The 132,796-nt window shown below is 37.8% G+C and overlaps 8 protein-coding genes, 1 long non-coding RNA gene and 1 pseudogene across 11 annotated transcripts; 5 read left to right on the top strand and 5 right to left on the bottom strand.

Moving 5' to 3' along the window:
• Nucleotides 1-9,364: 9,364 nt before the first annotated feature.
• LOC128193516 (metalloendoproteinase 5-MMP-like) lies at nucleotides 9,365-9,979 on the bottom strand. The gene has a single exon (XM_052867133.1). It carries the CDS (start codon nucleotides 9,977-9,979, stop codon nucleotides 9,365-9,367), a length of 615 nt encoding a protein of 204 aa, XP_052723093.1.
• Nucleotides 9,980-16,184: 6,205 nt separating this feature from the next.
• LOC108319494 (uncharacterized) lies at nucleotides 16,185-19,005 on the top strand. Its single transcript, XM_052867480.1, has 4 exons — nucleotides 16,185-16,374; nucleotides 18,099-18,225; nucleotides 18,393-18,434; nucleotides 18,873-19,005. The coding sequence occupies exons 1-4, from the start codon at nucleotides 16,300-16,302 to the stop codon at nucleotides 18,995-18,997; spliced, it is 369 nt and encodes a 122-aa protein (XP_052723440.1). The 5' UTR covers nucleotides 16,185-16,299; the 3' UTR covers nucleotides 18,998-19,005.
• A 1,938-nt stretch (nucleotides 19,006-20,943) lies between these two features.
• LOC108319493 (cytochrome P450 82A4-like) lies at nucleotides 20,944-26,095 on the bottom strand (annotated as a pseudogene).
• A 1,714-nt stretch (nucleotides 26,096-27,809) lies between these two features.
• On the top strand, nucleotides 27,810-31,618 carry LOC108319491 (uncharacterized). Its single transcript, XR_001831299.2, has 2 exons — nucleotides 27,810-28,874; nucleotides 31,387-31,618. It is a non-coding gene; the product is annotated as an uncharacterized LOC108319491 (long non-coding RNA).
• An 18,052-nt stretch (nucleotides 31,619-49,670) lies between these two features.
• Nucleotides 49,671-52,335, top strand: LOC108319495 (uncharacterized). Of its 2 annotated transcripts, XM_052866832.1 has the most exons (4): nucleotides 49,681-49,956; nucleotides 50,074-50,252; nucleotides 50,749-50,958; nucleotides 51,037-52,335. In XM_052866832.1, exons 2-4 carry the CDS (start codon nucleotides 50,237-50,239, stop codon nucleotides 52,161-52,163), a joined length of 1,353 nt encoding a protein of 450 aa, XP_052722792.1. In that variant the 5' UTR covers nucleotides 49,681-49,956; nucleotides 50,074-50,236; the 3' UTR covers nucleotides 52,164-52,335. The 2 variants fall into 2 exon arrangements, with proteins under 2 accessions (XP_017406144.2, XP_052722792.1); XM_017550655.2 differs by having other exon boundaries at nucleotides 49,671-50,958.
• A 10,954-nt stretch (nucleotides 52,336-63,289) lies between these two features.
• LOC128193467 (cytochrome P450 82A3-like) lies at nucleotides 63,290-65,482 on the bottom strand. Its single transcript, XM_052866833.1, has 2 exons — nucleotides 64,470-65,482; nucleotides 63,290-64,313 (listed from the first exon to the last, which is right to left on the bottom strand). Exons 1-2 carry the CDS (start codon nucleotides 65,445-65,447, stop codon nucleotides 63,684-63,686), a joined length of 1,608 nt encoding a protein of 535 aa, XP_052722793.1. The 5' UTR covers nucleotides 65,448-65,482; the 3' UTR covers nucleotides 63,290-63,683.
• Nucleotides 65,483-90,966: 25,484 nt separating this feature from the next.
• Nucleotides 90,967-91,854, bottom strand: LOC108319342 (uncharacterized). The gene has a single exon (XM_017550448.2). It carries the CDS (start codon nucleotides 91,852-91,854, stop codon nucleotides 90,967-90,969), a length of 888 nt encoding a protein of 295 aa, XP_017405937.2.
• A 3,917-nt stretch (nucleotides 91,855-95,771) lies between these two features.
• LOC108344581 (cytochrome P450 82A1-like) lies at nucleotides 95,772-97,081 on the top strand. The gene is made up of 2 exons (XM_052867137.1): nucleotides 95,772-95,855; nucleotides 96,440-97,081. The coding sequence occupies exons 1-2, from the start codon at nucleotides 95,772-95,774 to the stop codon at nucleotides 97,079-97,081; spliced, it is 726 nt and encodes a 241-aa protein (XP_052723097.1).
• A 17,168-nt stretch (nucleotides 97,082-114,249) lies between these two features.
• On the bottom strand, nucleotides 114,250-118,772 carry LOC128193468 (uncharacterized). 2 transcript variants are annotated; one of them, XM_052866834.1, is made up of 6 exons: nucleotides 118,647-118,772; nucleotides 116,333-116,681; nucleotides 115,369-115,420; nucleotides 114,743-114,799; nucleotides 114,597-114,662; nucleotides 114,250-114,507 (listed from the first exon to the last, which is right to left on the bottom strand). In XM_052866834.1, the coding sequence occupies exons 3-6, from the start codon at nucleotides 115,414-115,416 to the stop codon at nucleotides 114,331-114,333; spliced, it is 348 nt and encodes a 115-aa protein (XP_052722794.1). In that variant the 5' UTR covers nucleotides 115,417-115,420; nucleotides 116,333-116,681; nucleotides 118,647-118,772; the 3' UTR covers nucleotides 114,250-114,330. The 2 variants fall into 2 exon arrangements, with proteins under 2 accessions (XP_052722794.1, XP_052722795.1); XM_052866835.1 differs by lacking the exons at nucleotides 116,333-116,681; nucleotides 118,647-118,772 and having other exon boundaries at nucleotides 115,369-115,504.
• A 4,906-nt stretch (nucleotides 118,773-123,678) lies between these two features.
• Nucleotides 123,679-127,191, top strand: LOC128193518 (uncharacterized). Its single transcript, XM_052867138.1, has 3 exons — nucleotides 123,679-125,540; nucleotides 125,760-126,441; nucleotides 126,583-127,191. The coding sequence occupies exons 1-3, from the start codon at nucleotides 123,679-123,681 to the stop codon at nucleotides 127,189-127,191; spliced, it is 3,153 nt and encodes a 1,050-aa protein (XP_052723098.1).
• The last annotated feature ends 5,605 nt before the right edge of the window (nucleotides 127,192-132,796 follow it).

Below are 132,796 nucleotides of genomic sequence, written 5' to 3' on the forward strand. Positions count from 1 at the left end.
AGCTTGAAAATGAAAACATTATTCAAGTCTCAAGAACTGTGGGGTTTAGTTGAAGAAGGATTTGAAGATGCTCAACCTCCAGAACCTGATCAGCAGTTGAGAGAGAAGAGAAAGAAAGATTCCAAGGCATTGTTTATGATACAACAGGCCTTGGATGATGAAATCTTTCCCAGAATTGCCTCAGCAACCACATCTAAGATGGCGTGGGATACTCTAAAGCAAGAGTATCTAGGTGATAAGAAGGTGATTACAGTGAGGCTGCAATCACTAAGGAGAGAGTTTGAAACAGCTCTATGGTACGACTGTCGCGGTCATACAAATTTTATACAACAAAATTAATGCAGTACAGTGCTAGGAAGTGACTCCTAGATCGTCTCTCAAGGACCAATTTGTGTCAGTTCAGTTTCAGATTTTTTTACGAAGGATGGGGGGTTTAAAGGTTGTTGTGCAGAAAAATTAAATACTGAAAGTAGTAAAATTAATTGACTGTAAAAACAAGATTAAGCAGTAAAATTCCAAAAACGGTAAAAACGAAATTTTAACAGAATTAAAATTGCAAATCTGAAATTCATGAACTGAAAATAATTGCATATAAAATCTTAAATGTGAAAACGGATGTAGTGCATAAATAAAAATCAAATCCAACAACATCACCAAAATTCAATACATGCAAGTGAAAATTAAACCAAATACAAAACCTCCCGCAGAGGGGAGGAGAAAACCCAGGCAGCCAGAACGTAACTCCCTAATTCCTACTCCTAAAATCTAATTCCTTCTACTTCTCTACTGCCATTGCTCTTTTATAGCCAAAATCTGAACTTGAACTTCCTCCCGTGACTTCTCTTTTCAGCTATGCTTTCACGTTGATTTTGTTTTGTCTCCAATTGACATCTTTTCCTTGCACAAATTGCTGAGCAATAGCTTCTTGGCCGTGAGAAAATAGGGTGAGGGCCCCTCCATTTTGCACCTACTCTTGTCTTCTTCTCCAATCAGCCGTAGCACACCATTCATGCTGCTTCCTTTGCTGGACGTTACAACAGCTTCTCCTCATCTCCACTTTGCACGTTGCAGCTTCAATTGGACCAAGACCGTGGAGCTTCACTTCTTTGCTTGCTGGACTTGCTTGCTTTGTGCTTTCACCTTGTTCACATTCCAGCCAATGAATGCACTCCTCTTTTTGTGCAAAACGTTCAAAACCAGTGGCTGCTGCTCTTCTCCTTTCTCTTCATACATCCGTAGCCTCCCCTTCATTTCCTTGTGCACGTCTTCTTCTCCAAGACAAAACCAAAAAGAAAATATTGCACCGTGCTTGATTATTCTTTGTGCGTGGCTGCTGGAATGCAAAACCAAGAGAGACCAAACAGCTGCTTTCTCTTCCAGCACCGTGCACACCAACTCATTCTTCTCTCAACTCAATCACTATGCTTCACTTCTCTTCAAGCTCCTTGCTGCCCTTCAAGTGTGGCTTCTCTTGCTTCACGGTGAACCTCCAAGCTGCTGTTCTCCTTGCTGCCATGTCCGTGAAGCCCTTTCTCCCTAGGTGGCAGCTGGACCGTGATGAGGAGTGCTGCATGGAGAGCGTTTTCTCTGCTTCACGTGCTGCCCCTTTTTCTGTTTGCTGGATGGTCATGTGCACAAGGGATGCCCTTCTTTTAGTGGGCCTTGATGAATGAAGAGTTTAATGGTGCAGCTGCTCTAGCACGTCCCAACTCTCTTCTTGCTTGCAGCTCCAGGAGACCGTGTGCTTATACCATTCCACAACACTCAATTTTCCAATTTAAAATCCAAGAGCTTCTTTGTATGTGGGCCGTGAAAGTGGAGTTGCTTTTTCTTCCATCCATTCAATAAATGAAACCTCTTCATTCACGTAAACTTCAAAAGTGGTGGCCCCCTCTTAGATTCCAACTTAGATGCTTGCCAAATTGAGTTGGCCGTGTGGTGTTGTAGTTGCACTTCACCTTCCATTTCATTTAATATTTATGCCCAGCTTTGTAAAAGAAAAACCTTGTGTGTGGCCCTTTTTCATGTGGGTTCACTTGTTGAATTGTTGGATGGGACAAAGGTGTGAAAGTGGTCCCCTCATCATTTCCCATATATGGTTTCTTGTTTGTCACGTGAATTCTCCATATTGTCTTCAATAATTTTGAGAAACTTACACTTGAAGGTGGTGATCCCTTCTTTCCATTTGCTTAATTTATTAAAGAAACCAAGCCTATTTTGCAATGGCCGTGTGGTGTTTTTCTTCAGCCCATGCGCATCCTTTCTCAAATATTCCCTTCTCAAATTGGTGGCCCCCACTTTCTTATGTGCTTGATTGCAAAAAAAATGAATTGGCCGTGACACCACTTTGTTTCCAGCCAAGAACCAAGAAAACCAAAACCAAGCTTCATTTATTATTAACTTCAACACCCAAAATAAATCAATGCAGTGTAGCTTCTTTCAATTAAATAACACAGTGTGAAAATAAATATTTTTCCAAATGTCCCAAATTGTATTTCCAATATTTTTCCTGCAATTACTAATGCAAATAATTAGCTCAGATGATTCAAATTAATCAAAATTAGAATTTCTGATCGAATTAAGCATAATTCAGAAAAATGGAAAAATATTGGATAATTAAGCACAATTTCCTAATTAATTCTAGTACAATAAACTAAGTGTAGTGAAGAAAATAATGATTCATCACTCTAATGACGGACAAAGAATCTGTCCAAGAATACTTGTCACGTGTATCCACTGTGGTACAACAAATGCGGTCATATGGAGAAACAATGACCAATGAGCATGTGGTTGGAAAAGTTCTAAGAAGTCTTACAAGCAAATATGATCATGTTGTAGCGGCTATTGAAGAGTCAAAGGACATGGCTGATTACACCTTTGATGAACTCATGGGATCCTTGCAAGCTCATGAGGAGAGGCTCAATAGAAATGGTGAGAAGAAGGAAGAGAAGGCATTCCATGTGAAAGGAGAATCCTCAAACAAGGAAAAAAGAGGGCAATTCAGTGGAAGAGGTAGAGGAAGAGCTGGCTCAAGAGGAAGGGGCCGTGGAAGAGGATAGAATAAGGAAGGAAAAGAGCAATCATATAAGGGTCCACTTAAATGTTACTATTGCAAGAAGCCAGGCCACAAAGAAGCTAGCTGTTGGAAAAAGGAAGAGGATGAACAAAAGGAACAAAAGGGTGATCAAAAATCCAATTTTGTGGAGAATGAGCAAAAGTTGTTCTTAGCACAAAGTGCAGCTGGAAATGATGCAGGAGGTGGTGTGTGGTATGTTGACAGTGGGTGCTCCAACCATATGTCAAGTGCCAAGTCTATGTTCAGAGAGCTGAATGAATCTTTAAAGAGCAAGGTGAGGCTTGGAGATGGAAAACAACTTGAAGTGGAAGGAAAAGGCACGATTGAAATCAAAACTGAGCAAGGAAACACTAAGCTCTTATATGATGTGCAGTATGTGCCAAATTTGGCTCACAATTTGCTGAGTGTGGGTCAATTACTCAATTCTGGAAATTCAGTACTGTTTGATAATGATTTCTGTTTGATCTGTGATAAGAAATCCAAAGAAGTTGTAGTAAAAATTATTATGGGGAGAAATAGAATGTTTCCTCTTGATTTATCTGGAAATGTGAGCAAAGCATTGACAGTTAAAGAAGATAATGATGCCAAGCTGTGGCATTTGAGGTATGGTCATTTGAATGTGCAAGGACTGAAGCTTCTGAGTTCCAAAGACATGGTGCAAGGACTGCCTAAAATTGGTGAGCTTGAGTTGTGTGAAGGATGCTTATATGGAAAGCAGTCAAAAGGATCATTTCCTAGTGGCAGAGCTTGGAGAGCAAGTGAAAATTTGGAGCTACTGCATGCTGATCTCTGTGGACCAATGCAGACAGTTTCTCTTGGTGGAAGTAAGTATTTCTTGCTTATAACTGATGAATACAGTAGAATGAGTTGGGTCTACTTTCTAAAGGCTAAGTCTGAAGCCTTTGAAAAATTTAAAATTTTTAAGGCTATGGTTGAGAAACAATTTGGTTTATGTGTGAAAGTCTTAAGAACAGATCGTGGTGGTGAATTTTTGTCAAATGAATTCATCACATTTTGTGAGGAGCAAGGAATAAGAAGAGAATTGACTGCACCATATACTCCAGAGCAAATGTTGGTATCAAATATACTTTTATTGAAAATAAAAGTTTTCAGAAATACAAGAAACACTCTTAACTCTCACGGTGGTGCAGACAACATCACAACTCACAATAACTCAACACAATAAATAACATACTCACTTTCTCTCTTCTCGGTGGTGCTACACCAATTTTCTCGTGGTTCTCCCTCTCTTCCCACACACTCACACAGCTTTCTTTCTCTACTGCAACTTTGCTTATTTCTTTCTCGGTGGTGGTGTTTTTTCTTTGCACATCTTACACTTCTTTTATAACCAATTAAAGAACTAAACTCCAAGAAACATGGTGCAGATTTTCGGCAGACAAAGGAAAGACACTTTCCTCAAAATCCTCCACTTTACAAAGTAGGAAACATTGGCTTCCTTATTCAACAAGTGGGCCCCATCCATTTAACGTTTACCCAACAAAATTCCCCCGTAAACGTAAATGGGTCTTGAGTTTTTCTCATCCTATACCAAATTTACTCATTCCATTATTACTTGGATTCTTCCTGTCGAACATCTCTTTTGCTTCGGTAGTCTTCTTCTTGACCTTGACTCTCTTCTTCTTGACCATAACTGATTTTTCACTAATTGGATTCATCTCTACACTTTCATCTATTTTATTCGCCATACTGCTGAAGTTTTCAGCCTCCGATCGCAGTGCGACACTTTCCGTTGCACTTTCTTCTAGTTGCTTCGTCATTTCTTTCTTCTCACGAAAAATATCATCTCCCAAGTGGTCAATTTTATCACGCTTCTTTGTAGCATCCTGATCCATCATCTTTAATTGCTTTAATGAATCATGCAATTCGGACATCGTTTTTTCTGCGGCAACACGGGCTCGACGCTCTCGATCCAGCTCTGCAAGAACCTCTTGAAATTTCTCTACAGAAACATAATCTGAGTTTCCCACTTTCTCTGATGGACTTTCCGGACTCTCCACCTGCTCCTCTACACTATCTGGCAAAATCATCAGCAAACTCTCCATTGTGCTTTCTGTTGAGCTATCCACCACGCTCTCTGCAAGCTCCTTCGAGCTATACAAACTGACCAAACACATTTCTGGACTGTCTGATCTCCATGACTTTGCATAATCTGGATGCGTCTCGACATCCGATCTCCACAACTCTTCACACCTCGGACGCATCTTGGCATCCGGTTTCCACATCTTCACGCAACTTGGACGCAGTTCAGCATTTGATCTCCAACTCCTCAATGCAGTGTCCGGGCTCTTTCTCGGCAACGCTGCGTCTGGGCTCCTTGCCATCAACAAAATTCTTAACTCTTCACTTTCTTTCTCCGCTTCCTCTGTATGGAGATTCATCTCCTCCTTTTTCTCAGCCCTACAATATTTTGCTATATGACCGGGCTTACCACAATTATAGCACTCAGCCGATCTACAGTCATATGCATAATGACCATGCTTACCACATCTAAAGCACTCTACACTTGACCGATCTCCTCGGCCTTTCCATTGTCCTCGGCCACGCCAATTCTGCCGACCGGTTTGCTCTTCCTCATCTTCATAATCACTTTGGCCTTGACCTCTTCGTCCTTGGCCTCTTCCTCCAGGATCACCTCGGCCTTGAGTGTTCCGAGCTCCTCTCCTCAGATCAAACTTTGCCTGAAGTGCCTGATCAAGTGGCTGATACAACTTTCTTCTCCGTTGTTCGTGCGCCTCCAAAGATCCTGCAAGCTCTTCAATCAAGAGTTTTGACAAGTCCTTTGACTCTTCAATGGCACACACAATGCTCTCAAAATCATCTGTTAACGATCTCAGAATTTTCTCCACAACCCGACTGGCTGGTAACTCCTCTCCGTTTCTACAGATTTGATTTGCCACTGCTTCCACCCAAGATATATACTCGGATACTCTTTCTTTTTCCTCCATTCTCAAACTTTCAAACTCGCTTCTGAGAGTTTGGAGCCTGACTTGCTTGACTCGGTTGTCACCTTTGTATACTTTCTCCAGAATCTGCCACGCTTCTTTTGAAGATTTTGCATCTCAAAGCCAGATTCATCCACAGCTCGGTACAAAATGTATAGAGCTGATTTATCCTTCACACGCGTTTTCTTCAACGCTGCAAGTTGGGCAGCCGTCTGTCCTTCGTCGTCTATGGGTTCTTCGTACCCACTCTCCACTACATCCCATACGTCTTGGGATCCAAGAAGAGCTCTCATCTACACACTCCAATTATCAAAGTTGACTTTCTTTGTCAACTGAGGAAGGGACACACTATTTGCAAGGTTTGCCATTTCTCACTCTCTTTTTTTATTTCTCGGACACTCAAGTTCTCACAGCTCTGATACCAATTTGTTGGTATCAAATATACTTTTATTGAAAATAAAAGTTTTCAGAAATACAAGAAACACTCTTAACTCTCACGGTGGTGCAGACAACATCACAACTCACAATAACTCAACACAATAAATAACATACTCACTTTCTCTCTTCTCGGTGGTGCTACACCAATTTTCTCGTGGTTCTCCCTCTCTTCCCATACACTCACACAACTTTCTTTCTCTACTGCAACTTTGCTTATTTCTTTCTCGGTGGTGGTGTTTTTTCTTTGCACATCTTACACTTCTTTTATAACCAATAAAAGAACTAAACTCCAAGAAACATGGTGCAGATTTTCGACAGACAAAGGAAAGACACTTTCCTCAAAATCCTCCACTTTACAAAGTAGGAAACATTGGCTTCCTTATTCAACAAGTGGGCCCCATCCATTTAACGTTTACCCAACAACAAAATGGAGTAGCTGAGAGAAAGAACAAGACAGTAGTAGAGATGGCAAGAAGCATGCTCAAAGCTAAAGGTGTACCAAACAACTTGTGGTGTGAAGCTGTAGCTACTGCAGTGTACATCCTCAATATCTCTCCTACAACGGCAGTCATGAATATGACACCATTTGAAGCATGGAGAGGAAAAAAACCATCTGTAAGTCATTTAAAGGTTTTCGGTTGTACAGCTTATGCTTTGGTTGATTTGAGATCTAAATTGGATGATAAATCTCTAAAATGTGTATTCATTGGCTATTCTACTCAATCCAAAGCATATAGACTGTATAACCCTCTTACTAGCAAGGTTATGGTCAGTAGGAACGTTGTGTTTAATGAGAATGCAGGCTGGAATTGGGAGCAAAGAGAAAGTTGTGACAGTACTCAGCAGAAAACAGTAGGGACTGATGGTTCAGGGGTGGACTTAATTGTGCCGACAAATGATCAGAAGTCTCCAAGTCCTCCTACAACACCATCATCTTCAAATCACAGCTCATCATCTTCTTCAAGTTCTTCATCATCAAGTTCATCGAATAATTCTACACCAAGAAGATACAGGACTCTTGTTGACTTGTATGAAAACTGCGACTTTGCACTGATGGCAGCAGATCCAACCAGTTTTGATGAAGCTAAAGATGATGTTGAATGGCAAGATGCAATGAAGGAGGAAATCAAGTCCATTCAAAAGAATGAGACTTGGAAATTGGTTGATCTTCCTGAAGAGAAGAATGTTATTGGACTGAAATGGGTATTCAGAACTAAGTTAAATTCAGATGGGAGTATTCAGAAGCACAAAGCCAGGTTGGTGGCAAAAGGGTATGCACAACAAGAAGGAATTGATTTTGAGGAGACATTTTCACCAGTGGCAAGATTTGAAACTATAAGAGTGGTATTAGCTTTGGCTGCCCAATGGAAATTGGATGTGTTTCAGCTGGATGTAAAATCTGCATTTCTCAATGGAGACTTATAAGAAGAAGTTTTTGTTGAGCAACCACTCGGCTTTGTCAAAGATGGTGAAGAAGGCAAGGTTTACAAGCTGCAAAAGGCACTTTATGGACTGAAACAGGCTCCAAGAGCCTGGTACACCAAGATTGACTCATTCTTTCATCAAAATCAGTTTGAGAGAAGTGAGAATGAGCCAATTCTCTATGTAAAAAAGGAAGGCTTGAATGGATTCATTGTTGTCTGTCTTTATGTGGACGACATCATCTACTTTAGCTCCTCTCAGAAGTAGCTAAATGAGTTTAAAGCATCAATGATGAAGCAATTTGAGATGACAGACTTGGGACTACTTCAGTATTTCTTGGGACTAGAAGTAAAGCAAGGAGAAGATGGAATATTTCTATGTCAGAGGAAGTATGCAGAGGATTTGCTAAAGAAATTTTCAATGGAAAAATGTGAAACTGTCAAAACTCCTATGAATTCTAATGAGAAGCTGCAAAAGGAGGATGGCACAGGAAAAGCCGATGAAAAGCTGTTCAGAAGTCTTGTAGGAGGTCTGAATTACCTCACTCACACACGTCTTGACATTGCTCAAAGTGTAAGTGTGGTATCAAGATACATGCATTCTCCAACAAAGCAACAATTAGGTGCAGCAAAAAGGATTCTGAAGTATGTTGCAGGATCAACTTGTTATGGAATCTTGTATGAACATGTCAGTGAGTTCAAGTTAGTTGGCTACACAGATAGTGACTGGGCAGGCAGTTTGGATGACAGGAAAAGTACATCTGGGTCAGTTTTCAGTTTTGGCTCAGGAGCTATTACTTGGAGCTCAAAGAAGCAGGATACTGTGGCTTTGTCATCATCTGAAGCAGAATATGTAGCTGCTGGTGCAGCAGCAAGACAAGCTGTTTGGCTTAGAAAGTTGTTAAAAGATTTATGTTGTGAGCAGGAAGGAGCAACTGAGATACGGTGTGATAACAGGTCTGCAATTGCTATGACAAGAAACCCAGCGTTTCATGCAAGAACCAAGCATATTGAAGTACAACATCACTTCATAAGGAAGCTTACGTCAGAGGAAACAATCGCTCTAAGATTCTGCAGCACAAACGTCCAAAATGCAGATGTTTACCAAGGCTTTAGCTCAAGCCAAACATCAGTTCTTTATGGAGAAAATTGGTATGTATGAGTTTGAATTAAGGGGAGGTGTTGCAACATAATTCAAGCTCATATGTGCACGTAAGTAGCTGAATAAATATCAGAGAAAATTAGCTTACTGTGTTGGAAGACTTCGTCACTGTTGCTGGTTTTTCAGCTAGTTGTTAGGAGCAATTTTGAGTTTCTATTTTTAAGTTATTTTTTAACACCACTAACGTAGGATTGTTAGACGTGGTTAGTGGAGAGTGTTAGCCAAGTTTCCTTTATATTTAAATATTGTATTGTTCAGTATTTACAAAAAATAAGAAGACCGTTAAAAACTCTCTCTCTCATTATTCTGTCATCAAGCTTTTTGTGATCTTCTTCATCTGGAATTTAAACACACCAGTGGTTTCAGTGAACGTGAAACTGTTGTTCTGTCTCCAGGTGTTCAAGGCATTGCTCAATATTTGTTTCAAGACATCCCGGTTGACGGCAACATTTGAAGGGTTTGCAGTCACTCGATATTTTAAGTTAAACTTGCTCCATTTTGGATTTCCTGGGAAGTAACTGTAGTTTTGGGGGGGCGACGACGACAAACCATTAGGGTTAGGGTTAGGAGTGGCTGTGATATCAGGCAATCCACAACGCGGGAGGCTCATGGTTTCGATGGTTTGATCATCCACCACACCACTGGTGTGCAAGCCATGGAAAGCTTGGTACTGTTTCAGAGCAGATTCATCGTTTGCATCGAAGTTGTTGTCGGAAGGAGATTTTTCGTTTACTTGGTAGCCTAAACTTTTAAGGTAGATTCTTAGTATACCTACGCCATCCGCGTTTTGTCCCCTACTAATGCCCCTCAGGTTTTGGAGAGTTGTTATAAATGGAATTGCAGACTCGACAGAGGGTAAAGGATTCAACGCACAGAGTACGAGGAACAAGAGTAAAGGTTTTAGAGCAAGAGACATGGTTGAAAAGGAAAAGGAATTAGGGTTTCTGGTTTTGTAAAGGTTTGATGTGTATTTTGGTGCATGGATGCATGGACATTTATAAAGGGAAGGGGAGTTGGGATATTTTAATTGGTGGGTCAGATGCATATTAGAGAAGACTTTTTTTTGTGAAAAATTCAATGTACCTAATCACTCTGTAAATTCAAAAGTCTTATAATCTTTAAATACTTGCGTAAAACCTAAAAAAATTATTGGGTACATCTAGAGGGTTGATTTAAGACAATTATATATATATATATATATATATATATATATATATATATATATATATATATATATATATATATATATATATATATATATATATATATCTTGATAAAAAAATATTAATTATTAAATAAAAGCATAAACTATTAATTAGGTGAAGTCTAATCTTTATCATGGGATTCTTGTCGTATATGTTTCAATTATTTTATTTTATTTTCTTTTAATAAATTTTCATGCGACCATAATGACTGATGAATTTTAGAATGTCAGTATACTTAATATAAAATTGATAATAGTATTTAATATGAGTTTATTTAGAAGTCAATTTCTTTTTAATCTTAACGTTTCCTTGTATTTTAAATAAAATTTTCAAATTAGTTACACTAAATTATTTTAGGAAATCATTAATATCTTTTGGACAAAAATTTCTTTTCTTTTTCTCTTCATTAATATATATTTAATGATTGTTAATACGAGAAAGAGGAAAATGAAGAACTTTCTTACTGATCACACACAAAGAAAAGGTTACCTGTTTCAGAAAATTTCTTGTTTATTGTAATTATAGCAAAAACACATGTACTTGCATTTACATTTATTTTACATTAAAATATATCATTGGTTTGACTCGTAATCACGTTTGTTTTATTTTAAATATATTGATTATATAAATTGTTCATAAGTCTTTACTTCATTAATTAATATCTGTAACATCCCAAAATATAGTAATTACCATAGATTAGAATTAATTACAATTAACAGTAAAACATGCAGTCTTTACAATTTAACAGAGTTCAAGGTTCAAAAGCCGAACGACTTGGATACAAAATAACGAGCGCAACATCGAAACAGGAAAGTAAACTAGAACGAACGGTTTTACAAAATAATTGACCGAACGTCCTCATAAGCTAACATTTACAATCTATACATCTACGATCGCTCTAATCAAAATGAAAGACGGACGTCCTACTGTTCCGCTTTCACTTCCACTTCAACTAAGTTTTCTTCTTCGATCACATCCTCTAAGGTAGCCTCGCCTTCTGCTCACATCCACACGGATGATCATTGCAAGACAGGACGAACATACATAGACGATACGACAACACAAGGAAAAACGAAAGGGTAAGCTTATAATATTTAATTCATACAATTAACACATACATTTAACATTTCCATTCACACATACAACATGTAACTTAACATAGAACAACATAGAAATAAATATATATATATATATATATATATATATATATATATATATATATATATATATATATATATATATATATATATATATATATATATCTATAAGACAGACCGTCCGGACTGTATGAACCATGTAGTTACAAGCGTCCTTGCACCCGAGTGGTGTAGTAACTGATCTAATCTCACAACTGCCACTCGAGGTTAGTCTGTTCTTACGTCGCCCACGTTAACTTATGGACTAAGGATCTCCTGCCGTTCCCACACATGACTGCCCTCCTCTACATGAAGATGAGCATCACGGAACATCAGGATGGACAACGAGTCTTAACTTATCCACGGTCATACTTTACCAATTTAACATTTAACATATCTGAGACGTTCCTCCTTGGAACGCTCGTTCAAATCCCATAATCGTATAACCATTTAATATAGTGTTCGAACATCTTAACCTTTCATATTTATAACATTTTCATTCTATATTCCACTCTCTTAAAAAGACGAACGTTTAACTTTCTGAAGGAATAGGACGAACGTTAAAACCAGATTTAGCAGAATCCTTTAACAATCAGAAAGACTCCAAAATAATAAAACAATTTCAGAATATTTTAAGTACCAAGAGGTAAGATTGACTTAACTTGGACGAAGATACATCAAGAAGAATACTTAATTACATTGGGAACTTTTTGTTTAAAATGGGAAGACTGCCAGTCAATGACCGAACGCGCCAATATACAATTACTAGCCATTTAGGACGAACGCTATTTACGTTCGTTAAGAAATCAATTATAAGGACGAACGTTCAATCTAAGACCGAACGCTTCATTAATGCGAACGCTAGGTAGATGGCCGAGCCCCAATCATGACGAACGCTTGGTATAAGACCGAGCGCTATTTAGGACGAACGCTTCGGTATAAGACCGAGCGCTATTTAGGACGAACGCTTCGGTATAAGACCGAGCGCTAGTTTGAACGAACGTTCGGTATAAGACCGAACGTTACGTATTTTAAAGTTTATGGTATTTATATATAGCTGAGCTGAAACGAACGCTCAGACATTCAAATGGGGACGCTCGTTCTCGAGCGGAGTTCTTTCCAAATGAAAGAATTCCAGTCTAAGTTATTTCCAGGAAAAACCGAACGGTATAAGACCGTACGGTGACGAGCGTATTTTATCATAGGAAGAGTTTATCATATCCAGATTTTTTCCAACTTTCTCAACTTTAACATTTCTCATACGTACATACTTTATAATTTCATATCCACATTAATTTACATACTATACAGCTTTCTTCAAATTAATAAATCCAACTATACTATAGTCATACATCTTTCATACGAGTCCAATTCAACATGCATTTCAACCGACAGATAACATATTCATACAGCACAACAGGGTTCGTTCATGCAGATCCAGAACAGCACATATACATATTTTTCATACAGACAACCCAGATCATGCCTTCATAAAATCATACAAGTATAAATTAAATATATAAGCTTCCCTAACCTGGATAGCAGTGTACGCCCTAATGCAAAAGTTGGGTTTGTCTCTTACAGCGTTCTACCCTCAGTTTCACTAGACACTTTCACTTGATCTAAATACCAAAATCAGAGATTACTTAGATACAGTCCATGCATGAACCGAGAGCATGGTTTCGTATGAAACCCTAAATGGACAACTACTAGAGAAGGGAACTTACCAGCTTAGATTCCAATTCTGTTCGGTCCAAAAGGAAGATCACAGCTGGACGAACGTTCCTACGGTTCTGAAATGGAATTCGGAGAAAAGCTTGGTGAGTTACAGTAGAGAGAAGTTTGGGAGGTTCTAGAGAGAAGTTGGAGAAGATGAAGGGTTGAGTTTCGTGAGGTAGAAGATGAGTGGTGCAGGTGAGAGAGAGTTTTCAAAAATCTAGTTTTGTTAAACTCACGTTCGTTTGAACGAACGTCTCCCAAGCCGACACCTGCACACCAAACTCTGAATTGGAAGCTTCTCCCGCGACAGGTGGCGTGTGTGCATGTGGTGCAAAGTGCGTTTTTAATGCTTTCAGAGGAATGATGTGGCTCGGTTTTCAGTGCACAGTAGAGTAATGTATGAGATTTGGGAGTGGGTTTTAATGAAATAAGCATTGATTGTAGTGTGTATTAATTTGATGTGACAGGAAATTATTACTGCTAATTATTTAGGGTCTCACAATATCTATTAAATATATTAAAATAATTATTACTACATTTATATGCTAAAATTTTCTTAATGATTATTATAACTTAAGTTATAATGTTATTATATATTTTTATCTTTTAAATAATATAATATAAAATTAAATCTTTTAAATTAGTTTTTAATTAAAAAAACAAACCGGTGTATTAGTTTGACTCATTACTCGTTTAACGTGTGAAATTGATGGATTAAAGAAAAATCAAAATCAAAATAGTCTAAGAAATTAAAAACATTAATTTACCCCATGAAATTGGCCACTTGACATGTATATATGGTCCACTCTACCACCATGTATATATCTAATATAATACAATGATATTAATTTTAATATATTTATAGAATGTTGGTAAGTGCATATTTCTTTTAAGATTATCAAATATATAATATAAAAATAAAAAATAAATATTTTAAATTTTATTATCACATATAAAAGCAAGTCCCGTCATCCTCAAGTTGCTTGTGTTCTCGGGGACCTAAAGAAATTATCAGAATAAAAATAAAGTCCTTCAAAAGGACATAATATAATTATTAAACTATCAATTTAAATCAACAAACACAATATTAATAATATATAAATATTCATAAAAAGTAAGTAATAAATATAGAAAATAATATTATTATGTAGCAAAGAATAAAAAAGTTAATTTTCATTTTGTGCATTTCAGGACCAAATTAAAACGTGTATTATTATATCTCTCCACTACCACGGAGGCTTTAGCTGCTATTGTTAACTTTTCTTACACTAATTATAACCAAAACTATAATGTGTAATGAAAGTTTGAATAAGTGTTTATCTATACGGTAGAGAAACTTAAAGAGTGCAAGTGGCACACATAATTAAGATAATTGGTTTTGAAAATCGATTAGTTGGGATTGTTTATTAAGATTCATGTTCCGATAAAAAAAAATCTCTGGGTGTTTTAATTCAAATTAGAAAACAAATATACAAAAAGTAAATAATCCGGTTTAAAATTAATAATACTTCAAGTAAGAAATTTATGTTCATTTAGCTTTGGGTATGTCTCTCGGTTTATAAATAAAGTAATTATAAATCATTTATTTTTAAAATAAAAAGATAATATTTCAATTATAAAATACAAATATAATAATAGAAAATATAAACTCATTTATCTTTTCCTATTTTATTCTTAAATATAAGAATTGAGTCCATATAAGCCTATTGACTTTTCATCCGTCTTGAAGTATGGGGTTGTTGTAAAAAAGCTGAAAAAAAAAGTCTAAAGAAAGTAAAAGAATAAATTCAGGATATAAAAGAGATAAGAAAAAGAAAGGAAGAAAAACTAAGAAGATAGTCTGAGAAATATAGTTTTCATTTGAAAGAAGAAGATAAAGCTTGATTTGGTGTATCTTTTAGAATGCATGAAATGCTCTATTTATAGAGCAGAATCTTAATCAAAAATTGTTCTCACAATAACCAATAATAAAAATTGATTCTTGATATTTATGAATTTTAATGAGAAAATAAAAATGTGCACTTATAAACATTAATGAGAAAATAAAAAACGTTTAAAACTAAGGTTTCTTTTACAATTATTATTATTTTATAACATAGGTAAGATATAGGTAAGATATAGTCCCCCGGTCTTGAGCCGAAGTGTATAAGACTTAAGGAAAATGATACTTGAACAACCTTTTTTGACAACATTTAGACACGGGACATGTGTTTAAATGTGAGTGGTCCGCGTGGAAAATGAAAAACCAACTGAAATCTAACGTGGAAAGGGTTTTCAAATTGGCGTTTCAAATTTCAAATTCATTTGGAAGATTGTAGAGAGAGAAGCGCGAACGTTGAGAGGGAGACTGTGACCAAGAGAGAGTTGGAGAAAGGGAGTTCGAGAGAGAGAGGTCCGACGGAGTGCTTGCCGGAGTGCCGCCGGACAACGTTGAAGGCCGTGTCGGAGCTAGTCAACCCCTCCAGCCGGTTCCGATTCACGGCCGCCGCAGCTCCGACGTTGGCCAACGAAGCGAAGACGGCATCGTCTTCCGTCCGGTCTGGCCCAGCGAACTAGGGGCACGTTCAAGGTCTCGCTTCGTCCCACCTCCTTTCGTCCCTGTGCTGGAGTGCCGCCAGAGCATCGCCGGAGAATCGCCGGAGTGTGGACTGTTCGATGGACGAAAAAGAGGGGTTTTCGGGGTTGTTAGTCCCACCCACACATTTTTCTTCGTGTGTGTTCCAACCGGCACACGTTGTGTTCACTCAAGGTTCGTTTTTTTATTTAAGTGGAATGAATGTATAATATATGTATGATGTTGTTTGTGGATGATTTTGGTTATGTATGAGCTGTTATTGGATACGTAAAAGATAGGCAGGCAGTGATGTGTGGTATCTTGTGGTAGGATAGCGAGAATTTTGTCGATGACGGGATTCAAATTGAGCCTTTCAACCTAGATAAAGAAAGGGAAGAAGGTTATTTTCATGCAGCAGCCAATTTTGTTGAATATGTAAGGTGAGGGATTTATGTTGTTTTCTTTCTTTATTTATGTTGTTTTCTTTCTTTATTTGTGATATTTCATTTGAATTCTGTTAATAAATTAGGGATCCTTGCAGGATGCATGGCTTGATAATATTGAATTTGATCCAAAATATTCTGCATTAAAATCTGTACCAACTAATGATGTGGATGAGGGCATGCCTGACCTTTCTTCTAAAGATATTGCCGTCATGAAGAGGCGGATTGCAAATGTTCTTGAACCTGGGGAAACGGTATGTATGTATTTTATCATTCTTAATTTTCTGATTTTTTATTTCTTTGTTCTACTGAAGTATCATTGTAAAATACAATATTTATTTTCCAATTCACTCCAGAGTAGTTGTAGATCATCCATTTGTTTAGGCAATCATTGGTTTTTTATGTGGCCAAGGAGTTGTGGAATTTCTTGCTAAGGGTAGTTCATATCCTTAAAAAATATTATCCAGTTAAAAATATTTTACTCTCAAATCTGAACGTGTAAGGAATGTGTAATTTTGACATTGTGCTTTTCAAGTTGGAACAAATAAATACAGAAAATAAGAGAACCCGAATCTGTTGTTGACTCTGTTAGCAAAATGATGAAAATGAAGTTTTGATGATGTCCAAATCAAGTCAAGAAGAAATCAAGATTCAAGATGTTATGAAGACTTGTATTGCTATGGAAAGCTTTTGTAATACTCTTAGAAATATGTATAGGACTTAGATTAGAAAAAGAAAGTGTTTTGTAAAATTACTGTAGCAAAATATTGTAGCACATTACTGTAGCAATGTACTGTAGCAAAACACTGTAGCTAATCGATTAACAGAGGGTGTTAATCGATTAACGCTAATCGATTAACAGAGGGTGTTAATCGATTAACACAGTGACCGTTTGAAAAACTAGCCGTTTTTAGAGCCGTTGGACTATCCGTTGGAGTGTTAATCGATTAACCACTGTAGCTAATCGATTAACACAGTAAGAAAGGCTGAAAACGAAAAATGGAAGAGCTTTTGGATGAGTCTATAAATAGACTCTCATTTCCTCTCAAGAAAAACCAGAGACACAGAAACTCTTCCCTTGTGCTCAAATACTCAGAAATTCTTGAGACTTGTGTGTTCTAGTTCGGCTTGTGAAACTCGTGTCTGTAGAGCTGGTGAAGTACTGCTACGGTGATAGAGGAAATAGTCGGTTCATCCTTGGTGTGTCTAAGGAGGTGTTCGGAAGAGAATCATCCTTCGTGAAGTATTCGGAGGAGGTGTTCATCCTTCGTGAAGTATTCGGAGGAGGTGTTCATCCTTTGTGAAGACTCAAAGGAAGTGTAGTTTCATCTCTTGTGGTATCAAGAGAGGTGGTTTCTAAACTCTTACAAATTGTATCTTTGTGATTGTAGTTTGTAATTGTTTTGTGATTAGTGAATTGTTTATCTTATTTTGAGATAAGCGACTGGACGTAGGATTGGTAAGATCCGAACCAGGATAAAATCATCTGTGCAAATTTCTCTCAACCTTACTCTTGCTTTATTTGTCTTTATTAATTGCTAAGTAAGTTTAATTGAGTAGAAATTAAAAGGCACACGTTAGTATTAAAAACCCTCTTGGTTTGTTATTCCACGCTAACCATTCCGCTGCAGCCGCTCTGACAGACTCCATAGTTGCGTATGCAAATTTACTTTTAACTTGAGTTGAGTATGGCAACCCTAAACCGTTATCAGAGAAAGCCTATTAATTGCCATTTTTTCAAAATAAAGGATTAATGGTGTTCATAAAGATAAAAATATAAGAAAAAGTATTTAAAGTTATATTTGGCTTGTATCTAACTGCAATTATTAATTTTATATCATGTTCATTTACATGTTCTCTTTATATCTTGTAAATCTTTATACTTGACTAGGCTGGAATTATATATCATATATCTACTTCGTTAAGAGTTTTTTGAGGTTCATTAGTTGGGCAGTATTAACCGATATTCTTCCAATAGGTTTTGCAAGCCTTGAGAAGGCTAAAAGGTAACAGTGACAGAAAGGCAAAAATGTCTGCTGAGACTAATGTTGTATTTGACAAGCTAACTGAGGATACTATGAAGCTGATGGAGAATGGTGAATACAGTTGAGTTAATCCCTCCGGGCTTTGTAGATATTATGCATTGTGTAAACATGTAATCATTTAGATAGGCTGATGAGACTCTATGTCATGCGACTTGTTTTGATTCACTATTTCTTTAGTTGCTATGCCTACATTATGCTTAACTTTGGCTCCTTGACCTTTTTCGTAGATGTTTATCATGAAAAGCGAGAGGTTTTTGATCGTGAAGCGGGTTAGTGTTATACACTATGCTTTATTCTACTTATATTATGTTTTGTTGTTTCATTATGTTTACATTGTTAACAACATGATGTAATATGCTGTTTGATTTTATAATTTATTTGATTGAACTACTTGGTTTTACTATTATAATACTGTTCAACTTATGTTGTTATTATGGTCATGATGCAAGATAGAACTTATTGTTCTATTATCAATATCATACATGGTGTTTGTTTATTCTTAGTGTTTGGATAAACTATCTTTGGGCCTCCATATTAGTTAAGTGTTGGATTTTGGGGCAGGTTATTAATTGTCAATTTTTCCTTGGCTCTTCTTTCGTCTTTCTATGATGTTGTCGATATTTAGGTTTATGAGAAGGAGTGAAGGGTGCCTGTTTCGTGGTATTAACTGCTTAATGCTTATGCCTTCTACATTCTCCCCTTTTCAGAAGGATATGAGAAGTTAGCCCGGGCAAAAGAAGGCCCATTAAATCAACATTTGGCTAGTGGAGAAGCCTCTAGCACTGGTGAAGGTGATTATGATATGTTTGCTGACGAGGATGATAACAGTTAGCCATCTACAGATGAAAGTAATACAGTTAGTCAATCTTCATTGGACCCATATTGTGTGGAGGAATTAAGTGTTGCAACATTTAGGGTTGTTACAAAATGGATAGTACGAATGTCATTTATGGATTTCTTATCACTATTTGAAATTGTGATGATTAGGTTTGAATGTACATATTTTTTGTTACAAATCATCAAAGAAATGTTCAATAAATGACATAATCAATGGTTGAAGATCATTTGCATGTCCAATAAGTGTTAAAAAAAATTCATTAAATAATCAATGTCATTTTGAAAGTTGAACTATCTCTGCAAAAACTTTGCTTGAACTCCCCACTTATTTGGTCTTTGCTACCAATGTTGTTTCTGTACAACGATTTTTACAAAGAATGGTTCCTTGGGCATGGAGTTTGATATAAAGGTGATAATCAATGTCTGAACATCACTTGTATGTCCAATAAGTCTTTAAAAAAAATTGGTTCACTTAAAATCATTGCTATTTTCACAGTTGACCCCTATGTGCAAAACCTTTGTCTGAACTCTCTACTTATTTGGCCTTTCCTCCCAATGTTGTTTCTGCACAATGAGTTTTACAGAGAATGGTTCATTGGGCATGAAGTTTGATATATATGTGATAATAAATGCTTGAATATCACTTGTATGTCCAATAAGTCTTAAAAAAATTGGTTCACTTAAAAATCAATGTCATTTTCACAATTGACCCTTGTGTGCAAAACCTTTGCCTGAACTCTCCACTTATTTGGCCTTTGCTCCCGGTGTTGTTTCTGCACAATGAGTTTTACAAAGAATGGTTCCTTGGGCATGGAGTTCGATATAAATGTGATAATCAATGCCTGAATATCACTTGTATGTCTAATAAGTCTTAAAAATTGGTTCACTTAAAAATCAATGTCATTTTCACAATTGACCCGTGTGTGCAAAACCTTTGCTTGAACTCCCCACTTATTTGGCCTTTGCTCCTGGTGCTGTTTTTGCAATGAGTTTTACAAAGAATGGTTTCTTAGGCATGAAGTTCGATATAAATGTGATAATAAATGCCTAAATATCACTTGTATGTCGAATAAGTCTTAAAAAAAATTGGTTCACTTAAAAATCAATGTCATTTTCATAGTTGACCCCTGGGTGCATAACCTTTGTCTGAACTCCCCACTTATTTGCCCTTTGCTCCCGGTGCTCTTTATGCACAATGAGTTTTACAAAGAATGATTCCTTAGGCATGGAGTTCAATATAAATGTGATATTAAATGCCTGAACATCACTTATATGTCCAATAAGTCTTATAAAAAATTGGTTCACTTAAAAATCAATGTCATTTTCACAGTTGACCTGTGTGTGCAAATTCTTTGTCTGAACTCCCCACTTATTTGGCCTTTGCTCCCAATGTTGTTTCTTCATAATGAGTTTTACAAAGAGTAGTTCCTTGGACATAGATTTCAATATAAATGTCATAATCATTGCCTAAACATCACTTGTATGTCCAATAACGATTAAAAAAAATTTGCACTTAAAAATTAACGGCATTTTCTTTGTTGACCTGACTGTGCAAAACCTTTGCCTTAAGTCCCCAGTTATTTAGCCATTGGTACCAATGCAATTTTGCATGAAGAGTTATGCAAAAAATGGTTCCTTGGGTGAACTTCGATATAAATATCATAATCTTTGCCTAATATTTCACATTATCATGCTTATATTTGTGATTCCATTCATCAACTTTGTTTGGATCATGTGCCCAATGGAGTCTGTTTTACCCAATATTCAACCGTTTGGAAGTTATAATATTATGTTTTCAGCCGATCATCCAAACACCCCTTATAAATTTTGTGACAATTTTTTCTCTAATATTAATTTTATATTTTCAGGTATAGAAAGTTGAAGGTATAGAAATAATTCAAATCATCAATAACTCGTTAAATGGATTTAGAATCTTAAACAAAAGATGAACATTGGGGCACCTATTCCTACACCAAATTCAATAAACTGGCCGTAAAAGATTATCATATGACACTACAAAGGCGTACATTAACATAATTACAATTTGCTTCTTAGGGGACCACGAAAGTCACTATTGACTCGGTGTTCAAGAATCCATATAACAATTCCAATCACAAATGAGACAGTCGTAGCACACCACATATCTGCTGTAAATGGTTGATAGGACGAGCGTCCTCTGCGCGCTGGACGAGCGTCCCCTCTGGGCGACAAGCGTCTGGACGAGCGTCCTCTGCCAACTGGGCGAGCGTTCTCTGCTAGCTGGGCGAGCGATATCCGCTCTCTGGACGAGCGTCCTCTGCGCGCTGGACGAGCGTCCCCTCTGGGCGACAAGCGTCTGGACGAGCGTCCTCTGCCAGCTGGGCGAGCGTTCTCCGCTAGTTGGGCGAGCGATCTCTGCTCTCTGGACGAGCGTCCACTTGCTGGACGAGCGTCCTCTGTGCGCTGGACAAGCCTCCTCTGCGCCCTGGACGAGCGTCCTCTGCGCTGCGCGCTGGACGTCCTGGCTTGCTATTCGATGGGCGTTCGTTCTTCTATCAACGAGGGTCCGCTCGCTGGGCGATGGGCGTCCACTCGCTGGGCTACGAGCGTCTGCGCAGGTTTATTTCATCCTTCTAAGTCGCGCCCGGCGCCCCTTCTCTCGCGCCCGGGCGCGAGACTCTCTGTAAAATCGCGCCCGGCGCATTCTCTTTCGCGCCTGGGCGTGAAACTCTCGGAAGAACAGCGTCCTCTTCTCGATGCTGACAGCCAAATGATGCGCTCCAAGTCTTCGATAGTATCCAATCCTTATTTTACTTCGAAATAAACAAACAAAAGCATCAAAAAACATTTAAACAGTCAAAATTATACTTATATCAACAATTATATACTTTTCATGAGAATTAACACTAAAACTTACCCAAAAGCACAACAATTTAAGCAACAAAAACAAGTAAAATTTACACCTATCACTCCTCTCAGCCAAAGGTGTTAATTATACAACTAATCACCCTGCATGTTTTTATGCCACCAAAGATCTATAAATTGACGTACACATATCACATCTCTTGATATAGTTTCCAACAAAAAATATCACAAATCAAGATTAAATTTTAACAAACAACTAAAGACACATCCAAATCCACATCTATGTTTGGCACCACTTACTGTAAACAAAGGCTAAAAGATGTCAGCATAAAAATTGACAAACCACACGAAAAGATGATAAAGGAATGTGCTGTACCATTTGTCCTGATGTTGCAGAGCAATAAAGCCCGGTATTTGGATCATAATAATAGCCCAAACTGCTGCTATAATAGTACCTGGACCATCAAATATTGATGTCAGAACAAGCTTATAACAGCTCTTTTTGGTAACAGAATTCATTAGAAGAAGAAGTGGGTACAAACCCTCAACTTTTGCCACCTCCTTAATACCATAATGATTTTTTTTGGTTTTGAAATTTACAACAAAGATAAATAATGTCATGTATATCAGACTATTTCCCAAAATTTACATGGAAGAGAAGAGCCATACCCAGAAGATTCATCATACACAATCATTTTGCAATGCTCCACCTAAAAGAAAAGTAGAACAATGTTAAGTAAATACTAATCAAATAAAAATCAGTAACAAAGACTTTGAAGGCCAATTTACCTACCCTGAGTGCCAGAATTTATGGCGTCCGATGAAGATTGACTAACTGTATTATTTTCATCTGTAGATGGCTTACTGTTATCATCCTCGTCAGCAAACATATCATAATCACCTTCACCAGTGTTAGAGGCTTCTCCACTAGCCAAATGTTGATTTGATGGACCTTCTTTTGCCTGGGCTAACTTCTCATATCCTTCTGAAAAGGGGAGAATGTAGAAGGCATAAGCATTAAGCAGTTAATACCACGAAACAGGCACCCTTCACTCCTTCTCATAAACCTAAATATCGACAACATCATAGAAAGAAGAAAGAAGAGCCAAGGAAAAATTGACAATTACCTGCCCCAAAATCCAACACTTAACTAATATGAAGGCCCAAAATCCGGATCAAACTTAATACTCAAAGGAAGTTTATAAGAGATTTTGAATCTCATTTTTTCAAGTTCATCACTCAATGCATATTCTCCATTTCTTCCGTAATCAAGCTCAAAAATATGGTTTCTATTTAAATACATAAAAATCCTAAATTTATGAAAATATAATATAACTCAACATACCTTTTTCTTGTCTTAATAAACTTCATCCTCGTGATCAACTTCCTCCATTGCAACAATACCTACACTACCAAATAAGATCCAAAAATATTAGAATAACAATGTATCATACATAACCAAAATCATCCACAAACAACATCATACATATATTATACATTCATTCCACTCAAATAAAAAAACGAACCTTGAGTGAACACAACGTGTGCCGGTTGGAACACACACGAAGAAAAATGTGTGGGTGGGACTAACAACCCGGAAAACCCCTCTTTTTCGTCCACCGAACAGTCCACACTCCGGCGATGCTCCGGCGATTCTTCGGCGATGCTCCGGCGACACTCTGGCACAGGGACGAAAGGAGGTGGGACGATGCGAGACCTTGAACGTGCCCCTAGTTCGCTGGGTCGGACCTGACAGAAGACGATGTCGTCTTCGCTTCGTTGGCCAACGTCGGAGCTGCGGCGGCCGTGAATCGGAACCGGCTGGAGGGGTTGACTAGCTCCGACACGACCTTCAACGTTGTCCGGCGACACTCCGGCAAGCACTCCGTCAGACCTCTCTCTCGAACTCCCTTTCTCCAACTCTCTCTAGGTCACAGTCTCCCTCCCAACGTTCGCGCTTCTCTCTCTACAATCTTCCAAATGAATTTGAAATTTGAAACGCCAACTTGAAAACCCTGCCCGCCCCCTTTCCACGTCAGATTTCATTTGGTTTTTCATTTTCCACGCGGACCACTCACATTTAGACACATGTCCCGTGTCTAAATGTTGTCAAAAGAGGTTGTTCAAGTATCATTTTCCATATAAAAAATAGATATTTTATACTAATTCTAGAACTGATATAAAAAATCAAATATTGTTAAAAAAGGCTTTTATGGCATAACGAGTAAACCATCAAAGTAAGGAGTTTTTACTAAAAAAAATTTGTAACTCATCTTTCTAGTATATTTTCTTCTCTCTTAACTAAGTTATGACTTATTAATATGCACGAGTGACAGGATTTGATATCAGTTTGTAAGAAATAATAAAAATATATACGACTTACAAACCAATTGATACTTTATTGAATAAAAGTGGCTTTTATATAGCCTTTACAAACCATACATCAATAAAGACTTCATCTTCTAATCTATATATAGCATCACTGTTTTAGCAAATTATTCACTATATGTTGTAAAATTAAATACATCTTCATCTCCTATTTTATAGTTTTGTGCAAAGACCTCTTTCATAACAATTAAAAGACAGACATGGTTTAACCAGAATATCAAGTGGAGTGGTTTTAGTGTTGGTTAATCCAAAAGTTTCAGACATATCAAGAGCTTCAGTTAACGGGTTTAAGATTTCGAAATGTTGTAAAAAACTAGCAAGAACTAAATGAACAACTTGAAGGCTGAAAGATATTCCAGAACAAATCCTTCTACCTGCTCCAAATGGTAACAGTTCAAAATGATGACCCTTCATGTCAATATCTTTATGAGTTGTGAGAAACCTTTCTGGTTTAAACTCTAATGGATCTGACCAAACATATTCATCTGTGTGGATCTTCCAAAGATTTGTAATCAAACGGGTTCCCTTTGTGACATTGTAGCCATTCATAGTACAATCCTCTGTGAATTCATGAGGTGCAGAAAGAGGAGCTGGAGGGTACAGTCTTAACGTTTCTTTGACTGTAGCTTGAAGGTATATTAACTTAGTAATGTCATTCTCACTTAGCCATTTCTCTTTACCAACTATGTGAAGCTCTTCTTTAACTTTTTCCAATACATTAGGATTTCTTAATATCTAACACATTGCCCAGGTAAGAGTGGTACTGATTGTGTCAGTTGCTCCTGCAATTATTGTCTGCAAAACAAATATGCAATGAAAGAAATGTATAAGTAGCAATTTATACAATACAGCAGAGAATCGAAATTCATGTATGAACATATATACATACCAGTACAGTGGATTTGATCATGGTATCTGCATCGAACCCATTACTTGTTTGTCCATCAAGCATTGAAATCATGACGTCCATGAAATCTTGAAATCCATCAACCTTTCCACCCAAAGCCTTGTTTTGTCTATGCTCCTCTAACCACTCACTTACAAGACTATCCATTTCCTTGGCAGTTTCTTTCATGGCCTTCTCATGGCCTCCAAAATCAAACCATCTCAACCAAGGAACAGCATCTCCCACTGTGAACACCCCGAAAAGACGCATGAACTCCTTCACAGCCTTCACACATCTTCCTGCCTTCTCATCATCCACGGTTCCTAAACTAAAATATCGCTTTCCCAAAACCATTTGAAGAACAACGTTGAATATCAAATGAGAAAACCATTCCTTCAACTCCACCAAGGCATAGCCACACTCGTTCTTGTTGTTACACCAAAAGTTAAAGAGCTCCTTGATGGAACCTTGAACTTCTGACTCAAAAACATGACGTAGCTGCTTCACTCGGTGAGGGGAGAGAATCTCTGAAGTAACAATCTTTCTAGTTGTTCGCCAATAGGGACCACATGGAGCTACGGAGAACATGGCTTTGTTGTAGGTCATGTGTTCGGCGGCAGCAAGCTTGGGGCGAGAGGAAACCACCGTGTCGTTTGTGGTGAAGCATTCCTTTGCCATTTCCCAGTTGCTGATTACCAAAGTCTTTTTTGAACCAAGTTGGACGGTGAAAATGGGTCCATATTTGTCAGCCAAAGCACCCAAAGTTCTATGGGGTGCCTTCGAATCATTCAACAATGGAAGATGACCAAGTATTGGCCATGCACCTGCAACTGTGGGAGCCTCTTTTCCTTTGGAAAATTTGAAGAAACGACAGAAAAAGAAACAGAAGATGGTTAGACAAACAAGTCCAATCGCAGAGACATTTAGATCCATTTTATCGAAGAGATGATTGTGTGTGCGTAGTATACTTGAGGCCACGAAGATTGGATTTTAATAATGTCTCACTCTCTCTGCCACCACTCATTATAATAATATAATAATGTAAATTTCTAAATTAATAAGATAACTTTAGGTATTATACTATTGTAGAAAAATTTTAAATTAAGTATATGTAAAACAAAAAGTATAAAATATCATCGCCTGTTGATGAATGGTCACTTCTTTAACTAATATATTAACGAATGATGTTACCACAACTTACTTTTACATTTGATACAGAGAATTAAGAATAAAATATAGTTATAAAAGTGTAAATTTTTATATTTTTGTAAAGGAGAAAAAAATAAAAAGTAAGAAAGAATAGTATCAAATGAATATAAAAGAATTTATCTGTGTGAAAGAATCATTACTCTGTATTAATATAAGTATACTTTAAAGATTTTTAAAACATATTAATAATTACTGATTTCTAATGTTTTAAAATAAATTAAATAAGTTTTTTAATATATTAATATTAATATAGTTTAGAGATTTAATAAAGAAGACATTATGAAGAATATTTAAAACATTTTGAAACGGATAGCGTGTAGTTGCGAATAGTTCCACAGACGACACTTTGGCGATCAACACACCGCAAGGAATTGGATGGGAGTAACTGAGACTCAACACGCATCAATGAGTGACTGGATCGGAGGAAGAGAAACTCTACGCATCAATGGGTGACTGGGTGTGAAGAAGAGAGGCTCTCTCTAGGACTTGTGCTCTCTCCTAAGCTTTTGTTCTCTCTCCAACAAAGTTTCAAATTCAAAATCTGAATATTAAAAATGAACCGCCAATTGAAACATCTACCCCCAGTTCTCTTTCCACGTTATTCTCATTTCTAAAAATTGTTTTCTTCGTGTATCACTCATAACACGTGATCTATGTTAGAATGTTGAAAAACATTGTTATCAAATATCATTATCCTGTCAAAAAGTCAGCAGAAAATCGACGGTCTGATTTTGGTTTCAGAATGAAATGTAAACATTTCAGTGTGAACTGAAGATAGTGGCGAAACTTTGAGTGACCAATCAGCATAAGATAGGAGGGTCAGAGACAGAAAAATAGAAATTTCTACCGAATTTTTCTCTTGTATTTTTAAAATTCCATAAGATCATTACACGATAGCATGATTTTTTCAGAGGTCAAGTGGCCTTTTGTTGAGGGTCCCAATTAAGGCGGCTGAGCTTTTTCCAGTGAGTTCTAGATTCGTTTTTTTTCCTCCTTAATACATTTGATTTTAAAATTACTTTTTTGCATCATATTTATACACATAATATACTTTTGATATTAGTTTAAAATTTGATTTTCAGAAAGTCCAATTCTTACCTTTATTTTTATTAATGGTTGTAACACTCTTTCTCAAATGAAAATTTTTTCATTTTATTTATTAATAAAAATATCAATTTCTATTCATACACTAATTTCATAAATTTTTAACATTCTTATAAATTTTTATTAGATAAATTTTAACCAAAATTCTCATAGTCAATCTCATCTCTCGTCGATCATCAACTCCAAAATTATCTATATTCTTATTTGAGCTTTTGTGTAACAACACAAGTTATATTTATATGATAATCGTACAAATATAAACACAAACACACACATATTTGATCCAAATTCATGCTCGTAACTCAACATAGAATAATGTTCATACAAATCAATAAATATATCTTAGGAACTGTAAGACCCGTATTTTTTAGGAGTGGTGGGGACACGGTGGTCACCCACCTCTTGCATTATTAGAATGCAATTATTGGAAGGGGGAAGAGGGGAGGATCTCATTTGGGCGTCAGGGGAGATGCATCTCACCCGTGAGCACCTCTTGGACAAGGTTGCTCCTGGACCGTGAAGGTGGCTTCTCCTTTTGATGGACCAGCTACGTCTTTAAGGTGTTGGACCGTTTCCTCCAAGTGCTACTGGTGCTGTTGCCGCTGTCCATCCAGCCAGGCAGTGACACCTCTTGCATGCTGCTACTGCTGTCCGTGAAACCAAATCAGCATTTGAAAAAGGAAAATCAACCTGTGACAAGAAGTGCACCGTTCCAGCTCCAAAACAATTCATGCGTGTTCTTTGGAATAAAGGAAGCAACGTCCTCTTCCTTCAGATGTCCCATGTGCACTTTCTTCAATTAATTTCTTGGACATGAGGAATAAAGTCGTGAGTCATGGTGTGTGTTTCTTCTAAACCAATTCTGAAATGAGTGATAAAGTGGGCCATAATGCTTTCTCCCAACAAAATAGTCACCTTATATTATATAAGTGGTGGCTCCCATCTTTATTCTAAGCAATTATGGTCATGCAAAAGTGTAGGGCCGTGTGCTATTTGCACTTCAACAAATTCAACATTTGCTTTTAGGAGTACTCCACGTGAGCTTTCAACCAATTGGTGGCCCCCTCATTCCATCAAGCACGGTTTGCATACTCCAAAAAGAATTTTCCTATTTAATTCCAAAAGATTGCTTGCTGCCGAAAGGAATGGCCATGGGCCGTGTGGCTGATAATCAAAAGCATAGAAGAGAGCCATGTGGGAGAGCAGCCAGAGGAAGGGCACCCTTCCTTCCATTTTCAACCGTTCAAAGAACACCCAAGGGAAGTAGTACCAACTTCAGAAGTGCAGAGAGGATGTTTTGGGTTGGACATCTTGTGAGAGTGAAGCTGTTGCAGCAAGATCTGGGAGAGGAAGTGAAGAACTGTTGAGGTTGCAAGGAGATCTTGATCTGACGTCTGGGAGGAGATAGATCCCAAAATTTTACTAAGGAAGTTTTCAAGAGGTAAGGAGAGTTTGATTTATTTCCTTAATTTTTGAGATATTAGATGTTTGCTGCAAATCTGGGTAAAATCTGGGAAGAAGGGGTTGAATTTGGGACGCTCGTTCGTCATAATTTATGGGACGCTCGTTCAAATTGTATTTAAACAGTGAATTAATGAGCGTTCGTCCTAAACTTAGTATTTTCGTGGGACGTTCTTGAACGTTCGGCCTTGGTCTCAAGACGAACGTCCATAGGTTGTAAAGAGCGTTCGGTCGTACTATGGATTAACGGACGTTCAATTTTGATGATATCTATTGTAAGTTAACGATCGTTCATAGCGAACGTTCGGCTCAGATGACGTTTGTATTCGGATAGTACTCGCCATAGACAGCGTTCGTTCTTTAAGGATGTTTGATCCTTAAGCGCTCGTCCAAACAGTGATGAATTCAGTATGCTATCCAATGGTTTAGCGTTCGGCCTTGGTTTAATTGTGCGTTCGGCCTTGGTGTGGTTGTAATGTGAGCGTTCGGCCTTGGTTGTGATGTAAGCGTTCGTCCCTGGTATGGTCGTGAGTGAGCGTTCGGCTTATGCTTGGTTTTTAACGTTCGGTTTAGTGATTAGCAAATAACGTTCGTTCATGAACGTTCGTTTAACAGCGTTCGTTCATTAACGTTGGTGATTTGAAAATAGTGTTTGATGAATAGTTCTCATCCAAATAGCGTTTGGCGAATATGTATGAATCCGTAATTCCTCCGGTGGTATTTTAAAACAATTATTGAGAATTGTTGGTTATTTTCCTTGATCTAATATTGATTAATTTATACATATTATTGAGAATATGTATGAATTCGTGATTGAGCACGTTTATTTTGGTGGAGGTGGTACATACACTATGTTATTTACTTGTAACTTCGTCTGTCTTTTTTAGCATTTTTGCTAGTCTCGCGTGAGACGGAGATTCGAGTGTCACCTCCTTCTGCGCGAGGAGGTGAATGTCTCGCCCATTGACTTCGGCTCGTGTTGAGTATAGTGCATCGTTACGCGTAGTATCGATGTTTTTACTCGTTAGTCCTTGAGGAGTCGGGGAGATAGGTCTGAAGTCGCGATGGAAGACGGCTCGGATCGCCTGTTATTGAGAGCAGGTTATGACGACGAATTACAAGTAAACGACATCAGTTTATGAAAGACTAGTTTGCAGCGTCATGTGAGTCGATTTATCGTGGAAATTGTTATAGTAAGTGTAATGGGTTTATGATGTGATACTTCTGGTTATTCATCTTGCATGTTGTGGCTGTGGTTTCCAACCGTGATGATCGTACTGGTACGGGAGAGATGGTAGTGCAGATAAAGCTAGATTTGGAATAATTCTTCGAGAGAGATGGGAAGTAAAACTTGTTGGGTCTATAGGTAGTAGCGTGCGTTATTATTAGTGACGTTCGGTCTTGGTATTATTTACTTTCAGGTAGCAGGCGTTATTAGGTAACTGTTGATCTTGATGATAGTTGTTCTCAGGTAGCTAGTGTCCGATCTTAATTTGGTAACCTGAGGTGTTCAGCAGAGTACTCTAGGCGTTTATCCCAGACTCAAGCGTTCTTTATTATAGTGTTCTGTCTCGTAGCGATGGTTCTTAGGGAATGATCTTTATTGGTGATGATGCTCTAAGGTTGTAATCATTTACGGGGAGTGACCGGCCTTGATATTCGTTGAGGTAGCGATCGATTAATAAGTAGTGATCAGTCGTGATGATGCGTGATTCAGGAAGTGATCATTCTCAGGTAGTGTTCGGGTAGGATGATGCTTGTCTCAGGTAAGAATCGTTAATAGTTAGTGGTCGTTCGTAGGGAACATTCAGTTTCGATGATGCTGCCCTCAGATAGTGTTCATCAGAGGCAGTGTTCGGTAAGAATTGATCTTTGAACGTTCGTTCGAATAATGTTCGGAATAATAGTAATTGTTCTAGTAGAGTACACTGTCTTAACGTGTAGTCTAAGTACTTGATTTTACTTAGCGTTTGATATTTTGGTATTCGACCTAATGGTATCCGGTATAATAACGTTTGGTGTTTAGTGTCGAGCTTAAGTGATCAATCTTAACGTTCGTGTAAACATTATTCGATATAATAGTTCAATGTTTTAGCGTTCGATTTAGTAATGATATGATATCTGTGTATATATTGATGTTTGAGGGTACTGTAGTAGGATGTCCTGGTCTATGTGCCGATGTTGGACATAGTGAGGGAGCTAAGGATGGTATCACAAGTGGAGAACCTTCCGTTGAGTTACTCACCAATGTATCACCCGGATGAGAGTCTTTTGAGTACTACATTGATTGTTGGGTACTGTGGGATGAGTGTCCAATAGGATTTGTGGTACGATAGTACGAGGATGTCCGACTTAATTATTATATGACATTTGTATTGAAATAACTCTGCATGTTTTATAAATGATGTGTTTCAGGTTAGCTCACCCTTACTTTGCTTGTTTGTGCATGTGAATGCGATGATCGTATAATGTGTGATGTTATATGGGAGCAGTTGAAGGATTGTCACGTGATTGTGTGCAAATGGAGGAAGAGATGGAAGATCGAATTAGAAGGATTCAAGGCTATCTTTGCAGTTGCGTCTGAGCTTAAAACTGATGTATAGATTTTAGTTTTTGTTCGGGATGTTATGTATTATTACAACATTTAAGTTTTGAAAATAATTTTTTTTTTTTGTGAATTTTTGGGATGTTACATACAAATCAATAAATATATCTTAGGAACTACGTATTACAATTTTAGGTTAATCTAACAGTTAACTAGGTTGTAATTAATGTTTTATCAAGGTAATTTAAAAATGGAATTTACGTGGTTTTTTAGATATATCCAAACTGTGAAATTAATTCCTCTAAGCATAATCATCCAATTAAGAATTTGAGCAGTCAAGATGATTTATGTCTTATGGAACATATATCAAATTATGGTCAATCTAATGGTAAACAAAGTCAGACTAACATTTTTACTGAGGTAACTTAAGGACAAAATTATAGTGTTAATCAGGTTACTCAAATATGCGAAATTTATTCCTCTAAAGACAGATCCTAATGAAAAATCATAACAGCAAAAAAAGGAGTAAGCTCCTTCATAGGGATCATATATAAAAATTTTAGTTTAATGGAATGGTAAACTAAGTGGAAATTGAAATTTTACCAAAAGTAACTTTGAGACAGAAATAAAGTGGGGATCAATTTATTCAAGACTACAAAATTCATCTCTTTAATACAAACCGTAAATTAAAATTTTAAACGGTCAAAGTAAATTAATATATCTCAAAAAACATATATAAAAAATTAAACTTAATCTAATGGTAAACAAATGGAGATTAAAGTTTTAATGTGGTAACTCCAAATGAAAAAACACAGTCAAGAACAACCAAAATCCATACACATAGACACATAGCTAACATTACTAAATCCAACATGCTCATATCAGAATCATAAACCTAAAATGTACATCTATCATGCATCAAGAAGAAGAGAGTTAATTCCCCTATCTCTTTTTCAGAAATTTTCTCTAGGTTGAAAATTGATCTCGAGCCTTCCGATAACTCTCCTTTTCTTGCAATGAAATTAACAACTAAATTTTTTCTTAACTTTGTTGTCGTCATATAACCGCGGAGTCACTCGTGTTAATCTTTGGGATATGGTTACTGTTTCAGTATAAAAGTTGGGACCGAAATATGAACCTGATCTGTCACTTCTTCTCCTCTTAGAATGCCTTTATCTTCACTTCCTTCTCCTAGTCAGCACGTTTCAGGGAGAGTGGGGTAGGTACTTGCAAAGGCACTCCGACGCTCAAGTTAGAAAAAATGAGAATTGTAGAACTCTCTCAGTTCAATAATAGTGGAAAATCATAAATCTCTCTTCGGAAAAAATGTACCTTTTCTTTCCTTCTGCTTTTCCTATTTAAAACAGTAAAAAATCATTGTTTACCTGGAAATCCGGTTAGTTATAAAAGTTGACCATTTGGAAATTGTAACCGTTAGATCGTGCTTAATATTGGATCAGTTAATCCCGTGGTTCGTGGCATAAATCTGGTATTTCTAACCGTTCATTAAGATTTAATATGTTCAATTTGACTAAAGTTGACCGGAGGTGTTTCCTCTTGTAACTAACTGTATTGTCGCGACATTGTTGGTTAACTGTCGATCGTCTACTGTTATCGACACAAGCACGCGAACGCTGTAATACGATCGTGTCAACGATTGATGTCCAGAGGGTAAGTCACGGGTTCGACGTTGGCCTTGCCTTTTGATGTGTTCGACATACGTACGATCGCAACATTACGACCGTAAGACGGCTCGGCCTTGTGTACTCTTATTTTTGGCTTTATCGGTCGCCTGGGTTACCGGTCGACAATTGGTGGATTCAGGTATCCTACGGTACATGCCCCCCGAGTCCGAGTAAACGAGCGCAAGGTTTGCTTGCGAGTTTACTATAGGACGTTGAGTGTTTCTTTATTGGGGAAGTGATACGCACCGTTTTGGCGTTAAGAGTTTTAGGGTTTCCCGCTTTTTTGGGGAAATGAAAAGACATGAAACCACAGCCGCTGGATTCGGGTTGATCTGACGGCGCATGACGCATTGGCTCTCTTGGCTTCTTTAATACGAAATGGGAGGTGAAAAGACATGTTATGTTTACCAGAACCTAAGAGTTTCTTCTTCCTGCCGGTGATAGTTGTCCTGCTTTTTTACAAGTTGAATCTTCCTCCATACAAACTTTGTTTACCATCTGCTCACATCCACACGGATGATCATTGGAAAGACAAGACGGACGTACAGATACAGGACAACACAAAGAAAACACAGGGTAAGCTTATTTAATTTAATTCAAGTAATAACATGCATTTCTCAACATATCAAACATATCAAATATATTCCAATATACAATTCAATCAATTCTTGATACTAGACTGACTGTCCGGACTGTATGAATTCTGTGTAGCTACGACGTTCGTGCACCCGCTGATATAGTAACTGGAATTTTCATCAGCTACCACCCGAGGTTAGTCCGTTCCGTCCAAGTTACATTTATGGACTAGGACCTCCTGCCGTTCCCACACATGACATACTCCCCTCTACTTGAGGACAAGCACTCACGGAACATCAGGATGAATCGCCAGCTAAGCTTTGTCCACATTCATACTTTACAAATCCCAACTTTCATCCAAGAGTCGTTTGATGAGTCACCATTTTTCAATATACACTTAGCTCCTAGCACCATATTTTGTTAGTGACTTATGCTTAATTATCAATTATTCTTACATTTTCATTATTTGGGCTCAATTGCAAGACTAATTCTTATTTTATTTAATTTGCATTAATTGGGCCTAATTATTTCAATCAACATTTTGTGCAAGAGAATCATGGTTGAAAGGTTGAAGAAGATCTGCTGAAGATGACCGAACGGTCTGTTAAAGCCTTGACCGAACGGTCTGCCAAAGCCTTGACCGAACGGTCTGCCAAAGCATTGAACCGAACGGTCTGACAAAAACAGGAACGAACTGTTTTCATTGACCGAACGGTCTTGTAAAGACTGAACTGCACACCATCTCTTGAGCCTCTAGTGACCGAACGGTGGGATCCTTTGAAGACCGAACGGCCAATTGAGATGACCAGAGAAAAACAGCAGCAGGGGTTGTGTCCAAAAACGTGGAGCAACGTCCAGCAACACTGACGGCCAGTTCACAATCTAGCGTTCGTCCTGTAACGTTCGTCCTGTACCGTTCGTCCTCAACCGTTCGGACTCACATGTTTTTGGTCATTCGACCTCACCGCTCGCTCATCTGGCTTCACTGTTCCAGCATAAGAACGTTCGTCCTCTATGAATAACCGTTCGTTATTGACCAGTATCTTTACCGTTCGGTTAGGTGTTAATTTGGTAACGTTCGTTCAAGATTTCAATTGATACCGTACGGGTAGGTGCGAGTTTAATACCGTTCGTTTTAAGCGTTAATTTAGTACCGTTCGGTCATGGTTGAGACGATCGTCCAGAAAGTGTTCGACCAAGATTAAAAACGTTCGTCCTAGTGGAGAGGAGTAACCGTCCAGCTTGCACACGCTGGCAGGTCCAGCAAGTCCAGTAACCGTCCAACGTTGGTGTGCTGCACGGTGATGAAGAGAACGTCCAACTCCAACAGTTCCAAAGAGGGGCTGGAATTTACGGACAAGCAGCTTCAGCTCCGGCCAGTCAAGCTCCAGCGTCGGCCAGTTCACGTTCCAGTTTCGAATGGACATGGTAGTACAGCAGATTGTCACAAGTGGAGAGCACACGGACACTGCATGGAATGGAACGAAGTAGTGGGCTGTCCCACACACTCACTAGGCAGCGTGAAAGCAGATAAATTTTGCTATCCCACGTGAAACTTCCAGCAGGCCAGCACATGCAAATTCTGATCTAAAAATGGACAAAAAGGAGAACACTAAAAGCCATTTCCTGCACGGTGCTTGCTGCCAAGTCTAGCACCAGGAATATTTTGTTGGAAATGAGAAGATGACATGTGAGAGGAAGCATGGGAAGTGCAACAGTTCACGGTTCCAGCAGCTGCCAAATGTATATTATATTAAGGTGAAAGAGATGCACATGATGGAGAAAAGTAGGGGACAGCTTGCCACAAGTTGCACGTCCATACTCCATTAAAAGTGCTAATACGGTTTTGCTTGGAGAGGAAGTAGCACGGCCCACAAGAAAAGAAGACACAATCACGTGAAAGCTGCCAAGTCTAGCATGGAAAGGAGAAGATGGCATGTGGAAGCACATAGTTACATGGAATGTTCAGCACATGATGATTTAGTGGGAAGCAAAATGCTCAGCATGCGCACAAAGGGAATCCAGCCACCAAAAACAAGTATTTTTTCTCACTCAAGAAAAGGAAAAAATTAATCGAAAGAGAGAAACATATTTGAGAAATTGTAAAGCATGCTTAGAAGCAGATTATTTTATTAAATTATTATAATTTATTTATAATATCATGCTATCTCATATGTAACATCCCAAAAATACACTAAAAACCATATAATAAAATTAATTACATTTAATGATAAACCAATTCAATTTTATACTAAACCAACGAAAATTTTTGGCCGGCCTTACATAGCTTGTCAAAAGTAAACTGTACAAGGTTCAAATGAAACATGACCGAACGGCTTACAAAAGTCAAAAGGTTTATGAGCGTTTGGTATAAGACCGGACGCCACACATTATGAGAGTGAGAGCTTAGACTTATCAATAATTTATAATGGGAACCATTTATAATCATAAGAATAAACACATTGGGAACATGGTTGAAGAATAACTAAACATGAAAAATATATGTTTACAAGATTTTCATTTTCTCACGTAACATGCAAGTGAATCTATGTTTGGTCGAACGCTCAAACATAGTACTATTACAAGAAGGCGTTCGTCCTCAACTAGAACTCTTTCCAAATGAAAGAACTCACTCTCAAAAGAATTTATAAGAAACACCGAACGGTCAAGGACCGTTCAATGACGAACGTTCAATATCATAGGGAATTTATTATCCAGTATTCACATATATTCAAATTCATTCCTCAGCATAATACTTCAAAATTTCATACTTACTACTATAGCTCATTTCAAATACTCATACATCAACTCAGTTATTTTCACATATCAAATAATCAATCATCATATAATCATGCTTCATACAACTCAACGCACGTTCATGCAGTATAGTCAAAAACATAAGAATTAAATTGAATAAGCTTCCCTTACCTCTAGTGTAAACGGACGTCCCACTGACTGAAGTTGGTTTGCCAAAGAACTAAGATTTCCTTCTACCCTTAACGCTCAACTGCTCTACGAACCAAAATCAAATAACGAACCAACAATGATTCAGAACTAAAATTAAGGATTCATGAAACCAGAAGTTGGCTTGCATGTTGGACAGAACGAACGGTTAAGAAAGAGAAAACTTACCAGTATCAGAACGTTGAAATGATCGGTTCAAAATGAAGCTTAAGACGTCGGGAACGCTTCTACGGTTTCTGAAATGTGATCGGAGAAGAGAAGGATGAGTTACAGTAGAGAGAAGGAAGAGTTTCTAGAGAGAAGAAGGAGAAATGGAAAGTCAGAGTTTGGAAAGGAGAAGGTGCATGCAGAAGAGAGTGGGACGGAAGTTTCAGAAACAATCATTTTCTTCCCACGTCCAAACGAGCGTCCGCTCTCCCGACACTTGCCTTCCACTATCTGATTTCAGAAACTTCGGTGAGTGACACTTGACGTCCGCGCAGAGGGATTTTGGATGCGTTTTAATGAGATTAGACAGGTGGGGTTTGGGTGCATAAATACGAGGTCTGACATCATAAGACTTGAAATAATACATTATTTCATTGATTAATTTATTATGTATTGTTAAAAATAGTCATGCAAATACAATAAGTAAAAAATATATATATTATTATTTTAAATTTATTACGAATGCAAGTACAGTTAAACTTACAACTGTAAATTCTAATTTTAAAATGTAAAAAATTAAAAATTCTAAAAGAATTTAGAAAATATTGCCAAATTTTGCGACATCAAAGTTGTTAATATACATTAAAAAGAGTATTTAAGAAATAGAATTTCTTGAAATTTTTATTTAAAATTAACTTCTAATTATTAGCTGAAATTTTTTCAAAATACTTCGTCAGAAAAAGAATTCAGAAGTTAGAACCATTTCTAAAGAGAATTATCTGACTGTTAAAAAAAGTTAAAGTTGATTTTTATATTGAAAAATATACTTTCCTCCATTTTCATCACTCTAAGTTGAAAATATTTCATTTTTTTAGCCATTTTCCAACTCAAGTAATTTTTGTCACCTAGGAGAATGAGATGTGTGTTTAATATATATATTTTCTGTTTGTAAACAGGTTTTTTAATTCACATATTTATGTAGGTGATATAAAAGTCCAGGCTCCGGTAACGATTCATGACTCACCAAAAATAAAAGTGGAGTGCATGATGATGGACAACTTCAATGTTACCTCTTTTCTATCTTTACCATTGCAGCTAGACAACCCTAGCAAAATTTGTATTCAAAACAACTAAAATAACATATCAGAAAACCGTGATATGTATACAAACTTCTAAATTGTCTAGATCAGATGCAGTCAGAAGCTACAGTTTTAAAAGGTTGTTTACATTGAGACACCAATTAAGCATTCTTTTGTGCAGGTTTCTTCGAATTGTTTTTTCGACGAACCTTCACCAAAGCTTTTTGTAAATCCTACAATCAGTAAAAAGAAAAATGATCATTCGAATCATTCATTGAGGCTATTTTTAATGACTATTTTTTGTATTGTGGGTTTTTTTGCCCCAATCCACGTGTGCTAGGACGAAATCTTATAAAATAGGTTGTTTTGACAGGTCTAGTAAGTGCTTAAACCCTGAGCAGAATAGCTTTTATGGTTTATTACCATACCAATTCGGAAGCCTTTGGCAAAATCAGAAGCGAAAACAAAGATTTGATGCCGAACCTCAAACTTCTTCCAAGCGGCACCGTTCTGATATTGCTCCGAAGCGTCATGTCCCTGGAACAATCTTCAACTCATACTTTGCATCCAAGACAAAGACAATGATCTTTCCAGGTTACTTTCTGTTTCGACTGGATCGGTGGGGACCCTGTAAAAACACACAAGCTTACTTGTCGAAGACGGGCGGGCGGTCGCAGACGGTAAAGGCGGACGAGCGAACTCCATGATCCATGGCGGGCGGACGTCCTCCTACTCCAGACGCTCGCTCTGTGCTCCAAGCCGGGCGGACGTCCTCCTACTCCAGACGCTCGTTCTGTGCTCCAAGCCGGGCGGACGTCCTCCTACTCCAGACGCTCGTTCTGTGCTCCAAGCCGGGCGGATGTCCTCCTACTCCAGACGCTCGCTCTGTGCTCCATGCCGGGCAGACGTCCTCCTACTCCAGACGCTCGCTCTCTGCTCCAAGCCGGGCGGACGTCCTCCTACTCCAGACGCTCGCTCTCTGCTCCATGCCGGAGGGCCGGGTACCTGCTAAAGGCACTCCGACGCTCAAGTCAGTAATATGACAGAGCATTATATAATGCATGCATGTGTTGCGTTCTAAGCAATCCGTTCAGAAATCATACCTGAGACCTTTATTTATACTGATTGTAATGGGCTTTTACCTTTTGGGGGCCTGGAAACGGTCCAATAATACCTTAATCTTCATTAAGGACTTTAATGTGTCATTAGCATTTAACCGTGTAATCAACAAAGTGAGGGTCGGTTAGGCGGGCGTCCGGTTCATGAATGATGGGAAACCCGTCCCTGATTCTTGGGCGGACGTGCCACCTTGGGCGGAAGCCTGCTTCTGGATTGGCTGGACGCTCGGTCCAGACTATTGGGCGGACGTGCCAACCTTTGGCGGACGTCCGCTTCCTAAATGATTGGCCGCTCGGTGGACGTTCGGTCCAGATTCTTGTGCGGACGTTCCACCTTGAGGGGACGTCCAATCTCGGGCGGACGTTCTACTTTGGGTAGGCGTCCGGTTCTTGTGTTATGCGAGTCGTCCTGGGTGGTCGCTCGACTTTGGTGCTTAACAAGGGTTAACGCTCGGCCTTGTGGTGCTCGAGCGGCCTTGGTCCTGATTGCCATTTTGGGCTTGGGCGTACGTCCCATCTAAGGGAGGACGTTCGGTTTCTTGGACGTTCGTCCTGATTGCCATCTTGGAGGGCGACATTGTTAACCGTTCGCTCGGTCTATGCTGGGAGGACCTATCAGTACACTTTCTATTTTGTAATCATATTTTCATTTCGTATCATAAAAGATTCAATTCAATGCTTTGGACAATGCGTGTGTGCGTGAGGAGGGTGTTACAAATTTTAAACTGTTTTTAATAGCGAGTCATTGTAAGAACCTAAGTGAGGGGCCACGTGGAAATGAAGTGGAGCTCACGGTTACATGGCCTAGGGCCCATGGAAAAGTCTTTTTGGAAAAAGAATTCAGCAAGCACATGTTTTGGAGTCAAAAGAAGATGGGGGGACCAATCACTGCTGGGAAGCACCAGCCGCCCCATAGAAAGAAGTGGGATTTTATTTTATTTGGCAAATGGAGAACAACACACGTTCGGGCCTTGCTTTCATTTTTGCACCATTTCTAAAAGCATTACGTGTAGGAGATAAAAGGGGTAAAGGGTTATGCACTTGGGGAGTGAAATCCTTGCTGCAAAATCCGTGAGAGAGGTGGAGTTGTGAGCTGCTGCAGTTGCAAGGAGGCCTTGGTACTGCAAGTCTTGGGGGAGATAGATTCAATATTCACAAAGGAAGTCTTCAAGAGGTAAGGGGAGCCAGATCCTTTTCTCTGGATTGTATGAACTATGTGTGTATTGAAATCCATAATATACTGTCGTTGATGAATAAATTTCGTATTTAGAGTGACTTTGTTGTGTATGAATCTGTATGAGTGGTTGTAAAAGTGTGCTGTTGTATGTGGATCTGGGGAAAAGGGGATGAAAATTGGGGCTCTGGAAGTCTCGAAACGATTCTGCATATCTGTAGAACTAGAAAATACCGTTCGTCCAAACTGTGTTATTCTGACTATGTTCACTTTTCTTACCGCTCGTCCAAACAGTGTTAGTTTGATTACGTTTGTTTTTCATACCGTTCGTCCAAACTGAGTTAGTCTGACTATGTTCACTTTTCTTACCACTCGTCCAAACAGTGTTAGTTTGATTACGTTTGTTTTTCATACCGTTCTGTCGCAACTGAAAAAATCGCGACGGGACGACGATCCGAAAAAGAAAAAATAAATTTTGATTAAAGAGATTGGAGTCGCCACCATAGTTTATTCTGGAAAACTACGGAAAAACCATAAAATGATAAGACATGGTCTGCGAAAATGAGATTCTAAGTTGGTTACGTGTAGGGAAGGTATTTGCACCCTACAACGCCTGCCTTAAGGCAGTACCTTTAATTAAACATGCGAATATGATGTGGTTTTCAAAATGTTTAACTTTCCCTTAAAATAAAACTCTAAAGAAACAAACAATATTTTTTTTGTTTTTTGGGCCCGACAAGGATTGACCTTGCTCCTACGTATTCTCATTCAGAATGAGAAATCAGGGTTCCGTAGTTCATTTAGAAAACTGCCTGAAATTTTGTTTAGGAAATTGTTTGAGAATTTGTTATGGATAAATTTGGATTTTTGGGAGAATGAACCTGACAAGGACTAGCCTTGCTCCTACTTATCTCCATTTTTGATGGAGAATCAAGGATCACGTAGTTCTGGCCAGGCGATATTGATTGTTGTTTTGAAAAGTAGATGTTTTTTAGTTTTTGAAGATTTTTTATATGTTTTTGGTATTTTAATTTAGGAGAGTGAAAAGGTTTTTAGCACAAGGACGATGCGTGCGATCACACATGTGCCTAAACCTTTGAAACGTATTTTCGACATTTTTTGAAGAAAGAGAAAAGGTTTTTGGCACAAGGACGATGCGTGCGATCACACATGTGCCTAAACCTTTAAAACATATTTTTGGGATTTTGAAGAAAGAGAAAAGGTTTTTAGCACAAGGACGATGCGTGCGATCACACATGTGCTTAAACCTTTGAAATATATTTTTGGGATTTTGAAGAAAGAGAAAAGGTTTTTTGGCACAAGGACGATGCGTGCGATCACACATGTGCCTAAACCTTTAAAATATATTTTTGTAATTTTTAATTTTTAATTTTTTTATTTTGTATTTTTATTTTTATCTTTAATTTTTATATTTTAATTTTCTTTTTATTAAGAAGAGAGATGAGTTGAAATATCTATGACATAAAATTGTGAAAAAAACATAGGATAAAATTGTGGTAGAAAATTGGATAAATTTATAAACTAAAAAAAATGATCAAAATGCGTATAAATAGAATGAAAGGAAAATGTGTACCTTGTTAAAGATTTGAAAGATGAAGCAATACTTTGCTTGTAATAAGTTGTGAGAAGAGGTAGATTGATGGTGAAGAAGATGAATTTGTAGTAGAAATGTGGTATGGGATTTACTATGTATAGAGGGATTAGGAAATAGTAAAATGTGAGAGAAAAATGAAGTAGAGTTTTGGGATGGAATGAAGAGATTTTTAGAGATAATATTATGTAATTTTTTTTTGTGTGTGAAGTGAAGAGAATGTAGGTATTTATAGAGTTAAGGATGAAGAAAGTTGATGAATAAAAATAATATAATAAGTTGGTGGAAAATTTAGATGAAATAAAATATAATAAAAAAAGATGAATAGAAAAAGTTAATGTGGAAAATAAGTGAAAGAAATAATATAAAAAGTTTGTGGAAAAATTAGGTGAAATAAAATATAGTGAATAGTAAAAGTTAATGTGGAAAATAAGTGAAAAAAATAATATAAAAAGTTGGTGGAGAAATTAGGTGTGGAAATTAAGTGAAAGAAATAATATAAAAAGGTGGTGGAGAAATTAGGTATGGAAATTAAGTGAAAGAAATAATATAAAAAATTGATGGAGAAAGTAGGTAAAATAAAATATAGTGAATAGTAAAAGTTAATGTGGAAAATAAGTGAAAGAAATAATATAAAAAGTTGGTGGAGAAATTAGGTGTGGAAATTAAGTGGAAGAAAAAATATAAAAAGTTGGTGGAGAAATTAGGTGAAATAAAATATAGTGAATAGTAAAAGTTAATGTGGAAAATAAGTGAAAGAAATAATATAAAAAGTGGGTGGAAAAATAAGGTGGAGAAAAATGGATAATAAAAAATGTTGATGGAGAAGATATAATTAAAAAATGTAAGTGGAATAATTAGAAAAGTTGATATATAAAATTAATATGGAAATGATGTGGAAAAAGTAAATGAAAAAGGTAGATGATGTGGAGGGTGAGGTGGATGGTGATGTGGAGAATGGGGTGTGATAAGAAAAGATGGGTGGTGAGGAAGTAAAAAAAGTGAGATTATTTTGGGTCATTGGATTAAGTGTTTAAAAGAAAACTTGGGGGTGCAAAAAGTAAAATAAATAGTATTTTTCATTTTTTTTTATTTTTTTGATAAATTATATTTACCCGGACGAAATTGGGTGTTGACACGTTCATCCACACTGAGTTAGTCTGACTACGTTAACTTTTCTTACCGCTCGTCCCAACAGTATTTGGTCTCGTAGTAATTGATCCATATGTGCGTTCGTCCAAAACAGTATTTGTTCTCGTAGTATTTGATCAATATGTGCGTTCGTCCAAATAGTAATTGGTCTCATAGTATTTGATCCATATGTGCGTTCGTCCAAAACAGTATTTGTTCTCGTAGTATTTGATCAATATGTGCGTTCGTCCAAAACAGTATTTGGTCTCGTAGTATTTGATCCATATGTGCGTTCGTCCAAACAGTATCTGTAGTGATCTGATAGTGTTCGGCTTTTTGAGCGTTCGTCCATACCGTATTGTAGTGATCTGATAGTGTTAGATCTATTGATCGTTCGCCCAAACAGTATTCATAGTGATCTGATAGTGTTCGGCTTTTTGAGCGTTCGTCCAAACAGTTTTCGACCTCATAGTGATCTGATGGTGTTCGGTCTGAATGTACTCAGGTTATTAGAGTTCGTCCAAACAGTGTTCGACCTCAGAGTGATCGATCTGATCGTGTACGGTTTTCTTGACATTCGTTCAAATAACGTTCGGTTTCATAACGTTCGTCCAAACTGTACTCGACCTTACAGTTTGCAGTTTGATAGCGTACGTTCTTGTTGCGTTCGGCCTAAGCTTTTAATGTTCGGTTCCAAGACCAATTGTTGTTGTTTTGGATTGTATTAAGTGTGTGAAATGATTAGTATGATCGTGGGAATGAATTATCCTAAAAGTATATGAGATATGTTGGATTATTGATAATATAACTGTGAACCGTATGTATATGAGTATGTGAATTGTACGTATATGAGTATGTGAACTGTACGTATATGAGTATGAATATAACTGTGAACTGTACGTATATGAGTATGTGAACTGTACGTATATGAGTATGTGAACTGTACGTATATGAGTATGAATTGGACATCTCAGGGTGAGATGATCGAAAGTGGTGGTGTGGTGTATAGTGGTTGTTCTGTATAACTGTATAGAGCTTTGAACTGGTATGTCTATCCCTACACTCAAAGCATTGTTCATGCTCAAGTAAAGAAGAACAATGTAAGTGGTGAGAGTAGAGGAAGGTCCTCGTCTATAGTCTTTGATGGTAGACATAGACAGATTGGGGGATTTACCTTGCTAGTGTTGGGGGGCCAGCTGAACTATGCAAGTGCAAAGACGACCAATAGTTCAACAGTTATACAAATCCGGATGAGTCGTGTGAGTGTGTGAGTTACGGTTTAATGAGTATGCTTTAATTGTTCTTTTATATGTAACTATGTATGATGAAATGAATTAACTGTGATATATGTATAACATGCTTTTTATATCTAACTCACCCTTGCATTTCTTTGTTGTGTGCTGTTTGGGTATGTTTCTTTGGCGATGATCATCCACTTGGATGGGAGCACATGTTGTCAAGGAGATTCCTTTGGAACAAGAGCTAGAGGATACTGATGTTGTGGTGTAGTCTACTTAGGAATTTTCCTATTTGAACACTTGTAGTGTTCAATCTTTTAAACTGTTTAAGTTTAAATTTCCGCCTCTTTATTTGGATGATTGTAATTCCGCACTTAATTACATGTCATACTCTAACTGTTCTCTTTATTTGGATATTGACGCTATATTATATAATCGTAGTTATTATATAACATTACAATCATCTTATACAATATTTTAATCTCATACAATATCACTGAATCAGGACGCTCGTTCTTTTTCAACGAGGATAATAGTCCCAAGGTCCTTTGTACTGGACCCAGAACCCTAGGAAGCTTACCTCCTGGTTGAAAGAAGATATGATTGATATCGAATTGGAGGCTCTGAGTGTTATGGCTTCGTTGTCTCGCCCCTTTTCTTCCAGAAAGATTATCAACTGCCTCGAGCATGACGATATGAACTCGAGGGTATTTGGTATGTTCTTTCACTGAGTACTTTGAATTTTATTTTTGCACCATTGACTTAGTATTTGTTTTATGGTACTTGTTGAAACTTATGTTCTTGGATTTATGCTTGAATGTTTATAGGATCGCGTTTATTTTTTTTTATTCATTTGTTGATGTTTATATCCCCTAGTTAAATGATGGAACCTTAGGGATTACTAACCATAGTTGGATGCATCCGGAAGCTGTCTTATACGTCATCGCGATCGGGTCTTAGTGACCTTAGGGATTACATCGCTTAGTTAGATGCGTCCGGAAGCTGTCTTATCCGTCAACGCGATCGGGTCCCAGTGACCTTACGGATTACATCCCTTAGTTGGACGCGTCTGGAAACTATCTTTTCCGTCAACGCGCTCGGACGGTCTACAACGAACGTCCTTCCTGCTTGACCGTTCGGCCAAGGAACGCTTCCCAATATAATCATTCATGACCCAGGAGAACTTTCCAGTAGGCGTACATGATCGTTCATAGAGAGTTTCTCGGTAGTCGAAGAGATAGGATGACTGCTCTGTGGCCCCGGACTATCCAGGTTCTTAAGTATCTGGATAGGATGACTGCTCTGTGGCTTTGCCTGAATACGATGAGCGCTCGGTGACTTCGCCTATCCAGGTGTACTAGACGACGGAGACGACCGACCCGCTAGGTGTTTAACGTCCAGGTGTGCTAGACGACTGAGACGACCGACCCGCTCGGTGTTTAACCTGTTGATGCGTTGTATCAGCATTAGTTGAGAGCCCGTTCGACCTTGTTCTATGCCTTTTTCAGTCTAGCATTATGACGCTGTATCCGTTCTTGCTTGATGATAGACCGTTCGGTCTTATGACAACAAATTGAATTTAGGATAAAATTAAAAATAGTGTTCAGCAATTATAATCTGAATGAAATAAACAAGTCAACAAATTTTAACTAAAGTAGAATTTGAGGTGAGTCGCGTTGCTAGTGTTAGGAAGGACTTTTCATCACTTCTAGTCGATACACCTCAGGATTGTGCGGTCAGAGCTATGGCTGCGGCTGCGACTCCCGCCTACATTTCCGTTCCTGCTTTCTATGTGGCCATTCATTATTTCTTTTTGGAGACCTTGATGAGCTTCTTATCCGCGACCGATCCGTCTTTACATACTTACGGAGATGACCCTCTCGGATAAGCTGCTCGATACTGTTTTTTAACGTGGTACATTCTTCTGTGGTGTGACCATTATTTAGGTGATACCGACAGGTTTTTCCCTTGTCGGCGTCTGTAGGAGAACATCTCCGGTGGAGTGTGATCAAATTGGTGGCAAGAGCTTCCTCTACAACCTTTGCGCGAGGTGCATTAAAAGCCGCAAAGTGGTTAAACTGGTAACGCGAGGGAAGTTTTTCTGGGGATGGTCCCCGTTATTATGGAACGATCGTTTTCCCTCTTTTTTGTTCCCGTCGTTCGTCTCCTGCTGCTGCTTCTTCCGTGACTATGTGATGTCCTCTACCCGAATAAACTTTGCCACCCTAGCCTGGAGTTCCTCCATGGTTTTGGGGGGCTCGGCATATAAGTCCTCCGAGAAATATCCCGGTCTCAAGCATGAGGGTAGATTGCTGATAATAAAGGAATGACCAATATCCTTTATCCGTCGAGCGGTTTCATTGTATCTTTTCATGAAGGACTTTAGAGATTCGTCCTTCTCCTGCTTGGTGTTGACGAGTTCTGCTGGTGTCAGGTCTTGCATTCGGCTGGACGCGTACTGCTGTTTGAAGAGGGATTTCACCGTGGCAAAGCAGTCTATTGTACCTGGAGGAAGGGTGTTATATGTAACATCCCAAAAATACAATATTAACTATATCATAGAATAATTACATTTAATAATAATTCAGATCAGTCTTAAATTTGAAGAGCGTACAGTTACGGCCGAACGACCTTACAGACAGATTTACACATTTAAAATGTACAGCGGTACGAAACTAATCCGAACGGTTGACAAAAGAAGCTACCGAACGGTCAAATAAAATCAAAAGAGGAGGTGGTCGAACGACCACCTTGCTACGCTACACTACTGACCGAACGTTCTACTTTTCGGTCTTTACTTCTACTTCTACCAAATTTTCTTCTTCCAGCGCTTCCTCCAACAGCTCGCCCCCTTCTGCTCACATCCACATGGATGATCATTGCAATGACAAGACGAACGTACAAAACGAGACACGACAAGAAAACACAGGGTAAGCTTATGTAATTTAATTCGTGCAAAAACATACATTTCAAATAATCCAACACACAAGATACATTTCAATCATGCATATCGTACAAAGCCTATTAGTAGATTGACTATCCGGACTGTATGAAATCTGTCTAGCTACAGGCGTTCGTGCACCCGGGTGATGTAGGAACTGGGATGCACTCAACAGCTGCCACCCGAGGTTAGCCTTATCTGTCCAAAGTACCCCTAAGGACTAGGACCTCCTGCCGTTCCCACACATGACCTGCCCTCCTCTACGTGAAGACGAGTACTCACGAAACATCAAGATGAACAGCCAGCTTAGCATACCCATAGTCATACTTTACAATTTCCAACATTCATACATGAGTCGTTCCTCCCTGGAACGCTCGTCCATAATCCACAACATTTCCAAATCACATTTTCTTCATATTTCGTTAATAAATATTTCATTTAATCACCTCGTACAATGATTCATGAGGATTACAAATAACGAACGTTCAACCCGAACTTGAAACCGGGTCGAACACATAGGGCTAGAGCGAACACTTGAAGTGAGACTCAGGAGTCTTCGGTTCCAGAAGGGATTTAGACTAAAGGGTATTATCGGGTTGAGAAAGAAACCGAGTAAAATAAATTATCACTATAAACGAATGGAACGAGCGTTATTTAAAAGTGAGTCAATTAGATGAACTGACTTTTAAGGACTTCAATCGAACATCGAAATGACCCTGCCCAGTACTATGGCTCTATGCGATAACCAATGAATACAGATACTTCGAGACTTTCCAAGAAGAAGACTTAGGATAATTCCCATGAAGAAACCGAACGATTATGGAAACTTAGTTTAACTGAGTTTAGTATCGAGGAATCCAAAATGCCAGTCAAAGACTAAACACTACATTGAGCTAACCCTAGAGAGCTTAAACGAATGCTCTTATTATGAAGTTTAATTTAAGGAGATAGAACGAGGGTCTGGTGTAAGACCAAACACTTGCTTAGGACGAACACTTGGTATAAGACTAGGTGCTACTAAACTTAAAATGACTAAATATACGAATACATATATTTACCAAATTTTAAGTTTATCACAGACTACTCAGATACAACTACGCTTGGCCGAACGCTCAAGCATAGTATTATCGCACGAATACGCTCGTCCTCAACTAGGATTCTTTCCAAATGAAAGAATCCAATTTCAACCGAGCTTACTAGAAATACCGAACGGTCGAGGACTGTTCAGTACCGAACGTACAATTTCATAGTGGAAATTTCATACCAAAATTATTTATATTCTAACTCATTTCTTAACATATAACTTCATAATCTTTAACATTCATATCATAATCATTTTCAGATTTCATAACATCCAAACATGGAGATTTCATACATTTCATACATCATAACATAACTCAATAATTTTTCATATCCAATCAAGTCAACGAACGTTCATGCAACACATAATCATATAAATTAAATTAATAAGCTTCCCTTACCTCTAGCGTGAACGATTGTTCAAGATATAGAATTGCGGTTTGTCTGACTAAGATTCTCCTACCCTCAACGTTCAATCAACTCTTCAAAGCAAAACAAACAACAGACAAACTGTTTCAGAAGAATACTACTAACTCATGCAACCAGGAGTTGGTTTGCATGTGCCAGGAAACGAACGACTAAAGGAGAAAAACTTACCAGATCAGAAACCGAAACTGTTCGGTTCAGAATGAAGCTTAGGACGTCGGGAACGTTTCTACGGTGCCTGAACGTAGATCGGACTAGAGAAAGGGTGAGATTTCTTAAAGAGAAAGAGTTTCTAGTGAGAAGGAGGAGAAATGAGAAGTTCAGAGTTTTGGGAAGAAGGTTGCATGCAGAAGAGAGTGGGAAGGAAGTTTCAGAAAAATCATTTTTCTTCCCACGTCAAACGAGCGTCCGCTCTTCTATTGACACCTGCATCCCACTATTTGATTTTTAATCCTCTTGCTTGACACCTGGCGTCCGTTCAGAGGGGTTTTTGAGTGCGTTTTAATGGTTCTGACATTATACCACGACAGTAAGTTTATATTTTATTCTGTTTATATTTTTATTTCTGTTTATATTTTTATTCTGTTTATATTTTATTTTGCTTATGTCAACTTAATGTCCATAAAACAACTTATAAATACAAAGCCAGGAAGGCAAGCCAGGAGTCCTATTCACACTCGCATTTACATCAATAGATTGTTTACATCCAAAAAGTATCCTAATAATTTTGATCGTTCGGCGGACCTTGATCTGAACGCTCGATCCTTTCGCAACTCGATCGTTCAGATGTAAACAATCTATGATGTAAATGTGAGCGTGAATGGAACTTACCTGGCTTATGGCCCTGGCTATGTATTTATAAATTGTTTTATGGACTTTAAGTTGATATAAGCCCAATAAAATATAAACATAATAGAAACATAAACATAATAAAATATAAACTTACCTTAACCGCTTAGATCATATTTGCGTTTTATGCGAACGTTTTATGCGAACGTTTTATGCGAACGTTTTATTCCTTGCTAGATTCATTAGCTCTAGCCTAATAGTGGCCCGAGTGGTATTGACCGATAATATCATACCGTACATAGTTAACCGTTCGACTTATGTATTAGTAGGGTTAACTGTAGGACTGTAAGGTGGTTGTTATTAGGAGGGTTCCGTGTTACGCACCGTTTTTAGCTCCGTGCTGCGCACCGTTTTTGGGTTTTGATTTTCCGGCCTCTGGGTATTGGTAGAGTCTGAAAAGTGGGATCGTTGGATTCTTTCTAATCCTACGGTGCGGAATGATCAGCGGTTACATCAGCTTCCCTCATCAATGTGAAAGGATTTTCTGAGGAACCCTGGTTAGCGCAACCGTCATTTCTACTTCATCGCCTCGACTAACTTCTTCATTTCTCCTTCTCCAGACTTTCCTTTGACATTTACATACAGGTAACTCATGGACTCTTTTTCCTATTCAGAGAAAAGGCGGAGTGGCAACCAGGCTGACGCACCAGAGCGTTCTCGGAATAGGGCTCAGTGTGAGGTTGTCTCCATACTTTATGGTGAAAACGCCTTTGTCTATGATGGTGTTGCGGTGGAGGAGCCCGAAAATCTTCCTTCCTCTATCGGGAGTAACTATGAATGGGCCTCTCGAGATGTAAGTAGATTCCCTAGTATTTTCGATAGTAGGGCTGTGTTATTGAATTGGGCAAACGATAATTGTATTCTTAGAAATCTCAGCTATGGCTCCTGTGTTAAATTAGTTGCCTGTGGGGAAAACGAGAGAGTCTTCTATGGTAAAGAGAATTCTAAAGACGATTTCTTCTATGTTTACTCTTATCTGTTCTACGATATGTACCTTAGGTTTCCTCTAAATGTTTTTCAAATGGATGTCCTGAAGACTCTGAATGTCGCCCCCACACAGCTACATCCAAATAGCTGGGGGTATATACAGGCGTTCGCGGTTATGTGCCAAGCCTTGGCCCTTAATCCCACGGTTGCCCTGTTTCTTTATTTTTTTAGGACCCGGCCGATCGAAAAGAGGGGTTGGGTTTCTCTAATTACTGAGCCTGGGGACCCAATTTTGGATTTATACGCCCAATCCTTTAGAGGTTTCAAAACCCAGTTTTTTAGAGTGTCTATCACTGAATCAGGTCGCTCGTTCTTTTTTAACGAGGATAGTAGCTCCAAGTTTCCCTTGTACTGGACCCAGAACCCTAGGAAGCTTACCTCTTGGCCGAAAGAAGATATGACTGATATCGAGTTGGAGGCTCTGAGTGTTATAGCTGCGTTGCCTCGCCCCTTTTCCTCCAGAAAGATTATCAACTGCCTCGAGCATGACGATATGAACTCGAGGGTATTGGGTATGTTCTTTTACTGAGTGCTCTGAATTTTGTTTTTGCATCATTGACATGGTATTTGTTGTGTTCTGTTGCGTATAGCTGTTATGGGTAAAAAAGCTTCTCTTGACTGGTTTGCCGCTGCTCATGCCAAGAAGAATAAAGGGGGATCCTCGATCCTGACGACTGTCAAGAATCCTATTCATGTTGATGACGAGCGGCCACCTCCCGAACGGCCGCTTTCAAGAAAACAAAAGATTATCACCGGTGGAGATTCGAAAGCTTCCGATAAGAATAAAGGGGGAACCTCAGCCTTGAGGACTATCAAGAATCCTATCCATGACGATGATGAATCGCCACCTTCTCCCGAACGGCCGCTTTCAAGGAAACGAAAGGCTGTCACCGGTGGAGATCCGAAAGCTTCCGATAAGGGGAAGAGTATTGGAGGGGTGGTCGACCCACATGCCGATCGCGACATTCCGAATGGCATGTGGGATGCGGCCTTTAACCTTGGCCATAAGATCGAGTTCAACTTTGATTTGGCTGAGCAGAAAGTCATGGAAAAGACTTCTGAGCAAAACATGGCAGATTACTGCTTAGAATTCGCATGTCGTGCTGCGGCGGCTGCCTGGAACTTAGCGTATGCCTCCAACCGAGGTAACTTGGTCACCGAGCTTGAGCGTCTAAAAACCGAACACGCTAAGTGTGAGCAACAGCGGAAGGAATCCGAGAAGATGATAGTGAAGGGTCGGGAGATAACGGAAAATCTGCAGAAGGCTAGCGTTGAAATGAAAAAGGTCAACGAACGGCTTGTAGCTGATCTGGAATTTTCAAGGAAAGAGAATGAGCAGTTGAAGAAAAGCTTGACAATTTTGACTGCCGAGAGGGAGGCCTTGCGCCAGACCATTACTGAAAACCAAGAGTTGCAGGATGAGATGACTGATGCTATCATCCTGGAACATACCAGGGGCTTTAAGAAGGCGCTAAGGCAAGTGTCCTTTATTTTGAATGTCTGTACTGAAGGAGTCAACTTCGACATTCGGAAGGACGTTTACCAAGGAGAGTGGGTTCCGATAGACGTCATTCCTGCCGGGTCATTTCCAGATGACGAGCCTGCAGGGACGCCCACCGAGGCAATGGCAACAGAGGAAGCTACTCGAATCGAGACACCCGAGGGGAATTCAGGGGTTCCTGCTGTCGAGGATGCCCCCGTCTTAGACCTTGTATAGAATAGATTTAACTTTTAGACATTCTGTTATTTTGTACCTACTGTTCTTAGGGTTGTTTGCTGCGTGTATGTCGTCATTTGGTACTTGTCTTGAAACTTTATGTTCTTATACTTGAATGTTTATAGGATCGCTGTACTTGAATGTTTATAGGATCGCTATACTTCATTGTTTATATGATGAGTGCCTTTGTTGACGTTTATATCGCCTCGTTACATGCGTGGCCCCTAGGGATTTCATCCCTTAGTTGGATGCGTTCGGATGCTGCCTATCTGTCAACGTGATCGGGTTCTCGTGACCCTAGGAATTACATCCCTTAGTTGGAGCGTTCGGAAGCTGTCTTATCCGTCAACGCGATCGGGTTCTAGTGACCCTAGGGATTACATCCCTTAGTTGGACGCGTCCGGAAGTTGTCTTATCCGTCAACGCGATCAGGTTCTTGTGACCCTGGTGTGGAAACCTTTTCCATTGATTGGGTGCCTCAGCACGAATGGTTCTCTGTCGCCCGCTCTTGTAGTCTGTATGCAAGATGTGATTATCTGCACTGTAAGACAATATCAAAAGTCCAGACCGTTCGGTCAAGGTATAACTGCTTTAAAGTCCTGTGATCTGCTAGATATATAATATCAAAGATATAATTGCGACCGATTGGTCGAGATGTAACTGCTTTAATGATCCGCAAGATGTATAATATCAAAGATATAATTGAGACCGATCGGTAGGATGAACTTGCCCATGCCTTAGTGCCTTGTGACCTGTTTGATAATATCCAAATATATGCTAGACCGTTCGATCTTTGATTGGACATTTGAAGTATTCATATGAGGATGTGTCATAGGTATAGATGCCCTATTGTCTTCAGACCTACAAAATAAAATGATTGTATTGTATGACATCACTCGGAAGATTTTAAAGAAAAGATAAGGTGCTCGGTTGAGAATCAGCTTGGCTCTTTAGCTCTTGGTTCGCAGAAAGTTATTTTGACATTAACTTGATTGGCTATGACGTCGGATGGCCAAGTAAGTAAAACCTGTTCGGTTTCAATTCTTTGATAGTTTGTGCTTATTTCAGCCTGTCAGAAGTATTAATTTGAATCCATCATGTAATACACTGGTGGACGTCTTTGAAGAGTTAAGTTCCTGCAACATCATAAAATAAAGTTCTACTGTCCTTTTTCTGGATCAATAACGAGTCATAATATAAAAAGTGGACTTGGGCACGATTTTGTAGATTCTCGTACGCCTTTTCTCTTAAGAAGCATATTGCAGAAGATATATTGACTTTGTGTCAAACAACCCTAAATATGAGCTTTAGCAGTACTTGATGGAAAACTTCCGCAAGATCTTTCACATGGTCCTCCACCGGCTTTGCACCACCATGTCGTCAACGTAGATCTCCATACATCTACCAATCTAGTGGCAAAAGACTTTGTCCATGAGTCGTTGGTAAGTAGCCCCTACATTCTTCAGTTCGAACGGCATAACCTCGTAACAATAGTTTGACCGTTCGGTTATGAAGGCTGTTTTATCACTCAGTATAAGATAGGTGGGACAGAAAATCAGGTACAGAGTGCTCCACTGAATTATTGTGCCCGACAATAAGGTTTTATGAACAATAAAGTAGTGGATGAAATTTAAGATATGTTTCGGCCATATCTGGATGACCCTGCTAAAACACGTGAGTTTGCCGAAGACCGGGCGGACGTTGCTAAATCCCACGAGCCGAGGCAGACCGAGCGACTTCGTCGCTAGGGGGCATTTGAAGCTGGCGAAAACCGGACGGTTACCTCTTTTTGAGGTCTGGACGCGCTGGGAGGGGTCGGACGGGCTCTCTCGTCTTCAAGTCCTGGTTGTGGCGTTCGTTCCACCCGGTTCTCTAAGGCGGGCGGTCGATTACCTGTCAAAGGCGCTCCGACGCTTAAGTCAGTAACATGACCGAGTTGTCTGTAATGCATGTATATATTGCATCGTAAACAATCTGTCCCGAAATCATACCTGAAACCTTTATTTATACTGATTGTAATGGGCTTTTACCTTTCGTGGGCCTGATAACTGCCCAATCGTACCTTAATCTTCATTTAAGGGCTTTAATGAGTCATTAGCGTTTAACCGTGTGGTCGACCGAGTGAGGGTGGGTCGGGACGGCCAGTCAGAAGGGTGGTCGGCCAGGGATGTCAACCTGGGTGGGCGGCCACTCGGTTCTGCTGATCGGTCACACTGGACGCTCGGTCTTGATGGCCGACCTGGGTGGACGTTCGGTTCATGAATGGTCGACCTTGGGGGATCGCTCGGTCTATGTGTGGTCGGACAGCGTTAGCTTGGACGCTCGGTCTTGGTGGTCCACCTGGGTGGATGTTCGGTTTATGAATGGGGAGGTGGGGAGGACCGAACGGTACAAGATACAATAATTAAACACGAACAAAAATAAAAGTGTTACAGTAGAATTTGTGCAAGATTTTGGAGAGTATTTGTTCTTTTTTCAAATTTGGAACTTACCCAGTACTTTCTTTCGAGGCTTTAAGAAAAGTAAGGAGTCATAAAGCATTCTGGATTATATGAATATAAATTTCGAAGAGAAGAAAAAAACAGAAAATGAATGAGACAGAAATATTACTCATAACTAGTTCAGAACATAATATTCATAACTTTGTTATAAATATATTTTTTACATCACATCAGCAAAGTGGAAAATTGCACATAATGAACTGAATGTCATAATTCTGAAACGGTAAGAATAGTAAGATGACCATGCTCAAATTCAGAAGTATTGTAACATCCCAAAAATACAGCAATAAACTACATATTAGAATAATCACAATAATAATCAAGAATCAGTCTTACACTAGAGTCGAGCGCACGCTATGGCCGAACGGCCTTACAGAAAGGGTTACAAATTTAGGCCGTACAACATAGGAAAACCTGACCGTACGGTTTTCAAAAGAAAATACCGAATGGTCATTCTTAACAAAAGGGAAGGTGATCGAACGACCACCTTAAAATAACTAGGCAATGAACCGAATGTTCCTACCGCTCGATCCTTACTTCAACTTCTTCCAATATTTTCTTCTTCCAGCCGCTCATCTCCTTCTGCTCACATCCACACGGATGATCAATTCAATGACAAGGACGGACGTACAAAACCAAACACGACAGGAAACGCAGGGTAAGCTTAAGTAATTTAATTCATGCATAAACATACATTTCAAATAATCCAACACCAAATAAATTTCAACGTACGTATCAACAAAGCCTATCACTAGACTGACTGTCCGGACTGTATGAAATCTGCGTAGCTACAGGCGTTCGTGCACCCGGGTGATGTAGTAACTGGAATACTCTCATCTGCTGCCACCCGAGGTTAGTCTTATTCATCCAAAGTACCCCTAAGGACGAGACCTCCTGCCGTTTCCACACATGACCTACCCTCCTCTACGTGAGGACGAGTACCCACGAAACATCAGGATGAACAGTCAGCATTAGCTTCCCACAATCATACTTTACAAATTCCAACATTTCATCCATGAGTCGTTCCTCCCTGGAACGCTCGTTCAACTTCACATCATTTCATTCATATCACATTCTCTTCTTATTTCATTCATAATCATTATCAATTCCATCTTTCATTACCAATCACTTTAGTTTCATCTTTCATTATCCATTATTTCAATTTCCTCTTTGACCAAAAGTTTATAAAGGGCACTAAATACCGAACATTAATCCTCACTCAGAACAAGGACGAACACTGGAGACGAAATAGATAGGTCTCCAGTTCCAGAACAGAATAAGACCGAGAGGTTTACTGTCGGTTTGAGAGAGAAACCGAATGTAATAGATATAGCAAGGAACGAATGAACCGGACGTTCATTACAAAGTAAATCAATTATATGAACTAACTCTTGATAACTTTGACCGAACGTTGAAAAGACTTCGCCAAAGGCTACAACTCTATGCTGAAACCAATCGATACAGATACTTCAAGATATTCCAATAAAAACCGAATGCTTATGAATATTTAACTTATTTGATTTTACATCAAGAAATCCGAATGCCAGTAAATGACCGAGCACGGTAGAGAATAAAATTCTATTGAAGTTAAACGAACGTTATTTTTTCATCAAGATAGATTATATAAGGAAACGAGCACGAGCGCTTGGTGTAAGACCGAACACTACTCAGTACGAGCGCTAGGTGTAAGACCGAGCACTACTCAGTACGAGCGCTTGGTGTAAGACCGAGCACTAATAACTTCTAACAAAAGGCTTGATAGTTATAGTAAGATGTTATTGAAGTGGTGTTTACGAAAAACAGTAATATACAATTACATATATATATATATATATATATATATACACACATTAAGTTTATCACAGTAGACTCAGACACAACTATGCTTGGTCGAACGCTCAAGAATAGTATTACCACACGAGGACGCTCGTCCTCAACTAGGATTCTCTCCAAATGAAAGAATCCAGTTTCAACTAGGTTCACCAGGGAAACCGAACGGTCAATGACCGTTAAGTAACAAACGTACACTTTTATATGAGAAATTTCATACCAGACTTGTTTATTTTCAAACTCATTTCTTAACATATAGTTTCTTAACTTTATACATTTATATCATAATCAACTTTCACACTCCAACAATCCATATCATATAAGATTCATGTAATTCATACATTATAACATAAATCAGCCATATTTCATTTCCACTCATTAAATAAAGGCTTAATTACCTACTTAGTCCCCATGTTCGGAGGTAATTTGCTGTTTAGTACCCGGTTTTAAAAATGTAGGCATTTGATACCTATGTTTTGAAATTTGTATCAATTGAATCCTACCCACTTAACGCCGTTATAAATCTAACGTTTTTCTGACTGTGTATGTGATTTGTGGACGAGCGTTTGTGGACGAGCGTTTGATAACGCTCGCCTTGTGGACGCAAGTACGTTTAGTGGACGCTCGTCCAGCGAAGCGAACGCCCAGACAGGCAGAAGAGGACGCTCGTCCAGTGAAGCGAACGCCCAGTCAGGCAGAAGAGGACGCTCGTCCAGCGAAGCGAACGCCCAGTCAGGCAGAAGAGGACGCTCGTCCAACGAAGCGAACGCTCGTCCATAACCGCTCGTCCACAAATCACATACACAGTCAGAAAAGCGTTAGATTTATAACGACGTTAAGTGAGTAGGATTCAATTGATACAAATTTCAAAACATAGGTATCAAATGCCTACATTTTTAAAACCGGGTACTAAACAGGAAATTACCTCCGAACATGGGGACTAAGTAGGTAATTAAGCCTTAAATAAACGAACGTTCATTCAATCCACTCATATTAACCATCATGCATCAATACCATTCAGTCAAATAACGAACGTTCATGCAGTACGACAACATACAAATACCAATTAAATTAAATAAGCTTCCCTTACCTCTGAACGTTCCCAGACGCAGAAAGACAATTTGACCACTACAGGTTCTTCTACCGTTAACGCTCGACAAATTCAACTACACCAAGTGACAACCCGACACTATCAAAACTACTCATTTTAAGAATGGTTATCAACATATGAACCCAGAACTGGGTTTGCATGTTTAGGAAAACAAACGACAAGGTGAATAGAAAGACTTACCAGCCCAGCTTCACAAACCGAACGATTTATCTAGAAGCTCTGGACGCTGGAAGTGCTTCTACAGTGCCGGAATATTGATCGGAGGAGAGAAAGTGAGTGTTTTCGAAGAGAGAAGATGAAGAGGAGGTAGAGAGAAGGAGGAGAAAAGGGGATTCATCAGAAATCTGGAAAGAGGGTGCATGCAGAGAGTGGAGTAGATTTTTCTGAAGATTCAAGTTTTGCTCCACAGTCGAGAACGAACATCCCCTCTTCAGTCGACACCTGTTTTCCACTAACTGATTTCCGGGTCTCCTTCGCTTGACACCTGGCGTTCGTCATCTGAGTGTCGAGCCTCCCTCTTGACACGTGAATTCCACTAACGACACGTGCTTGGATTTTACTGGTTTCTGACTTTTGATTTTACTGGTTCTGACAAGTATCATATTGTGAAACTAAACTTTCATGGTCATATCCTTCCATATATGTTATCAGTTGCAAAATAATCTTTCAAATCGACGAATATGCAAAATTAAGAAATTAATGATACGATGAAACCAAAATTTGATTGTCATTCTTATGAGCTAGACGGGGAATAACCTTCCATGAAAGAAAAAGATTTAATGTTTCAATAGGTCCTTGTTTTCAATCTCAAATAGAATCTTTTTTTTTTACGTTTCAATTAAGTCTTTATTTTTGTAAAATTGAATTAAATAGACCTTTCCGTTAAATTGATGAGACAACGTAGGCTGTGTTCTTTTGGGTAGATTTGGGGTAGATGATTTGAATGGATTTGAGTGGATTTGAGGGTAATTTTTTAGTTGTTCTTTTGAGTGGATTTGTGGGTAATTGAGAGTGGATTTGGAAGTAAAGTTTGTGAGAATTAGTGTAGGATTTGATTGATGTGATAAATTTTAAAAATTAGTTTAATTGGTAGAAATTAAAGATTACCAAAATGCCCCTAGTTATAAAAGTAATATAAAATGTTATATTTATTGTAAAAATGTTTATAGAGAAAAAAAAATTATGAATAATTTATAAAATTAATGTTTAAAAATTATAAAAATTAAATAATCAACTTATTTTTAATAAATTAGAAAATATAATATACCTAATTTTATTAAAATGTACATCTTTTTAAATTATAATATTAAAATAATTATAAAAAAAAATTGAAAAATATATATTGCGTAACCGGTTACGCGTTCGCGTAATAGGTTACGCGTTTGAGTAACCGGTTACGCGTGTGCAAGCAAAAGTTCATTCTTCTCTGTAACCAGTTACACTCTGCTGTAACCGGTTATTAATGTGCAGAATCGAATAACTTCGTTATTTTTGGCTGATGTATGGAAACAAAGATGGGTATATACATCTTTCCCTCGTAAATCATCGCAAATCATCTCACATTTGCGAGATGAGCTGAACAGTGGAATCCCATAAATCAGCGGATATCCGTCTTACCAAATCCGCGCAAATCCACCAAAACGAACGACCTTGCTTTTGGAAATCCATCTGCGGTAATCCACTGATATGCTGACAGTGTTGTTTTTAACATACGTGTCAAATTTTATTATTTTAAATTTTGAATTAAAAAATTAAGTTAAAATAGGGGAAATTCGGGCAAAGTTGGCAATTCAATTACAGAACCCCGTTCTCTCTGCAATGATAATGTATTCCGGCGACGTCTCCCCCTTGGACCCCATGTTTTCCAGCACCAGTCTACAGCCACTCCCCTCTCAACCCTTCCCTTTTTCGCGGACCGACGACCCAACCCTAATTTCGCAAACCGCAGAGCCTCCAAAAACCCTTGTCCCTAAAATCGAACCCTCTCAACCTTTCAAATTCTTCCCCCAATACCATCCCACCCCCCTTTCTCCGCCTCCCGCAGCTCCGCTCCCCGGAGCAGCCCCAGTAGAAACGACAGCGTTTGGAGTCCCCGGTGATCCCGCAGAGCAATCTGGCTCGACAACGCAGACAGAAGATGAGCGAGAAAACCCGGTGCCTGCAGAAACTGATGTCATGGGACAAGAAAATGAACCAAGGCACGCTCCTGGAGGAAGCGTACATGTACGTGAGGTTTCTTCAGGCGCAGTTCCGCTTACTACAGTCGATGCCCTCCCATTCATCTTCTTCCTCGCCTTCCTTCCGCCAAAACTCAACAGTATTTGTGGATCTGGAGAAACTGAATCGCTCCCAACTACTGCAGGTCCTGGTTAACTCACCCGTGGCACAGACCATGCTATATTCTCAAGGTTTTTGTGTCTTCTCTTTCGAACAATTTTCTCTCCTCAAAAGAATTATCAAATAGGAGGCACCACCACCGTAACCACGTTTCCCCCAAATCTATTTTCAATTAGGAAAATGTTATTTGGACAACGTATTTTTAACATTGTTTTGACAACGCCACGTGTCAGCGCTTCATTGGCTCAGTAATTTGAAATTAAAACAAAGAAAGGGTTACGGGGCGAGGGGTATTTTGGGATTTCCAGGTTAAAATTTTAAGAATTGGGTTTGGCGGTTTAGGGTGGGAAAGACGTTCGTTCAACCCTTCCAGTGTCTCGCTCTCTCGCTCTCTCGTTCGTCTTTGAAACTTCCATTCCTCCTTCTTCAATACATGCGTTGAAACCTTGGATATTTTGTGTGGCTGTGTGTTCAATCTTTACCGTAGTACGGACGTTGAACCCTTCGATCTTTTGTGTCGGTCTGTCGTCCACAAGGAAACCCTTCCATCTTGTGTGTCGCTCTGTCCTCCATCTTGCCCTTGAAACAAGATTTGAAAACATGGACATGGTCATCACTACAAGGTTTGATGCGTTGCAATCGCGCGTTGGGAACATTGAACAACAACTGCAACACTTCCAAAGTGCTTCTGAAAACAATCCTCAGACTTAAAATTGGTTGTTTAGGCTTTATTTTCTGCATTATAAAGAACTATGTACCACAGTTCCTACTTTGATAATTTCAAGTCTTTAATTTAATGAAGTTGTTTACTTTAAAACTGGTTCCTCAATTCTCGACATTTATTATGTAATGTTCAATTTATGATACACTTAATACCATTGCAGTTGTGAGTAAAACACCAATACCACTAACCAATACCACTTAATGACATTGCTGTTGTCTGTAAAACTAAAACACTGTTGTAATCGTTTACAATGGCCTGGTAAACGATTACACAAGAGAAATCACTGTTTTGTACAGAAAGTTGAACTGAAGTAGTCAGCTGTGGTGTCATGGGTGATCACTGGCAAAAATTGTTACTTTCAGGCACAAGTCCACTTGTATTTACTTGGTGTTGGTGTTTCAGTCGAGGTAGAGAGTGGAAAGTGATGGGAGGTGACCCCAAGAAGTGGAGAAGAAGCCATTCTTACTTAGGGGACTAAGTTGGACAAGTGCAGAGCCAATCTGTAGAAAAAACACTATGGTAATCGTATACAGTTTCCTTGTAATCGATTACAGTGTCAAAGAAGGTGTAAACTTGATTTCTAAGGCATAATTTGAAAGGTCTTTGAGTATAGATTCCAACAAAACAAGAATCAACTCATTTGGAGTTCGGTGGAGAAAGATATGAGCAAAAGAACAAGCAAAGGTGAGAGTTGGCAAAAATATATGAAACGCTAACTTGAAACAATAAACTGTACCAACTCAGATGTCCAAAAATTACAAATTAGTAGTCATTGGAAAGATTTTTTAGTCTAGTTTCTAATAAAAAAAGAATCACATCATTTGGAGGTGGTGGAAAAAGTTATCAGTAAAATAGCCAGCAAAGGTCAAAGTTGACAGCATGTTATCTCACTCCACACTCCTTGGGACACAATCACATCACCAACCACCCTCTCCCACCACTGAAACACCAGGACCAGCCTAAGACAAGTGCAAAAGTGCCTAAAAGTCACTTTTTTTGACAATGGTCACCCCTGTGAATCTGACTGACTACCTGTGTTGGACTTTCTGTACAAAACCTTATTTTCTCTCGGGTAATCGTTTACAAGGGAGTTGTAAACGATTACCACAGCCTTTCTTCAACACTCTCAGTCATCCCTTGCACAAGTTGCTCCCCCCACTCATGAGGGGTCACTCAACACTCCTTGGCCTCACAGGACATCACCCCCCGTCAAATTATGATTCAAATGAACTGGTTTTCTCATAAGTCACCCATGTTACCCATAATGACCACTCAAACACCAACATCTTACAAACAAGCCTGCAACTTAGCAAACACAAAACTTTACCACATTCTGAAATCCACAAACCCATAACTCATAATAACAATGGTATTCAAAAAATAAAATATGAGACCAACTCAAACAAAAACTCAAATTTTATATCATTCAAATAAATCCGATACATTACACTTTGTTTTCTTAATCTATTTACAATGATTACAATGATCATTTACTTTCCATTAATCAACTAAATACACATATCAATCATTTTTTATTCTAAGCACTACGGTTCCGGTGTATGGAGTCCTAAGTGCTCTTCCCTTGTAACGCATTCGGGATCCAACCCTAACATACGTCTTCAAAGGTTGTTCATTTCCGTCGTCGGACAATGGTCACCGGACCTTGCCATTCAGCACGATAACTTGTACGAAAAACACCACCTTTACGAAAATGGAGGGAGACAACACCACGCACACAGAACAATCACATACAAAGCTAAGTCAAGAGGCACGAAACACGTTCAGGAGACGGGACCTTCACGAGACGGGAACTTCGTTTCCAATGAAACAGAGAAAGGGGTATTTTCGGATTTTCAGTTAAAAGAAGGGTTACAGACTTCCATTTCGAAGGTTTTTATAAAATATTTTTTTAAACCAAACCAATGAAAATAGGACACGTGGCGTTGTCAAAAAAGTGTTAAGAAATGGTTGTTGGAATATCGCGGTCCTTTCAATTAAGCTTAGATTCTGCCTTCATTTATGCACGTTTCCCCCAAATCTATTGCCAACTTTGCCCTAATTGAAGTTTTTAACTTAATTTTTTAATTTAAAATTTAAAATAATATAATTTACCCACGTTCCTCATGACACGTTTGTTAAAAACAACACTCTCAGCATGATACAATACATGACAGAAAGGTCCTATTTAATTCAAATTTACAAGAATAAAGACTCTCTAAAAAAAAAGAAAGGATTCTATTTAAGATTATGAGGAAAACAGATAGCTGTTGAAACATTAAACCAAAAAAGAAATATGAAAATTAACTAATAAAAGAATATGCAAATTAAGAAATAATCTAAATATTGAGAATTCACAATTTCATCCCCAGAGAAAAACGATGGATGTAGGATTAGCATTGGGAATGAAGAAAAAGGTACATTCTGTGAGTATATTACAAACTTAATTCTCAATGAGGCCATTATTCAAACGGTACATAGACATTAAAGCAGTGCATAAACATTAAAACAATTCATTCATAGAATACCCTGTAATTTGCCTTTGCCTTCTAATACACAGCTTCATCAGTCACGGTTAAGCAGTTAACCAATTCATTCATAGAATAAATCAAAGCACCCTCAGAAATTTGGAATGCGCACCATTTCATTTATTCTTCTATGATAATATATTCTCCTAGGAATCACAAACCGATACAGTGATTTGTATAATTCATTACAAAATTACATTTTTTCATGACAACTAACTCTGTGTGACAGACATCTACCGAAGAACAAAACTATCACAAGTTCACATAATACATTCAAATGATCACAAACCATGAATCGATTGACGACGTAATGACAAAAGCATAATTCAAAATTCAGCTATCAACACCAACTTCAGCCGGAGAATTAAGGTTTTTTAACTCATTACAATCCCATGGTTTCATTTTTCCACAATTTCTTGTAATGTCAACTTTTGTGACGAAATTGTAACTGCAACCACAACCATAAACCAGGGACAATACAGAACATAAGGATTACAAAGCTTGATAACGGTTTGGAGATAGACGTGGTTTAACCAAAACCTCCAGTGGAGTAGCTCTGGTGTTGGTAAATCCAAAGAACTCAGTCATATCAACAGGGTCGGTCGAAGGATTTGAGATGTCAAAGGAATGCAACATATTAGCCAAAGTGAAATGAAGCACGTTTAAGCCAAGGGACATTCCAGCACACATTCTTCTCCCACTTCCAAAGGGTAACAACTCAAAATGTCGACCCCTGAGATCCACATGTTGGTGAGTGGTGAGGAACCTTTCTGGTTTGAATTCTAAAGGATCTGACCAAACACTAGGGTCTCTGTGGATCTTCCACAGGTTATGCATTAGTCGAGTTCCTTTTCTTATGTGGTAGCCACCTAAGATGCAATTTTCTGAGAACACACGAGGTGATGAAAGAGGTGCTGGTGGATACAATCTTAATGTCTCTTTGATTATGGCTTGAAGATACACAAGTTTGCTTATGTCTGATTCTCTTATGTATCCATCTTTCCCAATATGCATGTCTATTTCTTCTTTAGCCTTTTCCATTGCAAGAGGATTTCGTACTAGCAGACTAAGTGCCCATGTAAGAGTAAAAGCAGTTGTATCAGTTCCACCCAAAATCAATTCCTGCAAAAAATGTTCAAGCTTCATCAAGAGTCCTCTGATTAAAAACAAGAAACAAACTGGACATACTATATGTATATTCAATCTTTGACAGAATACAATTTTGCTTCCATGTCCATGTTCATAGCATTTTAGTAAATGGCTCATTATTCTACTTACCAGGGTAGTGGCTTTGCAAATGGTATCAGCATCAAACCCATGAATCGGAGCCCCATTAAGTGCTGAAATCATCACATCCATGAAGTCTTGATCGCCCTTAACCTTTCCATCCAAACCATTCTTCTCACGGTGCTCCTCCAACCACTCACTCAACAGCTTGTCCATTTCCTCAGCCGTTGCTTTCATGGCCTTCTCATGGCCCCCAAAGTCCAACCACCTCAAGCAAGGAACCCCATCAGCCACAGTGAAAGTGCCCATCAAATTCATGAACTCATCTAAATTCTTCATAAACCTTTCTGCCTTCTCCTTGCCCTCCACATGCGCCACACCAAAGTACCTCTTCCCCACCACCATCCTCACTATTATATTGAAAGTCAAATGTTCAAACCACTCTTTCATGTCCACCAAAGTAGCAGCATCATAACTAGATTCATTCTCCTTCTTGTTGTTTACACTAGTATAGCATAAATCGTATAGCTCTTTGAATGAGGTTTGAATCTCTGAGATACGAATGTGGCTGAGTTGCTCTATTCTGCGGTTGGAGAGAAAGTCAACAGTCACAATCTTTCGAAGCTCTCGCCAATAGGGTCCGTATGGAGCCAACCCTACGAAGGCTTGGTTGTAGGACATGACTTCCACAGCAACGAGTTTAGGGCGTGATGAAACGGCAAGGTCGTTTGTGGTGAAGAGTTCCTTGGACATTTCCCAGTTGCTGAGCACCAAAGCATCTTTCAGACCGAGTTTGATGGTGAACAAGGGTCCATACTTGTCAGCCAAAGCAGCCAAAGTTCTATGGGGTGTTTTTGAACCATTTAACAGTGAAAGATGACCAAGTATTGGCCATGCACCTTTCACTGTTGGAGCTCGTTTCTCAGAACAAATTCTACGATATAGATAGAAAAATAAGAAGATTAGAGAAAGAAACGATGCAATAAGAGTGGTGGTGTTTAAGGTTAAGCAATTTAGGAGAAAGTCCATTTTTGCTTGTTATAAGGTGGAATGTCTTGGAACTGTTTTTCTTTCTGCTTTTATAAGGAAAGCATGTGTCTAAGCTTTGTGCACGGCCACATGGTTGGACCAATAATTGAATAACCTTGGTGACCAAGGAAAGTTGACCAGGAATAGGATAAGATTGTAGCAGTGACATTGACTCATATGACCAATAACAAGACCAACGCATTCATGCATCTTTCACATTGATTATAACTAATTATAATCAAATAGAAAGAAAGAAAAGAAAAAGGAAAGAGAGAAAATTGTTATAATTCATTATGATAGAAAGACAATTTGAAAAATACAATTTGAAATATGTTAAAAAGTTTGATAATTACGTATTTTAGAAACATTATGAAAAACCATATTTTTATAAATATTACAATGACCGACTAACTTGATTGAAAAATAGGAAATAAAAACATAATGTAATAATGAGAGAACAAAAATTATATTCGTTCAACCTAAACTCTACTAAATTTCATTCAACTAATCAAAATAATTATAAAATATTCTAAGTTATTTATAAAAAAACCACTATGATATATTGACGTAAATTGTGCCTAAATATTAACAAGGGACTCTTATAATATAGCAATTTAATTACATTAGTATTTAAAAGTTAATTTGATTTTTTTTTACGTTATATATCTTAGTACTGAATTGTAATTGAGATATATATGTAGGAAAAAAAATGAAATGGTCAAAATGTGTAAGCATCACCAGTTTTGGATAAGTATTAATTAGAAAGAAAATTCAAAATAATTTATTTGTTACTTAACCTCTTTTTTCTTTTAAGTCTCAAATCTCAAATAATCATTTCATAACCTTATAACTTCACGCCAAATATCAATTTACATACTTCATAAAATCCATATTAATAATTCATACTCCAAAACGATTACTCATATTCACATTCCTACACTTCATACATATCAACCATCATGCATCATACTCATACTGGATACATACATTCACTCATTCAGCAACATGCATTCATTTTCAGCAAGCATACAACAACATTCAATTAAATTAGATAAGCTTCCCTTACCTCTAGTGTGAACGTACGTCCTTCAGATTGCAAATTGGTTTTCCAACTACAACTTCTACCCTCACGATCACTTAGCTCTTCCGACTAGACCGAACCACATGAAAAATCGAGAATAACTTAGACTCTGCCCACGCATGCAACCAGGCTTGGTTTTTGCATGTAACCAAAGAAGGAGCGACTAAGGAAAGAAACTTACCAGCTCAAACTTGAAACTTGTTCGGTTTAAAAGGAAGCTTGGGACGCCGGGATCCCTTTTACGGTTTCTGAATGTTGATCGGAGAAGAGAAAAATTAGTTATAGTAGAAAGAAGGGAAAGGTTTTCTAGAGAGAAGAAGGAGGAAGATGGAAGATCAGATTTTGGAAAGAGAGTGCATGCAGAGGAGAGTGGAGAGTTTTTCTGAAAATCCAAGTTTTGCTCCACAGTCGAGAACGGACGTCCCCTCTTCAGTCGACACCTGTTTTCCACTAATTGATTTCCGGGTCTCCTTCGCTTGACACCTGGTGTTCGTCATCTGAGTGTCAAGCTCCCTTCTTGACACGTGAATTCCACTAACGACACGTGCTTGGATTTTACTGGTTCCTTACTTTTGATTTTTCTGGTTCTGACAATATTCATTTTATTTTTATTTTTTATAATTTTTTAAGTATTAAAATTTATTTTTTTATGACTATAAATATGTATCACTCTATCATTATTTAAAAAAAATAATAATACTTCTCACACATAATTTTTTTCTTTTTCTTTTCTTTTACAAATATAAAATTTACTTTTTATAACTATTTTACCCGTACGTGTGAATATATACGTGAGTGTATGAAGATAAATAAACTTAAGGGATACCAAAGCGCCTTTTACCTTTTAAGATTCATTTCGTATTTCTTATTTTAAGTTTGAATCAATTTAATAACTGATGGTGCATTACTTTTTAAAAATAACAAAATAAAAAATATAAAGGGGAAAAATAAAAAAAATAGTAATTCATTCGAAATTATTGTCATATAAGAGAGGTTTAATCCATGATACTTGCACTAGTACTGTAATAAGAATGTCACTTTCGGTATTTGTTCACTTTTGGTATTTGAAAGAAAATTTTTCACTAGAAATAACTAATTAAAATTTTCAGCATAATTTAATCATCAACCATCAATACTTATGCAAATATCATAAATTTTGATGAAAAGTATTCATGTAACATCCCAAAATACCGTAATTACTATAAATCAGGATTAATTACAATTAATAGTAAAATAACAGTCTTTAGCATTAACAGAACTCAAGGGTTCAAAACCGAACGACTGCAGTACAAAAATAACGAGCGTATCAAAGTACAGGGAATTAAAACAGAACGAACGGTTTTACAAAAGGATTAACCGAACGTCCAAAACGAGCTAACAATTACACCCTAACGTCTACGAGCGATCTAAGGCTCGGCCTTGACTTCCACCTCAACCAGACTTGCATCTTCCAAATTTTCTTCTTCCAGCATTTCTTCAAGAGATACACCACCATCTGCTCACATCCACACGGATGATCATTGCAAGACAAGACGAACATACATGGACAGGAGACAACACAATGGAAATGCAAGGGTAAGCTTATAATATTTAATTCATACGTTCAACATACACAATCAACATTTTGATGCACACGCACAACATACAATTTAACATAATGTAACATAGTAATTTATATGTATATTAGACGACCGTCCGGACTGTATGAACCGTGTAGCTACAGGCGTCCTTGCACCCGAGTGATGTAGTAACTGGGATACCCTCAACAGCTGCCACTCGAGGTTAATCCCTCGCCCATATCTAAGCGATGAACGAAGAACCTCCTGCCATTCCCACACATGACTACCCCCTTCTACGTGAAGATGAGTATCATGGAATATCAGGATGGACCAAGCCAGCATTAGCTATCCACAGTCATACTTTACCAATTCAATCTTTCAATATATATATATACATGAGACGTTCCTCCCTGGAACGCTCGTCCAAAATCCAACATCATAAATCCAGTTCTCATAGTGTTCACACTTTAATTTATCATATTCCATCATCTTTTTCATCATTAGGTTCAGGAGTCAAAAATGACGAACGCTCAATCCATTGAAGAAGTAGGACGAACGTCCAAAATAAAATTACTGGATACTCAGGGAAATATACGACAAACGTAATTTTCTATTTGGCCAGTTAGATGAACTGACTCGACTTGAAGTGTACTGGTACTTAGAAAATATTTGTGATAAAAACATGAACCAGATTTAATACACACTAGAGGGTCAAGAATACTTAGAATCATATTTGAAGATGGTTGCATAATGAAAACTAAGGCCAGAGATTTAACGGACGTACGGAGAATGAATGTCTAATACTTTAGAATGAACGCTATTTTATCAAATAATTATTCAATTAGTACGAGCGCTTGATATGAGACCTTGCGCGATTTAGAACGGACGCTCGTTATAAGACCGAACGCTATTTCGGACGAACGCTTGGTAGAATACCGTACGCCGTTTAAGACGAACGTTCGACATAAGGCCGAACGCTATTAAGAACGAACGTTCGACATAAGGCCGAACGCTTTCAAAGACGAACACTCGACATAAGGCCGAATGCTTTCAAAGACGAACGCTCGACATAAGGCCGAACGTTATCAAAGACTAACGCTCGACATAAGGCCGAACGCTATCAAAGACGAACGCTCGACATAATGCCGAACGCTTTCAAAGACGAACGCTCGACATAAGGCCGAACGCTTTCAAAGACGAACACTCAAACATTCAAATGGGGACGCTCGTTCACGAGCAGAATTCTTTCCAAATGAAGGAATCCCATTCTAAGTTATTTTAAGGGGAAACCGAACGGTTTAAGACCGTACAGTGACGAGCGTCATTTATCAAAGGGGATGAATAAAATTTCAGATTTCTCAACCTTAGAAAATTCTTCCAGATTTCAAATTTATGAACTTTATAACTTTCATTCCAGATTTAATTCACCTTAAATATCATCATCATATAGATCTCATCATTTTAATCATTCCAACTATACAATAACCATACTCCATTCATACGTAATCAAATCAACATGCATTTCAATCAAAGCCCACAACGTATTTAATACATACAGGCAGTGCTCGTTCATGACAGATCAATCAAAACCAGAATTCATACCAGATATCAATAAACGTCCCTAACAGCTCAAACTTCATACTTTTCATACATGCAATCCAGATTACACAACATGCAAGTATAAATTAAACATATAAGCTTCCCTTACCCGGATTGCAGTGAACGTTTAACAGTGTGTAACTTGAATCTGCCCAACTATGACTTTCTACCCGCTAAGCTCTTCCTTACGCTCCTTAACTAAGTCTAACCAAAGAAAACTCAGAAACTCAGATTTTATCTTTGCATGCAACTGAAACAGCGTTCATAGTAACTCCAGAACTAGGGTATGGCTGGGAAACTTACCGGTTACAGGATCAAAAGAGGTTCGGCTCAAAATGAAGCTTACTGGCCCGTGAACGTTTGTACGGTTTCAGAAAGTTGATTGGAGTTGAAAGAAGTGAGTAATGGTAGAGAGAAGATGAAGGTTCCTAGAGAGAAGTCGGAGAAGATGAAAGGTTTGTTTTCTGAGGAAGAAGATGAGTGATGCAGGTGAGCGGAAGGGTTTTCGAAAATCACTTTTGTTCCTTTCAATTCCCAACGAACGAGCGTCTCACTTTCGGACACCTGCACCTCCACTCTGACTTCCGAAACTTCCAACGTGACAAGTGGCATGCGTGCATGCAGCGCTTGGTGCGTTTTTAATGCACTGAGTGTGTGACGTGGTGCGTGTTTCAGAGAATGATGTGGCTTGGTTTCCGTGCCCAGTAGAAGGATTTAGCAGATTTGAAGTGGGTTTTAATGAGATAAGCATTGATTATAGTGTGCATTAATTTGATTTAACACCGAATTATTATTGCTAAATATTGAGGGTTTCACATTCTCCCTAACTACAAAAATTTTCGTCCTCGAAAATTCAGAAATTACATGTAAACAAATGCGGATACATATCCTTCATTGCACTCTCCACCTCCCACGTTGAATCTTCAGTTTTAGCGTCCCACACAACTTTCACTAAACGAACGTCTTTTCCTTTGTGTAGCTTGGTGCGAACGTCTTCAATGCGGACTGGTTGTAACTCCAACGTTCGGTCTGGACTCAGTTGAATGTCTTCCAGTTCTAAGACATGAGAGGGATTAGCTATATACTTCCTAAGTTGAGACACATGGAAGACCGGATGCAGATTTGATAGTTGAGGAGGCAAGGCAAGTTCATAAGCTACTGGTCCAATCTTCTTCAAAATCTGGTACGGCCCTATGAACTTGGGAGACAACTTCTTTGGACGAACGATTCTGCCTACTCCAGTGATTGGATTCAATCTCAGGAACACATGGTCTCCTGCCGCAAACTCCAATGGTCTTCTTCTTCTATCCGCATAGGATTTCTGCCTGCTCAAGGACGTCCTTAATCTATCTTGGATCAACTTAACCTTCTCGGTTGTTTGCTGGATGAGTTCAGGTCCAGTTAGCACGTTCTCTCCCTCTTTGAACCAGCAAAGTGGCGTTCGGCATTTCCTCCCATAGAGAGCTTCAAACGGCGCCAATCCAATGCTAGACTGGAAACTATTGTTGTACGTGAACTCCACCAGTGGCAAGACCTCATCCCATGCGCCTAAGTGGTCTAGGACGCACGTCCTCAGTAAATCTTCTAGCGTCTGGATGGTACGTTCGGATTGGCCGTCCGTTTGCGGATGATATGCTGAACTCATCTGCAGCTTGCTCCCCAACTCGCCTTGTAATGATTGCCAAAACCGAGATGTGAATCTCGTGTCTCGGTCAGAAATGATGCTTGAAGGCACTCCATGAAGACGAACGATCTCCTTGATATATAACTTGGCCAAATTTGTCATGGACATCTTCAGATTAACGGCCAAGAAGTGAGCGCTTTTAGTCAATCTATCCACGATCACCCAAATTGAGTCATGATTCCTAACCGTTCGTGGTAGATGAGTCACAAAGTCCATGGAAATGCTGTCCCACTTCCATTCAGGAATCTCCAATTGTTGAAGCAATCCGCCTGGTCGTTGGTGTTCAGCCTTTGCACGTTGACAGGTCAAGCAAGATGCCACAAAGCGAGCGACATCACTCTTCATTCCAGGCCACCAGAACGACTGCCTGAGATCCTTATACATCTTAGTCATACCGGGATGTATGCTAAGACGACTATGATGCGCTTCCTCCAATATGATCCGCTTCAGCTCGCCATCATTAGGAACGCACGTCCTATCCATGTATCGTAATAGGTCGTCCGTCCCCGTATTGAATTCTTTGGCTTGATCCGAACTGAGCGTACTTAAAATCTTCACCAGGTCCTCGTCCTCGCGTTGCTTCATCCTGATACGATCATATACATTGCTGGATATTCTAAGGTTACAGAACTTGATGCTGTTCGGTTCTAATTCGAACTGTAACCTTAGATCTCTGAAACTCTCCACTAAACTTAACTCTTTCACCATCATAACCGAGACATGCACTGCCTTCCTGCTTAGAGCGTCCGCCACTACATTGGCTTTTCCAGGGTGATAAAGCAACTCAAACTCATAGTCTTTCAAGAACTCCAACCAACGCCTCTGCCTCATGTTCAACTCCTTCTGATCAAATAAATACTTGAGGCTCTTGTGGTCACTGAAGACTTGGAATGTAGAACCGTACAAGTAATGCCTCCAAATCTTCAGTGCAAAGACGACCGCTGCCAATTCCAGGTCGTGCGTTGGATAGTTGCGCTCATGCACCTTCAATTGACGAGACGCGTATGCTACCGCTCGTCTCTCTTGCATAAGCACACAGCCCAACCCTTGATGAGACGCGTCACAGTAGACTTCAAAAGGCTTGGACGTGTCCGGAATGATTAGTACAGGAGCGCTCGTCAACTTCACCTTCAACTCCTGGAAACGCTCTTCACACAGATCAGTCCATGCGAACGGCTGATCCTTTCTAGTCAACTGGGTAAGCGGAGCCACTATCTTGGCGAATCCCTCTATGAAGCGTCTATAGTAGCCCGCAAGTCCAACAAAACTCCTCACTTCCGTAACCGAACGCGGGCTTTTCCAATCCAACACTGCTCTCACCTTAGATGGATCCACGGAAATACCTTCAGCCGAGACCACATGGCCCAAAAACTGTACCTCCTTCATCCAAAATTCACACTTGGACAACTTTGCATACAACTCTTTTTCCCTCAACACGCTCAGCACTGCCCTCAAGTGTTCTTCATGTTCGGCTTGTGTCTTAGAGTAGATGAGAATATCATCTATAAAAACGACCACGAACTTGTCCAGGTATGGCCGGAAGATGCGGTTCATATAATCCATGAACACTGCAGGAGCGTTTGTTACTCCAAATGGCATCACTACATACTCGTAGTGTCCATAACGTGACCTGAAAGCAGTCTTCTGGATGTCGTCTTCTTTCACTCTAATCTGATGATATCCCGAACGTAAGTCTATCTTAGAGAACACCGTTGCCCCATGCAGTTGATCCAACAAGTCATCAATCCTTGGCAACGGGTATTTGTTCTTGATGGTCAGCTTGTTCAATTGTCTGTAATCTATGCACAAACGAGAGCTGCCATCCTTCTTTTTCACCAAAAGCACAGGCGCTCCCCATGGTGACACGCTCGGCCTTATGAATTGCTTCTCCATCAACTCTTCAATCTGATTTTTGAGTTCCACCAACTCTGCAGGCGCCATTCGGTAAGGTTGAACTGAGATAGGTGCTGCCGTTGTCACCAAGTCTATGGTGAATTCAACCTCACGAACAGGAGGCAGTCCAGGGATCTCTTCAGGAAAAACATCCGAAAACTCATCTATTACTGCTCGCTCAATACTGCCCTCTCTGGACGTTCGTTCTTTTCCCAATCCTACGAACTCCTGATCCTCATGCGTCATGATCAGGAAACAGCTTGCTCCTTCCATAATGTTTTCTTTCAATTGACTGAGCGTCACACTCAACTCCTCTTCATCTTCTTCAGGAAAAATTAACTCCTTAGTTCCACAATCTATGAGAATGCGATTGGTATTCAGCCAATCCATTCCCATAATTACTTCTAAGTCTTTAAGAGGCAAACAAATGAGATTCACCTTGTACCTACGTCCTTCTACCTCAATAGGGCATCTAACACACATGGTAGACGCCCTAACTTCACCAGCAGCTGGTGTTGACACCACCAAATCAAAATGCATCTCGCTCTCAGCTATCCCCAACTTATCAACGCACGCCTTCGATATGAAGGAGTGTGTTGCCCCCGAATCATATAGTACATTACATGGCATTCCATACAGCAAGCATCCACCAGTTATGAGATTACCTGCGCTTGCTGCCTCCGCTCCCGTGATAGCATACACTCGCCCTACTGCTTGTGCCCGTCCACCTCTCGGATGATTTCTTCCAGTATTTGGTGGTCTCGTCACTGCACGACCGCTCATGTTGCACTCGCTATCAGAGTGCCCGTTCCTTCCACACAATCTGCAGTGCTTTCCTCCAACTAGTTGAGGGCATGCATTCCTATAATGTGGCCCTCCACACTGGTAACAAGTAACGTTCCCTTGTCCAGACTGCCCGACAGGAACGATCGCTTGTGATCCACTTGCATGAGATGGTTGACTAGGACGAGCGTAAGGAGTCCTCCTCTGAACCATACCTCCCCTGGACACTACCGGTCCCCTACTCACTTGTTGCTGTTTCTTGTGTCGTTCAGCTTCTGCCATGTTCTTCTCCAACACCTTGGCCCTCTCAACCATGGCAGGAAACGTTCTTATGCACAAGCTCGAAATCATAACTTTCAATTCACTCCTTAGGCCGTTCTCAAACTTCCGACATTGCCACTCTTCACTGGTGGCCATAGTATTGAATCTAACAAGGTGTTTGAATTTATTGGTGTATTCTGAAACCGACATACCCCCCTGAACCAGCTGTAAGAATTCAACTTCCTTTGCAAAACGGACGCTGTCAGGGAAATATTCTTCATAAAATTTGTTTCTGAACACTTCCCAAGTGATCGGTTGTCGAGCGTCCGTCAGAATGGCCCTAGCGCTCGCCCACCAGTGGCTTGCTTCACCAGTCAACAAATATTCAATGTACGCCAAGCGGTTCTCATCCGGACACCTCTTGGCATTGAAGATCCTCTCCATATCCCTTAGCCACTGGTCCGCCTCATCAGGGAGGCCCTTACCATTGAATTTGGACGGATGATGCTGGAGAAAACTCTCCAAACTCCATTCAGCATTTGGTTGAGCAGCGTTTGAAGAGGATGCTCCAGACGCACCTCTAGTTGCTGCAAGTATCTCCATCAACTGCCTCTGCGTGGTTTCAGAATTTGCACGAGAGGCCTCCAGACTCTGCATAGCAGCTTGGTTTTGCTGCATCAATGTGGCGTTTTGTTCCATGAGAGTGGTATTTTGTTGTTGGAGTCTCTCAATGACGCTCTCCAACAATCTAGAGTTGTTGGAAGCATCAGGTTCATTCGGTTGAGGAGGAGGAGGCAATCTAGGTGCCATTGATTCTCTGGATACAGAGAAAAACGAGTGTTAGTTATGTCCAAGAGTTAAAACAATAATAACTCATTAAACATAAATAAGCACACAGCAAAAAAAACACAGTGCACTCATAACCCTACAGTGTCCTTAAAAGAACAAAACTGCTCTGATACCACTAATGTAACATCCCAAAATACCGTAATTACTATAAATCAGGATTAATTACAATTAATAGTAAAATAACAGTCTTTAGCATTAACAGAACTCAAGGGTTCAAAGCCGAACGACTGCAGTACAAAAATAACGAGCGTATCAAAGTACAGGGAATTAAAAAAGAACGAACGGTTTTACAAAAGGATTAACCGAACGTCCAAAACGAGCTAACAATTACACCCTAACGTCTACGAGCGATCTAAGGCTCGGCCTTAACTTCCACCTCAACCAGACTTGCATCTTCCAAATTTTCTTCTTCCAGCATTTCTTCAAGAGATACACCACCATCTGCTCACATCCACACGGATGATCATTGCAAGACAAGACGAACGTACATGAACAGGAGACAACACAATGGAAATGCAAGGGTAAGCTTATAATATTTAATTCATACGTTCAACATACACAATCAACATTTTGATGCACACGCACAACATACAATTTAACATAATGTAACATAGTAATTTATATGTATATTAGACGACCGTCCGGACTGTATGAACCGTGTAGCTACAGGCGTCCTTGTACCCGAGTGATGTAGTAACTGGGATACCCTCAACAGTTGCCACTCGAGGTTAATCCCTCGCCCATATCTAAGCGATGAACGAAGAACCTCCTGCCATTCCCACACATGACTACCCCCTTCTACGTGAAGATGAGTATCATGGAATATCAGGATGGACCAAGCCAGCATTAGCTATCCACAGTCATACTTTACCAATTCAATCTTTCAATATATATATATACATGAGACGTTCCTCCCTGGAACGCTCGTCCAAAATCCAACATCATAAATCCAGTTCTCATAGTGTTCACACTTTAATTTATCATATTCCATCATCTTTTTCATCATTAGGTTCAGGAGTCAAAAATGACGAACGCTCAATCCATTGAAGAAGTAGGACGAACGTCCAAAATAAAATTACTGGATACTCAGGGAAATATACGACAAACGTAATTTTCTATTTGGCCAGTTAGATGAACTGACTCGACTTGAAGTGTACTGGTACTTAGAAAATATTTGTGATAAAAACATGAACCAGATTTAATACACACTGGAGGGTCAAGAATACTTAGAATCATATTTGAAGATGGTTGCATAATGAAAACTAAGGCCAGAGATTTAACGGACGTACGGAGAATGAATGTCTAATACTTTAGAATGAACGCTATTTTATCAAATAATTATTCAATTAGTACGAGCACTTGATATGAGACCTTGCGCGATTTAGAACGGACGCTCGTTATAAGACCGAGCGCTATTTCGGACGAACGCTTGGTAGAATACCGTACGCCGTTTAAGACGAACGTTCGACATAAGGCCGAACGCTATTAAGAACGAACGTTCGACATAAGGCCGAACGCTTTCAAAGACGAACACTCGACATAAGGCCGAATGCTTTCAAAGACGAACGCTCGACATAAGGCCGAACGTTATCAAAGACTAACGCTCGACATAAGGCCGAACGCTATCAAAGACGAACGCTCGACATAATGCCGAACGCTTTCAAAGACGAACGCTCGACATAAGGCCGAACGCTTTCAAAGACGAACGCTCAAACATTCAAATGGGGACGCTCGTTCACGAGCAGAATTCTTTCCAAATAAAGGAATCCCATTCTAAGTTATTTTAAGGGGAAACCGAACGGTTTAAGACCGTACAGTGACGAGCGTCATTTATCAAAGGGGATGAATAAAATTTCAGATTTCTCAACCTTAGAAAATTCTTCCAGATTTCAAATTTATGAACTTTATAACTTTCATTCCAGATTTAATTCACCTTAAATATCATCATCATATAGATCTCATCATTTTAATCATTCCAACTATACAATAACCATACTCCATTCATACGTAATCAAATCAACATGCATTTCAATCAAAGCCCACAACGTATTTAATACATACAGGCAGTGCTCGTTCATGACAGATCAATCAAAACCAGAATTCATACCAGATATCAGTAAACGTCCCTAACAGCTCAAACTTCATACTTTTCATACATGCAATCCAGATTACACAACATGCAAGTATAAATTAAACATATAAGCTTCCCTTACCCGGATTGCAGTGAACGTTTAACAGTGTGTAACTTGAATCTGCCCAACTATGACTTTCTACCCGCTAAGCTCTTCCTTACGCTCCTTAACTAAGTCTAACCAAAGAAAACTCAGAAACTCAGATTTTATCTTTGCATGCAACTGAAACAGCGTTCATAGTAACTCCAGAACTAGGGTATGGCTGGGAAACTTACCGGTTACAGGATCAAAAGAGGTTCGGCTCAAAATGAAGCTTACTGGCCCGTGAACGTTTCTACGGTTTCAGAAAGTTGATTGGAGTTGAAAGAAGTGAGTAATGGTAGAGAGAAGATGAAGGTTCCTAGAGAGAAGTCGGAGAAGATGAAAGGTTTGTTTTCTGAGGAAGAAGATGAGTGATGCAGGTGAGCGGAAGGGTTTTCGAAAATCACTTTTGTTCCTTCCAATTCCCAACGAACGAGCGTCTCACTTTCGGACACCTGCACCTCCACTCTGACTTCCGAAACTTCCAACGTGACAAGTGGCATGCGTGCATGCAGCGCTTGGTGCGTTTTTAATGCACTGAGTGTGTGACGTGGTGCGTGTTTCAGAGAATGATGTGGCTTGGTTTCCGTGCCCAGCAGAAGGATTTAGCAGATTTGAAGTGGGTTTTAATGAGATAAGCATTGATTATAGTGTGCATTAATTTGATTTAACACCGAATTATTATTGCTAAATATTGAGGGTTTCACATTCTCCCTAACTACAAAAATTTTCGTCCTCGAAAATTCAGAAATTACATGTAAACAAATGCGGATACATATCCTTCATTGCACTCTCCACCTCCCACGTTGAATCTTCAGTTTTAGCGTCCCACACAACTTTCACTAAACGAACGTCTTTTCCTTTGTGTAGCTTGGTGCGAACGTCTTCAATGCGGACTGGTTGTAACTCCAACGTTCGGTCTGGACTCAGTTGAATGTCTTCCAGTTCTAAGACATGAGAGGGATTAGCTATATACTTCCTAAGTTGAGACACATGGAAGACCGGATGCAGATTTGATAGTTGAGGAGGCAAGGCAAGTTCATAAGCTACTGGTCCAATCTTCTTCAAAATCTGGTACGGCCCTATGAACTTGGGAGACAACTTCTTTGGACGAACGATTCTGCCTACTCCAGTGATTGGATTCAATCTCAGGAACACATGGTCTCCTGCCGCAAACTCCAATGGTCTTCTTCTTCTATCCGCATAGGATTTCTGCCTGCTCAAGGACGTCCTTAATCTATCTTGGATCAACTTAACCTTCTCGGTTGTTTGCTGGATGAGTTCAGGTCCAGTTAGCACGTTCTCTCCCTCTTTGAACCAGCAAAGTGGCGTTCGGCATTTCCTCCCATAGAGAGCTTCAAACGGCGCCAATCCAATGCTAGACTGGAAACTATTGTTGTACGTGAACTCCACCAGTGGCAAGACCTCATCCCATGCGCCTAAGTGGTCTAGGACGCACGTCCTCAGTAAATCTTCTAGCGTCTGGATGGTACGTTCGGATTGGCCGTCCGTTTGCGGATGATATGCTGAACTCATCTGCAGCTTGCTCCCCAACTCGCCTTGTAATGATTGCCAAAACCGAGATGTGAATCTCGTGTCTCGGTCAGAAATGATGCTTGAAGGCACTCCATGAAGACGAACGATCTCCTTGATATATAACTTGGCCAAATTTGTCATGGACATCTTCAGATTAACGGCCAAGAAGTGAGCGCTTTTAGTCAATCTATCCACGATCACCCAAATTGAGTCATGATTCCTAACCGTTCGTGGTAGATGAGTCACAAAGTCCATGGAAATGCTGTCCCACTTCCATTCAGGAATCTCCAATTGTTGAAGCAATCCGCCTGGTCGTTGGTGTTCAGCCTTTGCACGTTGACAGGTCAAGCAAGATGCCACAAAGCGAGCGACATCACTCTTCATTCCAGGCCACCAGAACGACTGCCTGAGATCCTTATACATCTTAGTCATACCGGGATGTATGCTAAGACGACTATGATGCGCTTCCTCCAATATGATCCGCTTCAGCTCGCCATCATTAGGAACGCACGTCCTATCCATGTATCGTAATAGGTCGTCCGTCCCCGTATTGAATTCTTTGGCTTGATCCGAACTGAGCGTACTTAAAATCTTCACCAGGTCCTCGTCCTCGCGTTGCTTCATCCTGATACGATCATATACATTGCTGGATATTCTAAGGTTACAGAACTTGATGCTGTTCGGTTCTAATTCGAACTGTAACCTTAGATCTCTGAAACTCTCCACTAAACTTAACTCTTTCACCATCATAACCGAGACATGCACTGCCTTCCTGCTTAGAGCGTCCGCCACTACATTGGCTTTTCCAGGGTGATAAAGCAACTCAAACTCATAGTCTTTCAAGAACTCCAACCAACGCCTCTGCCTCATGTTCAACTCCTTCTGATCAAATAAATACTTGAGGCTCTTGTGGTCACTGAAGACTTGGAATGTAGAACCGTACAAGTAATGCCTCCAAATCTTCAGTGCAAAGACGACCGCTGCCAATTCCAGGTCGTGCGTTGGATAGTTGCGCTCATGCACCTTCAATTGACGAGACGCGTATGCTACCGCTCGTCTCTCTTGCATAAGCACACAGCCCAACCCTTGATGAGACGCGTCACAGTAGACTTCAAAAGGCTTGGACGTGTCCGGAATGATTAGTACAGGAGCGCTCGTCAACTTCACCTTCAACTCCTGGAAACGCTCTTCACACAGATCAGTCCATGCGAACGGCTGATCCTTTCTAGTCAACTGGGTAAGCGGAGCCACTATCTTGGCGAATCCCTCTATGAAGCGTCTATAGTAGCCCGCAAGTCCAACAAAACTCCTCACTTCCGTAACCGAACGCGGGCTTTTCCAATCCAACACTGCTCTCACCTTAGATGGATCCACGGAAATACCTTCAGCCGAGACCACATGGCCCAAAAACTGTACCTCCTTCATCCAAAATTCACACTTGGACAACTTTGCATACAACTCTTTTTCCCTCAACACGCTCAGCACTGCCCTCAAGTGTTCTTCATGTTCGGCTTGTGTCTTAGAGTAGATGAGAATATCATCTATAAAAACGACCACGAACTTGTCCAGGTATGGCCGGAAGATGCGGTTCATATAATCCATGAACACTGCAGGAGCGTTTGTTACTCCAAATGGCATCACTACATACTCGTAGTGTCCATAACGTGACCTGAAAGCAGTCTTCTGGATGTCGTCTTCTTTCACTCTAATCTGATGATATCCCGAACGTAAGTCTATCTTAGAGAACACCGTTGCCCCATGCAGTTGATCCAACAAGTCATCAATCCTTGGCAACGGGTATTTGTTCTTGATGGTCAGCTTGTTCAATTGTCTGTAATCTATGCACAAACGAGAGCTGCCATCCTTCTTTTTCACCAAAAGCACAGGCGCTCCCCATGGTGACACGCTCGGCCTTATGAATTGCTTCTCCATCAACTCTTCAATCTGATTTTTGAGTTCCACCAACTCTGCAGGCGCCATTCGGTAAGGTTGAACTGAGATAGGTGCTGCCGTTGTCACCAAGTCTATGGTGAATTCAACCTCACGAACAGGAGGCAGTCCAGGGATCTCTTCAGGAAAAACATCCGAAAACTCATCTATTACTGCTCGCTCAATACTGCCCTCTCTGGACGTTCGTTCTTTTCCCAATCCTACGAACTCCTGATCCTCATGCGTCATGATCAGGAAACAACTTGCTCCTTCCATAATGTTTTCTTTCAATTGACTGAGCGTCACACTCAACTCCTCTTCATCTTCTTCAGGAAAAATTAACTCCTTAGTTCCACAATCTATGAGAATGCGATTGGTATTCAGCCAATCCATTCCCAGAATTACTTCTAAGTCTTTAAGAGGCAAACAAATGAGATTCACCTTGTACCTACGTCCTTCTACCTCAATAGGGCATCTAACACACATGGTAGACGCCCTAACTTCACCAGCAGCTGGTGTTGACACCACCAAATCAAAATGCATCTCGCTCTCAGCTATCCCCAACTTATCAACGCACGCCTTCGATATGAAGGAGTGTGTTGCCCCCGAATCATATAGTACATTACATGGCATTCCATACAGCAAGCATCCACCAGTTATGAGATTACCTGCGCTTGCTGCCTCCGCTCCCGTGATAGCATACACTCGCCCTACTGCTTGTGCCCGTCCACCTCTCGGATGATTTCTTCCAGTATTTGGTGGTCTCGTCACTGCACGACCGCTCATGTTGCACTCGCTATCAGAGTGCCCGTTCCTTCCACACAATCTGCAGTGCTTTCCTCCAACTAGTTGAGGGCATGCATTCCTATAATGTGGCCCTCCACACTGGTAACAAGTAACGTTCCCTTGTCCAGACTGCCCGACAGGAACGATCGCTTGTGATCCACTTGCATGAGATGGTTGACTAGGACGAGCGTAAGGAGTCCTCCTCTGAACCATACCTCCCCTGGACACTACCGGTCCCCTACTCACTTGTTGCTGTTTCTTGTGTCGTTCAGCTTCTGCCATGTTCTTCTCCAACACCTTGGCCCTCTCAACCATGGCAGGAAACGTTCTTATGCACAAGCTCGAAATCATAACTTTCAATTCACTCCTTAGGCCGTTCTCAAACTTCCGACATTGCCACTCTTCACTGGTGGCCATAGTATTGAATCTAACAAGGTGTTTGAATTTATTGGTGTATTCTGAAACCGACATACCCCCCTGAACCAGCTGTAAGAATTCAACTTCCTTTGCAAAACGGACGCTGTCAGGGAAATATTCTTCATAAAATTTGTTTCTGAACACTTCCCAAGTGATCGGTTGTCGAGCGTCCGTCAGAATGGCCCTAGCGCTCGCCCACCAGTGGCTTGCTTCACCAGTCAACAAATATTCAATGTACGCCAAGCGGTTCTCATCCGGACACCTCTTGGCATTGAAGATCCTCTCCATATCCCTTAGCCACTGGTCCGCCTCATCAGGGAGGCCCTTACCATTGAATTTGGACGGATGATGCTGGAGAAAACTCTCCAAACTCCATTCAGCATTTGGTTGAGCAGCGTTTGAAGAGGATGCTCCAGACGCACCTCTAGTTGCTGCAAGTATCTCCATCAACTGCCTCTGCGTGGTTTCAGAATTTGCACGAGAGGCCTCCAGACTCTGCATAGCAGCTTGGTTTTGCTGCATCAATGTGGCGTTTTGTTCCATGAGAGTGGTATTTTGTTGTTGGAGTCTCTCAATGACGCTCTCCAACAATCTAGAGTTGTTGGAAGCATCAGGTTCATTCGGTTGAGGAGGAGGAGGCAATCTAGGTGCCATTGATTCTCTGGATACAGAGAAAAACGAGTGTTAGTTATGTCCAAGAGTTAAAACAATAATAACTCATTAAACATAAATAAGCACACAGCAAAAAAAACACAGTGCACTCATAACCCTATAGTGTCCTTAAAAGAACAAAACTGCTCTGATACCACTAATGTAACATCCCAAAATACCGTAATTACTATAAATCAGGATTAATTACAATTAATAGTAAAATAACAGTCTTTAGCATTAACAGAACTCAAGGGTTCAAAGCCGAACGACTGCAGTACAAAAATAACGAGCGTATCAAAGTACAGGGAATTAAAACAGAACGAACGGTTTTACAAAAGGATTAACCGAACGTCCAAAACGAGCTAACAATTACACCCTAACGTCTACGAGCGATCTAAGGCTCGGCCTTGACTTCCACCTCAACCAGACTTGCATCTTCCAAATTTTCTTCTTCCAGCATTTCTTCAAGAGATACACCACCATCTGCTCACATCCACACGGATGATCATTGCAAGACAAGACGAACGTACATGAACAGGAGACAACACAATGGAAATGCAAGGGTAAGCTTATAATATTTAATTCATACGTTCAACATACACAATCAACATTTTGATGCACACGCACAACATACAATTTAACATAATGTAACATAGTAATTTATATGTATATTAGACGACCGTCCGGACTGTATGAACCGTGTAGCTACAGGCGTCCTTGCACCCGAGTGATGTAGTAACTGGGATACCCTCAACAGCTGCCACTCGAGGTTAATCCCTCGCCCATATCTAAGCGATGAACGAAGAACCTCCTGCCATTCCCACACATGACTACCCCCTTCTACGTGAAGATGAGTATCATGGAATATCAGGATGGACCAAGCCAGCATTAGCTATCCACAGTCATACTTTACCAATTCAATCTTTCAATATATATATATACATGAGACGTTCCTCCCTGGAACGCTCGTCCAAAATCCAACATCATAAATCCAGTTCTCATAGTGTTCACACTTTAATTTATCATATTCCATCATCTTTTTCATCATTAGGTTCAGGAGTCAAAAATGACGAACGCTCAATCCATTGAAGAAGTAGGACGAACGTCCAAAATAAAATTACTGGATACTCAGGGAAATATACGACAAACGTAATTTTCTATTTGGCCAGTTAGATGAACTGACTCGACTTGAAGTGTACTGGTACTTAGAAAATATTTGTGATAAAAACATGAACCAGATTTAATACACACTGGAGGGTCAAGAATACTTAGAATCATATTTGAAGATGGTTGCATAATGAAAACTAAGGCCAGAGATTTAACGGACGTACGGAGAATGAATGTCTAATACTTTAGAATGAACGCTATTTTATCAAATAATTATTCAATTAGTACGAGCACTTGATATGAGACCTTGCGCGATTTAGAACGGACGCTCGTTATAAGACCAAGCGCTATTTCGGACGAACGCTTGGTAGAATACCGTACGCCGTTTAAGACGAACGTTCGACATAAGGCCGAACGCTATTAAGAACGAACGTTCGACATAAGGCCGAACGCTTTCAAAGACGAACACTCGACATAAGGCCGAATGCTTTCAAAGACGAACGCTCGACATAAGGCCGAACGTTATCAAAGACTAACGCTCGACATAAGGCCGAACGCTATCAAAGACGAACGCTCGACATAATGCCGAACGCTTTCAAAGACGAACGCTCGACATAAGGCCGAACGCTTTCAAAGACGAACGCTCAAACATTCAAATGGGGACGCTCGTTCACGAGCAGAATTCTTTCCAAATAAAGGAATCCCATTCTAAGTTATTTTAAGGGGAAACCGAACGGTTTAAGACCGTACAGTGACGAGCGTCATTTATCAAAGGGGATGAATAAAATTTCAGATTTCTCAACCTTAGAAAATTCTTCCAGATTTCAAATTTATGAACTTTATAACTTTCATTCCAGATTTAATTCACCTTAAATATCATCATCATATAGATCTCATCATTTTAATCATTCCAACTATACAATAACCATACTCCATTCATACGTAATCAAATCAACATGCATTTCAATCAAAGCCCACAACGTATTTAATACATACAGGCAGTGCTCGTTCATGACAGATCAATCAAAACCAGAATTCATACCAGATATCAGTAAACGTCCCTAACAGCTCAAACTTCATACTTTTCATACATGCAATCCAGATTACACAACATGCAAGTATAAATTAAACATATAAGCTTCCCTTACCCGGATTGCAGTGAACGTTTAACAGTGTGTAACTTGAATCTGCCCAACTATGACTTTCTACCCGCTAAGCTCTTCCTTACGCTCCTTAACTAAGTCTAACCAAAGAAAACTCAGAAACTCAGATATTATCTTTGCATGCAACTGAAACAGCGTTCATAGTAACTCCAGAACTAGGGTATGGCTGGGAAACTTACCGGTTACAAGATCAAAAGAGGTTCGGCTCAAAATGAAGCTTACTGGCCCGTGAACGTTTCTACGGTTTCAGAAAGTTGATTGGAGTTGAAAGAAGTGAGTAATGGTAGAGAGAAGATGAAGGTTCCTAGAGAGAAGTCGGAGAAGATGAAAGGTTTGTTTTCTGAGGAAGAAGATGAGTGATGCAGGTGAGCGGAAGGGTTTTCGAAAATCACTTTTGTTCCTTCCAATTCCCGACGAACGAGCGTCTCACTTTCGGACACCTGCACCTCCACTCTGACTTCCGAAACTTCCAACGTGACAAGTGGCATGCGTGCATGCAGCGCTTGGTGCGTTTTTAATGCACTGAGTGTGTGACGTGGTGCGTGTTTCAGAGAATGATGTGGCTTGGTTTCCGTGCCCAGCAGAAGGATTTAGCAGATTTGAAGTGGGTTTTAATGAGATAAGCATTGATTATAGTGTGCATTAATTTGATTTAACACCGAATTATTATTGCTAAATATTGAGGGTTTCACAATTCAGAAGTCTCAATTAAATTTGAAGCTAGTACATCAAAATACAGACCCTATCCTCGTAAAATAGTTGAAACTTTGATAACTCAATTATGCAACAAAGATTAATATAGCATTGTCGTGTGTACAGAAGTAAACATTCTGATTTAAAACAAAATGGATAATGATGTTTTTAATTTCTTTCTACGATATCTATGCGTTTGATTTATTTTATATAATCATATCTTTGTTGATTGGCTTACGTGTGAACCCACTCTAAAATATGTTAATTGATATTCTAAAATATATTTATAAATTAAGTTTATGAAATTAAATTAAATTTAATATTTGCTTTTTAATATAATATCAAAGTCATTAAATATATTATTTTATTCATTTTCAAGCCACCGCACATTATTAATGTTTAATCTTTTACATAAAATGTATATACTTTAGTATCAAAAAGTAGTTAATAGTCTTACGTCAACTTGATCAACTTGATATAAAACCATTTTATAAGATAATTTTGAACAAAGTCATTTATTCTAACAATATCACATAAAACGACCCTCACAGTAACTAAAATTTAATAAATTGAAATTTGTCTACATTTCAGAACGTTTAAATTCTGAAAATGAGATGTGTGATTCGTAGCAAAAGACATGTTGATGTATTATATACCAAAGGACAGGTCGATATGTATTATACATAAATGACGCTTATTAGTAATTAATTATAGAAATATAACAGTATACACATTACGTCATAATCTATCAACCTGCTTGATCAGTGAACCAGGGGTCGTCATATCATTATTAAATTTTATGTTAAGAAATTTTGGATATTCTAGATTGAAATTTTCTTCTCTTTACCCTTAATAGTATTTATCAGTCTCACATGTCAAGCCGACTCTAAAATAATAAACCTCAATTTATTAAAGTCGACTTTTGAAAGCTGATACTATAACTTTTAATTTGATTTTTAATTACAACATTTTATTATTGACATATTTGGTACAGCTAGTCATAGATTCCAAGTACAAGATTCAACCAATTACTTAATTAAAATTTTTAAAATTTTGCCATGGAAACTTTATTTGGTCCAGGGATCGATATTAAGAAAAGGAAAATTGATATTTATTATTAAGTAGTTTCTGTTATCGTTAATTAAATAATCTGATGCGAAATTGTCACGCCCCAATAATTACTCCGCTGAGTCACCACTGTGCTCTCATTAATGCACCGTGACACGCGCACCTTTCCATTAAAACGCACTCACGCTCACGCTGCATGCATGCTGACAAGTGTCACTAGGGAACGTTCTAAATGATAGTGGGATCCAAGTGGCAGCATGCGGATGGACAATTGTCCTACGTGGGAAGAGAAATTAATTTCTCTGGAAAACTCTTCCCATTCCTCTGAACGCTTCATCTTCTTCCCCAAATTTCTGATCTCCTAAATTCTCCATCTTCTCTCTAAAACCGTTCTTCTTCTCTCTTCTGTAACTCACCATCCTTTGCTCCGTTCACGTTTCAGCACCGTGAGAAACCTCCCTGCACCGTGAGCTTTCCATCAAACCGAACAGTTTTGGATTCTGAAACGGGTAAGTTTCACGTCCTTAACTGCTCTTCATTATCCTCATGCAAGCCTCGTTTTGAACTGCATGCACCTTCTCTGAACCAATGTTGATTTTCTGTAGTTTTAGTTTAAGGAGTTTGGGTTGGAACGTAAAGGGTAGAAGAGTTTATACTGGAATCGGGTTTTCCTTTTGAAGAACGAACGCGCAATCCGGGTAAGGGAAGCTTATTGTGATTTAATTTATATTGTGTGTTGTTTGCATGTCGGTATGGATTGTATGCATGAATTGTATGCTGATGTATTAGTTATGAACGATCGCTGTTACACTGAATGAATGTGGTATGCATTGGTTGATTCGTATGCTGATGGTTGCTTGGTATGAATGATTAATGAGAATCTTATAAAGTATGTAATTTGGTATTTTGATACGATGTATAAAGTATGAACTGAAATATGATAATATGAATTCTGTAATGTATGAGATTATGGTGGAGATAGATTATAAGATATGAATTATATGAAAAATCTGGCAAAATAATAGTTCTTACTTTGATAATGCACGCTCGTCATCGAACGGTCTTCTACCGTTCGGTTTTCCCTGACAATGATTTAGAGTAGAAATTCTTTCATTTGGAAAGGATTCGACTTAAGAACGAGCGTCCCCTTTGAAATGCTATTTGAGCGTTCATCCTTAAGTAGCGCTCGGTCTTACACTGAACGTTCGTTCTTAAGTAGCGCTCGGTCTTACACTGAGCGTTCGTCTTTAATAGCGCTCGGTCTTGAAACGAGCGTCCGTTCTTAATAGCGCTCGGTATTGAAATGAGCGTTCGACCTAAGTGGCGCTCGGTCTCAGACCGAACGTTCGTCCAATTTCGTAAATTATAATGAGCGAGGATAGTACTCGTCCTGAATTCACATAAGCGTTCGTCCTAAATTTAAATAGCGTTCGTTCAATTTATTTAGTGACGTTCGTCCAAGTCTTCGGTGACGTTCGTCCAATAATTTATTAAACGCCTACTTTCGAGCTCAGTCATTGACTGGCTGTCATTCCCTGAATTAAATTGGGTTCATTTATTTTATTCAACCAAGTTATGAGGTATCTATTCATTGGATTATTTCTAGAGTCATTTGAACTTAAACTATTATAAGTACTTTCCGATCGTAATAGGGTTGATTCATTTAAATAATTCAAAGAAGTCTTTCTCGGTCTTGTCCTCGACGTTCGTCCTCGTTATGAAGAGGAGTGAACGTTCGTCATTTTAAGAAAGTGGAATATAGAATGAAAATGTATTTAAGAGGATGAATTAAGATGTGCGAACCATATATGAAATGATATTATGATTTTGGAATTTGAACGAGCATTCCAGGGTGGAACGACTCTTGACTGGTTATTGAGATTTGTAAGTATGAACGTGGTAAGCTTAGATGGTGGTTCATCCTGATATTCCGTGAGTGCTCGTTCTCAAGTAGAGAGGAGTATGTCATGCGTGGGAATGGCAGGAGGTCTAGTCCATAACTGTAACTTGGACAGAACAGACTAACCTCAGGTGGCTACTGATGAGTATTCCAGTCACTCACCTGGGTGCACGGACGCCTTAGCTACACAGGTTTCATACAGTCCGGACGGTCGGTCTAGTATCAGGATTTTGGTTGAGTTAATGTATGATTGAATGCATGTGGTATGAATAAATTGATATGTTGATATGTATGAACTGTATGTTGACTTGAATTAAATTCAATAAGCTTACCCTTGCTATTCCATTGTGTTGTCTTGTCTATGTACATCCGTCTTGTCGAATGCAATGATCATCCGTGTGGATGTGAGCAGAGGGAGATGCTTCTCTGGAGCAAACGCTTGAAGAAGGATTCCTTGCTGAAGGAAATCTGGTAGAGGTTGAAGTGAAGGCCGAACAGTGAGCGTTCGGTTCTAGTTAGTATGATTAGAGTAGCGAGCAGCGGTGAGCGAGCAGCGGTGAGCGAGCGCTCTTTTGATTGTAAATAGTTGGACGTGCGGTTATTATTTTGTATACCGTTCGTCCTTACCATTTTGTTAACGCTCGTTAATTTCTATATAACAGGCCGTTCGGCCATTTGTTTAATCTGTTTCCTTTACTTTTAAAACTGTTTTGGATTATTGATACGTGTAATTATTCTAAGTATATAGTTGATGACTGTATAATTTTGGGATGTTACATATCCATTTATTACATTGAGCTAAAAATAATTAATGTTACTTAAACTAAACTTACTTTATAAATATCTAAACATTTTAAAAATAATTTAATTTTTTTAACTTTTTAAATTATATTACAGTTGGCTAAATTTATTCAAATAACACCACAATTTCATCTAGAATAATATAGGTAAAAGTTCATTTGACATTTTGATAAACTTACTATCTCAGGTGTAGAGTCGAAGATTTCTATAAAATACACTATTTTACATTTTACTTTTAATTGATTTATGTATTTTTGAATGTCTTTGGTCAAAGTTCTTTTTTGTTTGTACTTCAAACCGTTCGGATATATCTATCAAAGATACTCTAATACTCAAGTAAGTAACTAATCCTATCTGGGAGTCATAGAAAAATTTTAAGTTCACAATAAATGTAATCACTTATTTATATGAGATGAACTTATGATTAAGGAAATCCTAATCATGACCCAATTGTGATTCATTGCCTACTAAATAATTATTACCAATAATTTTGATTGGAAATGATGTTTAGGAATCTTTATTGTTAGAGACCGTCCGAAATCTTTTCTTCATGGACATACAATTAATTATCAAATATTGTTCTCTTATCTTAGTTAGTTGGATGACGCATTGTGATATTCACCGCAACCTATTTAGACTAGTCACCTCCTTTGGTGATCTTATCCGATAGAAACCTATGTGACCGTATGACAATCAATTGCACTTACTAAAAACTTTAATTAATAAGATTGGAATTCAACTTACTTCCTCATAAGGTAATTTCTTTTTTTTTATGGACGTATTCAGCGCGTCAATTTTGTTATATTTGGTATAGCTAGTTATAGATTCCAAGTACAGTAGTTATAGATTCCAAGTACAAGTTTATTTAGTTAAAAGTTTTGAAATTATGACAGGATATTTCATTTGGTCTAGAGGATATTGAAAAAGGAAAATTAATTACTGCATTAAGCTTTTGCAAGCCAATCAAAGAGGACAGTTTAGGTTCGAGATTTTCATGGTATGATTACGTTCATTTACATTTTTTTAATACATAAGCATAAAATATTATAAAAGAATGAATTTTTAAATATTTTTTTTAAAAAGTAAAAAATAATAATATCAAATAAATATAAAAAGTTTATGTGGATCAAATATCATTTCTCATTTTTCATTTCTCTCATTTCCCCTTTACATAAAATTTGTGTTCCACAATTAAGCAAAGTTACTTTTATATATTTTTTTATCAAACACCAGACATGACATCAATCTAATTTATATAATAAAAAATTGATATTCTTTGTAATTAAAAATCATAAAACCATGAATTTTATTCTTTAATTTACGTTAAATGTACTCATTTAAATTTTCAACCGTTATATTATGATAACCAATTACTTACTCGGTAAATATTATTATAACAAGGAAATTTTGATCGCAAGTGTAGTTGGTGGCTTATTTAATTGTTGCTTAATAGTAGTACATGCAACTGGTTTCAGCATATATGAAATTAATTACTGACACACCTAGGCCAAACACATGCTACACCTGAAGATTATTTCTCAAGTTCTTAAAACCCATATAGATTGTTTAAACCATCCTTATCATCTTGTCTTAGAGTCCGTCGTACCCCTGCATATGTGGGTGCCATAACCGCGTTAGGATCGTTACTGTGTCCAAGCCCCAGATTGTGACCAAGTTCATGCAAACAAACAGTTTCAAGATCAATGGTTGGTGATATCCCTGTAGTGCTCCACCTTTCATCTGCATCCAAGTGCATTCTTCCATCTTGTGGAGCAAAAGCGTGTGCCAGAACCCCACCTCGCCCATCAAATGGGTTGCCATCCCCGTGGGAGAGACGCTGGAAGCCAGCGACTATGTCAGATACACCAGTGGTTTCATTGAACGTGAAACTGTTGTTCTGTCTCCAGGTGTTCAAGGCATTGCTCAATACTTGTCTCAAGACATTCAGGCTGACGGCAACATTTGAAGGGTTTGCAGTCACTCGATATTTTAAGTTAAACTTGCTCCATTTTGGATTTCCTGGGAAGTAACTGTAGTTTTGGGGGGGCGACGACGACAAACCATTAGGGTTAGGGTTAGGGTTAGGAGTGGCTGTGATATCAGGTATTCCACAACGCGGGAGGCTCATGGTTTCGATGGTTTGATCATCCACCACACCACTGGTGTGCAAGCCATGGAAAGCTTGGTACTGTTTCAGAGCAGATTCATCGTTTGCATCGAAGTTGTTGTCGGAAGGAGATTTTTCGTTTACTTGGTAGCCTAAACTTTTAAGGTAGATTCTTAGTATACCTACGCCATCCGCGTTTTGTCCCCTACTAATGCCCCTCAGGTTTTGGAGAGTTGTTATAAATGGAATTGCAGACTCGACAGAGGGTAAAGGATTCAACGCACAGAGTACGAGGAACAAGAGTAAAGGTTTTAGAGCAAGAGACATGGTTGAAAAGGAAAAGGAATTAGGGTTTCTGGTTTTGTAAAGGTTTGATGTGTATTTTGGTGCATGGATGCATGGACATTTATAAAGGGAAGGGGAGTTGGGATATTTTAATTGGTGGGTCAGATGCATATTAGAGAAGACTTTTTTTTGTGAAAAACTCAATGTACCCTAATCACTCTGTAAATTCAAAAGTCTTATAATCTTTAAATACTTGCGTAAAACCTAAAAAAATTATTGGGTACATCTAGAGGGTTGATTTAAGACAATTATATATATATATATATATATATATATATATATATATATATATATATATATATATCTTGATAAAAAAATATTAATTATTAAATAAAAGCATAAACTATTAATTAGGTGAAGTCTAATCTTTATCATGGGATTCTTGTCGTATATGTTTCAATTATTTTATTTTATTTTCTTTTAATAAATTTTCATGCGACCATAATGACTGATGAATTTTAGAATGGAAAACATTTCTTCAACAACAGATTTTTGACAACAATTTGACAACAACACGTGTCTCACTGTCATTGGTTGTTTTTATTAAATTTTGTTTAAAGATTCATTTTGTTTTGGAGGGCATTTTTGGAATAATTTTCAAACATTTTTTGGCGCTTTTCAGAAACCCTACTCTCTTTCCCCCTTTTCGAAACTCTCTCTCCCCCTTTTCGAAACTTTCTCTCCCCCTTCACCGAAAAATCCTTCAAAACTCTATCTCCGTCATTGAAGTTCCTTCCTTTGAAACTCTCTCCGTCATTGAAGTGGTGTCTCTGTCCACCGTTGTTCGTCCGTCGCTTGGGTCCACCAATGTCTTTGGAGGAAGTCGTCTCTCTCTCTCTACGCCATTGAAGTGCTTTCTGTGCGCCATTTCTCCAAAGCTCTCGTTTTTCCGCTGGCACCATTGTTCCTTCGCCATTTCTCCAGAACCTTACCTCTCAACTTATAAACACCCTTCGTGGGTCTTCCATCTACATAGGACTCACCAAAGTTGAAATTGCTTGTTGTGAACGCCTTAAACCATCACCAACAGGGGGGATCAATCCAAAAAACCTTGAAAACACAGTCGTCAGGACTGTTGGGGAGTGCTTCGGCCATGTCTGGGTAGCACTCCTCAAGTTTTGGTACAAAAGGGGATTTTTCCACTGGTAATCGATTACCAGCTCCCTGTAATCGATTACAACAACATCAGTCCTGTGTCAATGATGACGAACAAACAATGATCATGCACCTCACCTCATTTGGAGAAAACCACCTAAATGGACATTTTTTTTGAAGAAATCAATGACTTAACCTCATTATTGGTGCAGGGAGCACACCCAATAACGTTTAACTCACTCACCCATCTCAAAAAATGAAAAATTCAACAAAAATAGAGAATGGGGAGCAGTGTTCATCTAGCTGGGGAGTACAGTTGAAGTTTCTGTACAAATTACCCTTTTTCCTCTTGTAATCGATTACCGGGGTCTTGTAATCGATTACCAGAGGAAAAAGGGTAATTTGTACAAAAACATCAACGGTACTCCCCATCTAGATTAACACTGCTCCCCAACTCTGTTTTTCTGAACTTTGCTACTTGTTTTGTTCTTAACTTTCTCCACCGAACTCCAAATGACTTGATTCTTGTTTTGTTGGAATCTAGACTCAAAGAGCTTTCCAACAACACAAGAAGCAACGCATTTGGAGTTCGGTGGAGAAAGTTATGAGCAAAACAACCAGCAAAGGTCAGAGGTGGTAGAAATATATAAAATGTTAACTTTAAGGAATTAACTGCACCTACTCAGGTGTCCAAAAATTATACATTAGTAGTAATTGGAAAGATATTTGAGTCTATGTTCTAATAAAAAAAGAATCACATCATTTGGAGGTCTGTGGAAAAAGTTATGATTAAAATAGTCAGCAAAGGTCAAAGTTGACAGCATGGGTTATGCACCTCACCTCAATTGGAGAAAACCACCTAAATGTACATTTTTATTTTGAAGAAATCAATGACCTAACCTCATTATTGGTGCAGAGAGCTCACCCAATAACGTTGAACTCACTCACCCGTCTCAAAAAATGAAAAATTCAACAAAAATAGAGAATGGAGAGCAGTGTTCATCTAGCTGGGGAGCACAGTTGAAGTTTCTGTACAAATTACCTTTTTTCCTCTGGTAATCGATTACAGGGGTCTTGTAATCGATTACCAAAGGAAAAAGGGTAATTTGTACAAAAACATCAATGGTACTCCCCATCTAGATGAACACTGCTCCCCAACTTTGTTTTTCTGAACTTTGCTACTTGTTTTGTTCTTAACTTTCTCCACCGAATTCCAAATGACTTGATTCTTGTTTTGTTGGAATCTAGACTCAAAGAGCTTTCCAACAAAACAAGAATCAACACATTTCGAGTTCGGTGGAGAAAGTTATGAGCAAAACAACCAGCAAAGGTCAGAGGTGGTAGAAATATATAAAACGTTAACTTTAAGGAATTAACTGCACCTACTCAGGTGTCCAAAAATTATAAATTAGTAGTCATTGGAAAGATATTTGAGTCTACTTTCTAATAAAAAAAGAATCACATCATTTGGAGGTCTGTGGAAAACATTATGATTAAAATAGTAAGCAAAGGTCAAAGTTGACAACATGGGTTATGCACCTCACCTCAATTGGAGAAAACCACTTAAATGGACATTTTTATTTTGAAGAAATCAATGACCTAATCTCATTATTGGTGCACGGAGCACACCCAATAACATTTAACTCACTCACCCATCTCAAAAAATGAAAAATTTAACAAAAATAGAGCATGAGGAGTACTGTTCATCCAGGTGGGGAATACAGTTGAAGTTTTTGAACAAATGACAATTTTTTCTCTGGTAATCGATTACAAGACCCCTGTAATCGATTACTAGAGAAAAAATTGTCATTTGTACAGAAACTTCAACTGTACTCCCCAGCTGGATGAACAACACTCCCCAGGGTCATTTTTTTGTTCCTATGGGTGATTTTTTTCTATTTTTGTCTCTGTAATTGATTGTCACGGGCTTTTATAGGTGTTTAGACCAAGGTAGTTCAACTGGACTCCCCATGATGGTTTTGTCTGTGTTTTTAGTGACTTTTTCCAATTTTTGAGATGGTTGAGTGAGTTTAATGGTCATGTGTATCAAATCCATTAACATTCCATGATGAGAACATATTTTGGTTCAATCCATATTAACATTGAAAAAACATGTTGTGAATTGGAAATGTTCGATACAATTCATTACAATAATTTTTTAAAATATTAACGTCAACATGATTGGAAAGTGGACATTCCATAATTTTATCAAGTAGACATTCCTCTCCTCATGAGTCAATCTTCCATTCAAAACATCAACAAACTTGGTTTTGGAAGAATGTTGCACACACAACTGCATAAAAAAAATTCATGTTAGAACAATCCAAAAAATAATTAACAAAACAAGAAACACAAATTGGCAAAGAGGAAATGGGAAAGGCTAAATGGAAAATGGGAAAGAGGAAGTGGAAAATGGGAAAGGGAAAACGCGAAAGGGGAAAATGAATAGTGGAGATATCTTGCTCTCATCACCGAAGTCACCGGAGTTTTCCATTTCCCACAACAAAATCAATATAAAGGAGAACATGTTTCTTGCTGGGTTGCTTCGCCGAAGAAGATGAAGCTAAAATAAAGAGAAACGAGAGAGAAAAAAGAAAGCTTGAAGGGAAAAAGGAGAGAGCTTGAAGAGAGAAAGGAGAAGGCTTGAAGAGAGAAAGGAGTGAGCTTTAAGAGAGAAAGGAGAAAGCTTGAAGAGAGAAAGGAGAGGGAACGATGAAAGAGGTTAGAGAGAGGATGAAAATGGAGTAAGGGAAAAGGAAAAAAGGGGAAAGGGAAAATGAGAAATGAAAAATAGGAAACGGAAAATGGAAAGGGAAAAGAAAATACCTTGTTACTGGAGCTTTCCATTGCTTCACCGGAGTCTCGCCGGAGAAGATGAAGCTTGCTTCGTGAGAGAGAAAGAGAGAAAGGAGAGAAAACACACACAAAATGAAAACCAAAATGCAACAGTGGAGGAGAATGAAAACAAAACTGAGAGGGACATTTTCGGAAGCCAAATTCATTGTCAACTTTAACGAAAAAAAAAATATTTTAAATGAACCAATAGCCTTTTGACACGTAATGTTGTCAATTTTTTGTCAAAATTGCGTTGTTAGAATATCGCGATCCTTAGAATATCGCGGTCCAAAAAAAAAGTATTATTCTATCATGTCTGTTTAAGGTTTGTTAGTAAGTTTTTCAAAAACATTTGAGAGAGAGAAATAAATGAAATGTAATAACTTTCTTTTATAAATCAATAGATTAATAATAGGGTAAAATAGTTATAAAGGAGTGAATTTTTGTATTATTTTTGAAAAAAATGTAAAATATAAGAAAGAATAATATTAAATGAAGGTAAAAGATTTGTGTGTGAAAAATTATCATTTCTCAAATTAATAAGTTATTTTTGTTAAGTTTTTCAAACATAATCTTAATTTCCTTAGTTGGTCATTGATATACATTTTTGAAATACTTATTTAAATTTGATTTGCAGGCACTTATCGCGGGAGGAAGTGGTACAAGTAATATTATTCTTACATGGACAATATATTCAATTTTGAGAAATCCTTTTGTAATGGAAAAAGTAAAAGCCGAACTAGACATTCATGTTGGAAAAGAGAAAATGGTAAGTGAGAATGATATAAGTAAGTTAAAATATCTTCAAGCCACAGTCAAAGAAACTTTAAGATTGTATCCTCCTCTTCCTCTATTGGCACCTCGTGAATTCACAGAGAATTGCACTTTAAGTGGTTATAACATAGAAAAAGGAACTCGTCTAATCACAAATATTTGGAAGATTCAGACAGATAGCAATGTTTGGGAAGATCCATTGGACTTCAAACCAGAAAGGTTTCTAACAACTCATAAAGACATTGACATCAGAGGTCATAATTTTGAGTTATTGCCATTTGGAAGTGGTAGAAGAAAGTGTCCTGGAATAACCTTTGGCCTTCAAATGGTGCATTTCAATCTTGCTACTCTTTTGCATTCTTTTGAAATTCTAAGTTCATCACCTGATCTTATTGATATTACTGAAACCTCTGAATTAATCGACACCAGTGTTATTCCCCTTGAGATTCTTATTAAACCATGTCTATCTTTTAGCTGTTATGAGAACAACTTATCCTTATGTTAACTACATGGTCACATTGTATCTTCTTTTATTATTATTTTTTTACATAGCCCAATGTGTAGTTGCTCTCTTAAAATTATTTCAAATTGTTATTTTTTGTTCATCTCTGTAATTTCGACATTATCACAAGTTCCTGAGTATAAACAATTTGGGTTGAAAGGAAAGAAGAATATAAAGACTAATTGTAATCGATTAAGTAATAATTGATGCTCAATTATCCGAATGGTAAACACTAACTGACATAATAGTTTACTAGAGAAAGCAGTAACATTGGCATCAGAGATCCGCATAAGTACATATAAACCACTTTTGAAAATGCTTTTATTTCCTTTTCAAATAAAGGTATTATTGGTTGTTTTAGAACCGATCTAATATAAGTATATATTAATTTGATTGTGTAATCGGTCTAATATGTTTTTGACATATTACATCAACATATATTATATCAGTTGCGAAATCGATCTAATATGTATTTCATAACCGATCTCATATATCTATTTTGCATTAATGGTGGTCAATTTGTATAAAATTACAATAAGTAAATGTTATGACTGTGTGTTAGCTATGTGAATTTCCTATGCACATATTTGGTCATTAGTTAATTATATTCACCTTGAATAACTTTGCACCATATTTTATCTCATTTCATTTTTTCCTACACTATTTCTGTTACAAAAAATTGATTAAAGTGTTGCTAATACCCAACTCTCTGTTTTTGTTTGAGTCTTAGATAGTAACCATACATAGGATTGACAAAGGTTGGTGAAGATGACAAAGACCAATAAATTTTAAGGAAGCTCTAATTAAGCCAGAGTGGAAAGAAACCATGGATGCAAAAATCAAGGCTATAATGTCTGATTAAACATGGACAATAATACCATTCAAGGGTCAAGAAAATATTATAGACTCAAAATGGGTCTTCAAAACCAAGTATAAAGCAAATGATTCAATCGAAAGAAGGAAAGCAAAACTTATTGCAAGAGGTTTTCAACAATCCGCAAACACAAATTTTGATGAAACTTTCAGTCCTGTGGTCAAGTCTGGCTCTGTTATAATCATATTAGCCGTTGCAGTATATTTCAATTGGATGTTAGAATGGAGAAAATTGTTTGATAAAATAAAAGATATGATTAGTTTTCTTTTCTAGAAAAAAAAATTGATGAAAGAGCTTCCCTTGACGATATTTAAAAAAATTAGTTATGATATTAAAAGAAGATTCTCTTAAAGAATTCGATAAGAAAATAAGAAATGGCATGTGATACCTTAATTAGAGATTTGAATATTTTTAAAGAAACAACTTGTGGACGTTAGTTATCGTCATAATATAGAATAAGGATATATATTGTATCCCTTAAGAATAAATAATCATTTATCCGTATATATATAAGAACATAAAACTTAGGGTACATACTATTTTAATTAGGGTGTACAACGTGTATTGCATATATTATTTTATTTATCAATAAAAATAAAAAAATTGAAATGGATAATTGGAGTGTCTCGACCAATATAAAAAAACATGTACAACAAAGAAAAAAAAATTGGACCAGGTGAAAGCAAAAGTCCTTCAAATTACGAGGTAATGCTTCCTGCACTCTTCCTTTTTTTTCTTCCTACACCGTATTATTATCAGAATACCAATATTGCCCTTTTTCATTCATTAGATATTGATTTCTCTTCACAATTTGACCAATTTAAGACATTTTACAACTCTAAATGGTCTCTTAATTAACTCATTTCATATTATTTGCAAAAAAAGATAAAAAGTGCTCATCTTGTAAGCACATAATGGTAAAAGAAAGAAAACCAAGGATTTTAAGAATGAAGTTGTCAAGGGTCTAGCACAAAAGAAACAAAATTAGGGTAATAATTGTTCTTTTTGCAGTAATAATGGACATATAAAAAAGAAATGTACCAAATGTCATGTTTGATGTGTAAAAAAAGATATGTTTATTAGTCTAGTCTATTCAGAAGTCATAAATAGAGTTTAATGACTTGTGTCAAATAAGATCTTGGATTCAATAAAGGTAAACAAACCAAAACAAAATGAAAAATCACAATCTTTATACGATGTTCAAATCATTTAAGATTGAAGTTGAAAATCTACTCAACAAAAGAATTAAGACTATTAGATCTTGTCGTGGTGATCAATACTATGATAGATATGACAGTTCAAGTGAACAATGTTTGGGAGCTTTCACCAAGTACTTAAAGGAATATGGAATTATCTCATAGTACACCATGTCAAGGTCACCTAGCATAAATGGTGTGACTGAAAGATGAAAGGGAACTCTTAAGGATATGAAACATGATTTGTCACACTACCTTGCCAAAGACACTAAAGACTACAACAAATAAAGTGTCAACCTAAGCAACTGTCCAAACACATTAAGAGTTTTGGGTTGGGAGAAAGCCTAGTCTGAATCATATTTTGTGTATGAGGATGTCCAACTAGAGTAAGGACAATTTGGTCATTCATGAAGAACAAAATCAAGAACCTACATGTCATGAGCTAGTACCTATGTGAAGATCCACAAAATAAATGAGAAATGCTCTTTTAGATGATTATGTGGTATTTCTCCAAGACATAAGGAAAATAATGGAATTATGTAAGATGGCGTAGTAAACTTCAATTAAGCAATTTAAGATTCCAACTTAGAAAAGGTTATTAAAGTAATGAATAAGGAGTATAAATCCACACAAAGTTTGGGGACTTGTCCCATTACAAGAAGGTGCCCAAACCATTGGTTACAAATGGATATTTAAGACTAAGCGGATTTCTAAAGGTAATGTGGAAAGATTTAAGACTTGTGGCTATGGGCTATACTTAAAAATAAAGGATTGACATTAAAGAAATTTGCTCTCGAGTTTCATCGAAAGACTCTTTTAAGATAATCATAAAGTAATATGAAAATGTATAAGGCTCATTAAGTAAGGGTTATACCTAAAAGGAAAGGGTTGACTTTAAAGGGACTTTCTATTTAGTTTCATTGAAAAACTCTTTTAGGAAAATCATGGATTTTGTTGCATATTATGATTTAGAGATCCATCAAATGGATGTCAAGACGATGTTTTTCGATGGCAACATTGATGGAACAACCTGTATGGTGCAACAAAAAACTTTGTGTAAGGAAACCCAAAGAATATGATTTGCAAACTGAAAAAAATCCTTTTACGGATTAAAACAAATGTCTTGTCAATGATACTACAAATTTCATCAAGTAGTTATATCATTTGATTTCAAGATGAATCTTATTGACAATTGTGTGTATCATAAATTCAATAGGAGCAAGTCTATTTTTTTGGTTTTATATGTTGATGATTGTTACTAATGATATCAACATGTTACATGAAACCAAGAGATTTTTGTCAAGAAACTTTGAAATAAAATATCTTGATAACACCTCCTTCGTATTAAGAATCCATAAACATCGAGATTGTCACAAATGAGTTATATCAATAAGGTACTTAAAAGGGTTGACATGAAAGAATATAAGTTAGGGATATTAAAATTGCTAAAGAAGACAAATTTAGTCTCAATCAGTGTCCAAAAAGAAACTTAAAAATTCAAGAAATGTAGAAGATTACTTATGTGTTAGTTATAGGAAGTCTGATGTATGCCCAAGTGTGTAGATATCCAGATATAGTATACATAGTTGGGATGTTAGGAAAATGTTTAAATAATCAAGGAATGGATCATTGAAAAATAACTAAAAAGGTTATGATGTATTTAAAGAAAACAAAAGATTATATACTCACATATAAAGATGTCAAACGAGTTGAAAATCAGTGAATATTTCAACTTAGATTTTGCTAGATGTAAAGATGTTTTTTATCCACTTTGCATTATATCTAGGATTAAATATGTTTTTCGACCCTTAAGTATCACACGATTTTGGTTTTAGTCCCTACTCAAAACTTTGATGATTTTTAGTTCTCATAGTTTTGAAACTCTTATTATTAGTCCTTAAAATTGGATGTCGTTAACTTTTGTTTGACGTGGCTAACGGCCAGCCCACGTGTCATGCCACCTGACTACTTTTAATTGACGTGGCAGTAAAGGTGTGGTGGTCGGTCGGCTTGGTGGGTGGTTGGCCACTCGGTCTGGTGGTCGACATGGTGGTCTTTGCCCTTACTATTCGGTCTTTTCCCAACACCATTCGGTCTTTCATATATTGCACTCCACCCGTCACCATAATCGTTCGGTCCTTGCCCAACACCGTTCGGTCTTTCATATATTGAACATCATCCGTCACCATAACCGTTCGGTCTTTGCCCAACACCATTCGGTCTTTTATATAGTCCACTTCTATTGCATTGTTCTGTTGATTGTAATAGAACCCACCAGGCCGACCGATCACTAGACCGAGTGACCGACCACCCACCAGGCCGACTGACCACCAGACATTGTGACTGACCACCCATCAGGCCGACCGATCACCACACCTTTACTGTCACATCTACTAAAAGTTAACGTCGTCCAATTTTAAGGACTAATAGTAATAATTTCAAAACTATGAGGACTAAAAACCATCAAAGTTTCGAGTAGGAACTAAAACCAAAATCGTGTAATACTTAAGGGACGAAAAACAGAACTAAAACCAAAATCGTGTAATACTTAAGGGACGAAAAACATATTTAAGTCATATCTATATGTAGGATGATGGTGGTGTAATTTCTTAGAATTGTATTAATCAAACTCTTACATTCACTATGAGTGACTACAAAATTTATAATAAGCTATGACATATCTAGTCATGATATTTGGTTGGGATGATATGTCATTACACAACAAATTATTAAAGGTAAAAGATATAATGTTCCTAATAAAATTAGGACAGAAGACTTATTATACCTTCAATTTTGAGCAATAATATTTCTTCAAAATGTAGAAGATGATTATTCAATAAATCTTATTTCATAAAACAAATAAAGCTTTACTAAGTATTTCAAGAGTTAAGTTCGAAAACAAAATATGCATCAAATTTTTTTATTAATACCAATTGTTTTAAGTCTCCAAAAAAATAGTCTAAAAAATTTTTGTATTAATTGTTTTAGACTTCCGAGATAAAAAATATTTCAAAATTTTTTTAATATTAACTGTTTTAGGTCACAAAAAATTTGTCCCAAAAAACTCAAAATCAAAATTGTAAATAAATTGTAAATATTTTAAATAAATTATTTTATTAATAAATAAAATAACATTATTTTTAAGTTTATTTTAGGTGTTCCAAATTCTTTATCTAATCATTTTATTAATAAAGTAAAGAGCTTTCACAAAAATTAAAAATCAATAAACTTTTTTAACAATTTATGTGGAAATGTTTATAAACCATTATTGAATGTACCCTAAATCACGCAACCAATTTTCTCACATAAATCAAATACCAAACAAAAACAGGGAGTTATTGTTTGTACATGAACATGGTTTCCCAAACACAATGTTTTTGTTTTACCACGTAAAATATCCAAAATGTTCATTCAAACTAATCCTTCAGAACACGTCTTTTTCTGTTTGATCGCATTGAATAGTAATAAAACCGCCGTGTTTAATTTAGCTTCTAGTCACATGGGATGTGAAGTTGATTATGATTTGTTTGTTGTATACAACCAAAATATTCAAACAAAACAGATAAATTGCAACGCTAAATTTTGTCCTCAAATTTATAGATAAGGTTAAGGTATCATTCTCCATCAACATTGCAAAAGTTGTAAAAAATACTCCATAAAATTACAGGTTAACGTAAACAATATTTGGAAAAAAATGTCCAAATTTATTTATTTTTAATAAGAAAAATTATAAACACATGATGTTTTAGTAACTTTGTATTATAGAAGTAGATTTTGACACATGAACTTGTATCAATTTGGTTTCCAAAAACATATATATTTTAACTATATTCTAAAAACATGTGTCTGATCACATGTTTTTATTTATAGATCTAAAATGCTTAGCATAATTATATATTAATCTTTAATTAATTTCTAATTTAATTCACGAGGGAAAAGAACATAAAAACGTATATTTGGATTTGTCATTAAAAATGACGTGGACAATAACATTAAGGGCAAGTCATCTTCTAGATTTAGAGAACTTAGGTATTTTTTTATTTCTCCTTACGAGGATGAAGTGAAAATAAAATACGTAACTGTTACCTATAAATGTGACTTATTTTATAATTATTTATAGTTATATTCTAAATTTTAATAATTTTAATAATTCTAATTTTTTCTCTCATCAAATTAGAATATTATTTTAGAATATCTACACAACAAATTAATATTAATAAACCACTTTAAAATTTTGACTACCCAGACATGACCCTATAACACAATATATATATGTGATGTAAAAGTTTTAAAAATTTGTGATGTAAAAGTTTTAAAAATTTGCCACTAGTTATATATGTATAGTTGAGAATGTGTCAGAATTTATTAATTCAAAACTTATCTTGGGCATAACAAAATAATTTGTTTATTAATTATATGAATACATAGAACAAAAACAGTTTTTGTCATATTAATCATAATTAAATTCATCAATGATCATTGTAAGACCTTGGAAAATTAAACCGTAAGTCATCTGTCAAATCTTAATTAATGCACCCACGTCACTGCTCAGTACCCTTAAAAACGCACTCACGAGCTCTGACGCACGTCTGCCAAGTGTCAAAATGGAACATTCTGAATTCAGTAGTGGAAGACAGGTGTCCGTGTGTGAGAGTGCGTCCGTTTGACCTTGGGAAGAAAAACTGATTTTTCTGAAAAACTCTTCCACTCTCCTGCACGCCTCTTCTCTCTCCCAAAACTCAAATTTCATTTTTCTCCACCTTCTCTCTAGAAAGCTTCCATCTTCTCTCTACCAAAGCTTACGTTTTTCTTCTCCGATCAACTTTCAGAAACCATAGAAGTACTCCCGGCGTCATAAGCTTCAATCTGAACCGAATAGATCCAAGTTCTGAAACCGGTAAGTCTCTCGACTCTGGACGCTCGTTTCTGAGTTACGTGCAAACCAATATTTGGCTGCATGCAAGGGTAAAAGCTAAATTCTTCTACGTTTCTTTTGGTTAGATTTAGTGAAGAACGTAAGAGAATCGTTGAGGGTAGAAAACTGTAGTTGGGCGAGTCAAATTCTTAGACGTTCACCACGAATCCAGGTAAGGGAAGCTTATATGATTTAATTGATACTGTATGTTGTATGAACGTCCGATATTGACTGAATGTATGAGATAAATGCTGATTGATTATGTATGAACGATCGTTGTGATAATGAATGAATATGGTATGCGTTGATTGATATGTATGCTGATGGTTGATAAGTATGAATGATTAATGTGAATCATATAAAGTTTGTAAATTTATATTTGATAGGAAGTTATAAAGTATGAGATGATATGTTGAAACTTGAGATTAGAAATAGATGAAAATCTGAAATATGAAATCCTCACTATGAAAATATACGTTCGTCACCGAACGGTCTTATACCGTTCGGTTTTCTAGTAAAGTACCTAAAAAGGAATTCTTTCATTTGGAAGGAATTCTGATCGAGAACGAACGTCCTGTAAAATACTATGTTTGAGCGTTCGGCTCAGCCTAGTGGTAACCGTATATCTAAAATAAGGTAATAATACATTTCTACCCTTATACTTTAAAATTAGTAATGCTCGGTCTTATACCTAGCGTTCGTCATAAGTAGCGCTCGGTCTTATACCTAGCGTTCGTCATAAGTAGCGCTCGGTCTTATACCAAGTGTTCGTCATAAGTAGCGCTCAGTCTTACACCTAGCGTTCGTCCTAAATAGTGCTCGGTCTTATACCAAGCGCTCGTATTATTGTATAGTAAACCTTGATAAAATAGCATTCGTTCAATTATAATAATGTTTCCTTTCTTCACGCTCGGTCATTACTGGCATCGGACTTCCGTATGCGAACTGCTCCAAAGATAGTTCTAAATATTTTTGGCTCTCCTTCTTACATTGGATCTGGTCTAAGGTCTTTATAACAAAATTTTCTCTAAGTACCAATGTACATCCAAACGAGTTAGTTCATTTAACTGACCACGTAGAAAGTAACGTCCGTTAAAGATTTCTTAGTTCATTCAGTCTATTTTCTTAACATTCGTCCTCGTTATTCAGAGGGCTGAACGTTCGTTATTTTATGTCTATGAAAGTAAAGATGAAAATGATAATAAATTGAAAGATTATAAAGGGTGAACATGATATGGAATGATTATACGATTATGGATTTTGAACGAGCATTCCAGGGAGGAACGACATATATATTGAATATTGGATTTGGTAAAGTATGACTGTGGCTATGCTAATGTTGGCAGTCCATCCTGATGTTCCGTGAGTACTCATCCTCACGTAGAGGGGGTAGGTCATGTATGGGAACGACAGGAGGTCCTATTCCTTAGGGGTACTTTGGATAGGGCTAACCTCGAGTGGCAGCTGTTGAGTGTATCCCAGTTACTACATCACTCGGGTGCAAGGACGCCTGTAGCTACACAGATTCATACAGTCCGGACGGTCTATCTAGTACTATATGTCGTATGATGTTATAGATATATTGAACTATGTGTTTATGTGTATTGTGAATGCTTATTTTATATCTTGATGTATGAATTAAATTACATAAGCTTACCCTTCGTTATTTTCCTGTGTTGTCTCTCGTCCTTGTACGTCCGTCTTGTTTTGCAATGATCATCCGTGTGGATGTGAGCAGATGGAGGTGCGTCACTTGAAGAAATACTGGAAGAAGAAAATTTGGAGGATGCGAATCTGGTTGAAGTGGAAGTTAAAGCCGAGCCCTAGAGCGCTCGTTGCACTTGTACCTGTTAATCGTTTAGTTTTATTATTTTGACGTTCGGTTAATGTTTTGTAAAACCGTTCGTCTTGAACGCTCGTTACCTCTATAGTATTTTATTAGTTTCTGTACTTTAAGCCGTTCGGCTTTTGAACCCTGTTTTGTTGTAAAGACTGCGCTGTTAATTATGAAATGTAATTAATTCTAATTTATGGTGATTACTGTATTTTGGGATGTTACAATCATTAATATTGACACAACCAAAATACACAGACTCATTATGAGATGCGTGGTATAAAATTTACATAAATGTGGTTATACATATCAATTTTCAATATCGAGCTTTATATTTGATGAAAAGAAATCATCCAATACAAGAGTATGCATCCATAATAACAAACATAGAACATAAATCACATAAAGTAAACATTTCTCAAACGGTAAAACACTAATCCAACTAGTGTGTTCATGAAAGACCTTGGGTGGTAGACCCTTTGTAAGAGGATCCACTATCATGAAGTGTATCACTATATGTTTTATGGAATATGTCCACTTTGTACCTTTTCATTGACAACTAGGAATTTAATGTCAAAGTGTTTTGACTTGATCAAACTTTTATTACTATTTGGATATAAGAAAGATGATTTGTTGGCACAATATCACTTAAGTGGTTTGTGATTGTCATCCCTACATATACCTAACTTGAGTGTTAGAGTATCTTTGCAGATATCCTGATCGCTTAAACATATAAGGACACAAAAATGACATTTTAATCTTTGTAGTGAGTTTTTTTTATCAGCAAAAACAAATTAAATTAATATGATTATTGGGTTACCTCAACCCATATACATAATTTAAACAAATGAAAACAAAAAAAAGTATTAAAACTTTATGAGCTCCTATCTTGTACTAAGTCTACTGTGCACAAACCTTACATTTCCGTATAGTAAAAAAGTTAGAAACATTATGTGTCCATACATACAAAGTCATTCATAACACTACGAAAGAAATGACATGAAAAAATGAGTTGAACGTCCAAAATCTCAATCCACTTCTGATCCAATATGGGAAGTGATTTCATTCACGCTTGTTTTCCAACATGAAGTATCAACTGGTAAAGACATCATTCATACTTTTTCCCTGGATTTGCTACCTAATTGCCTTGTTTTAATGTTAAGTGTCCAATATGAGTTAATTTTGAGATGAATTTGAAACTTATCTTACTTTTATTTTGTTGAAATTTTATATAAATCACTTTAGTTTAGCTTGTTTTGTGATTCCTGATATCAACAGAGAGCCCAAATGGAAAAATAAATAAAATCGATGAAATTCAAGCAATTCTAGACAAAACTAACATTGATGCAATAATTGAGCGACAGAGTTGAGCTTTGAGCCACACAAGCAAACCCATTGCAAAGGAAAGCCTCAAGTACTAAACCTGAAGCTAAGTCATAAAGACTCCTTCTCAAAGAAGTTATCTTAGGGGTTGGAGCACCAGAGCATCAGGATTAGGCCACAAAAGCAAACCCAACTAGGGAGGAAAATTTTACGGTTGGAGCCATAAGTGCACTATTGAGCACTACCCTAGACAGTTTATAAAAACAGAGTTGCACCCTTGTTTTAAAAAGACTTTTTTGAGAGGTTCTTTTGAGAGATTTTTAGAGAACTTCTTAGACACTTACCTTTGTATTTAGTGAACATTATTAAAGGTTATATAACAGGATGATTTTTTAATATATTGTATTGTTTTCATCTATTATAAAGAGTTAAATCTCTATAAGTGTTAAAGAAAAAACTCTCTTGTATTGGTATTGCTTTATTTATCAAAGTATGTTTTTATTACATGTTTTTGAATTAGTTTATATTTATTATTGGATGAACTGATCACTCATCTTATTTCACTGGCTTGAGATTTAATAAGAAATGGTTTCAAGTTGTGGTCTAACTACTTTTAGATGTTAGGAATATATTTAAGGCTCTAACTGGTTATTTTATAGAGTTATGATCTTAACACAATTGATTTATTCAAGCAGTCATTGAAGAATTATACTGAATTTGATGGTCTTAGACTCTAAGTGCCAGAATTAGACTTAAATTTACATTTAAAAGAAAACTCTTAGGACTTGATTAATTGCATCTTTGTAAATAAATATTGAATCTTTACAAAAGGTACAAAATATTGAAATCTAGCTTCAACACACCTTTATTATCTTGAAAGTTAATCATTTACTCAAAATTGTTTTAGTAGTTTGTTAATCATTATAAATCAACACTATATCCTTGCATCAAATTTGTTTTCACACTTTTTCGTATATTTTTTCCATTGTTTCATTCAAGTCAAACTAGTTTAAAACTTTATGTATTTAGCTAATTTTTTGTAGATGTGAAACTTGTTGTACTACAAACTATCTAGTATATTTGCTAGAAAAATTGATTGTTTTAGAGCATTAACATCCAACACACTTGGAAGCTACAACCTACCACTAAACTGCAAACAAATCCACAATACCTCTATTTGAATTTGAACCTAAAAACAAAAGTATGTGAGCTCAGTTTGCTTGATTAAATATAATTTCCCACCAATAGATGAGCAAGATTTACCCTAGTCATAGACATCTAGAAAACGTATTTTTAGGATATAGTTTACCCATAAAACGAAAAGCAACTTATAAGTGCATTGTTTGAAGGCGTGTGATTAGGCTAAAATACCAATTGGAATATTAGAACGTTGTTTTTGGATATTTAGATAAGATATTCATGCCCAAACCATTACTTTTGCTAAGGTAAACACTTCCTCTGCATCCATTTTATAGTGTCTAAAGATAAAGTTATTCCTATGATTCCATATATTGCTTATAACTGCCATCCACATACATCTCTAAACATTTTTTTTTTCTTATTCAACCCTATAAGATAAATCTGTGAAAAGTGTTCCCTAGCATACTTATGGTGAACTAAATTTATCTCATACCAAAGGTCACAATTGTTCTAAATTTATGTGCATCTTTCTTTTCATGTTAACTATATTATCTTGGTTTTTCTTATTTCATTGAAATATTAAATGTTACGTGATTGTTTTGCCGTCTTCATCAAAAGTTTTATCCAATAATTCAATTTCTCTTAGTTGTACTTTATCATGTGTATTGTGTGTTAAATTTTTCAACCACATTTATGTTGTATTATGTCTTTTAACTAACCACATTTATTGTTGCAGAGGCATAAGAGTTGGGACCATCCTGCGTGATGACGAGGTGTTTCAATAAATAAGGGTATCATAACATATTTTTACATTTATTTAACACAAAATATAATGATAAAATTATCATAAAAATATAATTTTTTTGTATTTTTTTTAAAAAAAGTAGAGAAGATAATATTAAATGAGTGAAAAAAATTTAGTTACTTTATAAAGAATCACTTTTCAAACCTATATCGAAAGATAATTAGGCACTTTTTATATAAAAGATATAAGAAAAAGTTATTTAATGTTTCAATAAGAGCACAACAATACTGACCCAACACAACAACAATAGACAATCAAGATTTAACGTAGGTTGAAAATGTTAGTGGAAAAAAGAAAAGAAGAATTTCTTGCGACAACAACGTGCTACAAATTATACATGTGTAAATGGTATCTCAATGTGTGCGTTTTGTTCGTCGTTTGTGTTCTGTCACTACTGCACAGAACAACTTTATTCATGTCTCAAAACTGGAATTCTTCTTCTCTAAGTAATCATCGGTCAAAATCGAGTTTGCCGAGAAATCATGCACTGATTAATTCTAAATAAATTCTAGAAATCATAAACTTTTCATCTAATAATAAAAATATTTATTATTTATTCAGTCTATTATTATTACGTAATCTGTTATAAAAATTTTTTATTATTTATTGAATTTATAATACTATCTGTTATCAGATTATTTTCTGTATATTATACCTAAGCATTTATATTAAAAATTTTGTATTAACTAATAATATTTACAATATATAAACTTTATCTTATAAATTAATTTGATATGTTTGAATTAAACTTAAAATTAACTTTTTTTTTAATTTTTTTGTATTTTTTATGGATTAAATATATTTTTAATCTTTTAATTTTAAGTGAAAATTGGAATTAATGATTTTTTAAAACTTTGACCTAATTTAGTTTTTTAACTTAAAAAATGTGTAAATTTAGTTTTTTTAACTAAATTTTGTTAGGTTTATTTAAATACGTTTTATAATAGTATTTGAATTGTTTACCCCTTCAATATTAACAAATAAAAAATTTTAAAAAATCAAATAAACTTACAAAATTCGATTTAAAAAGTTAAATTCACGTATTTCTAAAAATAAGTGATTAAATTAATCCAAAGTTAAAAAAAAAACTAATTCTCATCAATATTGAAAATTAAAGAATAAAAACATATTCAACTAGTAATAACCCCAACACCAAGACCAATAAAATATCACTAGAATAGGTTTTAACCATGGTTTTGATGTCATGTTAGAAGGGGGTTTTAAGCCTAACTAAACTTCACAAAATCGGCTTGTAAGGTGAGATTTACACTCACTTATAAACTATGAATTGACATTATCTAGTGGATGTGAAACTTCCAACAATAAATAATGTTACTGACTTTACATGACTGTAATAACTTAACAATAAATAATGTATGTCAATCATTTATGATTATTTATTTTCCATAAATTATTGGTCATCGATAACCTGTCAATAAATTTAATTTTTTTTAGTAATATAGTTTGTTACAACATACCCGTTACATTACATCTTATATCCATTTTTTTTTACTTTTGCCTTATAAAATGTAAAAAGGTATTTTAAATTTTTACTATTACAAAATCACAATATTTCTATAGTCTTTCAAGAAATTTAAATATGAACAAACTTTCTCGTGTTTTCAAAATGAATAGTAAAAAGTATGAATAATATGCGCATAATTAAAGTTGAATCTTGAGTTGGACGTCCTTTTAAGTAGGAAAATGATACTTGAACAACCATTTTTGACAACATTTAGACACGCCACACGTGTCTAAATTTGAGTGGTCCAGTTGGAAAAATTAAATGAAAATTAAATATGACGTGGAAAGAGAGTGGTCAGGGTTTGCAAGTCCGCGTTTCAAATTTGAAATTGAATTTGGAACAATTTTAGAGAGAGAAGCGTGAAGGTTCAGAGATAGAGAGTGTAACCTAGAGAGGCCGAACGACTTGGAGAAAGGGAGTTGGAGAGAGAGACGTCCGACGGAGTGCTTGTCAGAGTGTCGCCGGACAACATTGAAGGCTGTCTGGGAGCTATCGAACCCCTCTAGGCGATTCCGGTTCACGGCCGCCACAGGTCCGACGTTGGCGAAGGAAGGGAAGACGCCATCGTCTTCCGTCCGGTCCGGCCCAGCGAACTAGGGGCGCGTTGAAGGTCTTGCGTCGTCCCACCTGCTTCCGTCCCTGTCCCGGAGTGCCGCCGGAGCATCGCCGCAATGTCGCCGGAGTGTGGACTGTTCGGTGGACCAAAAAGAGGGGTTGTCCGGGTTGTCAGTCCCACCCACACCTTTATCTTCGTCTGTGTTCCAACCGCTGCACCTCGTGCTGAGTGAAGGTTCGTTTTTTTTTTATTTCAGTGGAATGAAGGTTTCATTCATGCATGATGTTGTTTGTGGATGGTTTTGCTTATGTATGAAATGTCTCCCAAGTGCATTTTGTTGTGTTACTGATTTGTATACTTATTGTTTGCTTAATCTTACATTGTTGTTGTAATTTTTTTCGATTGGTAGTCATGGACCGCGTTGGCCTTGCTGTGAAAAAAAACAAGCCACCTCAAAATGAGAGTGGTGAACCTAGTTGGCCTTGCTGTGAAAAAACTTGAACCCAATTACCCAGTTCATTCGGCTTTGGTACGAGTTATGTTGGTGAACCCAGGGTCCTAGAAAATGTATTTTTATGTGACACGAATGTTAAGAAATTGTTCCCAGATTACTTAGAAGTAGCTGAAACGAGGGAAAACAAACAAGGCACCCCAAAATGAGAGTGGTGGACGTAGTTGGCCTTGGTGTGCAAAAATTGGAACCCAGGTACCCACATATTCTGCCTAAGGTACCAGTTATGTTCCTGTTCCATGAGTGTTAGAAAATGTATTTTTATGTGGCACGAATTTGTTAAAAAAATGTTAAGAAATTGTTCCTAGATAACGTAGAAGTAGATCAAATGAGGGAAAATAAAGAAGGCACCCCAAAATTAGTGTGGTGGTCGTTGTTGGCCTCGGTGTGCTAAAACTTGAACCCAGGTACCCAGTTAATTTGCCTTAGGTACCAGTTCTGTTCCTGTACCACGAGTCTTACAAAATGTATTTTTATGTGGCACGAATGATATGAATTAATAAATTAGTATTATTTTTTTGTTCTCTTTTTGGTTGTCTTTTAACAAATGCTGACAATGTTTGTTATCATTTCCATTTTGTTCTTTTACTTGATTGTGTTGGTGTAGTGTAATTTAACTTTTTGTGTTGGTGTAGTGTCATGGAGAAACTTGGTGAACAAAGTAAAGGACGTGATAGAAGGAAGAAGGTACGCAGGATTGTATTTGACTTCCATAGATTTGTTGTTTGATTGTTTGCACTGGACTCTTTAGGGCACAAAAGAAAAGAACGACAAAAGATTGACAATGTCATTGTATGTATAGCAATTGATGTTTACTTTGTAATTACAAATTTATAAGGGAAGTATGTTGTTTCCAGGCACATAATCTTGCATTGCTTTTTGGACATTTGTTGAATTGTTCGGAAGACAAGAAACCATCATTTGAGGTACAACAGTTGCATACTCCAATCCAACCAAACAAATATGTTTGTAATGTTGATTTTTGTAAATATAATATTTTCTTGTATAAATGATATGTTAAATATGATACTTGCGTTGTTGGACTTGTGTTGTTGTAGATTTGATTGTGGAGTAATTGTTTTGAAAATTATGGAGTTGTGGGATGGCATTGACAAATATGAAAGAAACACAATGCCCAGTTACACAACTGTAAGCTGTCAAAATTTCTATGTTGTGCATCTTTCATACAAATGTTGCATTGGATTCATGTTTTGTGCATTATTGTCTTTGCAGGAAGAACTACAACAATTTAGGGAGCAATATGTTTGTCAATGGATTTTGGATGTGGACAACATGCGGAGGAATCAAGTGTTGGAAGATTTAGGCATTTTGTAGAATGTTGGGGATTATTGATGAAAGAATAGTTGTTGTTACATTTCATATTTATGTATTGGTTGCACATCCAATCTGATTTCAGAAATTGTTGACAAATATATTTGGTAGTTAAAATTCAGTTTGTTGTACTTAATTGACTTTCATGTGCAAAACGTTTTATCCAAGTACCTACTTGGCCTGTCTGTGCAAAGAGTTATACCAAAGTACCCACTTATTTAGCCTTTGGTACCAATTCTGGTCCTGCACCTGGAGCGTTACCAATTGAGGTTGGATTGGGACGAATTTGTTAATAAATTGACAAATAATTGTTTCAAAATTAATCACAAAGACAACGAATGAGGGAGAACACATTAGGCACCCCTGAATGAGTGTGGTGTACCAAGTTCGCATTTGTGTGGAAAAAGTTTAACCTAAGTACCCACTTATTTAGCCTGTGTATCAACACCCAATTTCGTCCGGAATGACAAATAGATTTATTTATTTTCATCATGAGTGTAAAATAAAAAAAAGGGGGGGGGGGGGGGGGGGGGGGGGGGGGGGGGGGGGGGGGCGTCCACTGATCCGGACGAGCGTCCTCGCTGGACAAGCGTCCATTTCTGCTTAAAGGACGAGCGTCAACTCCTGTTCGCTGGACGAGCGTCCTGTTTTTCGTCTAGAGGGCGAGCGTTCGTTCTCCTGGCGACGAGCGTTTCTTCATAGACGTTCGGCTTTTCGGACTCTACCGCTCGTCCCGGTTACTCTCTCTCATCTACCGCTCGTCCTGATCATTCCTATTCTCCATATCTTTATGTCGTTCGTCCTGCACACTATACAACCGTTCGGCTCCTCCCACTGCACGACCGTTCGTTCACTTTCTATCTTTCGTGATCGTTCGTCCTCTACACTGTGCTACCGATCGATCGTCTTCTTCTCAACTAGCGCTCGCTCTAACCACTTCCCATTGTCTACCGCTCGTTCTGATCACTCTTCCTTGTCTACCGCTCGTTCTGATCACTCTTCTCTCTTCTACCGTTCGTCCAGCTCATTTCCCTTTTCCGCCGCTCGTCCAAAGCAAAGGCTAGGTAAGGTAGGTGACAGTAATGTTGAACGTAAATTATGGTTATTCTTTTCTTTTAATTGTGAATACTTAAACTTCATTGATATTAAAATAACTGCATACAATAGGTTACAAAACATAACTAATATTTATGTTAACTAATGATTGAAATACAAACATAACGTCAATTTCTAAACGCTCATCAATCTTCCATGGGAGTTGTTGTTTTATTATTAGAGGCAGAAGGACAAGCCTTTTCATATGGACCAACATCTTTGTTTTTGTTGTTGTTTTGGGCACATGGGTAGGGTCGATTCACAGGTCTTGATGAAGCGTTAAGTAGTTCCTCAGTTGGAGGACCAATGTCAGCTTTGAAGACCTACACATTGGTTAAAATAAATTTTAATCACGTCGCCCTAACGTAAGTAACAAAATATTTAGGATTTAGTTATGAGTTCACGATATTACCTTGACAACGTTCCGGACGGTTATATTCAAATAGTAAATCCTTCCAAAAGGACTCAATGCACCAACCTGTGCATAAAGAAATGTATAACATTTTAAAGCAATGAATAAGTTAACGTGGTGCATGATTCTTAAATGAATAAGTTAACCTCTGCATGCAGAAGGACTTTGTTGTGCACCGAAGCAGACAATGAGATACTTTGATCCTGTTACCAAGGAATAATGAAAAAGTTATCGTAGGACGCTTTGAACAAAGTTATCGACAGTAAGAACTCTGATATCCCTACCAATATATACAAGCTGAAAAAATGTTCTATTGGAAAATTTTCATGTTCCTCTAACAGAAAGTCATATACCATGCTGACATCTACTTTCCCCTCAGGGAAGTACTCCCTACAAACACTACGATGCCCAACTTTATTTAAATCTATCACTTCATCAAAAATAGGCAACCCTAACGATAGACAGACATCAAATTCAGTAAACTTAATAACTTTGCCGCCAAAATAAAACCCACTCATGTTATCTACCCATTGACCACATAACTTAGATAACAAATTCCTACCTATCTTTATACAACTTGGCAAGTATAACAACCAACCAAAAACACTCTTCTCAATGTAATCCTTCTGCTCAATAGTCAACCGTTCGTTCAAAAGACATATCATCTTGGTTTTGCAGTAGTGTCTGAACACTAACTGCATACGAAGTCATGGTTACTAATTTAATACAGTCAAACAACAAATCTATGGAAGTCAAATACAATCCTGCGTACCTTCTTCCTTCTATCACGTCCTTTACTTTGTTCACCAAGTTTCTCCATGACACTACACCAACACAAAAAGTTAAATTACATTACACCAACACAATCAAGTAAAAGAACAAAATGGAAATGATAACAAACATTGTCAGCATTTGTTAAAAGACAACCAAAAAGAGAACAAAAAAATAATACTAATTTATTAATTCATATCATTCGTGCAACATAAAAATACATTTTGTAAGACTCGTGGTACAGGAACAGAACTGGTACCTAAGACAAATTAACTGGGTACCTGGGTTCAAGTTTTAGCACACCGAGGCCAACAACGACCACCACACTAATTTTGGGGTGCCTTCTTTATTTTCCCTCATTTGATCTACTTCTACGTTATCTAGGAACAATTTCTTAACATTTTTTTAACAAATTCGTGCCACATAAAAATACATTTTCTAACACTCATGGAACAGGAACATAACTGGTACCTTAGGCAGAATATGTGGGTACCTGGGTTCCAATTTTTGCACACCAAGGCCAACTACGTCCACCACTCTCATTTTGGGGTGCCTTGTTTGTTTTCCCTCGTTTCAGCTACTTCTAAGTAATCTGGGAACAATTTCTTAACATTCGTGTCACATAAAAATACATTTTCTAGGACCCTGGGTTCACCAACATAACTCGTACCAAAGTCGAATGAACTGGGTAATTGGGTTCAAGTTTTTTCACAGCAAGGCCAACTAGGTTCACCACTCCCATCTTGAGGTGGCTTGTTTTTTTTCACAGCAAGGCCAACGCGGTCCATGACTACCAATCGAAAAAAATTACAACAACAATGTAAGATTAAGCAAACAACAAGTATACAAATCAGTAACACAACAAAATGCACTTGGGAGACATTTCATACATAAGCAAAACCATCCACAAACAACATCATGCATGAATGAAACCTTCATTCCACTGAAATAAAAAAAAAACGAACCTTCACTCAGCACGAGGTGCGGCGGTTGGAACACAGACGAAGATAAAGGTGTGGGTGGGACTGACAACCCGGACAACCTGTAACACCCCTTTTTAGAGTATTACAGTAAATATATATTTTTTTTAAACAAAGCATTGATTCACATTTAAAGTCACAACACTTAATATTATTACACAATAATATCGTCAAAGTTTTCAAGAGTATTTATTGAAGTACAAACCAAATACTAAAACTCTTTAAAATTACAAACCACACATTTCACAATTTAAAATACATGTTCTAAAATCCCATAGAGGTTTTCACATCGCATCCTCGCCCTAAACTTCTTCAACTTTACCTGAAACATCATCTACTCCCGTATAACGATACGAGTTATACGATCATCGTAGACACATAAATAGGGTGAGCTAACCAATTACAGAAGGACATAAGTTATAAATAAACTTGTTTTTTCCCATTTCAAACAACAAAATAATAACATTAAATGTTATATCTTGATATTATATCGTATAAAATAAATGGACACGAGTCTCACTTTGTTTTCCATTCCTCACACATGGATATTAGACTTATCGATTTTTGTCCTTCACACACAACTAATGGACACTGGCCCTTCACACGCAGCTATTGGACCTATCTCGGCTCTATCCCACATATAAATTTGATAAACATATATCAACACCGGTTCCTCATATGAACCGTGGATAAGAGTCGTCCTCCACCCGCAGCTTCGGACATATCTTCCTTGTCCTTCAAGGTCTTACGAGTAAAAACTTTGGTGATCAACATCTATTCACCAAGCACAATACTCAGCACGAGAGAGAAATTTAAGGTAAGACATCCATATTCCTTCGTAAGAGGAAAATAACAGGACTCGAATCCACCTATCGCCTTTTTCAGGTAAAAGGAATTATCCTTTTAATTACCGAGATAAAACATAAATCTCTACTGGTTATACACGATAATACTAGAGAATCATCAATGGTTATTCTATCAAATCTCAATAAACTAATCTCATGCAAAAATTGCATTAAATCCAAAAATCACATTCAAGACAATTTGCTGTCAAATCTTACCTTTGCTCAGTGTTTTACTCATAAATTTTTCTACAGAACTCTGAATGAGTTGATTCTTGTTTTATTGGATTCTAAACTCAAACATCTTTCTTTAGACACCAGATTCGAAATTTTTAGACCACAGAGTCCACTGCAGTACCGATTTTAACGTTCTAATTATGTTTTTTTATAGTTTTCAGTGATGACCTTTACTCACTATTTTACTCATTATTCTCCCTACAGAATTCCAAATGGGATGATTCTTATTTGGTTGAAATCTAGATTCAAAATTATTTCTTTGACCACTAAATTCTAAATTTTTTTTTTATACCACTTTACTAACTGCAGTACAGTTTCCAAAAGTACAATAAAAAAAATCCAAATTATCAAACACTTAATAATACTGGAATACTACATATATATTTGTTATAGCTTCTGACTTCTTATTGAAAATCGGACCGGTCAAAATAAACTTATATATATCTAAAACCTGTAATAAATATTTCAGTTCGATCCAATGGTTGATGAAGTGGAACTCTTAAATTTTCCTTACGTGGTTTAAAGATAGAACTAAGCTGAAAATTCAAATACCTCAAAATGCGAAATCTATATATCCACATTTAGACATTATTTGGCTAATCCAAACGGTCGAATTCACTATTGATGTCTTACAAACCATATATCAAAATTTCAGATCAATCCAACGGTTAACTTGGCTAGAATTTACGTTTTCCCGAGGGAACTTAGTAGCAGAAAATAAGGTGATCATTAACTTATTCCATCATGCGAGATTTATTCCTCTAAGTACAGGCCTCAAAGTAACCATCCGAACGGTCAAGGCAAAATAATATATCTTATGGTCCACATATAAAAATTTAAGGTCAATCTAACGGTTCACTAGGTGGGAATGTATGTTTTACCGTAGAGACTTAATAGCAGAAATAAAGCAGTCATCAAATTACTCCAGCATGCGGAATTTAATTCTCTAACTACAGATGATAGAATAATAATCCGAACGGTCAAAGCAAATTAATATGTCTTATGTCCCATATATCAAATATTTGGCTACATCTAACGGTAAATGAAGTAGAATTGGACAGTGTACTAAGGTAACTCGAAAAATAGAAAACAATAGGAGACTAAGATTCACAAAAGTAGACAGATAGCTATTGTTAATAAATTCCAATATGCTCCTAATTAGATTCATGATCATGAAATATGAAATTGTAATATCTAAGAGATGGTTTAGCTTCCCCTACCTCAAGTCCAGTAAGGAATCCTTCACTCCTACTGCTTCTAGTCCACAGCTAGTTTTTCACTTAGCTTGCTCTCAAATTCACAATTTGACGAAAGTTCTTAGTTAACTCACGTTCTCCTCCTCTGCCCTTTGATATCCCCCATTTCATTTCTTAAATAGAATTCACTTAATAATTGGTAGGAGAAGTTTTTCAAATGAATGGGTCCCAACTTTCATAAATTAAATTCCATGTCTCCCGTAGATTCATTTTTTCTCATTTCATGGTTCATTTCATGTTTTGTCTCTTTTGGTGCATGAAACCAAGAAAGTCAAGATGCTATGTTGGAAAGTAAATAACTACTATTTGTGTGGGGAAACCAAAACATAATTGCACATTATGGAGGAATAGAAGAGTAAGGTACGGTTTGTTAAGAAAATTATTGCATAGGGAAGCTTAGCTTAAGAAAAAATAAAATAATGTTTAGTGTTTAAATGGCTAAGTCTAACGTCCATTCAATAAGCCTCTATTACTAGTAAGATGACTTAGCACAAATAATTTTCAGAAAACACCAACAAGTGGCAATAAAAAATGTAACCAAGCATGAACTTTGAAGAGAAAAATGTTACTGCCTATTGATGTCAATTACAATATCAGAAAATTTTGTTATTTAACATATTCCGCATTTAATTCCTGAAAAATAATTAATTCAAAATAATATCACTTAGTTTAACTTTGATTCATAAAAAATAATTTTTAACGTAATAAATGATTTTATGAATATTGTCACTCAACAAGAGATTCTTACAAACTAAACAAAATAATATTGATCGTAATTATTTTGGGTCTTACACAACCCCTCTTTTTGGTCCACCGAACAGTCCACACTCCGGCGACACTCCGACGATGCTCCGGCGGCACTCCGGCGGCACTCCAAGACAGGGACGGAAGCAGGTGGGACGACGCGAGACCTTCAACGCGCCCCTAGTTCGCTGGGCCGGACCGGACGGAAGACGATGGCGTCTTCCCTTCCTTCGCCAACGTCGGACCTGTGGCGGCCGTGAATCGGAATCGCCTGGAGGGGTTCGATAGCTCCCAGACAGCCTTCAACGTTGTCCGGCGACACTCCGACAAGCACTTCATCGGACGTCTCTCTCTCCAACTCCCTTTCTCCAAGTCGTTCGGCCTCTCTAGGTTACACTCTCTATCTCTGAACCTTCGCGCTTCTCTCTCTAAAATTGTTCCAAATTCAATTTCAAATTTGAAACGCGGACCTGCAAACCCTGACCACTCTCTTTCCACGTCATATTTAATTTTCATTTAATTTTTCCAACTGGACCACTCAAATTTAGACACGTGTGGCGTATCCAAGTATCATTTTCCGTTGAGTGAAAGCTTTGGAATAATGAACTCTAAAATTATTACACACTATATTCTAATTAAACCACGTCTATCTCCACATTGTTAATAGAACTATTCATCCTTATATGGAAAACCAAGACATTTCTTCTTCCAAAACTTGATTTCCATGCAATAAAAAGTCTTAAATGGTCCCAAAATCCATATATAGACAAACAAACCTAAACCAATTAATTCAAACATATCACAATCATCCTCTTAAATCCGTAATCTCAAGAGAAAGGGATGTCCTTTCAACCTTTTATTCTGTACCCAGGTAGCAAAGTATAAAATATATAAACTCGATACAAAACATCACATTTTTATTTATTTATTTTATATAAAATTTGGTTTTAAAATTTCAATGTATATCAATTTAGATTCTAGAAAATATTAGTTATAGAGATTTTTCTAGGAAATAGTAATTAAGAAAAATTAAATGGAACAACAAATAGAAAGAAAAAAAAACTTGAAAAAACAGATAAACGGAAAACGGAGCCGAAAGTCCCATCACAGTAAATATCATTTTCAAACTTAAATATATCCTTAATGTAAGAATATAATATAAAGAATCAGATAAATGTAAAATATGAACAAATAAAAGGTTGGACAAAGCGAAAAAAAAAATGACATTTTATAATCGATAAAAAAAACTTAAGGAAAGATGAACAAGTTATAAAAAAAAAGGATAAAAATATAAAAAAGATAAAGAATAATAAATTTTTAAAATAATCTGATTGATTGTTGACATAAATGGTTTTCTTAGCTGTTGCTAAACATTTATATGAAATTGTCGAGGAGTTTGATGTGAAACCCTAAATATTTAGCAATAATAATTCGATGTTAAATCAAATTAATGCACACTATAATCAATACTTATCTCATTAAAACCCACTTCTATTTCTGCTAAATCCTTCTGCTGGGCACTGAAACCAAACCTTTCATCATTCTCTGAAAACACGCACCACGTCATACACTCAGTGCATTAAAAACGCACCAAGCGCTGCATGCACGCATGCCACTTGTCACGCTGGAAGTTTCGGAAGTCAGAGTGGAGGTGCAGGTGTCCGAAAGTGAGACGCTCGTTCGTCTGGAATTGGAAGGAACAAAAGTGATTTTTGAAAACCCTTCCGCTCACCTGCATCACTCATCTTCTTTCTCAGAAATCAAACCTTTCATCTTCTCCGACTTCTCTCTAGGAACCTTCATCTTCTCTCTACCATTACTCATTACTTTCAACTTCAATCAGCTTTCTAAAATCGTAGGAACGTTCACGGGCCAGTAAGCTCCATTTTGATCCGAACATCTTTTGATCCTGTAACCGGTAAGTTTCCCAGCCTTACCCTAGTTCTGGAGTTAATATGAACACTGTTTCAATTGCATGCAAGGATAAAATCTGAGTTTCTGAGTTTTCTTTGGTTAAATTTAGTTAAGGAGCGTAAGAAAAAGCTTGTCGGGTAGAAAGTCATAGTTGGGCAGAATCAAGTTACACTGTTAACGTTCACTGCTAGACCAGGTAAGGGAAGCTTATATGTTTAATTTATACTTGCATGTTGTGTAATCTGGATTGCATGTATGAAAAGTATGAAGTTTGAGCTGTTAGGGACGTTTACTGATATCTGGTGTGAATTCTGGTTTTGATTGATCTGTCATGAACGAGCACTGCCTGTATGTATTGAATACGTTGTGGACTTTGATTGAAATGCATGTTGATTTGATTACGTATGAATGGAGTATGGTTATTGTATAGTTGGAATGATTAAAATGATGAGATCTATATGATGATGATATTTAAGGTGAATTAAATCTGGAATGAAAGTTATAAAGTTTATAAATTTGAAATCTGGAAGAATTTTCGAAGGTTGAGAAATCCGAAATTTTATTCATCCCCTTTGATAAATGACGCTCGTCACTGTACGGTCTTAAACCGTTCGGTTTCCCCTTAAAATTACTTAGAATGGGATTCCTTCATTTGGAAAGAATTCTGCTCGTGAACGAGCGTCCCCATTTGAATGTTTGAGCGTTCGGCCTCATGTCGAGCGTTCGTCTTTGATAGCGTTCGGCCTTATGTCGAGCGTTCGTCTTTGATAGCGTTCGGCCTTATGTCGAGCGTTCGTCTTTGATAGCGTTCGGCCTTATGTCGAGCGTTCGTCTTTGATAGCGTTCGGCCTTATGTCGAGCGTTCGTCTTTGATAGCGTTCGGCCTCATGTCGAGCGTTCGTTCTTAATAGCGTTCGGCCTCATGTCAAACGTTCGTCCTAAATATCGTTCGGCCTCATGTCGAACGTTCGTCCTTATTCTCAATTCCTTAACGAACGTAAATAGAGTTCGTCCAAATATTTCAATATTCATTCTCTTACATTCGTTCAAATACTGACATCAGTTCAGTATATACCAAATTTTACAAAGAAAATTTCTAAGTCTTATTGAGTATTCTTCTTATATTGAATCTGGTCCAAGGTAATTATTTTGAAATCTTCTAAGTACCAATACACTTCAAATTGAGTCAGTGCATTTAACTGGTCAAACAGAGAGTCACGTCTGTCCATCCAGTACTATATTTGAACGTTCGTCCTATTTCTTCAAAGGACTGAACGTTCGTTCTTTTGTACTCTTAAAGTTAAAGATGAAATTGATTATGAATTATGATAAATTACAGTGCGAACGTTATACCAAGTGATTTTATGATTATGGAATTTGAACGAGCGTTCCAAGGAGGAACGTCTCAGATGTGTTAAATGTTAAACTTTGGTAAAGTATGAACATGGATAAGTTAAGCCTCGTTGTCCATCCTGATATTCCGTGATACTTCTCTTCAAGTAGAAGGGGGTAGTCATGTGTGGGAATGGCAGGAGACCCTAGTCCTATTGAGTATTTTGGACAGATAGGGTTAACCTCGAGTGGCAGCTGTTTGGTGTATCCCAGTTACTACATCACTCGGGTGCAAGGACGCTTGTAACTACATGGTTCATACAGTCCGAACGGTCTGTCTTATATACGTATTTCTATGATTGCTGATGTATGAGTTACATGTTGTATGTGTGGATTTAGCTGTAAATGTATGTGTTGATTGTATAAACTAAATATTATAAGCTTACCCTTGCTTTTCCATTGTGTTGTCTGCTGTCCATGTATATTCCGTCTTGTCAAAATGCAATGATCATCCGTTGTGGGTGTGAGCAGATGGTGGTGCATCCCTTGAGCAAATGCTGGAAGAAGAAAATTTGGAGGAGGCAAATCTGGTTGAGGTAGAAGTCAAGGCCGAGCCTTAGAACGCTCGTTAGAGTAGGGATGTAAATGGTAGAGTAGTTGGACGTGCGGTTAAGTTTTGTAAAACCGTTCGTCCTGGTTATCACTGATTTATATCTTGAGCGTACGTTCTTCTGTACTGACGCCGTTCGGCTTCTTCTTGTAATTCTGTTTAATGCCAAAGACTGTTTATGTTACTGTTAATTGTAATTAATCCTGATTTATGGTAATTACGGTATTTTGGGATGTTACATTAGTGGTATCAGAGCAGTTTTGTTCTCTTAAGGACACTGTAGGGTTATGAGTGCACTGTGTTTTTGCTGTGTGCTTATTGGATGTTTAATGAGTCATTATTGCTTTAACTCTTAGACATAACTAACGCTCGTTTTTCTCTGTATTCAGAGAATCAATGGCACCTAGATTGCCTCCCCCTCCTCAACCGAATGAACCTGATGCTTCCAACAACTCTAGGTTGTTGGAGAACGTCATTGAGAGACTCCAACAACAAAATACCACCCTCATGGAACAAAACGCCACTCTGATGCAGCAAAACCAAGCTGCTATGCAGAGTCTGGAGGCCTCTCGTGCAAATTCTGAAACCACGCAGAGGCAGTTGATGGAGATACTTGCAGCAACTAGAGGTGCGTCTGGAGCATCCTCTTCAAACGCTGCTCAACCAAATGCTGAATGGAGTTTGGAGAGTTTTCTCCAGCATCATCCGTCCAAATTCAATGGTAAGGGCCTACCTGATGAGGCGGACCAGTGGCTAAGGGATATGGAGAGGATCTTCAATGCCAAGAGGTGTCCGGATGAGAACCGCTTGGCGTACACTGAATATTTGTTGACTGGTGAAGCAAGCCACTGGTGGGCGAGCGCTAGGGCCATTCTGACGGACGCTCGACAACCAATCACTTGGGAAGTGTTCAGAAACAAATTTTATGAAGAATATTTCCCTGACAGCGTCCGTTTTGCAAAGGAAGTTGAATTCTTACAGCTGGTTCAGGGGGGTATGTCGGTTTCAGAATACACCAATAAATTCAAACACCTTGTCAGATTCAATACTGTGGCCACCAATGAAGAGTGGCAATGTCGGAAGTTTGAGAACGGCCTAAGGAGTGAATTGAAAGTTATGATTTCAAGCTTGTGCATAAGAACGTTTCCTGCCATGGTTGAGAGGGCCAAGGTGTTGGAGAAGAACATGGCGGAAGCTGAACGACACAAGAAACAGCAAATATTGAGGGGGCCGATCGTCTCAAGGGGAAATGTGAATCAGAGAGGATCCCCTTACGCTCGTTCAGCAGTCAACGCGAGTGGATCTCAAGCCTTGGTTCCTACTGGACAGTCTGGGCAGCAAGGTAGCGTTGTATGTTACAAGTGTGGAGGGCCACATTATCGTTCGTCATGTCCTCAACTGGTCGGAGTAAAATATTGCACTCGGTGTAGGCGAAATGGTCATCTGGAGAACGAGTGCAACATGGGCGGATGCGCAGTAATGAGGCCGCCGAACGCTGGGAGAAATCAACAAGGAAGAGGTGGTCGAGCCCAAGCTACTGGACGGGTATATGCAATCACTGGAGCGGAGGCAGCGAGCTCAGGTACGCTTGTCACTGATACCTGCCTAGTTCATGGAATACCTTGCTGTGTGTTATTTGATTCTGGGGCGACGCACTCCTTCATCTCGAAGGCATGTGTTGAAAAGCTGGGGATTGTGGAGAGAGATATGCAGTTCGACTTGGTGGTATCCACACCAGCGGCTGGAGAGCTTAGGACATCTACCGTGTGCATTAGATGTCCTATTGTGGTTGAGGGGCATAGCTATAAGGTGAACTCAATTTGTTTACCTTTGAAGGACTTGGAAATCATTCTAGGGATGGATTGGTTGGCTGCCAACCACATTCTCATAGATTGTGGCAATAAGGAGTTAGTATTTCCGGACGAAGATGAAGAATGCGTAGGTGTGACGCTCGGTCAATTGAAAGAAGATATTATGGAGGGCGCGTCTTGCTTCTTGATCATGACGCATGAAGACCAAGAGCTGGGAGAATTGAGGCAAGAACGAGCATCCGTTGTTGACAGTAAAGAACGAACGTCCATTTTGGAGGAATTCCAGGACGTTTTTCCAGAAGAAATACCAGGGTTACCTCCTGTGCGTGAGATTGAATTCACCATTGACCTGGTGACCACAGCAGCCCCTATATCTGTTCAACCGTACCGTATGGCGCCTGCAGAGTTGGTTGAACTCAAAAAGCAGATTGAAGAGCTAATGGAGAAGCAATTCATAAGACCGAGCGTATCGCCCTGGGGAGCGCCTATGCTCTTAGTAAAGAAGAAGGATGGCAGCTCTCGGTTATGTATAGACTACAGGCAATTGAACAAGCTGACCATCAAGAACAAATACCCGTTGCCAAGGATTGATGACTTGTTGGATCAACTGCATGGGGCAACGGTGTTCTCTAAGATTGATTTGCGTTCGGGATATCACCAAATCAGGGTGAAGGAGGACGACATCCAGAAGACTGCTTTCAGGTCGCGTTATGGACACTACGAGTATGTAGTGATGCCATTTGGAGTAACAAACGCTCCTGCAGTGTTCATGGATTATATGAACCGCATTTTCCGACCGTACCTGGACAAGTTCGTGGTCGTTTTTATAGATGATATTCTCATCTACTCTAAGACACAAGCCGAACATGAAGAACACTTGAGGGCAGTGCTGAGCGTGTTGAGAGAAAAAGAGTTGTATGCAAAGCTGTCCAAGTGTGAATTTTGGATGAAGGAGGTACAATTTTTGGGCCATGTGGTCTCGGCTGAAGGTATTTCAGTGGATCCATCTAAGGTGAGAGCAGTGTTGGATTGGAAAAGCCCGCGTTCGGTTACGAAAGTGAGGAGCTTTGTTGGACTTGCGGGCTACTATAGACGTTTCATAGAGGGATTCGCCAAGATAGTGGCTCCGCTTACCCAATTGACTAGAAAGGATCAGCCGTTCGCATGGACTGATCTGTGTGAAGAGCGTTTCCAGGAGTTGAAAGTGAAGTTGACGAGCGCTCCTGTACTAATCCTTCCGGACACGTCCAAGCCCTTTGAAGTCTACTGTGACGCGTCTCATCAAGGGTTGGGCTGTGTGCTTATGCAAGACAGACGAGCAGTAGCATACGCGTCTCGTCAATTGAAGGTGCATGAGCGTAACTATCCAACGCAGGACCTGGAATTAGCAGCGGTCGTCTTTGCACTAAAGATTTGGAGGCATTATCTATACGGATCAACATTCCAAGTCTTTAGTGATCACAAGAGCCTCAAGTACTTATTTGATCAGAAGGAATTGAACATGAGGCAGAGACGTTGGTTAGAGTTCTTAAAAGACTATGAGTTTGAGTTGCTCTATCATCCTGGGAAGGCCAATGTAGTGGCGGACGCTCTAAGCAGGAAGTCAGTGCACGTCTCGTTAATGATGGTGAAGGAGCTGCACTTAGTGGAGAGTTTCAGGGATCTAAGGTTGCAGTTTGAGTTAGAACCGAACAACATCAAGTGTTGTAACCTTAGAATATCAAGCACTGTATTTGACCGAATCTGGATGAAACAACGAGAGGATGAAGAGCTAGTGAAGATTTTAAGCGCGCTCGGTACGGATCAGGCCAAGCATTTCAATGTTGGAACGGACGGCCTATTGCGGTACATGGATAGGACTTGCGTTCCCAATGATGGCGAGCTGAAGCGGATCATATTGGAGGAAGCGCATCATAGCCGTCTTAGCATACATCCCGGTATGACTAAGATGTATAAGGATCTTAGGCAGTCGTTCTGGTGGTCTGGAATGAAGAACGACGTCTCTCGCTTTGTAGCGTCTTGCTTGACCTGTCAACGTGCAAAGGCTGAACACCAACGACCAGGCGGGTTACTTCAACAATTGGAGATTCCTGAATGAAGTGGGACAGCATTTCCATGGACTTTGTGACTCATCTACCACGAACGGTTAGGAATCATGACTCAATCTGGGTGATCGTGGACAGACTAACGAAGAGCGCCCATTTCCTGCCCGTGAATCTGAAGATGTCCATGACAAGTTTGGCCAAGTTATATATCAAGGAGATCGTTCGTCTTCATGGAGTGCCTTCAAGCATCATTTCTGGCCGAGACACGAGATTCACATCTCGGTTTTGGCAATCATTACAAGGCGAGTTGGGGAGTAAGCTGCAGATGAGTTCAGCATATCATCCGCAAACGGACGGCCAATCCGAACGTACCATCCAGACGCTAGAAGATTTATTGAGGACGTGCGTCCTAGACCACTTAGGCGCATGGGATGAGGTCTTGCCACTGGTGGAGTTCACGTACAACAATAGTTTCCAGTCTAGCATTGGAATGGCGCCGTTTGAAGCTCTCTATGGGAGGAAATGCCGAACACCACTTTTCTGGTTCCAAGAGGGAGAGAACGTGCTGACTGGACCTGAACTCATCCAGCAAACAACCGAGAAGGTTAAGTTGATCCAAGATAGATTAAGGACGTCCTTGAGCAGGCAGAAATCCTATGCGGATAGAAGAAGAAGACCATTGGAGTTTGCTGCAGGAGACCACGTGTTCTTGAGACTGAATCCGATCACGGGAGTAGGCAGAGTAGTACGTCCAAAGAAGCTGTCTCCCAAGTTCATAGGGCCGTACCAGATTTTGAAGAAGATTGGACCAGTAGCTTATGAACTTGCCTTGCCTCCTCAACTATCAAATCTGCACCCGGTCTTCCATGTGTCTCAACTTAGGAAGTATATAGCTAATCCCTCTCATGTCTTGGAGCTGGAGAACATTCAACTGCGCCAAGACCGAACGTTGGAGTTACAACCAGTCCGCATTGAAGATGTTCGCACCAAGCTACACAAAGGAAAAGACGTTCGTTTAGTGAAAGTTGTGTGGGATGCTAAAACTGAAGATTCAACGTGGGAGGTGGAGAGTGCAATGAAGGATATGTATCCGCAATTGTTTACATGTAATTTCTGAATTTTCGAGGACGAAAATTTTTGTAGTTAGAGAGAATGTGAAACCCTAAATATTTAGCAATAATAATTCGATGTTAAATCAAATTAATGCACACTATAATCAATACTTATCTCATTAAAACCCACTTCTATTTCTGCTAAATCCTTCTGCTGGGCACTGAAACCAAACCTTTCATCATTCTCTGAAAACACGCACCACGTCATACACTCAGTGCATTAAAAACGCACCAAGCGCTGCATGCACGCATGCCACTTGTCACGCTGGAAGTTTCGGAAGTCAGAGTGGAGGTGCAGGTGTCCGAAAGTGAGACGCTCGTTCGTCTGGAATTGGAAGGAACAAAAGTGATTTTCGAAAACCCTTCCGCTCACCTGCATCACTCATCTTCTTTCTCAGAAATCAAACCTTTCATCTTCTCCGACTTCTCTCTAGGAACCTTCATCTTCTCTCTACCATTACTCATTACTTTCAACTTCAATCAGCTTTCTAAAACCGTAGGAACGTTCACGGGCCAGTAAGCTCCATTTTGATCCGAACATCTTTTGATCCATTAACCGGTAAGTTTCCCAGCCTTACCCTAGTTCTGGAGTTAATATGAACACTGTTTCAATTGCATGCAAGGATAAAATCTGAGTTTCTGAGTTTTCTTTGGTTAAATTTAGTTAAGGAGCGTAAGAAAAAGCTTGTCGGGTAGAAAGTCATAGTTGGGCAGAATCAAGTTACACTGTTAACGTTCACTGCTAGACCAGGTAAGGGAAGCTTATATGTTTAATTTATACTTGCATGTTGTGTAATCTGGATTGCATGTATGAAAAGTATGAAGTTTGAGCTGTTAGGGACGTTTACTGATATCTGGTGTGAATTCTGGTTTTGATTGATCTGTCATGAACGAGCACTGCCTGTATGTATTGAATACGTTGTGGACTTTGATTGAAATGCATGTTGATTTGATTACGTATGAATGGAGTATGGTTATTGTATAGTTGGAATGATTAAAATGATGAGATCTATATGATGATGATATTTAAGGTGAATTAAATCTGGAATGAAAGTTATAAAGTTTATAAATTTGAAATCTGGAAGAATTTTCGAAGGTTGAGAAATCCGAAATTTTATTCATCCCCTTTGATAAATGACGCTCGTCACTGTACGGTCTTAAACCGTTCGGTTTCCCCTTAAAATTACTTAGAATGGGATTCCTTCATTTGGAAAGAATTCTGCTCGTGAACGAGCGTCCCCATTTGAATGTTTGAGCGTTCGGCCTCATGTCGAGCGTTCGTCTTTGATAGCGTTCGGCCTTATGTCGAGCGTTCGTCTTTGATAGCGTTCGGCCTTATGTCGAGCGTTCGTCTTTGATAGCGTTCGGCCTTATGTCGAGCGTTCGTCTTTGATAGCGTTCGGCCTTATGTCGAGCGTTCGTCTTTGATAGCGTTCGGCCTCATGTCGAGCGTTCGTCCTTATTCTCAATTCCTTAACGAACGTAAATAGAGTTCGTCCAAATATTTCAATATTCATTCTCTTACGTTCGTTCAAATACTGACATCAGTTCAGTATATACCAAATTTTACAAAGAAAATTTCTAAGTCTTATTGAGTATTCTTCTTATATTGAATCTGGTCCAAGGTAATTATTTTGAAATCTTCTAAGTACCAATACACTTCAAATTGAGTCAGTGCATTTAACTGGTCAAACAGAGAGTCACGTCTGTCCATCCAGTACTATATTTGAACGTTCGTCCTATTTCTTCAAAGGACTGAACGTTCGTTCTTTTGTACTCTTAAAGTTAAAGATGAAATTGATTATGAATTATGATAAATTACAGTGCGAACGTTATACCAAGTGATTTTATGATTATGGAATTTGAACGAGCGTTCCAAGGAGGAACGTCTCAGATGTGTTAAATGTTAAACTTTGGTAAAGTATGAACATGGATAAGTTAAGCCTCGCTGTCCATCCTGATATTTTGTGATACTTCTCTTCAAGTAGAAGGGGGTAGTCATGTGTGGGAATGGCAGGAGACCCTAGTCCTATTGAGTATTTTGGACAGATAGGGTTAACCTCGAGTGGCAGCTGTTTGGTGTATCCCAGTTACTACATCACTCGGGTGCAAGGACGCTTGTAACTACATGGTTCATACAGTCCGAACGGTCTGTCTTATATACGTATTTCTATGATTGTTGATGTATGAGTTACATGTTGTATGTGTGGATTTAGCTGTAAATGTATGTGTTGATTGTATAAACTAAATATTATAAGCTTACCCTTGCTTTTCCATTGTGTTGTCTGTTGTCCATGTATATTCCGTCTTGTCAAAATGCAATGATCATCCGTTGTGGGTGTGAGCAGATGGTGGTGCATCCCTTGAGCAAATGCTGGAAGAAGAAAATTTGGAGGAGGCAAATCTGGTTGAGGTAGAAGTCAAGGCCGAGCCTTAGAACGCTCGTTAGAGTAGGGATGTAAATGGTAGAGTAGTTGGACGTGCGGTTAAGTTTTGTAAAACCGTTCGTCCTGGTTATCACTGATTTATATCTTGAGCGTACGTTCTTCTGTACTGACGCCGTTCGGCTTCTTCTTGTAATTCTGTTTAATGCCAAAGACTGTTTATGTTACTGTTAATTGTAATTAATCCTGATTTATGGTAATTACGGTATTTTGGGATGTTACATTTGATGGCAATATTTGTATTTTAATTATGACATTTCTTTATTTACTTTTCTTATAATTTTATAATTTTTGACAATCTTTTTCTTAATCACACATTGTGTGATTCCATTTTTATTTGAATTTCTAACGTGAAATTAAACTTAGGCGTGGTTCATCTGGTTTGCTTTTTTTTTTACAAAAAAAAAATAAGTAAATATTAATTAATTTTATATATCTAAAGTAATTATGGACTAATTTAAATATCCATTTATAAACAAAAATTATTAGAATACAAAATAGTATATATGATTAGAAATAATAAATCTGAGAAGGATATGTTTCTAATTTTTATTTTTTTTTGAAATTTTTTAATATTTAAACTAGGAAAAATAGGATGGTTTCATTTATGAAAGTAATAAGACAAGTTTCATCTGTTAATAGGCTTAGGTGTGCAGTTAGGGGTTGGGGTTGTCCTAGTTTAACTTCATGTATTAGTATTTTTAAAGGAAGTCAGGTTAAATATGTGATTAGTTTTTCATCGGTTTTTAGAACTACAAACTTCTATTTATGTTAAATTTATAGGAGTCATTTATGTTTTGAAGCATGTTTAGAGGAAGAGCTTTCTTTAGTTTGAGAATGATTCTTCTTTAATTTGTCATGGTTTTCTAGATCAATCAATGATTCAATGGATTCTTACAAAGAAATGACTTCGAAGTTTGTATTTTTGTAAGCATATATAGTTTATAATTTCTCTTTTTTTTTATGAAGAAAATTATTGTGTTAATAAGTTAGTTAATTTACCTTTAATTTAAAGATAATATAAATGGTTTAGTCATACTCCATGTATTTATTTAAACTTTATATTTATAATAATTATATTCTTTTTTAATAATAGATATAATTTGTCTGTATTTCGTGAAGTATATTTTTTATTATGAATTTAGCGTGGTTTTCCTGTTTTATATTTTTTATTTGTTTTTTTATATACTAAGATGTGAAAATTTATAATGATTCCTAACATAACTTTTTTTAATATAAAAATATATAATTAGTTTATAAATTTAACTCTAAATTCATATTTAATATTAGTTATCAAAATTTTAATCTTTAGATTCCAACCTCTCTAATTTTGTTATAAGATCTCCAAAGTAAAAGCGTTTCATAATAAGCATAATCGATTTAAGATATAAATCCTTGATATTTCGATATAAGATATTTACTTTATTAACAAGTTGATATTATATTCGCGTTCTTTATATAAGCCATCAAATTAGATTTTGAATATATATAAAAAGACTTAATAGGAATAAGAGGTTTTGCTTTTACAGAAATTAATTATTAGTTAATGAGTATATAGTTATAAATTGTTAATTATTATTTGAAGTAAATAACACAGTCTTTAATATTTTAAGAAAACGATATTTACTTCAACTTCTTTTAAAGGTGAGAGATAAGGCTGGGTGATTTGAAATATTTTCTTAAGTAAATTCAGCATCACCCACTAACCTATAATAATTATATATTCAACTTCAGTCTTCTAGTAATTCTTTTTTATCACTACGAGAAACTTTATATAATGTTAAAATGAATTATCCGTTGGAGTTGTCTGGCTTATTAAAGGTTTGTTACCAGTAAATTTAATTCCACTCAATCAATAATATATTTTAAAAAGTTGAATAGTCTAAATCATTATAGTTTGATGGATTAAACTGATTAATTCATTAAATCACTTAATTACAATTTTATTTTTCTTTAATATTAAAAAAGTAATTTTTTTTTAATTAAAATCTAAATAAAGTTCAATCTAAATATAATTCAAAATATATTAAATGTTATATACAATCCAAAATAAATAAAAATATATATAATATCATCCAAAATCATAATAACTTTAAATACAA

Source organism: Vigna angularis, chromosome 8, assembly GCF_016808095.1.
Source record: "Vigna angularis cultivar LongXiaoDou No.4 chromosome 8, ASM1680809v1, whole genome shotgun sequence".
Lineage (NCBI taxonomy): Eukaryota > Viridiplantae > Streptophyta > Magnoliopsida > Fabales > Fabaceae > Vigna > Vigna angularis.

Bases quoted from the DNA above. Each gene is read 5' to 3' on its own strand.
- LOC128193516 (XM_052867133.1), bottom strand. From the start codon at position 9,979: ATGTCTCTTGCTCTAAAACCTTTACTCTTGTTCCTCGTACTCTGTGCG.
- LOC108319494 (XM_052867480.1), top strand. From the start codon at position 16,300: ATGCCTGACCTTTCTTCTAAAGATATTGCCGTCATGAAGAGGCGGATT. The intron at 16,375-18,098 runs GTATGTATGTAT...TTCTTCCAATAG, and splicing joins TTCTTGAACCTGGGGAAACG to GTTTTGCAAGCCTTGAGAAG. The intron at 18,226-18,392 runs GTTGAGTTAATC...CCTTTTTCGTAG, and splicing joins GATGGAGAATGGTGAATACA to ATGTTTATCATGAAAAGCGA.
- LOC108319495 (XM_017550655.2), top strand. From the start codon at position 50,052: ATGGACTCTTTTTCCTATTCAGAGAAAAGGCGGAGTGGCAACCAGGCT. The intron at 50,959-51,036 runs GTATGTTCTTTT...TGTTGCGTATAG, and splicing joins TATGAACTCGAGGGTATTGG to CTGTTATGGGTAAAAAAGCT.
- LOC128193467 (XM_052866833.1), bottom strand. From the start codon at position 65,447: ATGGACTTTCTCCTAAATTGCTTAACCTTAAACACCACCACTCTTATT. The intron at 64,314-64,469 runs GTAAGTAGAATA...CATTTTTTGCAG, and splicing joins TTTGCAAAGCCACTACCCTG to GAATTGATTTTGGGTGGAAC.
- LOC108319342 (XM_017550448.2), bottom strand. From the start codon at position 91,854: ATGTCTCTTGCTCTAAAACCTTTACTCTTGTTCCTCGTACTCTGTGCG.
- LOC108344581 (XM_052867137.1), top strand. From the start codon at position 95,772: ATGGAAAGGGAAAAGAAAATACCTTGTTACTGGAGCTTTCCATTGCTT. The intron at 95,856-96,439 runs GTGAGAGAGAAA...TTTGATTTGCAG, and splicing joins GAGAAGATGAAGCTTGCTTC to GCACTTATCGCGGGAGGAAG.
- LOC128193468 (XM_052866834.1), bottom strand. From the start codon at position 115,416: ATGGAGAAACTTGGTGAACAAAGTAAAGGACGTGATAGAAGGAAGAAG. The intron at 114,800-115,368 runs GTACGCAGGATT...CCTTGGTAACAG, and splicing joins GACGTGATAGAAGGAAGAAG to GATCAAAGTATCTCATTGTC. The intron at 114,663-114,742 runs GTTAACTTATTC...CTTTATGCACAG, and splicing joins AAGTCCTTCTGCATGCAGAG to GTTGGTGCATTGAGTCCTTT.
- LOC128193518 (XM_052867138.1), top strand. From the start codon at position 123,679: ATGGCACCTAGATTGCCTCCCCCTCCTCAACCGAATGAACCTGATGCT. The intron at 125,541-125,759 runs GCAATTCATAAG...TCACCAAATCAG, and splicing joins ATTGAAGAGCTAATGGAGAA to GGTGAAGGAGGACGACATCC. The intron at 126,442-126,582 runs GTGCATGAGCGT...TTATTTGATCAG, and splicing joins ACGCGTCTCGTCAATTGAAG to AAGGAATTGAACATGAGGCA.